General features: G+C 37.3%; 6 protein-coding genes and 1 long non-coding RNA gene across 10 annotated transcripts; 4 read left to right on the plus strand and 3 right to left on the minus strand.

Annotated features, from left to right (window-relative positions):
* The first annotated feature begins 4,665 nt into the window (after nt 1-4,665).
* LOC140805786 (callose synthase 10-like) lies at nt 4,666-65,354 on the plus strand. Its single transcript, XM_073162090.1, has 51 exons — nt 4,666-5,069; nt 15,592-15,689; nt 15,938-16,101; nt 17,165-17,288; nt 17,454-17,564; nt 17,860-17,985; nt 19,003-19,092; nt 19,244-19,341; nt 19,421-19,538; nt 19,899-20,027; nt 20,356-20,432; nt 20,569-20,647; nt 20,850-20,942; nt 21,039-21,141; nt 21,255-21,378; nt 21,461-21,647; nt 21,725-21,777; nt 24,249-24,309; nt 24,402-24,483; nt 27,223-27,272; nt 29,701-29,787; nt 29,854-29,939; nt 30,032-30,059; nt 32,276-32,373; nt 32,485-32,566; nt 32,674-32,834; nt 32,912-33,032; nt 46,321-46,418; nt 46,482-46,572; nt 46,654-46,814; nt 46,903-47,012; nt 47,159-47,290; nt 47,402-47,470; nt 47,541-47,712; nt 48,642-48,759; nt 50,051-50,170; nt 57,648-57,763; nt 57,868-57,951; nt 58,185-58,297; nt 59,066-59,118; nt 59,197-59,373; nt 59,469-59,516; nt 61,438-61,596; nt 61,969-62,082; nt 62,162-62,250; nt 62,405-62,563; nt 62,725-62,827; nt 63,372-63,491; nt 64,041-64,091; nt 64,186-64,368; nt 64,925-65,354. The coding sequence occupies exons 1-51, from the start codon at nt 4,862-4,864 to the stop codon at nt 65,168-65,170; spliced, it is 5,724 nt and encodes a 1,907-aa protein (XP_073018191.1). The 5' UTR covers nt 4,666-4,861; the 3' UTR covers nt 65,171-65,354.
* Nucleotides 40,701-43,469, plus strand: LOC140805787 (uncharacterized). Its single transcript, XM_073162091.1, is given in 4 exon segments — nt 40,701-41,728; nt 41,815-42,519; nt 42,521-42,669; nt 42,782-43,469. Coding segments are annotated over 4 exon segments (2,298 nt in total). The 5' UTR covers nt 40,701-40,755; the 3' UTR covers nt 43,253-43,469.
* A 1,909-nt stretch (nt 65,355-67,263) lies between the features above and the next one.
* Nucleotides 67,264-81,234, minus strand: LOC140805790 (uncharacterized). Its single transcript, XR_012112341.1, has 2 exons — nt 80,771-81,234; nt 67,264-67,757 (listed from the first exon to the last, which is right to left on the minus strand). It is a non-coding gene; the product is annotated as an uncharacterized lncRNA (long non-coding RNA).
* A 615-nt stretch (nt 81,235-81,849) lies between these two features.
* Nucleotides 81,850-84,086, plus strand: LOC140805789 (transcription factor MYBS1-like). Its single transcript, XM_073162095.1, has 2 exons — nt 81,850-82,572; nt 82,769-84,086. Exons 1-2 carry the CDS (start codon nt 82,118-82,120, stop codon nt 83,241-83,243), a joined length of 930 nt encoding a protein of 309 aa, XP_073018196.1. The 5' UTR covers nt 81,850-82,117; the 3' UTR covers nt 83,244-84,086.
* LOC140805788 (histone deacetylase 15-like) lies at nt 83,791-111,056 on the minus strand. Of its 3 annotated transcripts, none has more exons than XM_073162094.1 (17): nt 110,805-111,056; nt 110,534-110,722; nt 110,289-110,403; nt 107,134-107,195; nt 106,685-106,760; nt 106,454-106,518; nt 105,487-105,542; nt 103,881-104,004; nt 103,629-103,754; nt 103,501-103,551; nt 99,205-99,273; nt 98,322-98,430; nt 89,580-89,659; nt 87,615-87,697; nt 87,374-87,419; nt 86,848-87,019; nt 83,791-84,130 (listed from the first exon to the last, which is right to left on the minus strand). In XM_073162094.1, exons 1-17 carry the CDS (start codon nt 110,952-110,954, stop codon nt 84,003-84,005), a joined length of 1,701 nt encoding a protein of 566 aa, XP_073018195.1. In that variant the 5' UTR covers nt 110,955-111,056; the 3' UTR covers nt 83,791-84,002. The 3 variants fall into 3 exon arrangements, with proteins under 3 accessions (XP_073018195.1, XP_073018194.1, XP_073018193.1); XM_073162093.1 differs by having other exon boundaries at nt 83,791-84,133; XM_073162092.1 differs by having other exon boundaries at nt 83,791-84,136.
* A 7,639-nt stretch (nt 111,057-118,695) lies between these two features.
* Nucleotides 118,696-119,903, plus strand: LOC140804440 (uncharacterized). Its single transcript, XM_073160470.1, has 2 exons — nt 118,696-119,370; nt 119,447-119,903. The coding sequence occupies exons 1-2, from the start codon at nt 118,696-118,698 to the stop codon at nt 119,852-119,854; spliced, it is 1,083 nt and encodes a 360-aa protein (XP_073016571.1). The 3' UTR covers nt 119,855-119,903.
* A 9,762-nt stretch (nt 119,904-129,665) lies between these two features.
* LOC140805791 (uncharacterized) lies at nt 129,666-136,811 on the minus strand. 2 transcript variants are annotated; one of them, XM_073162096.1, is made up of 9 exons: nt 136,445-136,811; nt 135,329-135,502; nt 134,524-134,923; nt 133,719-134,002; nt 133,104-133,172; nt 132,940-132,996; nt 131,311-131,363; nt 131,115-131,190; nt 129,666-130,878 (listed from the first exon to the last, which is right to left on the minus strand). In XM_073162096.1, exons 1-9 carry the CDS (start codon nt 136,483-136,485, stop codon nt 129,927-129,929), a joined length of 2,106 nt encoding a protein of 701 aa, XP_073018197.1. In that variant the 5' UTR covers nt 136,486-136,811; the 3' UTR covers nt 129,666-129,926. The 2 variants fall into 2 exon arrangements, with proteins under 2 accessions (XP_073018197.1, XP_073018198.1); XM_073162097.1 differs by lacking the exon at nt 136,445-136,811 and adding an exon at nt 136,012-136,336.
* Nucleotides 136,812-144,179: the final 7,368 nt, after the last annotated feature.

Genomic DNA, 144,179 nt, shown 5'->3' on the forward strand with positions numbered 1-144,179 from the left:
CCTGATATACCTTTATAATTTTATCTCAAGTTCTACATGTGGCTGAAGATACTACTGATGTTGAGTCCGATGTTGTCAACACCAGTGACAACGTTGAATTTTTTGATTATGATGCGAGTCATTCTGTTTCCATCGAGTTCTACACTGAAGCTGCCTTAGTCCTATGGCTTCTCTATGTGAATAGAGGATTTATTGAAGTGAAGAACATTGATATGGAGGCGTAAGACCAACAAAATTTGATGGATTAAGTTCTTCAAAGATCAAGGACTATTTGTTATGATTGTCAAGTTCTCCCCGATTGTAATCAATTAATTCTACAATACCCCCGCATATGAAGAAAATGAAATCACGGAAGACATCAATGCTATCACTGATGTACTCCTTTTTCCTCCCCGGTCTTTGGGATACTGGAGTTATATGAGTTTCTCAAAAAAGATGATGATACCCTTTTTGATGTGAGCGAAACCCTCAAGATGGCTTCGCCTTATTTCAAGGGTAACAGGAAGCTGGACATACCTTGGTTAGTTACCGGTGTTGCCAATGGTGTTGGCAACACGACGTCCTCGTCCAATTCCACTCCCGATGGATTTGTCATGCTCTATGATTCTCACTTAAAGACCCAAATTGAGTTTGATCTACATCAGATTCAAAAGGCCAAAGAACGCATTGCTTACTAAGAAGAACAAGTGGCTGAGTAGAGAGTGCTTTTGGAAGTTGGCTTACATTCTGGCCAAAAAAAGGGAGTAAGAGAACAAAAAATGACACATAATACGGATGGTGCTTGACCGACGATTTCGATTGGGAATAAATCTAACAAGCGACTAGGCCAAGTTATAATAAATGGATGATGAGTCCAAGTATCGATCCCACATAGACTAATATTTAATTACTAGAATTTATATCACTTAACTTAAGCTAGACAAAATAAATAAAAAGATGATATGTGGATTATTAATCTAAACTTTAAATAAATTAATTGCAATTAAAAACGACGGATTCAGATATCAAGGAGGGATTCAAATTCAAATAAATAACTAAGACACACAACAGTACCAAACTCTACTATGTTGACACGTGTTTAAATTCAATTAATTATTTAATTCTTGACAATCACGGTGAAATCCCCAAATTTATTTATTAAACGATTCCTCGAGTTAATAAACCTATTTAAGTCTAACAGTCCAATTATTTCTAATTGAATTTAATTAGATTTTAATGCATTAAATTTTCGTGGAATTTCAGTTTTCACCTAAAACCGCACACTGAAACCGAATACTATTTCTAGTCAGTTTAACCATGTGTTGATGACGTCTTTGTTGTTATATTTAATCAATCATCTTCCGATTCGTGATTAATCAACATACAGGTAAATAGTTGATCAGGCTATTAACAAGAAATATTAAACTAACATCAATCAATAATTAAAATTTAGAAAAATAATTTCATGAAAATAAAACAAATATCAAATAAAATATTGTTTGGCCCTATTGTGGTCTTAATCTAAATAAAATTATTTCATGAATTCAGAATAGAAGTCAAAAGTCATATTTAAGTTCATAGAAAAAAACAAAATAAAGAAAGAAATAAGAGGAATTCTCTGTGATTTAGACGTGTGTGAGAAATTCCTTCAGCTTCTGTCCTCCAATATTCCTCTCCTTATGTTCTTCTTCCGCGTTGTCGCTACTTCACTGTAGCTTTTTTTCTTCTGTGCTTCCTTCCTCTTCTCTCCTGTTACGGCCCTCTATTTTTTTCTCTCCGTTCACGTCTCTGTCTTCTCTTCTCTCCTGTTACTTCTCTTCTCTCTCTGCCTCTCTCTTCCGCGCTGATTTTTTCTCTTTTTGCGCCTCTCTCTTGTTCGCTGATTTTTTTCTCTTTTTGCGCCTCTCTCTCCTGTTCACGTCGCTACCTTTTATACTTCTTCATGGGCCTCATCCTTTAAATCTTTGAAGCTCTTCTCATGTTTAAAATTGTAGATAATATTTTATTTTTCAATTTTGAGGCTTCCTCTTTCAATATCTGCACAGATTTTCTTCCAAAATTTTCAGCATTATCAAGGAATAAAATATAAGAATATTTTATTTCCTTCCTCTTGGTATTTTGTTGTCTTTTAAGTCTTGCAAAATCATATTATCTCTCAAATTATGCATTTTTTCCTCTTCTATTCAAATCTAAAATCATTATAAACTTAATTAAAATAATCACAAAATTATGGATAATAATTCTAGATGAGCACAAATATTATAAAATAGAATCCCTAAAATCTCTATAAGATTTTTGTTTATCAGTGCTGAAGCATCTCGAGTTGCTGAGACTGATGAGCTTACAGGCCAAAAAAAGGAGTAGGAGAACAAAAAATGACACAAAATATGGATGGTGCTGAAGCATCTCAAGTTGCTGAGACTGATGAGCTTACAGACACAGAAGAAGATAAAGAATGAATACTTATGCTCTGTGTGTAATGTTTTTTTGGGTTGCTCTTATATTTGTTTGCATGATTATTGGATTTTTCTTTCATACGTCTTCTTATGTTTTCAGGTCTTCTAACGATGGTGTTGACAACACTGTCAACAACACCAGTGCTCTAACATGTTTAATTCAGGGGGAGATGAACTTTGACTCAGGGGGATATATACTCTAACGCAGGGGGAGCTTAGCTGACTCCGATGCTTACCAAGATTATCATTTTTGGACGTTTTGTCCAGAAAGACAAAAATGAGGAGATTGAAAGGAATGTTTTATTCTTTTATTATTTTTTGCTAAATTGATGATTATGAGATCTTGCTTGATTTATTTCTAGATGTAAGATCTTGATTGGTTTATATATAGATATTATATAATTTGTTTTTAATATGATTTTTATCCAAGTTATTTTATCCTTGTTAAAAAAGTTTTATATCTAATGAAAATCTTGTTTTCGTATTTTCTAGGACTTTTTTATGGAAGTGTTTCTAGGTCAAGCATGTGATATATATAGAGAATGGACGGCCACAACGTATAAGAGAGAAGATAGGCTTTTTCGTGGGAGCTTTTCTTGTGTGCCTTTTCGTGTTGCTGAGAGAGAGTTGGAAGAGAGAGAGAGAGCTTTTCAGAGAGAAGAAATTACAAGAGTGTAATATATATTTGCTCTAAAATTTTTATGTGATCCGGTGATCACTTTATTGTGCAGCTGCTGAAGTTTTCTGTTATCGGGTGATCACTTTTGTAGGAGCTTTTTGGCGAGTCTTTTGGTGTGAGCTTTTGAGAGGATCAACTGAGGAGTTCTTGCTGGGAAGAAAAATACTAGAGCCAAGCTGAGGAGTTCTTGCTTGGAAGAAAAATACAAGAGCCGGGCCTATTTTGATGAGACGTTTTTGTGTGATCAGGTGATCACTCTGCAGCGCAGGAGAGCTGCTGAAGTTTGTCTCTGAACACACTCATAGCTAAGAGTTGAAGATTTTCGTGTGAAGAGTTTGTGTGATCGATTCACATATTTACCGGGTTGCTGATTGTTGTCGACAAAACTCTTTAACAACACTGACGCAGGGTGTGGATCAAAGAGTGTTCTTTTATTTGTTTTAAGCAACTTCAGTTTATGCATCTAGTTTTTATGTAGTTTATTTTGATGCATTTTTAGTTCTTTGGAGTGTCAAGAAATTTGGTTTTGTTATTATCACTAGTATTGTTTTGTGTAAACGATTTATATTTTTTCTAGTGAATTTTTGCCATGAGGCCTCATACAAGTATTCGTATTTGTACATAATTTAAATTCGATTTTTATTTATTAAAAGTTTACGTGTGTGTTGAATAATAAATTTCCGTTGCATGTTGTGTGCTCGTGTTGACAACACCAGAGCACAACACTAACTTCTGATACACACATTATAATTTATCTCCCGTACGTTTATGAGCAACAACCCCCTTCCATATACTTTAATTATCAAGTTCACAATTACGAGTACCATGAGCATTCTTGCCATTTACTTTCTGGAAAAATCAACATCCAATTGAAGTACAACTTAATCATTTATTTTTTGATGAAGCTGAAATTCGATTGGGGAAGCTTTTCGAATAAACAAAATAAGCTCATGTAATAAAGAAAATACTAAAATGAATCACACTTGCAAACCTCAATAGAATAAGCATTATCAGCTTGAATTTCTAGCTATAGTTTGGAAAAGAGCTTGTGGCTGTTATACAGTAATCTCGACGGCAGCAATGGAGAATGGTTAAAGATAGTCAGCAATGATCCAGCAGAGAGTATGATGCCGACAATGTACAAACACAGTTGAGAAAAAGTCATGAAGAGGAAGAAAATAAGTCCTATTGGGCCAGCCATAACTTTTTGATACGTGAGATTTGGAAATAAATTATTTTTTTAAATATCGAAAGTTTTGGACTAAAATCTATTAAAGTTGAAAACCCTATGGACTAAATCATAATTTAACATAAATTATTTCGATCTTTTTTTTTTTACAACACACGCTGGGAGGAGATTCGAACTCGAGGTGCCAACTAATTTGTATGAGATGAGACTACTGGACTACAAGCTCGGTCTCATTATTTCAATTTTTCAATACATAAAAACCTAAAATTTCTAAAACTTAACGAAAAATCGAAAAGCCCAAAAAAAAGCCAAATTTCGAAATTCGGTCGATCTTTTGGGTTATATCCAAACAATTAACACCCCCGTTTACAATGCAGAAATTGGAAACTACCCTTTTCCGGCTTCCCATGTCTTTGCTAGTTGCAAAACGGAACTTACACTACGCGTTGAAAATTTCGTCCAAAACCTGAAATGGGAAAGCCCTAAAACCCCTCATCATTCCAATTTCAACTAGATCTGGCGCGTTTTTCGAATTGTTTTCTTCACATATCTTAGATTATGGCTAGGGTTTCTGATAACTGGAACAGATTGGTGAGTGCTGCGCTGCGGAAGGACCAGTTGCGGGCTACCGGGCATGGTCACGAGCGGACCTCCAGTGGAATTGCAGGCTCCGTTCCCGATTCGCTTCAGCGGACCACCAATGTTGAGGCAATTCTGCAGGCGGCTGATGAGATTCAATCTCAGGATCCTAATGTTGCAAGGATACGTAAGTTACAAATGTTTTTAGGAGCACTTAACTGCCAGTGGCATTATATACTTAATGTTTCGGTTGGGTGCTATCATATCCTTTGTTGAAGCGTATGTGCGTGATAAATTTGTTGACAAGCTGAAATATTGTTTTTACTTGAATTTAGACCTGGTGTTGCACTGAGTAAGGATACTTGTTTTTGAGGTTAGTGGGGCTCAAAATGTCTATTCCAACAGCCACTATCTCAATTTTTTTTAGTTGGATTGGACCTGGTGCTTTGCCACGTTCAAGTGTCGAGTTAGGTTCCGACATTGTGTACCCCAATTGTACTTTGGTATCGATCCTTAGCTTGAGCCCGACTCTATCGAAGTCTATCCCAAACGAGCAATGCAAACTCTTGTCAACATTTTCATTGTGTGAAATATAACCCAAGTAAATTATTAATTGAACGTGACATACATAAATGAATTTCAGCGGAAGTACGGGAAAAAAAACTGAAGAAATTTCATGGATTGTTGAGTGTTAGGGATGTAGATGGTTTCAACATTTCTTTCTGTTCTAGAAGAATCATTTTTTTCATGTAGTCCTCAGAGATTTTCATTTCTCAGCGAATGGTTGCTAATTGGAGCATGATGTGTGTTGGCATACATGACCAACAATTTGTATGGCAGGTTAATTGGAGTGGTTTCCAAATGACGAGGGAAGACATAAGATGGAAACATTCAGATGATGGGAAAAATTGAGAAGATTATGTTTATGTTTGAAAACTGAAATTAAGATTATTCTCTTAATTTGATCTTCTTAGTATTGTGAAATATTTTCACATAGGTGGAATGATTAGATCCCCAGCGATTACTTCACACAAATATATTTATTTCATTCCTCTTTTTAACTTGAGTGGGCAGTTAATGTAGACTATACTATTTTTTATGAGTATTGTGATAGAAATAAAACAAAGCCAGCTGAGGCCCAAAGCCATCAATAAATTAGATTTGAATCAACCTCTATTTGAACTTGGAAGCTTACTCATGCATGTGGGAACTTGGATTATAATCAAGCTGGCTCCAAGCGGTTCTTTAACCATTTTTGTTTGTCCATATGGGTTTAGTGATAAATTATGTCACTTCGTTTCATTTATTATCATTTCAACTAGGGGTGACCTTGATAAAAGACAGTGGCAGTATGAAATTCTTACCATATTTATTGAAACAACATGTATATGTTCCATATTTTATTTTAGGGCATAATTATTTGAATAAATTTGTTCATGATATCCAATATGTCTGCTACAAACTGTTGATCACAATAAAATAGAGATTCATTACCATGCAAACAAATGTCAAGGAATGTGATGTTGTAATTCATGTTGGATTCTCAATTCTTGCATTGAAGACCTTGATGGTTGTGCGTTGATTTTATATGTGCAGCAGAGTTTACTGGATGTTTGTGATAAATCTATGGATGTATAGTACCTTATTGATATGTGTTTAAATTCTTGGAGAACTATATTCGAAGTGCTTTTGTTTTCACACACATGCTGCTTATGGAGGTTTCTTTTTTGTGTGTGCTCGATAAGAAAGTGGGGATTATATTGATCATTTTACCAGTGACAATGGCAGTGGTGGGCTGGTGTCAGTTTCTATTGAAAAAGTTTTGAGCCCTGGTATTTTTGAAATATCTCGAGTACTTTTTGAGTGGGATCATATTCTGTGTATCCTTGCTGGCATTTGTAGTAGGATGGATTTTTGAGCATATATTCCCACAATTTGTTGTAAATTCTTCCCCCCCCCCCTTGCTCGCTTCATGTTATATTATTTCTTTGGATAAAGGTCTGATTGTCCATGTTTCGCCACCCTGTACTGATACGTAAGAAGTGGGAGTAGTTTCATCAATTTGATTTCCATTGTATCCATGACTGTCATGCTCTGAGCCCACAGGGTAAGGTCCAAAGCAAGACCTAATATAACGGGTTCCACCTTGAATTTCTTCGCACATTTGGTCGCTTTCCCGAATTAGTTAATTGCTCTCATTTGTTTTTATTTTCTAAAAAATTTAGCCAAAGGGCAATTTCAAATTTCAGACTCAACAAATTTTTTTTTGATAGGAAACTGTATTATATTAATTAATTAAAAGCGATAATAACAGAAAGCGGACTAGTGATCCGCACATAAAGAGAGAAAAGGAAAAAGTCCTGGTCAAATCAACATGTATAACTCCAACTCCAATTTCTCACTAGGTTCGAGTGATCCTCTTCTACACCTACATGTTTTATAATCAAATTTGAAGTTTTGGTCTGATGTTGATCCTATATTGATATCGGTAATTTTCTTAGAGATATATTTCCGATGTATTTTATTGTCCTTTTTCCAAACATCATAGACTGCCTTCATTGTTAATTACAAAATGCAAATTTGTCCCAAATGATACTCTTCTACTCATACCGTCAATTTTGATGTCTTGGTTTGATGGCGATCATATTGTTTTCGTGATTTTCTTGGAGATATCTTTCCAGTGTTTTTTATTGTCCTACTTCCAAGCATAACTCATGGAAAAATCACCTTTTTGTTTGGTTGTTTCTAGGTAGTCCTGCGAAATTTCTAATCAAAAAAATATTATTGATTCAATTATAAAAACGTGAAATGTTTTTTACCGTCGAGTTCTCCATTTGCTGTCAATCTGAAACACCCCACTCCCATGACAATTAATTTAAATAAATAACATACGTGGAAGCATTACAATCTAAAGGAAAGAATACTATTTTCACCATAACCATTTACAAAACCATCATCAACATATTTTCAAAAATCACCCCACATTTTCACGCAAGATTCATTCAAGTTACCAAATACATGATATTTTAAACTTTCAATATTCACCAAAATAATAGTTACATAACAAAATTTCAGAAGTCTTCCTCTTCAACTTGCTATATGACTTCTTCCCCCCTCGGACAATCCACTTCAATCCTTTTTATCACCTGCATCACATGACATTAATTGGAATGAGATAAAACTCAGTAAGCAGAAAGCTGTACATAACAAATACATATACATGGCTTGGATTGAAACATGGCTATGACAATGGCAATGAAAATCGAAAAATACCATCTTCAATGAACAATACATAATCAAGGCAATATAGATGGTATATCATGGCATGAATTAAAGGAAAGGAAATGATAGTTTTGTGACCTGTGACCTGTGGATAATATCTCTTTGATATATAAATATATCAAAATTGTGAGAGATACTCATGTGATTGATCAATGATATACATGAATTACTATCATTCCTTGGTTTTAATCATAGGAAACTTCATTGGGACATTTTAACAAACACTTGGTAAGCAACAATAGAGTACTTGCTCCTTATCAATAAACATGGCTTATATACCTATATATCATGTGAGCTTTAGAAGGAAAAGCGTCTACTTACAACAAACCAAATGAATGCTTAGATGTTCTTGAAGGAAATCCTACAACAATAATCACAATCATAATCATAAATCGTCTCCAATAATCCAATGAATCATGAACCCAATTTAACCCTCAATAATCCAAACCCTTCTATACTCCAAAAACATAGAATAATTACCTTGTAGCTTGAAATCTTAGGAAGGAGCAACTAAGAAATCACTATAATCCTTGCACTTGGAGTAGAGAATTGGAGAGAAGAAAACCTTGAGGGAAAAGGGGTTTTTTTTTTTTTTTTGATTAGAAACATTATTTTATTTAATTATCAAAGTTCAAGTACAGTAGGAGCGGATGAGTGATCCGCAATCACAAAAGCATAGAAATAATACTAGGTTCACGCCATTACAAACTTGAAGTCCCTAACAACATCTGAAATAGATAGATGAATAAACTCTTTAGCCCTTGTGATTGTAGTTGCCACTCTGAACTTAATGAGCTCCCATACATCAGTCGCTTCCGCTTTTGTGTCATTGAAAATTCTGTTATTCCTCTCCAACCAAATGCTCCAAAATAAGTAATGAATCGTGACAAACCATAGGACGGTAGCTCTGTTTCCCGTAGGGATACCAGGATCGCTGATGCACATATTTCTAGCCGTCTTTGGGAACACCCAATGAAAATTCATATCTTGCATAACCCTTGACCATAAGCTCCTTGCGTACGAACAATGAAGTAGTAAATGATCTTGAGTCTCTTCGCTGCGTTCGCATAAGGAGCACCAGTTAGGGCACAACTCACAGGTGGGCCACCTTATTTGCACCAAGTCCGCCGTAGGTAATTTACCCAACGCCACAATCCACGAGAAATTTGCAACTTTTGAGGGACAGGAACCTTCCAAATATGATTGTAGCTCGGAAAAACAGGAAAGGTTTGGGTAGGAAAGAATGAGTCGTAAAATGATTTGACAGAAAACATACCCGTAGACTCCCCCAACCAAACCCTGTAGTCGTCGACGCCTAGCTGAACCCTAATTGTATCTAACACTCCCGCAAGAATAACAAACTCTTCCAACTCTAAGTCGTTTAGGTTTCTCCTAAAACAAACATCCCACCGATATGTTGGTCTGTCCTGATGACTGACAACTTCTAAGAAACTCAAAATGGGTTTGTTTGTCAAAGTACAAATACGATACAAAGAAGGGAAACGAACATTGAACGGAATACCCCCACCCCCCACACGTCCTCCCAAAATCTAATGTAATTGCCCCCTCTCAAAACCGAACCCCACATTAGTTGAATTGCCGGGAAAGTACGAAAATTGAATTTCCATGGGCATCTAAAAGTGACATTCTTCGCCAAACCCAAATCCCACTCGTTCTCTTGAAGACCGTAAATGCTCTTTATCACCTTTTCCCACAAAGTCTCATTCTCCTTCGTTCCTCTCCACCACCATTTTCCTAGCAATGCCCTATTCCTCAAAACGATACTTCCCAAACCCAATCCTCCTCGTTCTTTTGGTTTACAAACCTGATCCCATTTCACAAGATGACAATGTTTTCCCCGTCCAAACCATCCCAAAGGAAATCACGCATGATTTTTTCCATAATTTTTGCCACCTTTCTTGGGACCTTGAACAAAGACATGTAATAGGAAGGCATAGCACAAAGAACTGATTTTATAAGTGTCAGGCGTCCCCCTTTTGACAGAAATGCTTTCTTCCAACTAGATAACTTTTTTGACATTTTGGATAGGACTGGTTCCCAAAAATCGAACGACGTAGGCCTACCTCCCAAAGGAACCCCTAGATACACGATGGGCCAGTCGTCAGGTTTGCAACCAATGATTTGCGCCAACTGTACCACTTCATCTTTGTCAATATTAATGCCCAAAATGACACTTTCCTGAAAATTTATGTTGAGACCAGAATTTTTCGCAAATGATTTGAGTAATTCCACAAGTGCAATGACATGAGCCTTCGTTTGAACCATGAACAGTGTGTCATCCGCAAATTGAATATGAGATATCTCAATTTTCCCTTTCCTCACTACGAGGCCTCTCACCTCGTTTGAATCCTTAGCCTTGTCTACCATCCTCCCCAAGATATCCACAACCAAGTTGAAGAGAAAAGACGATAGTGGACATCCTTGACGGATTCCTCTTTCTCCTTTAATCTTCCCCCGCGGTTTGCCATTGATAAAAATCGAGAACGAGACATTTGACACACACCCACGAATCCACTTCCGCTATCTATCTCCGAAGCCCTTTTTTTGTAGCACGAAGTCAAGAAAATGCCAGTCGATGTTATCATAAGCCTTTTCGAAGTCCACCTTGAATACCCATCCCCTCATCTTTCTTTTGCGGTACTCCTCCACCACCTCATTTGCTACAAGGCTGCAATCCAAAATTTGTCTTCCTTTTATAAATGCACATTGGTTCTCGGCGATCGTACTCCTCAATACTTTCTTTAATCTGTTAGTCAACACTTTTGCCAATATCTTGTACAAGCTGGTAGTCAAACTTATTGACCGGAAGTCTTTCACCCTAATCGCGTCTTGCTTTTTCGGTATGAGACAAATATAAGTTTCATTCGTGATGCCATTTACCACGCCCCCCTCGAAAAACTCCTCAAAGATTTTCAACAGCTCCCCCTTCAATAAATCCCAATTCTTTTGAAAGAAAGCTAAAGTGAAACCGTCCGGACCCGGAGCTTTGTTCCCATCACTGTCAAATACGGCCCTTTTGATTTCAATCTCCGAGAAAGGGACCTCCAAATCAAGTGCGTCGGACCTATCCAAAGGGCTCCATTCCAATCCATCCAAATGCCCCTCAACCCCGTCTGATCTTCTGTAAAGATGAGTATAGAATTTGATAATATTTTCCTCAATTTGATTCTCATCCATAATTACAGAACCGTCGTCCAACTCCAGCTTATCTATGACCGACTTGTTTCTTCTATTTGTTAACATGGAATGGAAAAATTTTGTATTCTGGTCGCCTTCCCTCAACCATTTCATTTTTGCTTTTTGGCTTTCCATTTGTAGTTTTTTGAAGCTCACTTGTTCCAGTTCACATTTAAGATCTCTTCTTTCCAGCCGAGAATTTTCGGACCATCTTCCACTGCCTTCTATCTCATCCAAAAGTTTTATCCTAGCAGTCAACTCGGTAATATTGGCATCCAAGTTACCGAAAACATCTCTGTTCCATATGACCAAATCGCCTTTCAACTTTTTCAGCTTGCACATGAATTTGTATCCTTCCCAACCATGATAAGCCCTGTCGTGCCACCAAATCTGTAGTAGGTCTTTGAAGTTGTGGTGAGATAGCCAGACGTTCTCGAATCTGAAAGGAGATGGACCCCATTTCGCCTTAGTGGTATCAAATGACACCGGGCAGTGATCCGATGTTGTCCTTGGAAGCACCGTTTGTCTGAATTGAGGGAATAAGTCCCTCCAACCGTTGGTGAACAGAAATCTGTCTAAACGACAACATATCGGTGAAACTCTGAAATTTGACCATGTGTATTTGGCGTTGAGAAGTGGCGGATCATGCAAGCCCAATTCACCTAATAAGTTATCAAAACAAATCATACTCGTGGTTGTTGAAGTGTCACATATTCAATTTGCCGATGACACATTATTTCTCGTTCAATCTCAGCAACACTTGAAGGCCGTCGTAGATCTCCTACAATTGTTTTGTTCGAAATCAGGGTTGAGGATTAATTTAGACAAAAGCTCTTTGCTTGGTTTGAATCATTCGGATGACTTGGTTGATGGCATGGCCGCGAAAATTGGATGCAAAACAGAACAATGGCCTATTAAGTACCTTGGGGCGCCTTTGGGAGGTAACCCATCAAAGCAGGAATTCTGGGGACCGGTGATTGCAAAAATGTCTACCAAGTTAGCAGGTTGGAAAAAGGCTTTTCTATCGAGAGGTGCCCGATTAACACTAATCCAGTCAGTGTTAAGTGCTCTACCTACATACTTTATGTCATTGTTCATGGTACCAATCAGAGTGGCGAAACAAATGGAAACAGTGATGAGAAATTTCTTTTGGGACGGACCGGATGGTGACACGCATTGCCACGTTATAAATTGGGCTCAGCTTTGCAAACCGAAAGATAAAGGAGGTTTAGGATTGGGTAACATTCGGTTAAGGAATAGGGCTTTACTTGGGAAATGGTGGTGGAGATGTGCGGTCAAGAAAAGCTCTTGGTGGAAAAGCGTTGTGGGTAACATTTACGGGTTCAAGGAAAATGGTTTGGATTTAAAAGTGGCTACGAACAAAACTTTTCGAAGCCCATGGAAGTTATATCTCGGACACATCCACTTTGTCAGCAATTGATTGGCACGGTTCTTAAGAGCGGGGATCTTTTAAGGTTTTGGGAGGATAGATGGGTGGGTTTGTGTTCTTTTAAAGTTTGTTTTCCTCATCTTTTTCTTATTGCAGAGTCTAATAATAAACCAATCAACCATTTCTATTCAGTCTTTGATAGTCAGGGTCTTTCCGTCGTTCAGTGGGATGTTCGTTTCAGAAGATGTTTGACCGATACTGAGTTGGGAGAATTCACATCTCTTAGTGGTCTTCTAGATTCTGTCTCTCTTACAGTGGGGGTAGGGGACATCAGGGTTTGGTTAGGGGATTCTTCTGGTGTTTTCTCCGTTCAATCTTTTTACTCTTCTTTCTTTCATAGCATCGCTACTCCAACTTTCCCTTTCTGCGCTGAAATTTGGAAAGTACCCATCCCACAAAAGGTGAAAGTGTTCTCATGGATTGTAGCTTTGGACAAGTTGCAAACGACTGACAAAGTGCAGAAAAGAAATCCAACATATGCTTTACATCCTCAGTGGTGCGTCTTGTGTAAAAATGATGAGGAAAATCAGGATCACATACTACTTCACTGTTCTTTCACAAGATGTATTTGGATTAAGATTATGCAACAATTAGGTTTCCAATGGACATTCCCTAAAAATTCTAGAGACATGTTTGTCATGGAGCACGGGTACCTAAAGGGAAAGGGGGCCTCAGAAACTTTTGGCGCATCATCATACACTGCTTATTTTGGTCGATATGGTTGGAGCGCAATAACAGAATTTTCAATGATTTAGAAGATAACACAGAGAACTTGTGGGAGAAATTGAAGCTGACAGTCGCAAGATGGACACTATCCATACCATCGTTTCAGCATTTATCAGTGTCAGATCTAGCTAGGGATTGGTGTTTTATTTGTTCTTGATTTTGCTACGTTTTAGACACTCTTTTTGGATGGTGGATAGATCATCCACTTCGAATTGTAACTTTTCAAATTAATTAATAATATAATAGTTTCTTATAAAAAAAAAAAAGTCACCCCCTAAACACCAGTTGTTCCCGCAAATAGCACTCAATCCAGCCAATTCGTCCCAAAATCTCTCCCTGTCCGTTGGCTTCACTGGGCCATAGATCGCCGAGAACCACCAGCTGGTGGTGTCATTAAACAAAATCCGAATAGAAACCGAGAATTCACCTATCAAATTATCATTAACCACCACTACCCTCGGATCCCACATTACTAAAATACCTCCCGCCCGGCCTTCCGAAGGCAGAAAAATCCAATCAACAAACCTGTGTTTCCATAAGCTGGCAACGAACCACCTATCAACTATTTCTTTTTTTGTTTCCTGAATGACCACAAGTTCCGGCCTTTCTTTCCGTATTATCCTCCGAACCATTTCCCTTTTTTTCGAGTCCCCTCCTCCCCTAATATTCCAAGTGATGATTTTCATGGAGGAACCTCTTTATCCCTCGAGGATGAAGCTGTTTCGTCTGCAGCACCAGAACCCATTCTTTTCAACTCCCTCTCCAACAGTACTGTGGATACATGGACCTGATCCCCACGAGTGTCACGCTCCAACTCAAGCTGCACATCCTTGTTAGCACCCGCTGCCCTTACCGATAGACACCCATTGATGATTTCTTGTTCTTTACCCGGCAATTCATCTAAAAACTTCCCATCACTTCCTAAAGGACCACTAGACAATCCCAAAACTAGAGGAGAATGTAGACTAGATTTGGACAAGGAGGATTGGTTAGAAAAAGAAGAAGAGAAGTTGGTTGGAGAAAGGTAGGAAATGTGTAGAAGAGTCTAGAGTAACGTTTATAAGCCTCCAATTCCTTCAAAAACGTGTTTTCTATGCCATAGACACGGACCCCGTTCCCCCCTCCGTGTATAGGTCCGTGTACACTCGGGAAATCACTCATTTTTCATGGCAAGACCCGGACCCCGTGTAGGGGTCCGTGTACCCACTGACAGGGGCCAAAACTGCAATTTTTCTTGCGAATTAGCCAAAGTGGTAAACATGAACGTTGTAGCCCTATATCTTTTCTTGAATCTCCCACTGGTTTCAGGTCATTTGGAGGTCTGAGTAAAAAGTTATGCCCATTCTCCCAACATGTGTCAGTGCAGGAACAACGAAACACACGACACACTTCCGGCCACTTTTGGCTCGTCTTTCTTAATGATTTGAACAAAATTCAAAACATGAAAGTTATAGCCTTATATCTTATCTTTCTAATTAAAGTGGCCTCACATCAATTGGATCAATATACAAACATTATACTAAAAACCACAACTACTGCCACATTTTTCATACCGTTTCTGCACTTCCATTTCCTATTTGGCTCAAGATCAACTTTCTATTCTACCCATTCATTTCCTTAATCATCACCAACTATGAACATAAAACCAAAACAATAACCATAAATAATGACCATATTTTAAACATTCCAATATATATAACCATTACACATAATCTCAACCATCAAACCATATGAAATATCCATTCCCATAATAAACCATGAATATCCAATAACCAAATTTTCTAAACACCCAACCAAAAATAATATCATAAACAATAAAATGCTAAAAGATTGGGATATTGCACAATCTCTCATGTTTGATGTCCTTGCCGACTTTGCTTGATTAACTGTCTTAAAATGGTTTCAGATATTCTTTTATGAATGAAATTTTTTTGTGTAAATGATTTCTTTGTTGTTATAGCTATTCTTTTCATTCTTTTTATGTTAATAAGTTCAGGTATCTGCTTCGACAATCTAAAGTTTATTTAATCATGCCTTGACTTTTGTTCTGAAGTATGTGAGCAGGCATACAGTATGGCTCAGAATTTGGACCCTAACAGTGAAGGTAGGGGTGTTCTTCAGTTCAAGACCGGTTTAATGTCTGTTATTAAGGTACAATAGCATATTCATCTACTGCTTGTGTCTTTGATAGCCTTGGATGCAATTTTTGAATATAGGAAATCATGTCATAGGAGTATATTGTATGTATTTATTGCTATACACATCGTATTTGATCTGAAAAACTTCTGTAATTGATTTTGATAGTCGCATGTGATCATCAGGACTTTAGTTTCATGTTGTACTTGGCACTCTTCTTTGAGAAGTACAGTTTTAACTAGGCTCTTCACCATTGGCTGCAGCAAAAGCTTGCCAAAAAGGATGGTGCTCGAATAGATCGTAATCGTGATGTTGAACGGTTGTGGGACTTTTATCAGCAGTATAAAAGACGTCACAGAGTTGACGACATCCAGAATGAGGAAAAAAGATGGCGCGAATCTGGAAATTTTAGTGCTAACATTGGAGGGTGCGTTATTTACTAATTTGTTTATTTCATTATTGTTTGTTTACCCTTGGCCACCCCTTTGCTGTTCTCATGCGATCAATGACATTCCAAAAGCTACCTTGGACGAATGTGGATTCTATTTCCAATTGCTCTTTTCCATTCCCAAAAATGAAGTCAAATATTATAGTCTCCTTGCATTTTACCAGGAACTCGTTCTCACCAATTCTCATATCTCCCATGTATCTATTATTTTTACTTTTAACTATCACTACCCAAATATTTTCAAAGTTTAGATGCCCTCCATATTATTGAAAAATATTTATCTATGACATGATATCATTAATTTAAAATATTTCTGCATGAGATGATATTGTACAATAAAAGATGTCTTCTTTAGAAGCAAAACCAAACATATATTATATTATCCAATTTTTTTTTTAAAATTTTTCAAAAAGTATTTTCCAGAAAAGTAATAAACAGAACTAGATATGGCTGTTGTGTTTGTGGGTTGTTCATAACTAGTAGTGCATTCGTATAGTCCAACGAAATTACCTGGCTCGTGTACGTAGCATTTCTACCCATTCAAAAAGTGAAATTTTCTAAATACCACCGTTTTTCATCTATGCACGTGCACTTTCTGAATTCTTTGTATTTCTTTATGTTTCTTCTCTTGAAATTCCCTTGCAATGTCAATATGCTGGCCTTTTGATTTAGTGAAACTTTAGACACAACCTATTGGAATATTAATATTTATAAATATTCTTGCATGCTTTATGAAAGATGAAATTTGGTTTCTTTCGCCTTTGTCTCATCTTGATCGTTTCTCAGTTACTTTACCTGATATCTGCAATGCAGCCACCAAAATTTTTATTTACTCCTGGCACTGATTAAAATTTTCTGTATCTTTTCTGTGTGTAGCCTTTTTGATTAAACAGTTCAATTTCAACATAATATTTTTAAAATAATAGTTTTTCAAAGGGCAGCACCATCCATTTTACCTCGATTCTGCTACTAAATATTTATCAGAATATGATATCTTTGCAGAGTATCCTTACAGCTTCTCTGTTTTCTCTACCTGTTGTAGCTTGGAACTTAGATTCTCGGAAATGAAAAGAGTATTTGCTACTCTGAGGGCTTTGGTTGAGGTGATGGAGTCACTTAGCAAAGATGTGCCTTCAGATGGAGTGGGAAGGCTAATCACGGATGAGGTATTCCCTTGCCTTCTTCCCCAGTTTCTTAAACATCGTCTTGATATGTATAACTTTGCTTCTTTTATTATTTTGCGCCATTGATCGATTTATTTTTGGGTTAAAGCACTCATTCCTAGACAATTTGTTTTCTCCAAACTTGCTTTCTTGTGGTTATTGTTACAGTTGAGAAGGATAAAAAAGTCAGATGCAACTCTGTCAGCAGAACTGATCCCGTACAATATTGTCCCTCTGGAAGCACAATCTCTAACCAATGCTATTGGGTACTTTCCAGAAGTAAGTTCATACTCGAATTATATAATCGATACATCTGCCACTTACCTGATTTTATCAGCATTTCTAGGCATGAAGTCAAAAGTGCTTTTTGAAATTTGTAGAATGATTTTGTGATCTTTGGGTTTTATAACCAATATCGGATGTTAAGATCTCGTGCTTCTGTGGAATGAATATTTCTTGATATTGACAATCTTTCTTTCTCGTTTTTCGAATTTTGCTGTCATGGAATTCTCTTGAGACTTCTAAGAAGTATTTTCGATTTGTTCAGATTTGGTTTTGCTGATGATCTATGCAGGTCAGGGCTGCCATGTCAGCAATCCGATATTCTGACCAGTTTCCTCGACTTCCAGCTGATTTTGAAATTTCTGGACAGCGAGATTTGGACATGTTTGACCTGTTGGAATATGTGTTTCATTTTCAGGTTTTGTCTCTTTTCAGTCCCTTTGTCTGTTGGGGGAATATAGTGTAATATGATATTGAAACTTTGAATTTTGAATGATTTACGTTAAAGTTTGGCAATCCAATCAATTTTGGGAAAACAACTAACAAATTCACTCTACAGAATTTCATGTTAAACAAAATCATGAAATAAAAGTTACTTAATTTTTCTGCCAAGAAGCCCATTTATTAATCTAATATTATCTCTTCCTAAATTTCCATACTTAAAAGGTGAGTATTGTTTAAAATATAAAACAATTTTTAATTTTGTTTTACAAGATAAAGTGTATGTCCACGGCTATATTGAAACATATATCCGTAAAAAAAATTTGTTTTAAATTTAAAAATGTCTATTTGGATAAATTTTTATTAAAAAAACTTCAAATGAACTTTTTATATGTTTTTAGTAAAATATTATGGAAATTAATTAATTTGATATAAATTTGATTTAATTAAGTTGAACTTTAATGTTATTATTAAATTTTATATAAGAATTTTTATGTTGTAATTATGATAGATAATTAAATATATTCGTAAAATATTTTTTACTTGACGATAGTTAAAATATTTTTTTCATAAAGTTAAGGTGTTTTGGATAAAATTTAACTTTCAAGTATATCGATCAACTATCAAGGGTAATTGAGGACAAGATAATCTTGAGTTTGATCGAATGTGTTTTTTGGTAAGAAAATGTACAGGAGTGTGTTTTTAAGTCGTAACTTTTTCTGGATAAGAAAGTTGGTGAAATTGGTTTTTAGTAATTTTCCCATTGTTTTTATTCGAGTTACTTTTTTAACCCTTTATTGACTAAATCAAAATGTTAAGTTTATGTGGTCTAAGTTATTTAGAATGTTTTCCTGTAAATGCACTCCACGTAGGCAGCTATGCTGATACGTGAATGATTGACCGATATGATTGCCTATGGCTTCTTGTTTCATGGTGATATTCGTTCTCTATTCTCCCTTTGACTAATTTAAGTTCTGGATTTTGCTTATTCCAGAAAGACAACGTGAGGAACCAACGTGAGCATGTTGTTCTTGCTTTAGCAAATGCACAGTCACGGCTAGACATTCCGGTTGAGACTGATCCAGTGAGTGGTACTATTAGTTATTACTTCTTATTGTACCGTTCCAGTGTTCTGTACTAACTCATTCATAACTTATTGGTCAATGATATATCATGTGATTCATGTCGTAGATGAAAAATATTAATATCTCTCTGTGTGTGTGACTTTCCTTCAGAAACTAGACGAGAGAGCTATAAGAGAGGTTTTCCTTAAAGTTCTGGATAATTATATCAAATGGTGTAGATACCTGCGGATTCGACTCGTATGGAATAGGTTGTTACTACATCCTCTTATATCTTATTATCTACAAATATTTGATACAATCTAATTTCTGCTCAGTTACTTGCTACAGTTTGGAAGCTATTAATAAGGACAGAAAGCTTTTCCTAATTTCACTCTACTTCTGCATATGGGGTGAAGCTGCAAACGTCCGCTTTCTTCCCGAATGCATCTGCTATGTATTCCACCATGTATGTTGTTGATGTTCATGTGTAGAAAATTTTATGTTGAGCAGTTATCTTGTATTCTTATGTACTGTCTCGTTAAGTCTCTTCCTTTGTTGCTTATGTTTGTCAAATTTGATTATTTTTCCATAAACTTTTTTTGTAATTTAAATTAGCATGGAGTCCACCTTTTGTTTTCTGTTGTTAAGTATAGGAAATGAAATAGCTATTATTATAGTTTATGAAGGCAAATTTTGTTTCATTTGCTAGTATATTTTATTAATGCATTTTTTGGTTTATGTTGGCCAAACATTATCTTAAAAACATCTGACTATAAATTTTTTAAATGTTAGTTCAATCTTGATATTTGTTACTTGGTTTATTTAGATGGCACGAGAATTGGATACAATCTTGGATCACGGCGATGCGACTAAAGCTGCATATTGTACAAGTGAAAGCGGCTATATTACCTTTCTAGAACGATGTATCCTTCCCATATATACGACAATGTCTAAAGTGAGTATATTTGGTATATGCTTTAATTATTTTTTCCCACGTGCTTTGCATAACATGTAGCTATTGCACCAGAACATAAAAGCCGATGCCCCTGTTCTTTGAAATCATAATATTAAATTCTGTCTCTGTTCTTAAATGATGCTGATTTCTCAAACCTTCAGTAAAAGTTTGGTGGTTAGTTATTATTGAACAACATGGACTTGGTTGGCTAAGTACTCACAGATGTTTCCTGATTATTTTAAAGAAAATTTTATTCTAAAAAATCCTTTCTATAATTTTTTTGTTTTTTTTCTTCCAGTGCGTTTCAAAATTACGTTTTCATTTACAGGAAACTGAAAATAACAATAATGGGAAAGCTGCGCATTCAGAATGGCGGAATTATGATGACTTCAATGAATACTTTTGGTATGTGCATGTGTGTGTATGTATGTTTGTATCTATCTCTCTCTCTCTCTCTATATATATATATATATATATATATATCTGGATGCTTCTTGGATTTGTTTTAGTCCTGTTTATTTCATTCATATTGCTTGTGTAGGTCTCCTGCATGCTTTGAGTTGGGTTGGCCTATGAAAGAGGATTCACCATTTCTTTTGAAGCCTAGAAAAGGAAAAAGGGTCGGTTCTGATTATTATTTATTTTATTCTCTCTTTACTTGCATCATATGTTAATGTGCGAAATGCAAATCGAACTTTTGTTTCTGCTTCTCTGGTTGGCCTTTCCTATTATCTGCTATTATTATGTTGCATTAGCTGTGAGCTTGAATGATTACTTAACAGTACTCTGTTTTTAATTTACATATACTTTTTAAAATCACAGACGGGTAAAAGTTCATTTGTTGAGCATCGGACTTTTTTTCACCTTTATCGGAGTTTTCATCGTTTGTGGATCTTTTTGATCATAATGTTTCAGGTAATTCTCTATGTTTTTCCGCACTCTACATCATATGCCATGCTGTTGCTTGATATACGCCCCACCTGTTGGGTTTTTCGCCCTATTTTTTTTCAGGCCCTTGCTATTATAGGTTTCAACAAGGGGAAGATTAATCTCAATACCTTTAAAAATTTGCTTAGCATTGGACCAACATTTGCTATCATGAATTTTTTTGAGAGTAAGCAATTATATTTTTAAATTTTGTCGTCTTTGATATCCCAAACTTACTTTTCTTTTTCCCAGCTTCCATATTCTCTGATTTCTTAACAGCCTTTGTTTTTTGACCTTTAGGTTGTTTGGATGTTGTTTTGATGTTTGGGGCTTATACTTCTGCCAGAGGCATGGCTATATCAAGACTTGTTATCAGATTCTTTTGGTGTGGCTTCAGCTCTGTGTTTGTGCTATATATGTACCTGTGAGTGCATACTCTTGGTTTTTTTCGTCATGTTTTTACTGCTTCCTATACTAGCAACTCATATAACAATGTTAATTTTCAGGAAACTTTTGGAGGAAAGAAACAGAAACACCTCAGATTCACTATATTTTCGGATTTATGTACTTGTATTGGGCGTATATGCTGGTCTTCGCATCCTTTTTGCACTGCTTCTCAAACTGCCTTCATGTCACAGGCTCTCTGAAATGTCTGATCAGTCTTTTTTCCAATTTTTCAAGTGGATTTATCAGGTATTTACTGTTTTCTGTAGTATGAGTTCGTAATGATCATCAATGTTCTGCTCTATAACTCCTATGGTAACCTTCAGGAGCGCTATTTTGTTGGTCGAGGACTTGTAGAAAAGACAACTGATTACCTAAGGTCTGCTTTGTTTATTTATTTATATTATAATTATTGAAATTGGTGTGTTAATTCCCTCAGATTGCATTTGAATGAAGGGGTCGGATCGGGAGGGATTTTAACCATGGATTCAAATTTCACTAATACTTGGTGCACATTGATATCCATGATGATTATTACTATAATTTGATGAGGCCGGACTTGCTGCTTTCCAAGTCAAATAGCAACCAAATTTGGTGTTTCCTTTGAACCATTTTTGATGGAAAATCAAGCCATATGCTCCTAGTGATGGGATTCAAAAAGTCTTTTCAAACGCCTCACAATTTTTGACAAGCAATTGCTTTTATTGTTTCCCTTCTATTTCTCTGACCATCCCCAGAAAGAGATCATCCAAGGAGTCATATATTATTCCTCTCCATATTCTACCATCCTTCAACCATTCCCAGTCTTTGGTACTTCATTTTTGCGCATAGACTCGATCAGCAATTGACAAATATGTAGGAAAATCATTTTGCATCTACAATTGATAACAATAAAAAATAAGCTGCGAATTTATAGAATAACTATTGATTGGTAGTTGGGTATTGATAAATTATCAAATTGATACATAGGCTATTTGTAGTTACCTAACTATTACATCATGGCTAACTAAAGGAAAAAGTCAATTTTGCCGCTGGTCTAAATGTTTTCTGCACTGGAGAGAGGGACTGATGTGCTGTGTAATTAAATATTCCTGTATACCCCATAGGACATGGGATGAACCAAAGCCCGAGTAGGTGTTACCCCGTGCTGTTACTTTTTCAGAATTATGTTTGTGGCTGATGCTGCATGTTTCTTGTCTTTAGAGGAATGGATGTTCATGGAGATTTAGGTCACTTGTCAGTTTACCAGCAAGGCATCTTAATTTGATTGGTTATTGGTTCCATGAAGAGATGGAGCATTGCTTAGCCCTGTTACCGGGGTTGATTACTCGAGTAATGGATTCTCTGAAATTTGTGGCGCATTAAGTTTTACGTTTTTGTATTATTGTTCTGCACAAACTTTTGTAACATTTTATTGTTGATTCAGGAGAGGGTTGAATAATATGTTCATTATGTGGAAGAAAGTTATTTTGAGCATTCACGGTTCTAATCACAATGGTTGGGATTTGGGGTTAGCTGGGATCTCCACTTACAAAAGTCCATGGAAAGGAATTTCTAAATCGTTCCCGGCTTTCAATCGATTAGTTAGAGGGGTGTTAAAGGAGGGGAATTTTATTCGTTTCTGGGAAGATGAGTGGGTGGGAGGGGTACCTTTTTTCATTCGTTTTCCTTCTTTGTTTGCAATCTCAAGTCTTAAAAATAAAACAGTCTCAAATTTCGTAGAGACTGCCACTAGGGATGGGGCAGGGGATCATCGCTGGGACTTAAGATTTAGGAGGAATTTGACTGTACAAGAAGAGTGTGAGTTTACCGAGTTGCTAGGCGTCTTACAAAATGTTCGTATTGAGAGGGGGGTAGAGGACTACAAAATCTGGTTGGGGGACTCCTCGGGGATTTTTTCGGTGAAGTCTTTTTATGATTCATTTTTCCAGTCGCATGAATCTTTTCATACTTCTTTATTCTTGAATATTTGGAAAATACCTGTCCCGCCAAGGGTGCAAGTATTCTCGTGGATTGTGGCGTTGGAGAAAATTCAGACTTGCGATATGATACAAAGAAGATGGCTTACATGTGCTTTAAGACCTCTTTGGTGTTGTTTGTGTTGTTGTGCTGAAGAAAATCAAGATCACTTGCTCTTACACTGTCATTACAGTCAACAGATTTGGAATAAGGCGATAAAGGAGCTGGAATTGATGTGGGTAATGCCGGAGAAGTCTAAAGACATGTTCATAATCGAACCGAGCTTACATAATGACAGGAAAAATCAGCGCTTCTGGTACACTATAGTACATTGCATACTATGGTCTATTTGGACGGAAAGGAATAAAAGGATATTCGAAGACAAGGAGGACTCGGTCGAGGAGTTATGGGACAAAATTAAATTGAGAGTGGCTAGTTGGGCGATTTTACAAGAAGATTATAAACACCTTGGTGTATCGCAGCTATATAGGGATTGGAATTTTATTTTTCATTGATCGGAATTCTTAGGAGTCTTTGGTTTTATTGTATTTATTTTCCGTAGCGGATATCTTGTCCGCATAATGTTGTGTAACTCTGAACTTCTAAATTTTTAAATTAAAGTGTTTCTTTTAAAAAAAAAAATATGTTCATTATTTTGTTAAAATTTTTGCTACTTGTACACTATATATATATGTATCTGGAGATTTTATTATTTGACCAGAAGAATTCTTGTTTTGTTGATAACCTTCAGCTGCGTTATTTGTCAGATCATAAATCTTATCTTAGACCATTGCTGACATGCGTCCATACACACTTGTGTGTTTGTTGCCTTATCACCACAAATGTTATCAACTGATCTTAATTCTGTGCTTTTGTTTTTCAACTGCACAGCTACGTGTTATTCTGGTTGGTGATCTTCTTGTGCAAATTTACGTTTACTTACTTTCTTCAGGCAAGTCATCAAATTCTCTCCTTTGTATTATGACTAATGAAATTAGCTGGATTTTGTTCACTGAGAATCAGTTCAAAAATTTCTCATGGCAGATTAAACCTCTAGTCGAACCAACCAACATAATTGTAGATCTACCACCAGTGCAGTATTCATGGAATGATCTTGTATCAAAGAGTAAGTTAAATTTTCTCTGCTAGCATACTTGCTTTTAATCATATGTTGATGACTGCTTAAACAGATAATTTCAATGCCTTCTTTTAAAAGTCACGTGTTTATGCCTTCCGAGAAATGAAATAAGTTACCAGACCTCATTAGAGTTGCAAATTAGTTAAAACATGTTTCCTTACTTTCTATTTTTTTTTTTCCATTTTCTGGTAGAGTTGGTGATTTACCTTCGAGGAAAATAAAATTTCTTTGCTTGTCATTGAAGTTGAGTAGGCAATGCTTTTGTTTCATATCTCCCTGTTAAACTTCTTTCATTCTATATCACAAGCGTTTTGCCAACCCCACAAACCCCTCTGGTCGGCACTTGGCCTCAATTGGTCGTGTTTGTACATTATTGGCTTGGGACTTCGCCAACTAATGATTTGTTAGGTTTTGGACTTTGATTAAGTTAATCCACCTCAATCCTTTTTTTCTTCTGAACTGTCTTTCCCTGGAAGACTCGACCCATTCGTCCTCAAATAACTCAATTAAGGCATTTATATGTCTCTCAACCCGTGGACTTGAGATTGGACCCCATAGATGCATATCAGAGCCCTTTTGAACTTTCAAGCGTAGTATTTCCAGTTCTTACCTTCATTGATTTGTCCATGGATTATGGTGTTGATAACATCATTTGGTCTCTCTTTGGTCAATCAATCCACTCTATCCTATTCTGCCATCCTGGCTTGGCAACATTGATCCCAGCCCATTCCCAGGGTCTATAATTTTTGTGATGTCAGTGATTGCATTTGCCCAAAGCTCTACACAATTCAGACAATTTTTTTACTACCTTCACACCCTAGAAAATTGGCAATGCAAAGCAGCGAGCTTAGGCGAAAGTCTTGATGGCATCAATTTCATGTTTTTGCCTTTGCAGGCCATTCCAAGACCCATTATTCTTTACACAACCTTCCAAAACCTAATCCTCATCAATCATCTTATGCAATTCTCAGTCGGTGTGGTCTCCTCTATGGCTTTTGCATGTTGTTTTTTAATTAAATACACACAGGTACTTCATTTCCTTCCAGGTAGTTCCACTACCTTTGTGCAGTCCAACTTCAGGCGGCTGAAGTAATTTCCTATGGGTATCCTTGGGCATTCCTCTTTATTCATTTTCCAAAAGAATTTCTACCTCATTACCAAGCCATCCTTTTTTTGCTAATCCACTTCATCAAATATTACTCTCTATCCACCACAATGCTGCTAATCTCCAGTGATCCTCTGGCAGTCATCGAAACTCCATCCATTCTGCCCCTGGCAATCTATCATCTGTCACTTGCTAGCCTCCTCATCGCTATGTTGCCCAACGTGTGTTAGCAGCACCACCCCTGAGGAAGTGGGGCAGTTTGACCTGCTGTTCCACTGGTCTCTTTTGTGGGTTCTCTGATGCTGGCCACTGCATATCACCATAGTGGTACCTCTGGTTTTGTTGCTGACTCAATTCAGTCGTTCATCAAACCTGATAGTTTTGTGGAAAAAATTGTAACGCCCTTACCCGAGCCACTACTAAACAGACTAATAAACATGCAACAGATAAATATGCAGCATATAAGTGTGTATGCTACGTTTGGATATCTCAGTTAGTACATCACGTACCTCACTAAAACAATCTGACAGAAAGCTCTGAACCTAGACAATACCAACATAAAGAAATCACTAACAAACCAGATCAAACATACTACAAAGATCTCCCTAATGATCTTTAAATCACTATCTAAGGATTTAGGATTATACCTGCGTCCGTCGTCAGCCCGCTGATGATGTCTCGATCTCAGTTCACCGACCCTCATCGAGTCGACACTAGCTCCGAAACTTCCCGACACCAAAGTGCCCTAGAAACTGACTAGAAACTATGGTATAACTAGAACTCTCTTTGAAGAATGCAGTGAAGGAAACAAAAGAATCGGCTTCCATTTGTAGGCTGCATCCGCTCTATTTCAGAAAATCCGAACCAATCTTATCTGTCACGTGTCAGAATCTCATTGGTCTCGTTGGATTTCTCGAGATATGTAATCCGAAGTAGGTCGGGTTATCTATTTAAAATTCGGTGGATACCAACATCTTGATCCCGATTTATCACTTCCTTAATAATACTTAATTAACAACTCATTAATTATCTCTTAATTAATACTTCATTCAAAACAAGGATTCAGGTCATTACAAAAATACAGTTTCAGAGGCATTGTATATTGTTTCACATATCAGGTTTCCAGCAACCCCAATCTCAATGTATGAGATGGAGCATGTAACCATTCCTTTTTTAAATATTTCAGCTGCTTTATGCACACTTGCAGTGCTTGTGCTTGGCATGAAAAAGATTTATCTCTATGTTGGTGATTTCTGAAATGGCTGTTTCACTGACCTCCTCTCAAGTTTCTTGTAGATTCATTGTATTCCTCATAGGCACTTTTTCCTTTTATGTTGTTTTCTATGTTTGATATTCTGTACACTTGTAGGAGCTACCCTTCATTTTTTCTCGTTGATAAAATATAGGTTGGTGTGAGGCTTTTCTTGTTGCGCGACAGTCTAGTTTAGTTTATTTTTTTTTAAATCTGCTTATGTGTAATCAATATTTTCTTAAATTTAGGGCAAGTCCTAAATCTAATTATGTCTTAGTAATTTATTTTAGTTGAAGCTTCTTTTTTGGTCCTTTAGAGATACAGTGAACTTAACAGTCTCTGATACTCTCTTATTTGGTATTTGTTGCAGACAACCATAATGTGTTGACTATCGCTAGTTTGTGGGCACCTGTTGTGGCTGTGAGTATTTCATCCTCTTTCTCACATGTGCAAATTTTACAGATAGGTGATTTGATTACTTTGTGAAGGAATTCCTTGCAATACACATGTGGCAGCTCAATTAATGAGAAACATATAGATGTCCCACTTATATTGTAAACTTTTATTGCTTGGCATCTAATGTGGAGATTGCAATATGAGTTGAGCGTATGTGAATGTTAACTTTATTATTCATTGTTGTATACAGATCTGAGAAAAGAGACTAGAACTCAAATTGTGTGATATATAAACCAATACTTAAGACTTATTCTATTCAGTTTTAACCTCGAGATAAAAATTTTCTTTTCAGGGAACATCTTTTGAGAAAATTGATTGGCATCCCCTTTTTAGAATATTGTTTATTCAATGAAACCGCACTATTCATGCGTGAAATGACCATCTATTATATGATACTTTTTTCAACAAGCATAGCAAAATCACTGCACAATATCATTAATCATCTATAAAATAACTTTTTTTAAAAAAAATTTGGAACATGATGCAAGCTGAACAAGTATTTCAAACTAAACAGTTTTGAACCAAAGTTGCGACTTAAATAGTTATAGGATGCATTTATATTTTGAATAGTTCTGATGCAATTATGTAACTGAGAAAATAGTTTTAGAAATCACGAAAAAGGAAACTAATAATAAGGAAAACTTGTTAAATATGCATCGATTCATCTCGAAGAAAACTTGTCCTCGAGTTTTATTGGTGCAAAGAGAACTCTTGTGGAGAGTACTCAAAGATATCAGAGGTGTTGTAAATGTTGGGTTTTCATTTCTACTGAACGATCAATTTTGTAATTATTATCACCAATCATCTTGAGAATTCCAGAAGGACTAATTTTCTTGTCCTAGAGCTTTCTTCAAGTGCCATCTGGAAATTTGTTCTTTCGCAAATGTACCGTCACCAAATCTACCATGTTCAAAATTTTCTCACGCCTATGCGTATCTGCTGCTCACTTCTACCAATAATTAGCCTCAAGATTACTCATCACTCTGTTATGAATCCATTGAATCATAAGAGGAGGAAGACAAATCAATTCCGCAGTTCACCTGAGCATCAGCATAGACACCTTAGAAAGTATTGTTTTGGTAGAAGTATTTGGCAGACTATTGAACTTGTAGAAAGATTGCATCCCATTACTTCGGTTTGTCATCACAATCAGCCTGAAAACATGGTGCCAAGCGTAAGATTAGCCACAATCACCATTACATAGTTAATTATCCCTGACGGAAGCCCCACAGTAAAGTGTACTGAAATTTCTCCTTTTGTCAACTCTGGGTAAATACTGTTTAGTCTGAAAAATGAATTCTTAATTTTTCTGTTACTTTGGTTGAACAGTGCTGCAAATATTTCCTTGTGTTCTTACTTCCTTAGCCTTTGATCTTTATTTTTTCCATTCAACATAAATCTTTCACCATCAGTAGCAAATCAAATTCCTGTGATTTGCACGTGCATGGTCCTAAGCCTTTCTCATAAATTTTATGACCTTTTGGGTTTTTTTATGATAGTGATGATCACTCTTCTTGACTGTACAAGAAGAGTGTGAGTTTACCGAGTTGCTAGGCGTCTTACAAAATGTTCGTATTGAGATAGGGGTAGAGGACTACAAAATCTGGTTGGGGGACTCCACGGGGATTTTTTCGGTGAAGTCTTTTTATGATTCTTTTTTCCAGTCGCATGAATCTTTTCATACTTCTTTATTCTTGAATATTTGGAAAATACCTGTCCCGCCAAGGGTGCAAGTATTCTCGTGGATTGTGGCGTTGGAGAAAATTCAGACTTGCGATATGATACAAAGAAGATGGCCTACATGTGCTTTAAGACCTCTTTGGTGTTGTTTGTGTTGTTGTGCTGAAGAAAATCAAGATCACTTGCTCTTACACTGTCATTACAGTCAACAGATTTGGAATAAGGCGATAAAGGAGCTGGAATTGATGTGGGTAATGCCGGAGAAGTCTAAAGACATGTTCATAATCGAACCGAGCTTACATAATGACAGGAAAAATCAGCGGTTCTGGTACACTATAGTACATTGCATAATATGGTCTATTTGGATGGAAAGGAATAAAAGGATATTCGAAGACAAGGAGGACACGGTCGAGGAGCTATGGGACAACATTAAATTGAGAGTGGCTAGTTGGGCGATTTTACAAGAAGACTATAAACACCTTGGTGTATCGCAGTTATATAGGGATTGGAATTTTATTTTTCATTGACCGGAATTCTTAGGAGTCTTTGGTTTTATTGTATTTATTTTCTGTAGCGGATATCTTGTCCGCATAATGTTGTGTAACTCTGAACTTCTATATTTTTAAATTATAATGTTTCTTATCAAAAAAAAAACTTGTTGTATTTGTTGTTTCGGTGATCAGTCTCTCTTCCATGACCATTGAATATGCAGATTTATCTCATGGATATTCATATCTGGTATACTCTACTGTCTGCAATTTACGGGGCTGTGATGGGTGCAAGGGCTCGGTTAGGGGAGGTACAATTTTGATAATGTGCCAGCTCTGGCGGATTCATAGTTGTTTACTGAGAGTTCCATATGCAGATTCGTTCAGTTGAAATGGTGCACAAGCGATTCGAAAGTTTTCCAGAAGTATTTGTGAGGAATATGGTATCTCCAAAAATCAAAAGGTGAAATATAAAATCACATCTGTAATTGAAAATGCTAAACTGGGTAATATTTTGTTTATAACTTTTTGATGCCGAAAAATCATGTTTTCCAGGATTCCTTTCGAGGGACAAGCATCACAGGTCAGATTCTCTTCTTGGTCTTTTTTCCCAAACTTTAATGCGTTATTTGTTTGCATTGGATCCAGTTTCAATGTCAATGGATGATTTTGTTTTTTCTTGTCTGGCTTTAAGCATTTCCTCTGTCTAGAATTCAATCCAGAAGATGTGAAGTACCAAATTTGGCCATTTACAATTGTTGACTTGATAGTGTCTTCTTTCTCCACAATTTCTGCTTTTGATAGCTGTTCTGAAAAGTTCCTATATGGTAGCTCTATAACAGTACATTTTTTTGTTTCATTGCTCTATTGGTTGAGAGTAATATTTGTTATTTCGTCGCGTTAGTTTTCCTATTATTGGAATTTGAGTAACTGATATAGTTGTATAATAAACTTGAACTTCAAGCATCTTTAATAAAGTAAAGCATGTTTCATTTGTGAGGAACACGCCAGTGTATTTATTCATTCTATTTTGACTAGTTTGCTATAATTTGTGAATATTCACAGATAGTTGGATTTTATTTTCTATAAGAAAGATGTACTTCCAGTTATGTGGTTTTCTAAATATATCCATGTTTTTCTTTCGTCTCCCAAGATTCTTTTATTAATCCTACTTTCTGGGGAAAGTTTCGTACTTCAGTAACTCGACTTGGGACAAAATATTCAGCTCATTCCTTCATAATTTTGTTGTCACATTACAGTATTTATTCCATATGAATTTGAGACTGTCAAGACCACATTAGGAAATACACAAAGATATCGAAATAGAATATAAACTTAATGTATTCTGATGAAATAGAAGGAACTCCGAGAGAATTGTCGCTGTAAAACCCTAGCTTACGCTATTACTTGGCTCTTGAGAATAGAAAATAACTGCCCCCTCAACTCTAACCAACTCGTATCTGTTATACTTCCTTTTCCCCTTCCCCAAGTCTGTACTTCCAGAAATCTCTTAGGCCCCGTTTGGTTTGAGGGATTAAGTAGGTTAAATTTGGTACGCGTGATTATTTAACCCACCTTATCCCTCCTATGAATGATTATGTTATATTAGGTAGGTTAAAATAATACCTCCTCACCCCCTAGGATTATTTATCCTACTCTTAATTCATCCTATTTTTCCAATTTTACCCTTCTCCTAAAATCAAACTCACCACCACTTCCCGCCGCCGCCGGCCGCCGCAACGACCGCCGCCGGCCGCCGCAACGACCGCCGCCGGCCGCCGGCCGCCGCCGGCTGAGCACCGGCCGACCGCCGCCCCCCGCCGGCCGCCGACCGCTGCCGGCCGAGCACCGGCCGACCGCCGGCGCCGGCCGAAATTTCCGGCCGGCCGTTTCTGGCCGCAGCCCCCTGCCGGCCGTTTCCGGCGGACCATTTCCGGCCGGCCGCCGGCCGCCGCCATTGACGCCGTCTCCGCCGCCGCGAAGGGGAAGGGCAATTTCGTCTTTTCATCAAAAAATTCAAAATTATCCTACACTTAAAAATCTTACCAAACATAATATTATTTTACCCCATATTAATCCATCCTACCACAATCATTTTCTTTATCATTTATATATTAGTCATTAGTTTATCCTATCCTTCCAACCAAACGTAGCCTTAATGACTAACGAGTGATCGAAGCCCAATTCATTGAGGCCCATAACAATATCATTCCCTTGACTAATCAAGCCCCATAAGCTTAAGACCCTAACAGAGACTCTCTGCTATACATTGTAATACTTGGGAATGTGGATAGAAGTTTTGAAATCCGGGTTTAATTTCAGTCTTCTTTCTGGAAGGGCGCTAAAGTTCTGTTTTACAATAATACTTGGTATCACAAGCTTCACATGGTTTTCGATGACTGCTAAGTTTACTGTAGTACTTAATTTGTTATATTTTTTTGTTGCTTTTGTATTTATCGAATATTACCTTATGTATTTGTTTTCATGTAACATGTATGGTTTGGTATTTTTTAGGGTTATCTCAAATACCTCTTTACTTTTTCATAAATTGAATTAATTGATCCAGTGTGGAAGAACTATGCATTATGCTTTTTATATATGTACTGTTAGCAGAAGTATGTTGTATTACTAATTTGTGCATGCGAGTCATTGCATCGGTGTTACTACTGCATGAATGGTGACATGCTCATAACGTTTTTAGGTATTTACGATACATATCCGTTTCTCGTATAAGATTTTCCTTTGTTGTTCTGTATGAGTCAAATTTTACGCTATTTATTTTTGACCGTTGATAACCAGGTTTCTCATGATAATAACAAGACCTATGCCGCTATATTTTCCCCATTCTGGAATGAAATTATTAAGAGCCTGCGTGAAGAAGATTACTTGAGTAACAGGTAAATGGTTACATGCACATTGCTATTATATTATTTGCTTCCTGTTATATCTTGCCGAACTTCTTTGCTGCTAAACCTTTGCTACTTTGGTTCACTGTCGCATTATTTCAGGGAGATGGATTTACTTTCTATGCCGAGCAACACCGGAAGTCTGAAATTAGTTCAATGGCCACTTTTTCTCCTTAGTAGTAAGGTGATGCCTTTTTAACATGGATTCTATCTCTTAATTGTCATCATTATGATAAGATTTTGGTTTTGTGTCAATATATCAAAATCACACTGGAACAATAATTCTTTCAGATATTATTGGCAATTGATTTAGCTCTGGATTGCAAAGACACACAAGCGGATCTTTGGAACAGAGTATGCAAGGATGAATACATGGCTTATGCTGTCCAAGAGTGTTATTTCAGTATTGAAAAAATTTTGCACTCCTTGGTTGATGGAGAGGGACGACTTTGGTAGGACATTTTTTCCTTGGTAAAATTTATTGCTCTCTTCTTTTTAACGATTCCCTGAAAGCATCGCTCCTTGCCAGGGTTGAAAGGATATTTCGTGAGATTAACAGCAGTATATCAGAAGGTTCTCTTGTCATAACTTTGTTTCTTCAAAAGCTTCCAGTGGTGCTTTCAAGGTTTACCGCGTTGACTGGGCTACTGGTAGTTTTTTTCTCCTATTGTAAAAAATGTTAATTATTTACTGAAGGAACTGAGATTCCGTGCTTTCAAGGTTTACCGCGTTGACTGGGCTACTGGTAATTTTTTTCCCCTATTGTAAAAAATGTTAATTATTTACTAAAGGAACTGAGATTCCGATTCCAAGGAATTGACGAGATTGCTTCGTCTCTCAGATGCGAACTGTTTTGGCTTAGGACTTAGGTGGTGTATTATATATGAACAGAGACTAAAAATTATTGTAGAAAGCATCAAATTAAATGAAGATTGGGAAGAAAAAGAGAGGAATATCAGAACTGTCTTACACTATATTTTTTTTATAGGACACGATATTTTATTAATATCAAAATAATAAAGTTTACATCAGTGGACTATTAGTTCACTGTCGTATTGAGTCACACAACATTAAAAATAATTTAATGATACACATATTCCAAATCTCTCATTAAATCTAAAATGGAGACATTCGTGAAATCTTTATTAGTGCCAATCCACGTAGCAATGTTAATCTTGATTTTTTCTCCGCGCTTTTCTGTATTTGCCTTAATCTCTTCGAAAATTCTTCGATTTCTTTCCAACCAAACCGTCCAACAAATGCAATGAATCACGACTTGCCAAAAAAGTCTTCCTCTGTTACCAGTTGGCTGTCCCAAATCCATATTGAATAAATCCTTTGTTGCCTTAAGTATAACCCAAACCAACTGAAGCTCTTGCAAAGCTCTAGCCCACAATGATGTTGTGAATGGACAGTCTTTTTTGAATCATCTTCGAGGTCGGTAGTTTACCCAGAGTAGCTGTCCAAGAAAAAATCTATATCATGTTTGGAACGGGAACTTTCCAAATAGCATGGAACAATTGACACGCTGGAAAAAAGATTGTTTGGGAAAAAAGACTCGTAGAATGATCTGACTGAGAAAATACTCGAAGAATCTCCGCTCCACTCAATAAAATCATCTATCCCTTCAAATAACCTAACCGAATCTAAAGCTCCTAATAACTCTGTCAACTGAGCAATCTCCTCATCTCTCACAACCCATCTAAATTGATTGCGCATGACATTATCAAAACGGACAAAAAATGATATCAGCAAATTGTGAAATGATGATAGCCGAAACAAAGCTGGAAAATTATCTTTGAACGAAGAGTCCCCCCACCATCTATCCTCCCAAAATCTAACCTTATTACCTCCTCTCACCTTAACAGAAACTCTCTGTTTTAAAATCGGGTATATACGGGAAATAAACTTCCATGGGCATCTGAACGTGACGTTTCTTGCCAACCCCGCATCCCACCCATTTTCTTGTAACCCATATTTACTAACAATTATTTTCTTCCATAATGTCTCATCTTCTTCGAAAAATCTCCACCACCACTTCCCGAGCAAGGCCTTATTTCTGAAAATAATTTTCCCAAAACCCAATCCCCCTTTATCCTTCGGCTTACACACTTGATCCCAAACAGCCAAGTGGATGTGACCATCTCCATCCGCTCCGTCCCATAAAAAGTTTCTTGAGATCTTGTCCATCGACTGCGCTATACCTTTGGGGACCCTAAATAACGACATATAATATATCGGAATGGAATTCAAAACCGATAATAATATCAATGTTAATCTTCCCCCTCTTGACAAGAATGCTTTCTTCCAGGTAGCCAATTTTTTCGACATCTTAGCAACCACGGGCTCCCCGAAAGATGTTTGTAACGGATTGCCTCCCAACGGTACTCCCAAGTAATTAATAGGCCAATTCTCCTTACCACATCCCAATTGTTGTGCTAACATTTCAATTTCTCCTTGTTCACGGTGGATACCCAACAGAGCACTTTTTTCCCAATTGATTTTTAATCCAGACATATCACAAAACGAACTCACCACTTGCACCAGGAATCTGATGTGATCATGATTCTGCCCGAAGAAAAGCGTGTCGTCCGCAAATTGAATGTGAGATATCTCGATCTTTTCTCTACCAACCTCTATCCCCTTTAATCTTTATTAGATTCCTCACTTTTGCTTTGTCTATCAATCTTCCCAACACATCCACTACCAAGTTGAAAAGAAAAAGAGACAATGGATCTCCTTGACGGAGCCCTTTGAAAGCCCTAAATTTTCCCCTCGGCCTCCCATTAATCATAACTGAAAATGATACATTCGACACACATCCTTGCATCCATGATCTCCATCTTCTTCCAAACCCTTTTTTCATTAAAACGAAGTCCAAGAAGTCCTAGCTCACATTATCACACGCCTTCTCAAAATCCACCTTCAAAACCCATCGTCTTTTTTCTTTCTCCTCCCCTCTTCAAGCAGTTCATTCGCTATAAGTCCACAATCGAGGATCTGTCTTCCTTCGACAAATGCATTATGAGAATTTGAAATTATATTCGCTATCACACTTTTCATCATCGCTGTTAAGACTTTAAGCTATTATCTTATACAAACTTGTTGTCAGACATATCGGTCTAAAATCCTTTACCTAGTACGAGTCGAATTTCTTTCGTATCAAGCAGATATATGTCTCCCTAGTTGCTCCATTTATGATATCACTGTGAAAGAATTCATCAAAAACCTTCATTAGATCTCTTTTGACTATCTCCCAACACTCTTGGAAAAAACCAAAGTAAATCCATCGGCCCCCGGACTCTTGCATCCATCACACTTGAAGATTGCTTCCTTCACCTCGTCTTCCGTGAACTTTTTTTCTAACTCTCGGCTCAGCTCCTCTTCAATTGGGCACCCTTCAATTCCTTCAATACCCCAACATCTAGCAGCTGGCTTACTGTACAATCCTTTGAAGAATCTTAAAATTATGGAAACAATTTTGTCCTCATCTGTTGTAATTGAGCCATCATTTCTTTCCTATCTGTCAATGGTAGCCTTGCTTTTTCGTTGGTTTAGGAGTGAATGAATTTTTTTTGTGTTTTGATCCCCCTCTTTAATCCATTTGACTTGCTTTTTTGGCAATTTATTTGATTTTTTCGACATATCAACTCCTCTAACATCAATTTTGATTCTTTTCTCTCATTTGATAATTCTTCCGAACCCCTCTCCTCACTCTCCAATTTGTCAATTATGCTGATTTTATTTGATAACTCTGCTGATTTCATTTCCACCCTACCGTACACCTCTTCATTCCATCTTTTAATGTCACCCTTAATTGTCTTAAGTTTCATCATAAATCTATATCCCGCCCATCCTTGTGAATCCGCAGTGTTCCACCTCAATTGTGCCAAATTTTTAAAGCTTGTATCCCTCAACCACACATTCTCGAATCTGAAAGGTGTCGGACCCCACTTACGTTTTGCCAAATCAAGCACCAGAGGGAAATGATCTGAGGTGATTCTTGGTAGGATTGTTTGTCTCTAACATGGATAAATTTCAGTCCATCCCACCCTGAACAAGTATCTATCTAATCTGCAACATATGGTGGAATTCCTAAGATTCGACCATGTGAATTTTCCATTCAATAAGGGGGGATCGCATAGGTCCAGTTCCTGTATCAAGGTATCAAAACAGAACATGCTCGATGTCTATGAGCGACTATTAATTTTCTCTCGTAATGACCTTACTACATTGAAATCTCCCTCCAAGCACCATCTATCTCCACATAGAACCCTCAACCCTGCTAGCTCATCCCAGAAATTAGTTCTTAATCTTGGTTGGCACGGCCCGTAAACCGCTGTAAACCACCAATCGATGTTTGCCTCCTTTTGAATATGAATTGAAACCGAAAAATCCCCAATCAAGTTATCCTTGACTGAAAAGACCCTTGGATCCCACATAATCAGAATCCCCCCGACCGACCCACTGCAGGTAAGGTAACCCACTCCACAAACCTCGACTTCCATAGACTTGCAATAAATCTCCAGTCCACCACTTCTCATTTAATTTCCTGCAAGACTATTAATTCTGGTCTTTCTTTGGCAAGTACGACACGTATCAATCCCCTACGTGTAGCTGAACCACTCTCCCTAATATTCCATGAAACAACTTTCATCGATTCAATTCAGCATCCTTACATTCTCGCTACAACTGCCTTCACGACTCTCCATCCTCCTACCTGGATTTTCTGAATCATGAAATTCCACCCTCTCTACACCCATCATTTTTAAACACTCATTTTGTACTGATTTGTTAAGTTCCTGCATCCCCAGACCCACATCATTCGAACCTTGAACCAACCCCTCATGAGACCCTATGTCGTTGTTTCCCGATATACCCAACTTTTGACCCACTGAAGTAATTCCCCTCTCACCCTTAACCTCTACCTCTCCCACCAACCCGACCATAGAATCTGAGACGGAAAGAGAATTGAAAGAAGAATGTTGAGAATAAGAAATGATGGGTAAATTGCAAACCTTACTCGGCCAGGGACTGCCTTGTCGACTTCTCCGAATGATCAGAGATATGACTGTCCGCATCACTGAAATCACTTTGTCTGAATTATCATCCCTCACTCCTTGATTTAGTTGTTCCTCCCAGTTTCCATCATCCCCATGTAGTATATCTATATCATTCTCGATGATCGATATCTTTGAAACTTCTTCCTTTCGCAAGTGAAATGATTCATTATTTGACTTGACTTGTTTCCTGCAATATATATGCTCAAACTTTCTTTCATTGTGACAACTCTCCTTCTCTAAATCGTGACGTCTTGTATTTTGTGTTTCAGAAATGTTCGCAGATTCAATCTTCCCCTTCTGAAATTCATTCTCACCTTTCGGCTTTAACTTTTTTAGAATCTTGATATGCTTCCCTCGATACCATGGTTCTGATACGCAACTCCGACCACCAGAATTTTCAACCCTATCCGCAATTATATGTCCTTCGGTTTCTTGATTTTTGCGCATCTTCAGAAAACCACTCTTTTGATTATACGTGGCAGATCCTTCTTGGTTTGCTAATTGCTGAATTTTGGTGTCATCCGACTGTCATTTTTGAATATCATTAATGGTTTCTGCATTTGAGTCGTTTCCTTTGAATCCTTTCGCTCTACCCCATCCTGCCACAACTCTAGCTCCATTAACCACCACTTGTGCATAAGATCTTTTTTCGTACATATCATACGCTTATAAATTGACCGAGTCCACAGTAATGCGAATGATCATAGGTCCTCTTTTAGTTTGGATCTTTAGATTTCTATTGATGAACCCTCCTTCAATTCCCACTACTTTGATTTTTGCTGCCGACAAGTCTTTGAGTATGATAGTGTCTTGACTGATATTCAACAAGCCTCCACATTGGTCACCAATATTTTTAAAGAGATACGTGGATCATAAATCCCAAGGTATCCCCAATAAGCGCACCCAACTGTTACATCATTCAAAAACTTCTTCTTCGCTGTTACTTTGATGACTCCATCTCTCAAAAAAGACAAGGTAACTTTATTTTCCAGAAAGCACTTCTTCAATCGCAAATAGAAGGATGCATCCTCTTCGTTATGTGGCCACCAAACTGCTTTGTTGGCTTGGAATGTAAACACTTCAATCTTTCTCTGGACTGCCTTCCCAAGAGTAGTACTCACCAGCTCCCACGATATGTTGACACAATCCCTTGTAATGATGATAGCTTTACTCCAATCCTTAGGCATACAATCTGGTAATTGTTCTGAAGCTTTAACTTCTGAAAATCCCGTGTCAATGTCATTCGACCTAAAATTTCCACGCTGTTGTGCTTGTTCCATAGGCTTCCTAATATCTCTGAATCGCGATACATTATTCCTTCGGTTTATCATGAGTTTGGACAGATTGTTTGCCATACATTTCCAGCCCCCATTTAATCGTTCACTTGGTATGATGATGCGCGGTGTCTTTCCCCTCCAAACTAGCTTAGATATTTCTAGATAACTTCCTCGACCATTCACAACTTTCTGCATAAAAACCACTGCTTCTCTACCTCTGAATCTATTGGACATAGGGCATGATTGTGGTTTATTAATGTATTCCCACAATTTCGACATAATCCAATATAAACTTTCGAAATCCAGTTCCAATACGTAGCTCGCATTCCTGGTCCTCTCGGTCACCAAAACCGTATTCGGTATTACCCCTCCTACCCCTGCTAATTAAGAACAATATTTGTTCAATTTTGATCTCGCAGCTTGATTTGAAATAATCCCTGAACATCCCTCGATTCATCACGTATGTCTCAAAGATGTTATCCTTTCTACTAAGAAAGTTTTGCAAGGCTTCGGAATACTAGAATATGCGAATATGACCGGTGAAAGAGGTTGAAGTTCGTAGATAAGAAATGAAAACCTAGATTTTGAAGACTCCAGTTCGAAAATGACGCATGATTTGTTTTTGAAATTCGATTTCTGGCGTTCGGTGGAGTACTGGATAATTACCAAAGTGTTGACTTCCAGACTTAAAAAAGCTGTTGAGCTTCACAATCGCAAACAATCAATGTGCTTTTATCAAAGGAAGACATATAATGGATTGTTGCCTTGTTGCTAATGAAGTGGTCGAAGAATACCGCATAGTTGTCAAAGGCGAGCGCCTCTCGCCTTGAGGCGAGAGGCGCCACCAGGCGCGGGTGTTGCGCCTGGGACAATCCCAGGCGCAACGATTTACAAAGGCGAGCCCAGGCGCGCGCCTGGGCTCGCCTTGGAAGGGCTCTCGGGCGCGCCTTAGTCGCGCCTGAGATTGTTTTTTTTTTTAAATTCTGTTTTGTTTTTTTTTTAATATAAACTTAAAGGTCAAAAGCCCAGCCCAATCCCAAACCCTAGCAGCCTATGTAAGAAATTATATAAGCGACAAAGCTGTGAAGACTACCACAGAATACAGCCAACAACGTGACGAGTGACGGCAGCGTGAATAAGACAAGAGAAAGGTCAAGAACCAGTTAGTGAAGAAGCTCAGGTATCGGTTCTTGATATTGTCGATATCTTATTTCTATTTTTACTTTTTAAAAGCAGAAGTGCCGGTACCTCTTTTAGAATTCATATTAAAGAATGTAGCACATGTGCAAAGAAAGATAGAGAACTGGGAGAAAGACATGCAGAAATCAAAGCATATTTGATTGGACCGCTTTATTAAATTAAAATGAAATTTAAAACTACACATGTCTTGAATCCATGCAACCGGAACACGTAATCAATAATATCAATTGGACTGCCTTTAATATCTTTTAATATTTTTTAATATTTAGACAAACCAGGGATCCCACTACCTTTAAGAGTTTAATATATTTTTTATGGCATGATAAATCCAATAACTATGTGTATGTTCGAGAGTATCATAGCTCATCTTTAGAAAATAATTGGCAATGATGTTATTTTACAAATTGTCTCTCGAATTTTCCACTTTTTTATTTTTTTAAAAAAATATATTGCTACATGCAGCGCGGTGGTGGCTGCCAACCGCATCCCACCATGCTCCATGTTAGCTTTTTTCAAAAATAAATTTTTACCTTAAATAAAAAAGTAAATAAATATTAATTAATTGATCGTGAAACCTTAAATATTTTGATCACGAGACTCGAAAATATTTAATTGTGAAATATTTGATTGTAAGATCTGATATTTGAGAAGATGAATATTAGAACTTTGATGTGGATGAATGACCTACGAATAATTGAGAAATATCTTTTAACTACTTTGATTGCCATAAACTGAGATTGTGGTCATGTCTACCTCGGGTTTTTTTTATAAATTATGTTATTGTATATATACCGAATTATTAATTAATATGTTGCAATATTTTCTCCAGGATAATGTCTGCCTCTGAAAATTTGGAGAATCGTAAAGATCCTGGCTGGAATTATGGGAAATTAATCAATCCAAAAGACACTAATTCCGTGCAATGTGTTTTTTGTGACAAAATTCTCAAGGGAGGAATTTTTCGTCTCAAGCAACATCTTGCTGGAGGCCATCGAAATGCCAAAGCATGTCAAAAATGCCCTGAGCATGTTAGAACTGAAATTCAAGTTTACATCTCCAAAAAAAAAGAAATCAAGCAGCAAATGGACATGAATCCTAGTTTTGATGATTTTGATGAGCAATTGGAAATTTTGGAAGATGATGTGGTTCCAATCCCTCGAAAAGGGAAACAATCAATATTTAGTTCAACAGCGAGTTCTGCAGCCATCCCCCCTGTTTTCTCAAGTCAAAAGACAAAGACGGTTGGTCCTCTTGATTACTTTTTTGTCAACAATATGGATCAGGTTGTTATTCAAGGAAAGCAGAAAGGAGCAAAAGATTCAAAGAAATATGATGAGAGTCAGAAAAAAGTGAGAGACTCTGTGGTACAGTATTTTGTCAAATGGATGTACGATGCAGGTATTCCGTTCAATGCTGTAAAGTATGATAGTTTTAAGGAATTTTGTAGAGCTGCATCTTATTGTACTCATGATTGGAAGCCCCCAAGTTACCATGAAGTTAGGGTAACTTATTTAAATAAAGAAATACAAAGTACGAAAATCCTTTTGAAAGAGTACGAGGCAGACTATAAAAAATATGGATGTTCATTAATGGCTGACGGATGGACTGATGGAAAAAATAGAACTTTAATTAATTTTTTGGTGAACGGTCCAAGAGGGACAATATTTTTGGAATCTGTGGATGCATCCGGCTTTTCTCATACCGGTCTCAAGTTGTTTGACTTACTTGAAAAGTATGTGGAGAAAATTGGTCCAAAGAATGTTGTTCAACTGGTTACAGATAATGCCTCTGCAAATATTTCAGCAGGTATGAAATGTGAATTCAAGATATTACTTTGTAATAAGTATTAAATTTTTTATTTATAAGCAATAACATTAATCTTTAATATGCAGGGAAGTATTTGACGATAAGATTTCCACACATATTCTGGACTCCATGTGCTGCCCATTGTTTGGATTTAATGCTTGAAGATTTGTTCAAAATTCCTGTACTGAAGAAGGTTTATGAAAGGGGGATGATGGTGAATGGCTATATATATAATAGGCCACAAGTCTTGAACATGATGAGAGAATTCACAGGTCAAAGAGAAATGATTAGGGCTGGGAAAACTCGTTTTGCCACTGCTTTTTTGACTTTAAAAAGGTTTCAAAAACAGAAGGTGAATTTAAGAAAGATGTTCACTTCAGAAAAGTGGAACACGAGTCGATTTGCGAAGGAGGTAGAAGGTAAACGTGCAACAGAGATTATATTGATGCCTTCGTTTTGGAATCATGTTGTTTATGCCATTAAAGTTGGTGGCCCAATTATTAAAGTGCTTCGATTAGTTGATGGTGAAAAAAAACCTGCCATGGGGTATATATACGAGGCTATGGATCGAGCTAAGGAGGCTATTGCTTTGGCTTTCAACAACAATAAAGAGAAGTACCAGAAGATTTTTGAAATCATTGATAAAAGGTGGACGGATCAGCTTCATAAGCCTTTGCATGCAGCTGGTTACTTTTTGAACCCGGAATTCTTTTATACGAATCCAGAGATAGAAAAAGATGCTGAAGTTATGAAGGGGTTGTACGAGTGTGTTGAAAAGATGTGTGAAGATGTTGACGTTCAAGATAAAATCAGCACAACTTGAGACCGGTATGAGAAAACTTGGTTATACGACCCCACAATTGCAAGATTTTGCTGTTAGAATTCTCAGTCTTACGTGCAGTGCTTCTGGTTGTGAGCGGAACTGGAGTATGTTTCAGCATGTAAGTATTTAAATTTTAACATTAAATAGATACTCTTGAGTCTTGACATATTAATTGTAGTTATTATTTCGAACAATTCATGAAGGATGAATGTATTTTAAAATTTTTGCAGCTTCATTCGAAAAGAAGAAACAGGTTGGCGCAGAAGCGTTTGAATGATCTAGTCTTCATTAAATATAACAGGGCATTGAAACGTCGATATGATTTGCGCGACAAAATTGATCCTATTTCATTGGATGATATCGATGATAGCAATGAATGGTTGATGGGGAGATTGGACAATGAAGAAAATAATCTAGTCTTTGGGGATGATGATTTGACATGGGGTGATGTAGGCCGAGCGGCTGGGGTTGGGGAACCGATTTATGGTTTTAGATCTCGTGTTTCATCTTCTTCAAACGAGGTAAGGGCATCTACATCCAAAACAACCAGAAAAAGGCCAATTTCACATCTTTTGGATGAAGAGGAAGAAGAAATTGATGTTGATCAAGAAAGTGGTGAAGATCAAGAAGAATACAAGTCCGAAAGTTCTAGGGACTCTGATGATTCGATGGAAGAAGATGAACTTGATTTAGATGATTGAAGAATTTTAATCTTGTTACTTATTATTATGAGCTTATTAATTATTTATTGTTTTGTGTGACATTGTGACTTAATTATTTCATATTTTAATATATTATTCTAAGATAAATATATTTTTTTAAATAATTAAAAACGGGCGCCTTGCTTCGGTAAGGCGCGCGCCTCGCCTTGCGCCTTGCGCCTCAGGCTCCAGAGCCCTTGTGCGCCTTGGTGCGCCTTGCGCCCTTGACAACTATGGAATACCGTAGAGAGAAAAAAAAAGGGTGGGTGCTTAAAGTTGATTTGGAGAAGGTGTACGACAATGTTGATTGGAGATTTCTTGAGTTCGTGCTCGAGAAAAAAAGATTCGGAGTAAGATGGAGAAGGTGGATTAGAGGGTGTGTGTCAAACATCTCGTTCTCGATTTTTATTAACGGAAAACCAAGTGGGAAATTTAGAGGGGAACGAGGACTTCGTCAAGGAGATCCTTTGTCCCCTTTTCTTTTTAACTTGGTCATTGATGCTTTGGGAAGGATGGTTGATAAGGCTAAGATTTTGAATGAGGTAAGAGGATTGGTGGTTGGTAGGGGTAATGCGGAAGTCTCGCATATTCAATTTGCTGATGATACATTGTTTTTAGTACAAACGGAAGAACATGTGAGGAAGCTAGTGGAAATAATCAATTTATTTGGGCTGATATCGGGATTGAAGATTAACTTTCACAAGAGTGTGGTGTTGGGGATTAGTTGTGAGGAAGAGGAAGTGCTTTGTTTGGCCGAGAGGATTGGGTGCAAAAAAGATGACTGGCCGATTAAGTATCTTGGGTTACCTTTGGGAGGGAAACCGATGTCTCTTGATTTTTGGGAACCGGTCCTTACTAAGATGTCAAAAAAACTATCAAGCTGGAAGAAAACGTACTTATCAAGAGTTGGGCAACTGACCATGATAAAAGCTGTGCTAGGCGCAATGCCTTCTTATTACATGTCCCTGTTTCGAGTGCCAACAAAAGTAGCTAAAATAATGGAAAAACTTATGAGAGATTTCTTGTGGGATGGAGCGGACGGGGACAAGAGTTGTCACGTTGTGGGTTGGGAAATGGTTTGCAGACCGAAGGATAGGGGTGGGCTTGGATTGGGGAATATTGGGTTGAGAAACAAAGCGTTGCTAGGGAAATGGTGGTGGCGAGGATTTGAGGAAAAGGGGTAGTTGTGGAAGAACGTTATTAAAAGCATTTATGGTCCTCAAGAGAATGGATGAGATTTGGGATTGGCCAGGAACACGACTTCTCGTAGCCCTTGGAAATTTATTTCTCGTTCTTTCCCGGCAATTCAACTGTTGAGTGGGTTGGTTTTGAGAGGGGGTAATTTCATTAGGTTTTGGGAGGATGTTTGGGTGGGAGAGGGACCTTGTTTCAAAAATCGTTTTCCTTCTTCGTTTTCGATTTGCACCGTCATCAATAAACCAATCTGTAATTTTTTTGAGGTTTTCGAGTCGGGTGACAGTCGCAATTATCGCTGGGACGTGCGCTTTAGAAGACACCTTAATGACAGAGAGTTGGGGGAGTTTGGAAATTTAATGGGTGTCCTTCATTCGGTTACTATCGAGTTGGGTTCAGAGGATAGGAGGGTGTGGTTGGGTGATTCTTCGGGTCTGTTCTCAGTCAGTTCTTTTTACGAGTCATTCTTTCCTTTCCATATTTTTCCTGTTTTTCACCCATATCATCATATTTGGAAAGTTCCTATCCCACAAAAGATTCAAATTTTCTCGTGGATTGTTGCTCTGGGCAAGTTACAGACCGCTGATTCAGTGCAAAGAAGATGGCCATCATGTGCTTTACGACCACAGTGGTGCTGCTTATGTCACAACCACGAAGAGGATCAAGATCATTTACTGGTGCATTGTTCTTTCTCAAGAAGCATTTGGATTATGGTCCTGTAAGAGCTGAGATTATTTTTGGATTTTTCCGAGGAGGGCGAAAGACATGTTTATCATAGATCCGGGATTTCGAAGGGGGGCTATCGCCAATACTTTCTGGTATACGGTCGTCCATTACACTTTCTGGTATACGGTCGTCCATTACAGTCAATTAGAAATTTCAAAGAACTAGGTCATTTAGCTATTTCAGATGTGGTTAGGGATTGGAATTTTGTAACGTTTTAATTCGTTAGCGGTACTATCTTTATTTTGGCAGAAAACTCTTTCGCTTGCTTTATAATGGACTATTCTAATTCAATATAATCTAAGTTTCCTATAAAAAAAAAACCATTGAGTATCGATTGATTAAAGGATAAAAACGATGGGTCTATTATCAGACGAGGAAGATCGGGATTATTAAACGGATCAAGGTCGACACGAATTCAGCAAGAAAATACGAGAAACTGTTTGAAAGTGAAAGGGAATTGATGTCGCCGACGGCCGATGGCCGGCGCCGGTGTCTGAGGTAAAAGGCGATCTATGAAACTCAGTCTTTGTAGGAGAGGATTGAATAGTTGAAGGGCCAGGTTACTCGAATGCTGGAAGAGGGAAGGAGCATTTTCAAAAAATTTCTCTCTCTGCTCTTCGCTGTTTTTTTGTCTTACACTATATTTCATCTACAAATGTTTTATTTCCTACCGTGGAAAAAATATTCTCAATGAATTCTTGTTCGGTTTGTTCCAAGAATTTCTATCATTACTTTATATTTTGATCAACGACCTTTATCCACACAATGTGGCTTCTTGGAACATCCCTTTCTGATAATTTTCTGCTACATTAAGTAAACTCCTTGAAAAGCTCAAGATCCGTCTTGTAATATTTCAGAACTTTTTTGACATACCCGCTGCTTAGGTTCATTATTTCCTTTTTTCCCCCTCTTTTTAGTTCTTTTGGCTCACCGTGTTCATTTTTATGTGACTTTGTCTCACATGTTCATTTCCAGTCATCGGGTGCATGTCTCCCTAACTTTGATCTATTGTTCAAGAACATTATCATGTTCTTAGATTCTCGTTCATTGCAACTTGGTGATTTGAAAGACAATGATATTTGTTATTAAGTTGATTATTATGTTATTTTCCTCCTTTTCATTTCTATTTTACTAATTTGTTTTTTCAGATGCGCAACGAAACTCCTGAACTTGCAAAAGGTGCTGCCAAGGCAATGTATGATTTATATGACATTGTTACCCATGAGCTGCTGTCCCGTGATTTGAGGTGATTCCTTTTGTTGTCATTAAGTTTTTATGTAAATTTTTTAATTCCCTTCATTTTCCCCAGGGAGCAGCTCGATACATGGAATATATTGTTGAGGGCTAGAAATGAGGGCCGTCTATTTTCTAGGATAGAATGGCCGAAGGATCCTGAAATTGTAAGTTTTCAAAGTTCTTCTTGTACTTAGTGTTGACTTTAATAAAGTTAGGTTGCCTTTAATGGTATTTCTCGGGAACAGAAGGAGCAGGTGAAAAGGTTGCACCTACTTCTGACCGTGAAGGATTCTGCAGCTAATATACCCAAGAACCTTGAAGCACAAAGAAGGTTGGAGTTCTTTGCAAATTCGTTATTTATGGACATGCCACCAGCTAAGCCTGTTTCTGAAATGATGCCATTCTGGTAATTTACTATATTGTCCTGGAAGATTTTAATGTTTGACCAGTGATTCGTTCTGATTTTTTTCCTGATCTGTATTGGCTTGGGGTAGTGTCTTCACGCCGTATTACAGTGAAACAGTGCTTTACAGTAACTCTGAGCTGAATGTTGAAAACGAAGATGGGATATCAACTCTTTTCTATCTCCAAAAGATATTCCCAGGTATTTCTTCTCGCATGTTTTGGATTCTAATTACAAACGTAGTTGTTTTCTCTATCTGTTTTTTAAATAATTTATTGTATTTTATTTTTCTCCTCCTTATAGTTTGTCTTCTCTAATCATCTCAAACTTTTACCGTCTTTTTTTAGATGAATGGGAGAACTTTTTGGAACGTATTGACCAAAATGACAGCGTAAATGCTGACCTACAAGAAAATTCTGTTAGCGTGTTGGAACTTCGCTTTTGGGCATCTTACAGGGGACAAACTTTAGCTAGGACAGGTAAACAAATTCATATATTCACACTTAAATCTTATTCGGGCTACTCCACTTAAGAAAGTGAACTTTCGATATTTTCTTTAATTCTATGAGTTCCACTTCTGTTTAATGCAGTGCGTGGTATGATGTATTATAGAAGGGCATTGATGCTGCAGAGCTTCTTGGAAAGGAGATCTCAAGGAGGTTAATTATTCCAGCGTGGTTAGTATTGAATAATTTTGTAGTGCTTACTGATGTGCTTCCTCTGGTGCAGAGGATATCTCTTCTCAGACAAGTTCTTATGCAACTCAAGGCTTTCAATCGTCACATGAAGCACGTGCTCAAGCTGATATAAAATTCACTTATGTCATTTCATGTCAAATTTATGGGCAACAAAAGCAGCGGAAAGCCCCTGAGGCAACTGATATTGCACTGCTTCTGCAGAGGTAAGCTCTTGAAGTTAGTTTCAATCGATTTGGACATGTGTTTCATCTCATTTACTTTTTTTTTGTAAAATGTTTTTGTTGAAATTTTCTCCAGTTCACACACGTGCTGTACTTTCCTTTCATTTTAGCTTCCAAGTAAAAAGGGGTGTCAAAGATTTCAGAAATGGCCGAATACCCTAGGTTAATCTCCTGTGCTGGATTTTCTGAACTCTGATCCTGGGATGCTTGTCTTTCGTTGCTTCAAAGTTTTGTAAACCTGAGTAAAATTTTTGTTCCAACTTTATGCTTCCTTTTTCCTTAGGTCAAGATGGTGAAAATGAAAAACCTGAGACTAACTAGAATATGGGAAATTTGACAGAGCATTTTCTTTTAGCATGGGGTGAAAAATGCATAACTGACAGTAGTCACATATGCGGCACATTGCATTTTGTTGCTGTTGTATCATTGGGCTGTTGCCTTGGTAACACTGACATTTGGTTGGAGCGGAATAGAAGGATTATTAACAATTTAGAAGAGTCAGATGATGAGTGTTGTGACACGATTATCTGGCTAAGAGTGTCGTGACACGATTTTCTGGCTGGATTTGGAAAAGTTTGTAATTTAAGAATTTCTCGATCTCAAATTTAGCGAGGGATTAGAGCAATATTTGTTGTTGATATGATCGGTTCTTTTGTTTTTCCTTTTTTACCTTATTCTTATCCGCTTGTTTTAACCATTGGCTTTTAATTATTTAGTGTAACATCATTTCCTATAAAAAAACTGACATTTGGGGTTGTCAAAAAACATGGTGTAGACTTGTGATATTTTTCCATCATGAGCCGGAAGTAACATAACTGAAAGTGAATGCCTAATTTTAAATGCAAAAGATTTCCTTAAGTACGTTGTCTTTTATAATTAATCGCAGACTGTCACTGTCTTTGTTTTATTAGGAATGAGGCGCTTCGTGTTGCCTTTATACATGTGGAGGACAGTATCGGACCTGAGGGAAAGCCGACAAAGGAATATTATTCTAAGCTTGTCAAAGCTGACGCTAACGGAAAGGATCAGGTATTTGGTTTAGGAGCTAATACTCCGAAATATGTGTCTTGTTTGTCATGCCTTAAAGTTTCATTATTTGAGAGATGTTGAGAGATTTATGGAATCATCTCTATTTCCTGACGTACCCAATTCCTTGAACAAAATACGAATTAATGATCCTCTCTAAGAAAGTCGGTATTTACATCGAGTGATATCTTGGACGAGACCTTAAGAGTGTGCATGCATTCGCAGAGCTTGATGAAATAATTCTTAATTGTTCTCGTGATGAAATAATTCTTAATTGTTCTCGTGTATGATGGCTTAAACCAGATTTAGAAAAGTGTGACGTGCAAAACAAAGTTACAGTGAGAATGGAGAAGATCAAATTCAGAGTTTCCGTTTGGACGACAAAGTTGCCAGACTTTAATCACCTTTTTATATCAGATCTAGTTAGAGATTTAAGATTTATTTACAGTTGACGACAATGTAGTAGTCGTTCGTGGGATGTTTTGCCGATCTCTCATTCGCTTTTTTGCAACTTTTTTTATTATTCTAATAAAATCATCGTTTCAAATAAAAAAAAAAGAAAAGAATGGAGAAGAACAAATTGCTTGTTTCCATTTTCACCTTTGTTTTGGTTTTTTGATAGGAAACATAACTTATATATAATAAATAATTCTTGTTACAAAAGAAGCGGATGAGTAATCCGCAAATTAGGATAAACTACTACATTGTAGTCAAGACATTAAAAACTTCAAATCCCTAACGTCTGATATCGACAAATGATTGAATTCTTTGATCTTTGTTGTCAATCCCGCCACTCTGAATTTGATGATCTCCTAAACTTCATTGATTTGTGTAGCCTTGTCATTGAAAATTCTGCTATTTCCTTTCAAGCCATATCGTCCAAAACGTGAAGTGAACGATCACGTACCAGAATCTCCTAAATTTTGACCCCGATAAAATATCAGGCTCAATTTTTTTCACCTTTGTTATGGTTAGGAGATATGAGCAAGTAGGTTTGCAGTCCCTATGTTTCTACATATTTCCGTGTAGATTGAACCGAATTTCATGAATTCTATCAGATATTTATAAAACTCGTTTTGTGATCTGAACCATTTGAACTACATCTTATCATATTGCACATCATGAAATCAATGTACATCTTTAGTGTATTCTGTGTTTGAACTTTGATTTTAGAAACATTACTGGATAGCCATGCTTTCTATGAGTTGACACCTGTGTTACTCGAATTACTGCTGGCTTGATGTTATCCTTGACTTATGCTGTTATTTCTTTCAACACACCTCTTGATGGGCAGGAAATTTTTTCTATTAAACTTCCTGGGGATCCTAAGCTGGGAGAAGGGAAACCTGAGAATCAAAACCATGCAGTAATTTTCACACGTGGAGAAGCTGTTCAAACTATTGACATGAATCAGGTTGATTTTCTTTTGAAATCGAGCAAATTACCCTCTATATGTTTTGTACAAGATATGCATGCTATTTGGATTTTTTATTTGTTTTAATGGGCGGCCATTATCTGAGAAACTTGATTTTGTTTTTGATGATTGGATGGCTCAATGAGTAAAAGATTGCGCTTATATGGAATGTTTGGAAACTGGGACAATGTCTGTCAATTATACTTGATGCTTGACTGTGGTTTGGACAAATGTTTTTGGTGGTATATGGACTGAGTAACAATACAAAGTGTTCAATTAACTAGGAAAGGAATAAGAAAATAAATCCCCAACAAATCAGAAAATAAAATCACATCTTACCAAATTTTTGCTTAAAACACTATACCTGATGTTGGCTCAATTTTTTTTTGATAGGAAAATATTCATTAAATATAAACACAAATTACAAAGGACGGACAAGAGATCCGCACTGCAACAAAAAAGACAAGAAAAATCCTTGTCAACTCAAACACAAATATAACTCCAACTTCTCACTGAATCTAAAATCGAGAAGTTCTTAAAATTTATATGCTTTACTTTCCAACTAGATGCACGAATCGTAATCTTTTCCCAAACATCTTCAGCCGTGTTTTCTAATCTAAACCTTCAAAAATCCGTCTATTCCGCTCTAATCATACCGACCAACAAATACAGGGTACTATTATTGTCCGAAAATATCTACACCCTCTTACCTGGATCCCGTCCAAGATTTGCCTCAGAAAGGTCGGGCAATGATCTTGGAACTTCCCATATCAAATTTATTTACTCCAAAGCTTTGAACCTTTGAAACAAAGAATGCTCGTGAAAGAACGCTAAATAAGTATATGATTCTGATTCTCCACCTCCTTCTGGCACATAACACACCAATTAGGACATAGAGCACACGAAAGCCATTTTTTTTGCATCAACTCACAAGTGGACAATTACAACGGACAGTTTACACAACACTGCAATCCACGAGAATACTGGAACTTTTGATGGGATTGGACTTTTCCAAAGGAATTAAAGAACGAAAATAAAGGAAAATCCCTAATCGGAAAGAAAGACTCATAGAATGATTTGACTGAGAAAACTCCTGAAGGATCCCCATCCCAAACCTTTCTATCTTCAACCCCGTCAACCAATCTGACACACTCTAAAGATCCTAACAAACAACTCAGTTCGGAAAGAAAGACTCATAGAATGATTTGACTGAGAAAACTCCTGAAGGATCCTCATCCGAAACCTTTCTATCTTCAACCCCCTCAACCAAATTGACACTCTCTAAAGAGCCTAACAAAGAACTCAGTTCGTTAACTTCCTCTTCTCTCAAATCTCTCCGCAGACGCAACTCCCAAGATCTAGTAGAAGTGGAAGAATATTCCTCCATCGAAACAAAATTAGAAATAGTGTCATTGTGAACCGATGAAAATTGGAATAAAGTTGGATAAAGATCTTAAAGGAAGAAACCCCCACCACCTATCATCCCAAAACCTTAACTTATTTCCTCGTCTAACTACCACCCTCGTAGACTGATGAAATGGCGGATAAATTCTTGAAAAAAACTTCTACGGACTTCAAAAAATACCATATCTCGCTAGACCTGCGTCCCAACCGTTGTCATGTAACCCTTTTTTGCTCACAATAATTTTCTTCCATAATGTCTCCTTCTCAGCATAGCACCTTCACCACCACTTCCCCAACAGAGCCCTATTCCTTAGACAAATTTTGCCAATACCCCAACCTCCTTTTGCTTTCGGTTTACAGACTGACTCCCATGCTACCATATGACAATGTGAATCTTCATCGGCTCCATCTCATAAAAAAATCTCTAATAATTTTTTCCATGATCTCTGCTATACCCTTTGGGACCCTAAATAGTGACATGGAATACATTTGTAGAGCATTCAACACCACAAAAATCAAAGTGAATCTTTCACACTAGACATAAATGCTTTCTTCCAATTTACCAATTTCTTAGCCATTTTAGACAAACAGGTTCTCAAAACGAAATTTTCATCCTGTTTCCGCTCAGTGAACCCCCAGATATGTTATTGGCCAGCTTTTCTTCCTACAAAGAATTTCTCGAGCTAACTGAACCTCTTCTTCTCCACAGTTAATGCCTAACAGGGCACTTTTTTCCTTGTTGATCTTTAATTCTGACATCTGACATAAAGCGTTTAAGACCTCTACCAGAAATCTCAAATGACTTGTTTTTTTGACAAAGCACAGAAACATCCGCAAACTGAATGTGTGGCACCTCTAATCGCTCTCTTCCCATTTCCAAACCCCGAATGAGATTCAATGCCTTAACCTTGTCAATCTATCTACCTAACACATCTACTACCCAATTAAAGAGGAAAGGTGAAAGTGGATCACCTGTCCTTTCTCACCCTTAAATTTACCTCTGGGGCCTTCCATTAATAAGAATTGAGAATGAAACTGTAGAAACACAACTCCAAATCTAATTACGCCATCTCTCTCCAAAATCCTTTTTCAATTGATCTGAAAAACCCCAATCTACGTTATCATATGCTTCTCGAAGTCGACTTAAAAAGCCCATCTCTTCTTTTTTTTTACACCTCACCTCCTCCACCACCTCATTCATTAGCTATAAGCAACAGTCAACAATCTGTCTCCCTTCTATAAAAACACTTCGATTTTTTTATATAGTGGGTAAAACTTTCTTCAATCTACTTGCTTGGAGCTTGGCAATAATCTTGTAAACTTCTTGTCAAGCTGATTGACCTAAAATCTTTTACCTTGACTGAATCTTGTTTCTTCGGTATCAAGCAAATGTACAGTCTCATTGATAATACCATTTATAACACCCCCCAAGAATTCATCAAAAACCTTCATTAGATCACCTTTAACCCAACACTCATTAGTAAATGCCATTGTAAAGCCATCTGGGCCTGAGGCTTTTCTCTCATCATTCTCAAACACCGTTTTTTTTAATCTCAACCTCTAAAAAAGGTCTCTCCTACTCAAATAAATCCTCACAATTGATTGAACACAATTCCACTCCTTCTATTCCCCATCTCCCCAGAATCACGGTATAGTTTTTTGAAAAACTCTATTATGGTCAACTCAATCTACTCATTGCCTGACGATTCTACCCATCCACGACCTCCAATTTCAATAGTTGATATGCTCATGCGATGATTTAATAATGAATGAAAGAATTTTGTATTATGATCCCCTTCACTCAACCATTTTACTTTCGCCTTTTGATTATCAATATAATTTCTTCGGCATTCTAGCTCTTCTATTGCACATTTGATATTCTCTCTCAATTGCTAGCTCCTCTGACCTCTCACCCTCTTATTTTTGCTCATCCAAATGCCACTTTTTATTTTCTAGTGCTGCCAATAGCAGGTAGTAATAACCAATCAACAAACCTGGACTTCCACAGACTTGCAATAAATCTCCTATCCACCGGTTCCCTATTAATTTCTCGAAGAGCAATTATATCCGGTTTCTTTTTCGCAAAACTCTAATTTGTCCGCTGCGTGTACCCAACACTCATCCCCTGATATTCCAGGAGCAAATCTTTATTTAACCACTTTGAAATCCCGTTGCGACAATCCTTTCTCATAATTGATCTCAAAAGTCAACCTCCTTAACTCCGTAACTTTTTTGGATCTCAACGCATAACTACTTCATTCACTAAAGGCCTCTTCTCAATCCCCAATCTCGACAAGCAATCCTCACTACCATCCAAACATGTTGACCTCACCGAAGAATCCGCTATATTCCCTTGAAACACCCTACCCTTATCATCCTCGGAATGGTTGCACACCAATTTACCAGGATTTTCACCCATCAATGATTCTTCACCCTCCCCTGATAATCCCCTGGACATGCCCAACACAGGAAAGTTGAAGGAAATGTAAAATTAAGAAAAAAAGATTGTTTTGGAGGTAAATTCTGACAAGAATGAAGAAGCTTTCCCACTTTAGGATTCAAAGTCCCCTCGTAGCCCGGTATTCGCAAATGTTGAGAAACATGAGATAATGCAAAAAGACCTCGTGTGTTCCATACCCAAACCCGTAGACTTTGAGATATCGGAAGTAACTGGACTGCCGATCACAGATGATTCTGAGCTTTCGCTGAAATTGTCTACAATATCCTCATTCTGCATTTGGTCCTCACACTCACCGAAACCTCCACCACCCAATGTTTGTTCCTCCAGCCTCAGTGGGTCTACCCTTGACAATTCAGCCACAGATGGGACATCACTACCACCTTTTGTACGAACCTTTCTTCTGTGGTATACAATGTGAAAAGTATACTCGGTTATCCCTTTTTCTACCCCACAGTTAGGCGATACTACACCTCAAATCTCTGAAATAATTAAATTTTTAATAGAACCTCTTCTAAAATTTCCTGTCTTTTTAGGAGTAATCCTCTTTAGAATCTTGATATGTCTGCTATCGGTTCTGACCCAAATTGCTTGTCAGCTGAACTTGCACCTTTGCTTTTATTATTGTTCTGCTCTTGGATTTCTCTACCAAACAATTCCACATCTTCAATTCTGTGAGTATGTCCAAAGTCCCCAATCTCATTAATGCCTTTGGATGTAGCCCTATCTTCATTCCCACAAATCCCAGTTTCATTTTCTTTCCCAAGCTTTCTTCCTTATTCTGTTTCTCCTGCTCGATCCCGATATCCACATCTAGCATTTTTGGACTTGTAGATGGTCCTGCTTCGCTCTTCCCCTCATAAATTCCTTTCAATTTCCCCCATCATCCGGCTTCTTCACTCGATCAACGACCACTTGAGCATAAGATCGTTGTTCAGATATCTCGTACGCGGCTATATTAACATAGTCCACCACTACTCGAATGTCCAGAAGCCCATACTCCGATTGAATCTGCACCGTACTATTAATGAAACCTCCTTCATGCCCTGCCACAGTAATTTTGGCTGCCGATAATTCCTTAAACATAGTAGTTTCTTTACTAAATCCAACAAGCTTCCACAAGAGTCCCTAATAATCTTAAGCACATCGGTCGACCACAGATTCCACGGATGTCCAAATATCATAGCCCAACTATCACAACACTCCTGCACTATCTCTTTTTTCTTATGTCCTGTCTCCACTGTTCAAACGATAAGGTGACCCTCTTTTCAAAAAAGCATCTCCTCAACCTCGAATAAAACATGGTATCGTCCACACTGTTCAGCCACCACACCGCCTTATTAGCTTGGAACAGAAAGATTTCAATGTACTGTTTGACCGCCTTACCAAGAGCCGCTCGAATCAAGTCCCAAGAGATGTTAACTTCCTCTCTTGTGATAATAAATGCTTCACTCCAATCCTTATCCTTACATTTAAAGAATTCATTCTCCTCTTTCTTTGTAGACACTGGTTTTTGCCATGCATGATAATCTTTCTGATTTGGTTGATTATCTTGCTTTAGGCCTACATGTGGAAAAACTCGCATCTCTATCATCCCACGCACTGCTTTCGAAATATTATTTGCCAAACACTTCCACCCTCACATGGCAATGCCACACGGTATAATGCTATGCTGCCTCTTACCTTGTTGCATGATTTGAGACACTTCCGAAAAGCGGCCTCTATTGTTAATAAACCTTTGAATAGAGAATACTGCATTGATGCCACTGAAACGGTTAAAATCCGGGCATGATTTAGAGTTATTGATGTACTCCCAAAGCTTTGAAAGTATCCATTTGGCACACCCAACAAATAGCTCGCATATTGAGTTCCCCCCACTGCCCTTTTTATTTATGAACAATTTTTGTTCAACTTTGAATTCTCCCTCCACACTAGGAGCAGCACATTCCCAAAACACCCTCAAAAGCAGATTACCCATCCTATTTGGGGATCCCGTGACATGCTGCCTCGAGAGACGCCACTGCCGCATATAGAAACCTGAAGGCTGGTGCTGATTAAAACGGAAACAAAGGCCAGAATCAGTGGATTGTGGAGTAAATCGACGAACTAGACTTAGGGCTAGCAGCACTGGATGGAGCTAAAACAGTGCTGAGGCTGAGGTCAAATTATGAAGAAGAAAAGAAGACCAAAAGTCCCTGGCGATAAAGATGAGACCGGCGGAAATCAATACTGGTCGGAAAGACCATGTGAAGGTAGGCTGAGGTCGGAAGAAAAAGATGCTGGGCGGATCTAGTCTGGACTGAGGACAGCGTCCATATTGAGTTTGGAACGCAAAAGAGAAAGAGATCAGCAGGGGAAAGTGAGTGCCGACAGTGTGGATGAGTTAGTTTGAGGCCGGGAGATGAGCCGCTGGTCGAAGCTAGCCAAGTACGTGATTGGGGGCCATTTACGTTAAAAATAATATGAAGAAAACTGTCAAAAAAAGAAAAAAGAAGAGGAAGAAAGCTTCGACGACTGGAGACCGACGGTGGTAGATGGTGGACGTAAAGGGTAGATGTTGATCGGTGATGGTGGGTCATGGAGTAATCTGCCGCCACAATTCAGGAGCAAAAGGAGAGAGCATTTTCAAAAAATTCTCTCTCTAGGGTTTTTACTGTTGGCGCAATTTTAAGTTTCAGCCTTAAACCTTCTTATTTCCTTCAATCTGAATTGCTTATGAAAACCTATTGGTGATGTTTATATATTACTAGTACACCGACGCACGCGTTGCGTGCTTGTATAATATGTTTTATAATTCATTTAATTTATATTTAAATGAGGATCAAAATATAATTATAAGAAATAATGAGGGATTATAATGTAATTTTGATATATAAATTGAAAAATAAAGAATAAAAAAATGAATTCAATAAGAATTGAACCTATAACTTAAACCCCCAGAAACGACGACTCTATCCACTGAACTACATATAACTTGCATTACAATTTTAACATTTTATTAATATATATAATTTTTAAAACAGACCTTGACACCAAAGTTAGTTACTTTAAGTGTCTCAAACTTAGTTATGTTAAGTGTCTCAAACTTAATAAAATAGTATAGATGTGCTTGTGGATGCATTTTAGTGTGTGTAATTCTAATTTGTGTTTTGAGTGTAAGTTTGCATGTCCCGAATATGTGTGCGTGCGTGCGCAAAAAGCTCTTTCAATTTGTGTATTTTTGTATTGGCCCTTGTGATCTGTGTGCGTATCTATATGTTTCCTGAACGTGGAACTTCTGTAATGTGGGTGTTAGGGATGGCTATTAGCGCAACTTGCAAGTGGTTTTAAGGTAGAAGCAGCATGTTGTGAACCTATGTTGGGAGCTGTCGGTGTTGGCTGGTATTGTGTGGTGATCTAGAGTGGCAGTTTAGGGCTGAGTAGGTGTGTGCACATGATTATACTGAGTCTTACTGAGTGCTGCCAGACTCGGCTCTAACAAATCTTATGGGAACTCATTTGCTTAGTGTTAATCTTCTTTTACCGTGATTTTGTACAGATGTTACTCCATTCTTCTTTATTTTGTTGCAAGATTATTTTATTTTTCTTTGGAATAATTTCTTCAATGTCATCTAGGACAACTACCTTGAGGAGGCAATGAAAATGCGAAATCTCCTTGAGGAATTCCGGAGAAATCATGGTCTTCGGCCCCCGACAATTCTTGGTGTAAGAGAACATGTGTTTACTGGAAGGTTGAATAACCTCTTCCGTCTTCTCTTCCTCTCTCTCATACTACTGTTCAATTCATTTGGTGAGAAATCTCTATGATCCAAAATTTTGTCTGAAATCAATGCAGTGTCTCTTCCTTGGCGTGGTTCATGTCCAACCAAGAGACAAGTTTTGTGACCTTGGGTCAGCGTGTTTTGGCTAAACCTTTGAAGTAAGTGTAGATTTTTAATAGTTTAATGATGCATTCTAGACTCACTTTTCGGGTGTATCCTTTGTGTTTCCGCAACCGCTTCTTGCTTTCTCCTCATGCATGGCAATTGCACGTTCCTGAGATGTGCATCATGTGATTCTTTGTTATTTGATCATTTTCGTCTTACTTCCCTGCTAAAAACACTGAATCTACATGTTGGGAATTTATCTAATTTCCCATTTGAAATCATGCAGAGTCCGGATGCATTATGGACATCCAGATGTCTTTGACCGAATTTTTCATATTACTCGTGGTGGTATCAGTAAAGCATCGCGCGTCATTAATATCAGTGAAGATATTTTTGCAGGTAATGTTGGCCGATTTTCATTATGGGCACGATAATGTGCTTTCACTATTACACCTAAGTACAGATGTGGAATTTCGGCAATTCCTGATAACGGCCCTCCTGCCTATGCATGTATGCTTTGTCCCACATTACAAATTAAGATATTAATTCTTTAACTTGAGCAGATGGACCTTCATATATATAACTTGCTACGTTTCTCCTTGATACGAATGCATATTATTAGTTGTCATTTTATGGCATGGCTAACATTATGTAGGAGGTAATATATGCTCCTGAGTTTTGAATATAAATAAAGTGGTGGAAAGGTAATATATACTCATCCGCATCCTATTGTAATTTCTACATATTATAATAAAATTTAGTCTTTTATCAAAAAAAAAAGTGGTGGAAAGGTTTGTACTCGAATTTCATAGGAATATGATGTTTTCAAGGAGAAATAATGAATAATATAATATCGTTCCCTATAAAAAAATAAAAATAAAGGCGCATTATAATGGATATACCGTTTCAGTAATCTGCATTTGTTAAAGTGATTCTTTCAAACTGTTTTTTGACTTTTTCTCTTCGTGCCATTCATTGTTTTGGACTTGCAGAATAGCACTCAGCAATTAATTGTATATCGCTGTTGTATGTATAGATGCTTCAGTCCTGTCGTATTATTGTTATTTCACAATATAGAATCCTTTTAAATTATTTTGTATATTTCTCAGTCTGACTGAGATTTATTTTATGCACTGGCCTCTCTACACTGTCTCCTAAAATTTGCAGGCTTCAATTCAACATTGAGACAGGGTAACATAACTCATCATGAATATATTCAGGTCTTTATGGGTTTTCTCGTTTAACTATAATGGAAGATTACTTCTTCCCATTATTCTGACATCCTGCTTCTTGGCTAGGTTGGGAAGGGAAGAGATGTCGGGTTAAACCAAATAGCCTTATTTGAAGGCAAAGTCGCTGGAGGAAATGGAGAGCAAGTTCTGAGCCGGGATGTTTATAGACTTGGGCAGCTTTTTGATTTCTTCAGAATGATGTCCTTTTTTTTCACAACTGTTGGCTACTATGTTTGCACAATGGTAAAACTGAATTGCATTCTTCACTGTTGAAAACTCTTGGTGTTTGGCGCCATAAAGTTTACTCAATCATCTAATAGAACTTCTCTTAATTGCAGATGACCGTTCTCACCGTGTATGTTTTCCTGTATGGAAGAGTTTATCTGGTAACTTCTCACTTTAAGTATAATTTTATTTTGTTTTTGGACGATTGATCAAGAATTTAGAATTGGAAACATGATGTGCTTTCTGCATCCTAGCAAATGATTGCTTGTGGAGGGTTACACATTTTTTATTATTATTAGGTATGAAGTTTCAAATTATGCAAGGAACAAGGATTTCTTCCTTGGATATCTACCTAATCTACATTTATACTAACTTTAGGTGCTTACTGATACTACAAATGGGCAAATGATCATGTAAGCAGCGTTTTAAAATAATTGCAAATGTACCTATCTACATTTATACTATCTTACTTTCGCCACGAGTCTATAATTATATCTAATTATTGTATAGTGCCATGCGCTTAGAGTTTTGATTTGATGGAAATAAGTCTGCCGATACATGTAAGCAGTGTTTTGAAATATTTGTACGATTGAGGGATTAACTTTATTAGGCTTCAAATAATAGAATTGGCTTGGGTTATGTTAAAATGCAAAAGTAAGGATTACAGTAGAAAATGGGGAATGAGATAAAAAGTTTTTTTTATTAAAACTTTTTATTAGAGATTGTATTGTAAAATGTGATACTTATTTTTTTTTATTTGGGAAGAATTGAAAATGTTTTTTAGAAGCATTACCAACATGACCTGATTTTTTTTATTTCTTTGCCAAAATGTATCCTCGAAGACCTGAGTAATATCCAGTAGCTAATAAATATTTATCTTTGAGAAATCTTCAAAAAATACAATGAAATTTAACCTAGACTAAAGTAACAAGACATTGACCCCCAAACTGAATAAACAACAAGCGAAAGAATTTCATGTATTGACCTACCTTGGTTGGGAAGCACAATTATGCTTCAGGTTTCTCAACTTGCACAACTTAACAGAAGACTTGAAGAGATTTTTTTAAATTTGCAATTCATGGACGACCAATTTGATGTCAGAATATAGAGTAGATTAAAGATGTTGTCAAAGATAAGTCATGTGTCAGACATGGGTTATTCTCACTTAAAGAATAAAAGTCTGCTCACTCATGGCCTGGATTAATCTTTGTATCAGTCCATAGATTCCATAATTCAAAAAGTTCTGTCAATCGATATTACATAAATTCAAAAGGAAAAATAATTTTACGAAACAGTTGTTTATTTCAGTAGTTTGACTAATTAACAAAAGGTTCATAGGAAGTTTGAAATTTAAATATATAAAGGTAGAAAGGAACAAGATAATATATTTCTTTATTACCTATCATGTGAGATGATACTCTCGAAGCTACAGTCGAAACCTAGCATGAGAAGATAATGACTGATGTGAAGATTTATTTCCCATAGGCAGTAAAGGATGGAATGGAAATATATTTTCTTACTCCTTTTATAAATCAAGTATAAATTGATTATGAACTGATGCGTATTCACTAGCCCGTGATAGCTGCTTTAGTCTACTCTGACTTTCCAATTTTATCTCAACTATTTCTCGACATGGGATTGCCATGATCACAATACGTACATGTCAAAATCCTTTATTTGAAAACACTATGGCCAGGACCTCCCCTATAATCTCTTTTGGGTGATGTACATGTTCACTTGAGTCAATGCCGATTGATCAAAATATCTCAAGAGATGCACAAATTTAGCATTGCTAGATGCCAGAGGAATCATTGGAAATGTAACTGTCAGAATTGAGGTAGTATTTTCCCACACCGTGCCTTTTATATAAAGGTGTGTAGTCAGATACGAGAATTTTGAGATAGCCAAAGTTTCCAATAATCTTTGAGAGATTGTAAACCAAAATCAATGGCTGATATGCTTCCACCTCATAAATTGATCTGAGGAATGCCTGGTTTTTAAGCATAGATTCGTTACCTGGTTAATAATCATCTTTATTTATCTTATATGCTAATCTTCCAAATTATATTTTTTAAAATTCAGGCATTCTCTGGACTTGATGAAGGAATTTCATCGCAAGCTAAAATTTTGGGTAATACTGCATTGGATGCCGTACTCAATGCTCAGTTTCTGGTCCAAATTGGAATTTTTACTGCTGTACCCATGATCGTGGGTTTTATACTGGAACTAGGATTGCTACAGGTTGTTTCTGGTTCTTATTCATTAACCTCATGATTCCACCATATGATGTCTACATTATTGTTGAGATAGTTATAGGCCCTAAAAGTCGATCGGGAATCAAAATTCCATGGTATTCTTGTTTATCCCGAGAATGTACATTTTACAGCTCTTTTGATATGGTAAAAAGACTGGTAAACAAGTCAGTTTTGCTTAATTCACTCAATTTTCTTGGTGTTCTTCAATGTTTGGACTGTCATAAATTTTTAGTTAACATGTGACTTGTTACTTTATTGGTTATAACATGTGTTACCCTTTTGAATGTTCTATATATGCATGGATGACTTATTTTGTGGATGACGGGTGTTGATTATTACCAAACATAAATTCATGCAGGCTGTTTTCAGTTTTATTACGATGCAACTTCAGCTTTGTTCGGTATTCTTCACATTTTCTTTAGGGACAAGAACTCATTATTTTGGGCGTACTATACTCCATGGAGGTGCCAAGGTATCTGAATTTCTTTCTGGTTGATTGGCTAAATATTTATGTAGTTTGTTATAAAATCGGTTGAATATAATTTTTCCAGTACCGAGCAACTGGAAGAGGTTTTGTTGTTCGCCACATCAAGTTTGCGGAGAATTATAGGCTTTACTCAAGAAGTCATTTTGTTAAAGCGTGAGTATCATCGACCAAAAAATTCTGTTGTGTTTGGGTGCATCCATCTCTTTGTGCCACATGAACAACAATGCTTGAATATATATTTGTTGGTTTGTTTGTTTTGTGTTGGTGTGTATGTGACGAGTTCACAGGCTCTAAGTCTATTTTTCAGGCTGGAAGTGGCAGTGCTACTTATTGTTTACATTGCTTATGGTTACACGAAGGGAGGTGCTGTTTCCTTTGTTCTACTAACTCTGAGCAGTTGGTTTCTTGTCATCTCTTGGCTCTTTGCTCCTTATATATTCAATCCTTCTGGATTTGAATGGCAGAAGTAAGTTTCAGTATCACCTACAAAAATTACTGTATTGATAATTTGCCTCCTTGCCTTTTTTTTAAAGTTAAAGAACTTGGTTCATGCTTGAGGAAGAGAAACTATGCTGTTGATGTGCCTATTCTTTCTGTTGTTATGGAATGGATCCTGTGATGTTGCAGGACTGTGGAAGATTTTGATGATTGGACCAATTGGCTAATGTACAAGGGTGGAGTTGGTGTCAAAGGCGACAACAGTTGGGAGTCTTGGTGGGATGAAGAACAGGTGTGTTGAAGGAATTTTAGTAGGGTGGAAAGGATAATTTATCTTCAAATTGTTAATGGCTTTATGTAATTTTTTGTTATTATATGTCGAGGTAGGATACCTTGTCGAGTAACTGTGAATTGACAGGTGTTGAGAAGTTTAAAGTTCGATGCTTGGATTGCGTTTTTTTTTTTTTTTGAAAAGAAACAATATTAATATTATAAATCGATTGTTTACATCGGCGGATAAGAAATCCGCCAAATATTACAAACACCATATGACAGAGTCAAAAGATTATATCACTACCAAACATAATTCCAGTCCCTAACTAAGTCTTGGATTGCGTTTTTCAATTTCATTTCTGCTTTAATAATTGTTATAGTATGTTGATTTATCGAAAACGAGAATTTTCACTCTGCTACATACTATGCAAAAACCGAGTATGGTTTTTCGTTGTATTGGAAATTTCCAATTTGTAGTTTTGTTACTAATTTTTAACTTAAAAAACTCTGCCCATTCTCATTTTTTACTGCTACTTCTCTGAGACACTTGTTTCTTTCCGCAGATTCATATTCAGACTCTGAGAGGCAGGATACTTGAAACAGTTTTGAGCTTGAGATTTGTAATATTTCAGTATGGCATTGTTTACAAACTCCATCTTACTGGAAAGGATACGTCACTGGCGGTATACTTTTTCTCTATCTTACGGGCTCTGAGTGTATGTTTGGTGTCAATGCATTGTATCTAGTAATTCTTATACGAACTCCTAAGCTATGAACACAAAACAAAAGGCTGCAAAAACACCTACAAATATCGATTACCCTACCGTTTTGGTGAAAGTTTTTTCAAAAAAAGGGGACAATATGCAAAGTAAATATTTCTTTGTTCTTGATAGTTATATAGTTAATCAATGGATAGGAACATACTCTGTATCGAAAATTGTGCCTCTTAATCATTTCTATCACTTAAAGCCTAGGTGTTATGAAAAATATAATTTATGTGCTATTTGGTGTCGCATTTTATTTTTCCAAAGGCCTTCTTGTTCTTTAACTTATGCAGGAAGTGCCCCAAAGAGTTGCCATCGTTTAGTGTATTGATTTTTGAGTGACAATTGACATCTATCTGGACATGGATCAAATTCAATGAATATTGCTGGTGTACTTCGATTTTGGCATGTCATCTCTCTTAAACTCTAATTGTTAATCATTTAATCAGTTCCATTATTTGTCATTAGATCTACGGCTTCTCTTGGGTTGTACTTGCTGGTATAGTTATGATCTTTAAGGTTTGGCTTTGTCCTTTTGCTTACCGTTACATGATTTTTAAACTATAATACTTTCACTCAAGTCAGAACAATTTCTTAATCTTCCTTTTTTCAGATATTCACATTTAGTCCTAAAAGGTCCACCAATTTCCAGTTAATGCTTCGGTTTATGCAAGGAGTTACGGCTCTGGGACTCATAATAGCCCTTTGCCTTGTCGTTCTGTTCACGGACCTATCTGTTCCTGATTTGTTTGCTAGCATCCTAGCGTTTATTCCAACAGGATGGCTCATTCTTTGTGTAAGTTATTATCATTAGATCCTGCTAGCGTTTGTTTTCTTCAGGAATTGAATGAGAACACATTTTTCCTTGTATGTTGTATGCATAACAATCACAAAAAGCGTATCAAGGAATCTTGTGATTACAATGAATTCTGCATATCAAACGTGTGGTTTTCTGACTCTTTATCACTTGTCAAAATAGGCACCATGTGTACTTGTAAATTTGAAAATGAAAATCCAATAAATGCAATGATAAGGGTTGTCTACGCGTAGCACTTACACGCTTCTAGGTCGTGCTTACCCATTGATTGATTTGTTTATGATGTATACCTTCTTTCAATGAAATTCCATCCATTCCAAGCATACTCCACCATTGACAATTAAGAAAGTTTTGTGCATGTTACATCAACTTGGTGCAAGTATTTCTGCTACTTCTATAAAAAGTCCAAGTGTTTTGCTAAAAGAGATACCCCCCAGGAAGAATGGTTTTCGTGTTCTGTTTCTTCTGTGCTGTATTTTAGTTCAGTTTCCTTGTGATTGTCCTCTAATTGCATTTCACAACAAATTTTATGCAGTTGGCCATCACATGGAAGAGAGTAGTGAAGAGTTTAGGCCTTTGGGATTTTGTGAAGGAATTCGCTCGAATGTACGATGCTGGAATGGGTATAATAATCTTTGCCCCTATCGCTGTACTCTCATGGTTCCCCTTTGTGTCAACATTTCAGTCTCGCCTTCTGTTCAACCAAGCGTTCAGTCGTGGTCTGGAGATCTCTCTTATTCTTGCTGGAAACAAAGCTAATGTGGAGGCCTCCTCTTTTTAACTTGAACACTGTCAATTTGATTTTTTCTTCCATATTTCGCTCTTCTCAGTTGAATGTTGTGGAAAGCCTTTATGGTTCAGTTATGTTGTTCGACATCAAATTTTGTTAGCACGTCATGTAAGTCAATTCATGTGAAATTTATTGGTGGTTGATTTTTTGGCCAAATAATATATTTAAATTTTCAGACATCGATTCTTGGAGAAAATTTTGCACGCCCTTCACCAAATTAACCCCTTTGACGTTGGATAATTTGGTGGATGGTCCCCCTTTTCCAAAATTGGCATGTTTTAAATATTTTTCTACCAGTTGAGAGTTTATGGGACTTCGTCAAACTTAAATATTGCCTCACACTTGAAACTATACGATATTTTTGGTGAAATGAGGTAATTCATAATTAAATAAAATCAGGATAAAAAGTAGAAAATTTGTGCTTGAATGGGATCAAATAAAATGGCACCCTGTCAAAATAATAGATAATTCATGAGTTAAACTGATTTTACACCCCTTCCAGACATATATCGTTCAACCCAAAAACTATGGCCTCCTCGATAAATCAGAACGCCTCCCGATTTATTGTTTGGATATTGGGAATATTTATTGAGGAATAGGGCTATGTTGGGGAAACGATGGTGGAGGTTTCCCGCAGAAGAAGGGATATGGAAGAAGATTATAGTGACTAACGAGTAATAAGATAATAGATAGGAAGCGGGTTTAGCAAGAAACGTGACGTTCAGATACCCATGAAAGTTTATTTCTAAATCTTACCCGACTTTTCATCAATGAGTGATAACAGTAGTTAGAGGAGGTACCAAGGTCAGGTTTTGAGAAGATATGTAGTGGGAGGGTTATTTTTTTCGGGATCTTTATTCGCCTTTATTTCGGCTTTCTTCACTTTATAATATGCCTATATCTCATTTTGTTTTATTTGATCATTCGTCCTCTTTCCCATGACGGGACTTGCATTTTTGGAGGGTTGTGAGGGATGAGGAGTTGTGTGAGTTGAGTGCGTTAAAAGGAGATTTAGATAGGACCAGTTTGATTGAAGGGGTAGATGATGTCGAGTGTGGGGTAAGGATCCGTCAGGTTTCCTTTCAGTCAAATCTTTCATCGAGTCTTTCTTCTCGAGTAATAGCTTTCTCGCTTTTCCATTTTACAATGTTATTTGGAAAGCTCCAGTTCCAACCAATATTCAAGTATTCTCGTGAACAACAGTTCTGAATAAGTTTCCAACTTTGGAGATGATGCAAAAGAGATGGCCCACGTATGCTCTGTACCCAAATTGGTGTGTATTGTGTCGGAATGATAGGGAGACACAGAATCATACGTCGATTCCTTGTACATTCACGAGTGGGTCGTGGGCGAGAGCTTTAGAAGAACTGAGATTGGTTTGGATAGTGTCAAAATCGGGCAAGATTTATTCTATACATATCTTGGACAATTTCTTGGCTAGAGTCAAAATTTTTCGGAAATTGGTCGTTCATGACGTATGTTGGTCTGAGCGGATAGAATAGAAGAACTTTTTATAACGTTGAAAATACGAAAGAAAGAGTTGAGAAAAGATCGGGATCAAAATATCTACTAGGATTGAATCTCATGAAGACTTTCAGAATGTCTCAATTTCATTTTTATTGAGAGATTTGGTTTTGTGTATTGTTGATAGGGCTAAGATATTGTCTAGTATTTTGTCGTGAGTGGATTACTAAAAAAAAATATTGTAACAAAACAGTTGCTCAGCAAGAAATTCAATCTATAAAATGGAGGAACGGAGAAGAGGCATGAAACTGGAAATTGCTTCAAACAAATGCCAATTTTCTGACCACACACTTCCCCAACAAATTCAATACCTGTCCTATAACCCTGAATGTATCACAAGCCATATTGTAGCATGGTTTTAGACAAATATTTGGCCAGTTGGGATCATGAAATATATAAACTTGTAAAATGCTTTAGAGTAGGAAAGTTCCACATTTACATAGAATGGGTGAAATTGAGTTTAACAAAGGCATTAGATGTTCTTAATAAATGTGCACTTCTTTTTACTTATTAATCTTAGACAACAGCAGCATCCAACTATAAATATGATTTTGGCAATAGGACACCAAGAAGGCTCCGAATTATTATTAAAGTGCAGCAATAAAACAATTTTTCACATTAATTTAGCCACAGCATCTTTAAGAGTTTCCCATATTGAATTGCGTTTTTAGGTGATTTAAAGTAAGAACACTTGCTATTTCGGTCCCAAATGGAAGGAATCATCACCATAAGTAAATGATTCAACAAATCAAATTTATGCTTAAATGCTGGGAATAAACTTGTAGGAGGACACCACAAGAAACAGGAGTGGACAGAGTGATGCAGAAAGGAGTCACAGCCAAAGTTTCGTACCTAACATTAAGATCACCACAGCAGATAAGTGGCTCATCAGACATTCTGAGCACAAATTCTAACATCCTCTCGTCCCATTTTCTCCTCCTCTGGAATGAGGATTCATCCTCTTTCCATCCATTGTTAGGAACATATGTGTTCAATAGACGGAATGATTCAAATTTAGTCAAAATAACTCGGCCATCTTGCTCATGTTTTGAACCTAAATAACAGAACAGATTCAGAAATCAACTTCTTACCTAGCACCAAATCCTAAAAGCAAGCAAATATATTTAACAGTCAAAATAAGTCAAATTAGGTGTTGGTCTAATGCCCCTCCTATATATCTTGTTTCTTACCTTTCAATAAAGTTGGCTTTACCTTAAAAGGAAGAAAGTATGCTACGTACAGTTGAGAAACATAACAATGTCACAGCGCTCTTCTGCCACATCAAACAATTCCAACCAGTAAATAGGCTGTCTTCTTATTGACTCTCTATGGTAGATACCCAACGAATTTAGCATTATGAAATGAATACCATCATCATGCGTTATTGTAAATTACAGGCACTTCTTTTTTACCTGTTTGATTTGTTCTCTGCACATTTAATTTCGGATGATCGTACTCAAGATAATTGTCCTTTTATTTTGACATTTACAGCCTTAATTAGACAATTAGCAAGGAATATGTCGACCAATAGCCCTTAGTTTAATTATTTACATCATAATGCAAATCATGTCTAAATCCGTTTGTTATAAGATCTATATTAAAGGAAGTACAAGCATAATAATCAGAACAGGTCCTTCATCAGAAAGAAGATTGTCACTGTAACTACAATTTGATCCAGAGTGAAAGAAATCATTTTTGGCTGAAAGCACTTTTTTACGAGCAATGCAGTTCCAGCATATTTTGAATCTGAAAATGACCACCATATGTTATAGTTCTTATATGGTGGATCGAGCAAGGCACACATAATGAATGACCTGCATCATCAATATTTAAAATCAATCCAAGAATTCAACTTCAATAGGACACATTGTATGCATCCTTTATTTTAAGAAAATGCCAGAGGAGGAAGCTTCACCAGATGGAATTAAGCACATCAAACTATAGCTGGGTATTAAGGTCAACGCATTCCTAAGAAACTTTACTTCAACACAGCAGTTGTAAGACAAAATATCACACTTCACTTGTATCCCAGTTTCCAAAGCACAAAATGATGACAGAAATTAACTATGCAGATGGATTCTGAGTTTGACTAACATAGAGTGCATGATTTTTTATGAAAAGAAGACAAATATCAATTCTGGCCATAGCACTAACACCACAGAAACAAATAGTTTGAACTGAAAGCAACTGAAACAATTCACACGACTGAGAACCAGTGTCTTGTGCAGTCCAGTATGTACTTAATCTGTATGTGGCTTCAGAAGATACAAGAAGTTACATCTAAGATGTTCATAAATTGCATGTAAACCCAAGTTGATTGCATTTAATGAACTGGGACTTTTGAGCCATTTATGGAAGAGTTATGACATGACAGAATTAAGAGTGACTACAGTCCATTCTCCATTAATATACAGACAAATGGAGGTAACCATCTGGGGTTTAGAACAATATTTGCCCTCTTATACAATGGAGGTCCCCATGCTTGGTGTCAACATTTACCTTCAGCCAAAGTTTTTTGCAAGCCAGCATTTCATTTATCTATCTGATTCTTCACCTTTTCAAGGATGATATGAGCATTTTCAGTCTTCAATTCCGTCCAGTTCCTGATATCGGGCCTTGTGGAAGGGGTTTCTTCTAATTCAACTCAGCTCGATGAGATTCTCAGGCAGTCTAAGAGAACTTGTTGAACTTGCAATGGATGACACAACAAGGAAAGGAAACCTTTCCTGTTCTGGAACATTTTGGCAATAAATGATTGTACTGACAACTTTGTCGTCCAATTGGCGACTCCCAGACTTCGTCCACGGACTCCGACACATCTTCAATATTATGTTATTTCTTTCCAACCAAATCGACCAAAATATGCAATGAGTTATCATATACCAGAATCCGGATAATCTTTTCGCTATGGGACACCCCGACTCCATAATCAATAGATCTTGTGTCCTCCTCGGAAATGCCCATTGAAAACCCAGCTCTTTTAAAACTTTCGTCCAAATACCACTCGAGAATGAGCAATGCAGAAGTAGATGATCTTGATTCTCCTCTTGCTTTCGACATAAAAAACACCATTGCAGGCATAAAACACAGTCCGATTGTTAATGCCCCAAGATACTTAATCGGCCACCTTTCTTTTTTGCACCCGATTGTTAATGCCATTTCATCGACTTCTTCTTCCGAACAATTCAATCCCAATACAACACTTTTTTCCAGATTATTTTCAACCCTGAATTGGTACCAAACAATTTGACTATATCCACTATCGCCAACACATGCCTTTGTGATATTGCGAAGAACAAAGTATCATCCGCTAATTGAATATGCGAAATTTCAATTTTTTCTTTCCCTACTTCAAGCCCTCTTACCTCATTCACTGTCCTGGCCTTGTCCACCATCCTCCCCAACCCATCGACAACGAGGTTAAAAAGGAACGGGATAATGGATCCCCTTGTCTTAATCCTCTATCCTCTCTGATTTTCCCACACGGCCTTCCAATAATAAAGATTTAAAAAGATACATTAGAAACACAGCCCCTAATCCACCTCCTCCATCTATCACCGAATCCTTTATTTCGTAAAACAAAGTCTAGAAATCTCCAATCGATGTCATCGTATACCTTTTCGAAGTCAACTTTGAGCACCCATCCTTTCATTTTCTTACACCAATATTCTTCCACAATTTCATTCGCGATAAAGCAACAGTCCAAAATCTGTCTTTCTTTAATAAAAGCACACTGATTCTCCGTGTATTACTCAAGACTTTCTTCAATCAATTTGTCAAGACCTTAGCCAATATCTTATACAAACTCGTTATCAAACTGATTGGTCTGAAGTCATCGATCTTACTTGCATCATTTTTCTTTGGAATGAGACAAATGTATGCTTCGTTTGTGATTCCATTAACAATCCCATCTTAAAGAAATTCAGCAAATACCTTTATTAGATCCACTTTCACTATATCCCAATTTTTTTGAAAGAAAGCCAATGTGAAACCGACCGCCCCGGAGCTTTGAACCATAGCTGTCAAACACCGCCTTTTAATCTCTTTCTCCGCGCATGGTTTCTCCAACTCCTCTGCATCAATACTCTGTAAAGGACTCCAATCCAAACCATTAAGACCCCCCCTCACCCCATCAAAAAGCCCCCCCTTCCCCGTCCGATTTCCTATACAGATTTCTGTAGAAATCAATAATTTTCTCTTAAATCTGTCTCTCCTCGGTAACCACAGATCCATCCTCCAACTCTACTTTGTCTATCAATGCTCTGTTCTTTCTGTTGTTGGCAATATAGCATAGTTGATAAGTGCATTTTGTGCACTTAAATTATCCTTACAATTCATATAGATTGTTAGTTTTCTTGGGCAGAATTATGCGTTTTTGTTATTTTTGGTGTGATTGCAGGAATTTGGGTACGACTACGACATAGGCGTGAAAATGAACTAAAATGGAGCCTAGGAGAAGAAATGTGAGCCAAGCAACGACTATGGCAGTAAGACCCGCGCATATGCGCCACTCAAGGCGCGCACATGCACGGAGCCTTCTGCCTATGCGCGACACAGGCAGAAGGCTCCGCGCATGTGCGCGGAAGAAGAAAGCCAACACCAGAAGCACCCGCGCATATGCGCGCAGCGCGATATTCAGAAATAAATAGGTTTCGTCGTGGGCATGAAAAGAGGAGTTCTAAAATAATTCACACACAACCCTGATTTGTTTATATTTGATTCGGAGATCGAAAGAACTACGAGAAGACTAAGAAAAGCGAGAAGGGAAGAAATCCAAACAATGGCTGAAAACAGAGAGGACGCGAGATATAACCCGCCAGACGCCATGCCTATCAGAGACCACTTCAGACCCGTGATCAGCACACATTATTCTGGCATTGCTCGAGGGACCATAAACGCCAACAATTTCGAGTTGAAGCCTGCACTGATAAATATGGTTCAACAGAACCAATTTGCAGGCACTACCACTGCTGATCCTCATGTTCATTTAAGAACATTCCTGGAGATCACGGATACGGTAAAGATTAATAATGTTTCTGATTATATTATTAGATTGCGCTTGTTTCCACACTAGAGTATAGATCACAACAAATCCTGTTTGTAATCATTAAAACGTAAAAGTAAAGAACTGAATTAGAAACGTGTTGAAGAAAGATGAAATTGCGTCTCCGTGTCCGGATTCAGCGTCTTCTATCTTTGCTCTTCTCGTTCCGTCCTCCGTGTGCTCTGACTTTTACGCCTTTTTGCTCTATGATATCTCGGCTGTGTGAATTATTTTAGAACTCCCCTTTTCATGCCCACGACGAAACCTATTTATTTCTGAATATCGTGCCGCGCGCATATGCGCGCCCAAGACTCGCGCATATGCGCGGGTGCTTCTGATGTTGGTTTTCTTCTTCCGCGCACATGTGCGCGGAGCCTTCTGCCTGTGTCGTGCATGTGCGCGCCTTGAGTGGCGCATATGCGCGGGTCTTACTGCCATAGTCGCTTGCTTGGCTCACATTTCTTCTCCTAGGCGTCATTTTAGTTCATTTTCACGCCCATGTCGTAGTCGTACCCAAATTCCTGCAATCACACCAAAAATAACAAAAACGCATAATTCTGCCCAAGAAAACTAACAATCTATATGAATTGTAAGGATAATTTAAGTGTACAAAATGCACTTACACAAATCAACAGGACTTATAGGGTAACATTTGGCTAAACAAAGTGGTAATATGAAAGCAATAATTAACCAAACAAAGTCCAATATCATGAGATGCGCACATGTACACAATCGAAATCTACGTCTATCGACGGCATTTTTCAAGTGTCCATATGCTTAACTTTGGCAACTCTTCTCCACTAGTATATTGGGTACGTGTAACTCGGTTAATAGGTCTTTTAAGCTTATAACGTTAGGCTATGGCTAATGGCTACAAATGAAGATAGGGAATCAAAAGTGAGAGAAACAAACCAGTTTATTTTTCAACACGCTTCTCCTTCTTCCTCTTGTTTCACATCAACTTGCTTTGCCACAACATATTCGTCATTTTGTCCTCTTTTTCTCATCAACACGTCATACTCTTTTATTTGTCATTCAACTTTTTCCTTTTCTCTTTTCTCAACATTTTTTTTTTCCGATGATATTCTTATACGCGCACAAGGGAGAAGAACTTTTTTAGTGATACACAGGTTCGTTTTCTCTCAGTTTTCGGTAGGTACTAGTGTATATGCTCAAAAGTTGGTAGTTGATGTAGGAGTTTATAATTGATACGAATGGGGGCTTTTGTGTGCCTTGGCACACTCCATCCGATTTTCATTAAGCTCAAACATGGGACACTAGGGTATAATATGATGTTATGGGGAGGCTTGAAAGGCTCAAACGTTCCAAAAATCGCCTAAATCATCCCTAAGTTACACAATACCCGTATCTCGCCTCGAAGAGTGCCAAACCAAGTTCTAGACTACTTTCAATTTACCAATCAACAAACACAGATAGATCGTGTTGTCGGGCATTCAAACAGAAACAATTACACATCTCATTCTCATTTAGGCTCAAAGGGCTGACAATTGACACATTATTCAAGGAAAAACAGGCCCAACAGAAATCAAAGACTTTAATGAATCATTTTTGTGTTAGTGAACATGTATATCAACAACAAGTAATCAACATCCAGGTTTTGGAGTCTATCCATACATTCCAATTCACAAATTACATGAAACCTCTCTTGACATCGGATGTATCCACAATCATAGCAATCGTGAATTAATGTGTAAACGGTTAAGTAAAGATAGCATGCATTCGGATTCGTAATCATGGGACAACATGTGTTTCGGGTCAACTCTCATCATTGTTTGGTTATCACCTTAATTGCACAACTCTAAAAAAAAGAATTTAACGACTAAATTAAAAATATTTTTTTTAAAATAAACATCAAAAGTAAAACACTAAAACATCAAAATTTAATCATCAAAACAAATCAAATCAAATCAACTCACCCCCCCAAACTTAAAAAATGCATAGTCCTCAATGTATAAACCAGAAAGAACGGGACAATCATACCTCCCACGACGAGCGTCAGTGCTCGCCGTCATCATCATCAACATCTTCGTCCATGTGCCGGGGTGGGGCCTGTGGGGGAGGTCCTGAATACTGTGGTGGCCATACCGGTGGCTAGGGAAACATGGGATCCTCTGGACCTATAGGTGGGAACCGCTGAGCAAGCACGGAGGTGAAGTCTATCATGTATCCCATGAAGTGGTCGGTGCGGTACTGAAGCGAATCCAGCACCTGGCGGCTAGCGCTGCTCGACGAGTAACCGCCTCTGATCGTGCATCTCATTTTCTAGTCTCCTAAATCTGTCTCCCCTGCGCTCTCTGGGTGCTGCAGGTGGTGGTGGAAGCTGTTCCTGTAGGAGTTCCTCTTCGTCCGGGAACTCATGGGAACATAAGATGCGGCTCCAAAGAAAGCAACAATGGGGGCCTTCGGCTTGAGCACTGGTTCATCAGGGGCCCATGAGACGCCGGCCTGGCGGCATAGCTCGATAACAGTGTGGGGACAAGGAAGAGCAACCGTGGCTAACCCTGCGCCCATAAATGATTCGCCCCACGTCAACTGATTATCCAATCAGGATGGCATAGACCAATGCGGCTTTGTCTTTGGTGATATCGTAGTAGTAAAAGAATGGGAGAATTCGGGCCAGTACAAAAGATGTCCAAGCACTTGCGTTAGGGCCCACGTCGCCTTTTTTTTAAAGAAGTAGGCTCGCTCGAGCTCATTTTCCAGACAGCGCCGGCTTGACATATGGTCCGGATGACCTCTGTGTAATCAACTCCTGCTTCGAGGAATTCACTGTATTCGTCCTGGTCGAAGCTGGGCATCTGATATAGCATGTTGATTGTTCGAGAGTCGAACGACACCAATTTACCTCGGACCAATACTTTGGACTTGTCATGCCGAATTCGGAGGTTGACGTAGAATTCTCGCACAACCGAGATAACGGCGTCCGACGGTTGTTGAGCGAATTCAACCAATCCTCTACGTTCCAGTTCTTCTATGATCACACCACGTGGAATGGACAAATTGAACCCCTGTTCTGGTATGATGGGCCGTGTCATAGAACTATCATATATTTGTTGGGCCTTCTCGTTCCAAAATCTGTGAGAATCGAAGATTGAAGAGGACGAGGCACCCTTTTCCGACTTTTTTTTCGGCGCCAAATCAATTAATGTATCAAAACTCACACCAACAACTAAATTTAACAACTGAAGAGCCAAAAATCCGGTAATCACACCCCAATGTACATAGCAATTATAATCTCACTATACCACTTAATCCGGTTAGCAATACGATATACGCCCCAATCACAAACTATTATATAACAAATCGAAGCACCCACTTCACAATATCACAAGTCCCTCAACTAGATCGACACTAATTTCAACTATTCTCAAGATTTGAGAAAAATTTCTGAATAAAACCCTTGATTTCACAAGAAAGTTACCAGAAATCGGAGTGTGGTTGGAGTTCACAGCTGCGACGGCGGCGGCGGCTTTTCGGCGAAGGTAGGTGGGGAGAGTTTTTTTTAAAGGGGAGGCTGCTGGTGTTATTTCTGAAGAATGTTTCGCGAGATCCTCTTTTTTTAAAAAAAATCTGGTCGCGCATATGTGGCGCATATGCGCCGAAGTTACTGCCTTTCGAGTGTATCGCCTAGTCTTTGCGCGCATATGCGCGCCCGGAGTGGCGCATATGCGCCGACGACTCTGTCAGTTTCGCGCGTGTGCGCGCCTTCAGTGGCGCATGTGCGTCGTGCCCTCTGCCAATATCGCGCATGTGCGCGCCCTAAGTGGCGCATGTACGCCGAGCCTTCTGCCTGTGGTGCGCATGTGCGCGAAAATATTTCGCGCATGTGCGCGCCACACTGTCCATAAGCTTCTCGAATTATTTTTTTATTTTTATTTTTTAAATTACCTGCAAAAATAAAACGATTCAAATTAATACTTGAATAGAGAAAATTAAAAGTAATAACTAAGAAATTGAAATAAATTAATAAAAGCAAAACGAATTTTGGCTCTTCAATTGTTGAATTTAGTTGTTGTTGGTGTGAGTTTTGATACATTAATTGATATGGCGCCGAAAAAGAAGTCGAAAAAGGGTGCCTCGTCCTCTTCAAGCTTCGATTCTCACAGATTTTGGAACGAGGAGGCCCAGCAAATATATGATAGTTCTATCACACGGCCCATCATACCAGAACGGGGGTTCAATTTGTCCATTCCACGTGGTGTGATCATAGAGGAACTGGAACGTAGAGGATGGGTTGAATACGCTCAACACCCGTCGGACGCCGTTATCTCGGTTGTGCGAGAATTCTACGCCAACCTCCAAATTCGGCATGACGAGTCCAAAGTATTGGTCCAAGTTAAATTGGTGTCGTTCGACTCTCGAACGATCAATATGCTATATCAGATGCCCAGCTTCAACCAGGACGAATACAGTGAATTCCTCGAAGCGGGAGTTGATTACACAGAGGTCATCCGGACCATATGTCAAGCCGGCGCTGTCTAGAAAATGAGCTCGAGCGGGCCTACTTCTTTAAAAAAAAGCGACCTGGGCCCTAACGCAAGTGCTTAGACATATTTTGTACTGGCCCGAATTCTCCCATCCTCTCACTACTACGATGTCACCAAAGACAAAACAGCATTGGTCTATGCCATCTTGATGGGAAAATCAGTTGACGTGGGGCGAATCATTTATGGCTCGATTATGAGAGCAGGCGCAGGGTTAGCCACGGTTGCTCTTCCTTGTCCCCACACTGTTACCGAGCTATGCCACCAGGCCGGCGTCTCATGGGCCCCTGATGAACCAGTGCTCAAGCCGAAGGCCCCCATTGTTGCTTTCTTTGGAGCCGCATCTTATGTTCCCATGAGTTCCCGGACGAAGAGGAACTCCTACAGGCACAGCTTCCACCACCACCTGCAGCACCCAGAGAGCGCAGGAGAGACAGATTTAGGAGACTAGAAAATGAGATGCAGGATCAGAGGCGGTTACTCGTCGAGCAGCGCCAGGTGCTGGATTCGCTTCAGTACCGCACTGACCACTTCATGGGATACATGATGGACTTCACCTCCGTGCTTGCTCAGCGGTTCCCACCTATAGGTCCAGAGGATCCCATGTTTCCCCAGCCACAGGTATGGCCATCACAGTATCCAGGACCTCCCCCACATGCCCCACCCCAGCACATGGACGAAGATGTTGATGATGATGACGGCGAGCACTGACGCTCGTCGTGGGAGGTATGATTGTCCCGTTCTTTCTGGTTTATACATTGAGGACAATGCATTTTTTTAAGTTTGGGGGGTGAGTTGATTTGATTTGATTTGTTTTGATGATTAAATTTTGATGTTTTAGTGTTTTACTTTTGATGTTTATTTAAAAAAAATATTTTTAATTTAGTCGTTAAATTCTTTTTTAGAGTTGTGCAATTAAGGTGATAACCAAACAATGATGAGAGTTGACCCGAAACACATGTTGCCCATGATTACGAATCCGAATGCATGCTATCTTTACTTAACCGTTTACACATTAATTCACGATTGCTATGATTGTGGATACATCCGATGTCAAGAGAGGTTTCACGTAATTTGTGAATTGGAATGTATGGATAGACTCCAAAACATGGATGTTGATTACTTGTTGTTGAGTTACATGTTCACTAACACAAAAATGATTAAGTAAAGTCTTTGATTTCTGTTGGGCTTGTTTTTCCTTGAATAATTTGTCAATTGTCAGCCCTTTGAGACTAAATGAGAATGAGATGTGTAATTGTTTCTGTTTGAATGCCCGACAACACGATCTATCTGTGTTTGTTGATTGATAAATTGAAAGTAGTCTAGAACTTGGTTTGGCACTCTTCGAGGCGAGATACGGGTATTGTGTAACTTAGGGATGATTTAGGCGATTTTTGGAACGTTTGAGCCTTTCAAGCCTACCCATAACATCATATTATACCCTAGTGTCCCATGTTTGAGCTTAATGAAAATCGGATGGGGTGTGCCAAGACACACAAAATCCCTCATTCGTATCAATTCTGAACTCCTACATCAACTACCAACTTTTGAGCATATACACTAGTACCTACCGAAAACTGAGAGAAAACGAACCTGTGTATCACTACAAAAGTTCTTCTCCGTTGTGCGCGTATAAAAATATCATCGGGAAAAAAAAAAGATGTTGAGAAAAGGGAGAAGGAAAAAGTTGAACGACAAATAAAAGTGTATGACATATTGATGTGAAAAAGAGGACAAAATGACGAATATGTTGTGGCAAAGCAAGTTGATGTGAAACAAGAGGAAGAAGGAGAAGCGTGTTGAAAAATAAACTGGTTTGTTTCTCTCACTTTTGATTCTCTATCTTCATTTGTAGCCATTAGCCATAGACTAACGTTATAAGCTTAAAAGACCTATTAACCGGGTTACACATACCCAATATACTAGTGGAGAAGAGTTGCCAAAGTTAAGCCTATGGACACTTGAAAAATGCCGTCGATAGACATAGATTTCGATTGTGTACATGTGTGCATCTCATGATATTGGACTTTGTTTGGTTAATTATTGTTTTCATATTACCACTTTGTTTAGCCAAATGTTACCCAATAAGTCCTGTTGATTTGTGAAGGTAAATGTGTCTCAATGATTTTGCTAATTACATGTGTGTCGAGGAGTCCAAAATTTTATGAGATGAAAAGTTATGAACTTATCTTGGCATTTGGAGTGGGTAAACGAGAATAGCAGAACACACACGCACGTGAACTGTGAGTAATGTGGCATGTGTTTGATATGATGGGGACTGTAATATCTGAGGCTAGTGGTTATCCTTTCATTCCACAAATTTTGTTCGTTCAGTTATTTTCTTTAGGATGTGTTGAGTCTAGTTTAGTTAGTGTTTTATTTTATTTTTCTCGGGACTAGCAAAACTTTAAGTTTGGGGGAGTTTGATAAGTGCATTTTGTGCACTTAAATTATCCTTACAATTCATATAGATTGTTAGTTTTCTTGGTCAGAATTATGCGTTTTTGTTATTTTTGGTGTGATTGCAGGAATTTGGGTACGACTACGACATGGGCGTGAAAATGAACTAAAATGGCGCCTAGGAGAAGAAATGTGAGCCAAGCAAGCGACTATGGCAGTAAAACCCGCGCATATGCGCCACTCAAGGCGCGCACATGCGCGACACAGGCAGAAGGCTCCGCGCATGGCGCGCATGTGCGCGGAAGAAGAAAGCCAACACCAGAAGCACACGCGCATATGCGCGAGTCTTGGGCGCGCATATGCGCGCGGCGCGATATTAAGAAATAAATAGGCTTCGTCGTGGGCATGAAAAGGGGAGTTCTAAAATAATTCACACAGCCGAGATATCATAGTGCAAAAAGACGAAAAAGTTAGAGCACACGGAGGACGGAACGAGAGGAGCGAAGATAGAAGACGCTGAATCCGGACACGGAGACGCAATTTCATCTTTCTTCAACACGTTTCTAATTCGGTTCTTTACTTTTACGTTTTAATGATTACAAACAGGTTTTGTTGTGATCTATACTCGAGTATGAACTAATTTTATTTTCTAGAGATTGACGTAGTCGTGGTCGAACCTATGTTATTGACATTTGAATTTTCATTGAATTAATTTATCGTATTTATTTGTGATTTCTAGTCTTTTATGCTTTTGGATTATTGGCCATAATTCGACTGATCTAATAATTGAGATCTAACACTCGAGAGAGGTGATCGAAATTAGGACAGGGGAAATCGCATCGTCAGATGTTTATAACGAGCAAAAGACGTATAACTTTGGCGAATCCATAAGAGAACTTTGGTTGCATTTATTACATGTTACATGATTTTGAATAGACATATTAAAATCGGTAATAGGTTATACAGTTCTATTATCACTTAAAAAAGGGAATAGAAAATATTTGGAGTTCTTGGCTAATAAATATGGTGTAAAGTAATAATATGTTAGACGAATTTAATTTAGCATAGGGGAGACTCAACGAAATCATATCTCTAGATTGCTTTACTCATTGAATTTCTACTGCGTGTCAGAATTACAGGAATTGTTATTTTCTTTGAATTGATTATAAACCAACCATTTGATTTTCTAAATAAAGTTGAGCTATGTCAATTATGGTACTTAATATTCAATTTTAAATAATTACTCTTCGTGGGATCGATATATGTACTCAAACCAGTACTAAAACTTGACACCGTATAATTGCGGTAGTGAAAACACGCAACAATAGTGCCGTTAGCTTTTGGCACATTCATACGTCTACTAAGTTCAATTATCCTTGTTATTACTGTTTTACCACAATCCACAGTACCAATCTGCTCAATTTTCCACATTCATTATGGATAGTCATCAGGTGAATCAAATTGTGGCCAATTCAAAGTTGACATGTCATACATGGTTCTCGAATGGAACAACTGTTGGTTTATAATCCCTAGGAAGACCCTTCATGGTTACCTTGTCGACTTCTACTAGACCCTAATCAACATTTTGATCTTGAGGACAATGTCCCTTCTTTAAGTGAGCTAGTAGTTCATACAATTCGGGAGGCTACAACTGGTAACACCCTAAGTAATTCGTGACAGATTCTTGATCGCACCAGCAGAGAGGTGCACACATTTAAGTATTTCGTGATCACTACCTGACTAATTCATTCCCTGATTAATAGTATTGTATTTTCATTTCCATATGGAAATATGATAGTGTCCTGGCGCCATTATTTCTGGCTCTCTTCCTGATCCTTCCCCAGAAAATTATTCAGGGAATTAGGGTAACTCAAATGCCAATGTCTAGCTAACACTTTTTACCATTAACAAAAAGGAATAGAAAATTTTAAACTAAATATTCTCATACTGTTGCAACAGATCACGAGTACACAGCACACCTCCGCATATCCTTAAAAAAAATCACATTTTCCAAAAACAAAGAAATGTCAAACCTACACCTCAAACAGAAAACGAGATAAAAACAATCGCTCCAAAAGGCCCGAGCATTATAAATAAAAACGTCGACACATCAATCACCTGTATTGTTATTACGTCCGGGCCAACATTCAGCAAAAACTTGGATAAATCAGAAAAGTTCTTGATTCTGAGAAGAAGGCTATTTGCATTCAATGTCAAGATTTTCAAAGGGACCTTCGCTGTACTACATTTATTCTCCTCATCTACATGAGACGCAGATATCTCTTCACAATCTTTCACAGATGAGAGAGTAGGTTTCTTAAAGGAGGCATCTTTCTGCACTGGCTGGAAAAATCTTTTCATTTTCGGCCCGCAAGCCAGCCGCTGCTGGCGATTCCAGCTCGATTTTGGTCCAGATTGAGGCCACCCGCTGCTGTTTTATTTTTCAATCTCAGGTAAATCGAATTCATCAAATTAAGTTAGCTCAAAAAAATTTTACCCAGTTGAACTTAAAATACTAATTTCTTTTATCCAGCTAAACTTAACTTGTTAATTTACAATATATTATATCACGTTGTTACGTTATTATTAAGAAAATGACAAAAACTTATGTGAGACGGTCTCGTATCGTATTTGTGAGATGTGTCTCTTATTTGGGTCATTCATGAAAAAGTATTACTTTTTATGTTAAGAGTATTACTTTTTATTGTGAATATCGGTAGAGTTGACCTATCTCAAAAATTAAAATCCGTGAGACGGTCTCACATGAGACCCACTCAGAGAAAATTATACATAAAAAATTCTTATTTTAACTCGTCCAAAATAACTAATATATTTAATAAATACGAGTATATTAGTTAAAAAAATAATATTAAATATAGATCTGGATTATATATTTGAGATATATGAAAATCAAAATGTAATCGTTCAAGTTATGATGGATGGAGTATATAAATATTTTGATTTGTCAATTGTTATGTTGCTATCTTATAATTTCTAAATTTGTTTTTGATTTATGATGATACTTGCATATATTAATGGACAGCAATTGATTAACTGGTAAGGATGGCAAAAAAAAATGCATTTAAATAATTAGCGATTTATGATTTTCCATAACTTGCCCAATTTGCACGACTTTGTGTCCAAACATTAATTAAAGGGAAAAAATTGTTGGGCTCAATCTGATTAAAAAAAAAAATTAAAAAGAAAAAATGTGACACCACAATAGAATGATAGATGACAAATGAGGCCATTCCTTGAGAGAGCTTAAATCATTGGTGGTCCTCTTCCCATAAAAGCATTGTTGTCCCATTATCATCCTTCACTTCACTCCTCTTCTTTTTTCTTATCCTGCAAACCACAATTCTACACCTATTGTCTAAACTACATGAGTAAACAAAAGCTTGAAATTAAACCCCCCGAGAAAGAAGAAAACATGGATTGAATGTGTAACAAGATCAAGAAAACATGGGAGAGGAAGTGGAATATTGGAGCAGAGAAGAAGAGAAGGCCTTTGAGAATGGGATTGCAATGCATTGGATTGAAGGTGAAGAGAATAAGAATCCCATTTGGAATAAAATTGCTTCAATGGTTCCCACTAAAAGTATTCAACAGTTAAAGAATCATTACAAAGTTTTGGTGGAAGATGTTGCTGACATTGAAGCTGGAAATGTTCCATTGCCTAAGTACTCGGCAGAGATGCTCACACCTCCTGCACTAGCAACGGCAACAAATAATTACAAGGATCGGTATCGTGAAAAAGAAAAACGATTCGCAAAACATAATTTCTCCAGTCACGACTCGACCTCGACCTCGGCCTCAGCCTCATCAGGTAAAGGAGGAGGAGGAGTATCATCATCTTCCACCTCTAGGTCGGAATCAGAACGTCGAAAAGGGATTCCGTGGACCGAAGAAGAGCACAGGTAAGTTCAATTTTCGGTTCTTGTTGTTAGGGGGAAATATAGAATAGATCAATGAATTGTACCGTTACGGTTTTGAAGTAAGAAGTATCTTAAAAAATAGAAGCAACGGACTATTATATTTTAGTTTCATTGCGCATTATCATTATTATCAGGGGGGAATATATAATAGATTTATGAACAGATTTTTTGAATTCAGGTTATTTTTGCTTGGATTAGACAAGTTTGGTAAAGGGGATTGGAGGAGCATTTCAAGAAATTACGTTGTTTCAAGGACCCCAACACAAGTTGCAAGCCATGCTCAAAAGTACTTTATTCGTTTGAACTCTATGAACAGAGACAGAAGGAGATCAAGTATCCATGACATAACAAGTATCGGTATGGGCGACGATATTTCATCGTCCCCCTCGGCTCAGCTACCGCCTCCGATCACAGGACAACATATGAATCCAAACTCGAATGCAATGAAACACCATAACATGCAAATTTATGGTACCGGTCATGCACCAATGGGACATCCAGTGGCTTCGAGTGCCCACATTGCTCATCCTGCCGTAGTTGGCACTCCTGTCATGATGCCTCCGGGGCATCATCATCACCATCATCATCTTCCACAGTATGTTCTTCCGGTTGCGTATCCTATGCCGCCTCCGCCCCAACCACAACACCAATAACAAACTTAAAGCTAGCTTACGATGTGACTCTTCATTTCTTTTATTTCAATGGTACGTTTCCAACTATTTTCAGAAGCGGACCTAGCAGGAATCGTCCAAAATTCCAAATGTTGTGTTCTTGTAGGTCTTTTTGAATAACAAATACATTTAAACCACAACATTTGCCAAATAATTACTCGTCAGCCAAACCCAAGGAGATCTCTTTTTTGCCTTTTTGTTGTTTAAACAAATTCTCTTAGTTCATGTATGTATATTATAAGTAAAATACATTCTTCATAAATTAAAATTAAGAACTTTGTGTGTGAGCAAGCATGAAACCTGAAATGCCACGGAGTACCGGAATGATTTAAAATCTACATCTAAATCAGTCAGTCCGTCGACACTATGATTAATCCTTATTCGATAATGCAAACTACTTGAACGCCTCCTTAGAAGTCCAAAATGGAAAGTATATATAATACTTGAGATACTTCTTACTTTGAGGAAATAACACCGTCTAAATATCCCTCCATCAAGAGCATGCGAGGATCAATTTATACTACAATACTCGCAATCAATTTCTGATATATATTCAAAAACCCACTCAGTCAGGTTGTCACAATTTGTCAGTTCGGATTATAATAGGATCTGATCTGATTAAAGCCGGTAACAAATACTACCAGTTACATGAATAACAACACAAAGTCTAAGTGCGCGGAAAAATCTTTCCATAAAACCTATGTAGTGCATTAGATGAGTTAGTAACAGAAAAAGGAACTGTTAGTTGTAGCCTTTAAAATGGTTAAGAGAGAGATTCTTGCACCAGACTCGATATAGCCACCTTTTTCGTCCCCATTTCCACCAGGTCGGACCCATGGAGCATCTTCTCTTTCTCTTCAACAACAGTTCTGCTGCAGCATGTCAGTTTCATATTTATACTCACAACTTAATGCAAACGCATATACAGAAAAGACACGAGGTAAGAACCAATTCTAGCCTAATTTTGCCTCCCCTATTTTCTTTCACCTAGCAAAATCCCATGTAAATAACATTTTGTAAATCTTAATTTGATTTGATCGAACCATAAGAACTAATTTGATTTGATCGAACCATACGAACGTTATAACAATTGGTTCTAAAATTTAGTTGATATCAAAAGCATAGAAAGTATATTATTCCGAGTAATTGAGTTAAAAAACTAAATTTTGTCATAGCATGTAACAAGAATGTACCGATCCCATGTTCCTAGCATATAAAATTATTGATTATATTGGATTCACAAGCTTGAGATTTTGGGAGAACAAGTTTGAACATAGTACCAAGCCAAGAGGTATTATTTCCAAAACCCTAAGAGCACAATCCCCATATATTTCATCAAGTTGGTCATGAGTGGAGTATATATCTCTATCTTCAGCTTACAAGTGTAGTAGTCTTATAAGAATATAAAGCCATTTATTTTTTTTGGATATATTAAAATAAAGCTATTTATCATGCCTTCTCTGGTGAGCTCAGTGCTTTTGGGACCAGTGGTTCCAGCACCTCTCATGCCCAAAAGGATCGCATACAAATTGGTCACACTTCAAACCCAAAAAAAGAAAAAAAAAAACGAACTACTTTGAACTTTCTAGACAATAGTTCACCAAATTAAGATCAACCAGGATCCAACACTCTATTAAGATTAAAAATATGGATATTGAACATAAATTTTGCATACAACATCCAAATTGAGTGATTCTTGATGGTGAATAATTTTAAGAAATAATGCATCACTATCTCTTCGCAAAACAGCTGTAAGTTGTATAGTAATTTTTTTGGAAGAAAAATTGCACTGTTCCAGGGGATTGGACAGCTACTTAGTACTCAGTTGATATCCCTTGTGATGGTAACAATGGGAGTTAATTATCAAATGTTCAGGCTAGACAAGTGTCATATTATGTGGAATCATCTAATTGATCTTATCTTATGAATACGCCAAATAATCAATAACCAATCTTATAAATGGCGGGCCGGGGCGGGGACTGCTACGCCTAGGCGGTTGAAATTTTTTTTAGCAATTTTTTATAAGTAATTATACATAATCATACAATGTAATTACAAAAAATCATAATTTTTTATGTAATATATGTAATTAAATAATACATAAAAAAATTTCATACAATATAATACAATCTAGATAAAGTGCAAATAAATATATAAATACAAACTAACAAGATAAATAAGACAGTGGTTGATGGCGACGGTGGCTGAAGGCGGTTTGAAGCAGATGGTGGTTGATGGTGAAGGATACTTGAAAACAAAAGTAAATATAAAAGAGAGTGATATGTGTTTTCATTATATCTAGGTTTTTTTAAATTGATTGACTTTGACAGATTTTTAAAGTAACTTCATTGACTGTCTCGCCCGCCAAATAGCCTCGGATCGTCTATAGAGACCTCCTTAGACAAACGCAGGGCGTTCAAGGGCCGTCAACCGCCTAGGCGGCCACCTCAACCGTCATTTAGAACATTGTCAATAACTAAAGCACAATTTTTAGGAACAATATTGGAGATTCTTGACAGCTTACAGCTGAAATTGTCAAGTAAAATACGAAAAATGGGACACACGAGTGATAACGAAAAAAGCAAGATTTCCTTGGTAATGTGGCTGAAGCAGATGCCACATTGGTAAGATTTCCCATGCTTCCATTTGATTTGATCAATCTGACTCAACCAGATAATGTGCATGCATTCCTAGCAATCCGCATAATTTATATGTGTCTGACTTGATTCTATACAGAACAAGTGGACGTGTTTGTGTATGCTATCATATGCTCATATTGGCATGTGATCAGGGTTGAATCTTTAAGCATAGTCGAGACTCATATTGAAGCATTTGATCCAGTAATATACATACTAGGTAACCACACTCAGGTGGGGGAGGGACAGAGGAAGTTGCTGTGTGATGTCTGTCTGACTGACTTCGTGAGGCTTGGGTCACCATGTTTTGGTCATGTGCATCTATGTTTTGTATCTTAAGGGTTTGTCTGTAGGTGCTAGTTTTAGAGGGTTATGTGTATCTCTTTCACAGGAGATGAATTGCATTCTGCCAAATACTTAACCTTGATACAAGTTTTTCAAGCAAATGAAGTATCCTGTTCAGACTTTTATATCCTAGTTTAATCGATATATACCCTCTCTCAATATGCTTCAACTCAAACAGTATCACCTGTGTACTGAAGATCCAAATGGTTTGATATGTGATGTCCCTAGTTTTAAAAATTCACGTACGGACACTGCTCACCTTTACTTCTCTATTATTATCAAACTTTTAGTTGTTCCTGAACTTCATCCATACTATATATAGTTAATAGCGAACTCAGGCTTCTTTCGTACTCCTTCACCGGGTCTCCAGTTGTTAGATTCCCTAAATGATTTAAGTGTGCATCATCCATGCTCACCAAGTATCGATATAATAGATCTCACATCTAACATTCGGAATGCTCCAACTAATTTTAACTGAATCCTTTTCAATCAAGGAGGTATAATCGACAGCAATGGAATATTAATCATTATCCTTCATCTCAGAGGTTAAGAATGTAAATGAATTCCAGGGACATTAAAAGGCTCGTGAAAAGTTATATACTAACTTCTATCCTGGAGAGCAGAACATCCGCATTCTGATTGCAACTTCAAATATTTGGGTTCAAGCGAAGGCCAATACTTCATCTGAATTTGTAAGACTTCAAGAACAGTTCGCAATCCAGCCTTGGTGGGTATTACTTGATCTACATTATGTTCAGGACCATCACCAAGTAAGACCTAGCAAATGCGGAATATTCAAACGTGATTATATAAGTTGCCATGCATCACATAAATTAGGAGAAAACAGAAGAATCCCCACCACCACTATTTAGAAAGAAAGAGAACAGACATCACAGATGGTATAAAAAGATTATTCGTAACAGGCTCCAACTGCTGACAGACCAGTTTGTCGGAAATGAGCAGAGCAACACGCCTATTATATCATTTTTCCAGTTAAAATATAGTGAAGGTACTCATGGAACAAGGCTCAGTCGCTCAAACAACTAAGAATGAGGAAGCAAATAGGCTACTGATCAACTAAATGGAATTAACCCCACAAAAGATGAGAGTTTGTCGGCATATTTATGTTACCTTAACAACTGCGGTAGCAGATGATGAAATTGACCGAAGATTGTAACTGTAAAATACAAGAGTATATCAAGGCGGCAAAAGAAAAAAGAAAAAAGAAAAAGCACTCTAGAAGCAGCAGTAGAACATGAATAAAAATGTAAAAAAAAAAAAAGAAAGTTGAGAGGAAATGTTACTAAATAAGCAGATGAAAATTAAATGACATTTAGTTGGTGAGATGAGGTAGCATGAATAAGTAACAAACCCGCCCTCAAGGATGACCAGTAACTTTCCACCAGATAGAGCACTGCACATTTGTGTCATCTGTGCATAGCCAGTAGGGGTCACCTAAGAAAGTACAACAAAATAAATACAACTGAAATAACAAAACAACAGAAATTGAGGTCTATATGAGAAATATCTTTGATTTGGAAGCTTATAGTAAGATGCAGTGATACAAACAACTAGAAAGAATATGAAGGACATACTTTTTTCAGGGAATGATTGGACCTTCACAAAAGAAAAGGGGAGGTTCAATTTTCTTGGCTTTTTTATTGATTGTTGAGATGAGATATACTATCTCACTCTGTACTAGGAAATTCACAACCAATAAATCTATTGTGCAGGATCAACAAGTAATTGATACTTCTCAATGATATTTGTAAACATATATGATCAGTATCAACCGAGAAAACTTTTGTTTATAGGAAACAATATTATATTAATAAAAAATTTTAATTACAAAACGTGAACCATAGATCCATGCATAGTAAAGTAAGAACAGGAATCATATAAACATAATATTAGACTCCAATCCCTATACAATTCTGAGACCGAAAACATTTTAAACTCCATATTCTTCGTAATCCAGCGGGAACCCTAATCTTGTCACAACACTCTTCGAACGAATCTTCTTGATTGTCAAAAATCCTTCTATTCCTCTCTCCAACCAAACGGACCAAAATAAACAATGAACTACCACAACCCAAAAAATTGTACCCCTTTCCTAGATCGAGACCAAGATCTGCTGCGAAATAAATCCTGAGTTGATCGAGACACCCAAACCAAGCCCAACTCCGCCAATGCTTTGAACCAAAGAAGTAAGAAACCAATGAATAAGCAAGTGGTCCTAGGTCTCTACCTCTTACGGACACAACACACACCAACTTGGACAAAGAGAACAATTAGGGTACCTCTTTTGCATCATCTCGCACGTTGGTAAATTTCCAAACATTGCAGTCCATGAAAACACTTGAACTGTGGACGAAACTGGCGCTTACCAAATAGTTTGATAGAGGGGAAAAGAGGGAAAACTATTATCTTGAAAAAAAGACTCGAAGAAGGATTTAACAAATAACAATCCTTAAGAATCCCGAACCCACTTCCTAATGTCTTCGGTTCCCTCAATCAAACTTACCCTATCCATATAAACTGCCGTGAATCCTACACATAACTCCAAATATTTGGCTAAAAACGTTGTTTTTCTCTTATAAATGAATGCTCATTCATCTAAATTGACAACTAATAAAGCCTAAAAAGAACCTAGTAGCTCCAACTCAGTTTCAATGATTCTGAATAACTAAATATCATTACATATCAACTGTGTGGGCATACAAAATGTAAAAGAGTGTGTTTTGTTTCTAAACATTTCTGGTCGTACAAAAATACACCACTTTGCAAACCAAAAGTAGTTGCTTCAACACTCATAGTAAATATTAAAGTTTTAGATGATATATTTCTCTGAAAAGAGGGTGATATGATGCTTATATTTTAATAGTAACATGTCAGATAGAAGCTTTTGATAGTAGAAGATAACCAAGAAAATAACAGAATATGTAAAACTCTAAAATGCTATACTACAAGTATCACTGCAATTGTTGCAACAGTAATATTATTATATGTACATAAATTGATTTGATTATATTTCGCTATGCATTTCACATGCAATAAAGTACATATTTATTTTGAAAATTTTACTAGACAATTAGAGAAAAAAAGTTTGTTCTGCATTAATGGACATAAAAAAAGGTAAACATATTTAATGCTTGTATCAATTAGATTTACAGCTGGTCGTAAAATATGTTTTAACTGCTACATGTAATTTCATTTGTTATAGAAAAATAAAACTAAAAACCTAAAGTCATTCATAAAATACAGTTTACACGTGCACAACATGGATCTTCCTAGTGATATTAAAAAAATGAACTTTCCTGAAAAAACAATTCCTTACATCGCAGCAGCCAAGAGGATCTCCTCGTGCAGCATCAAATCCAGCAGAAATTATTGTGAAATCTGGGTCAAACTCTGAAGCTGCATATCAAAACCTAAACAATATCAGCAGGAGCAAATTAATTATTAGGATCATTAAAATTGAGCAGATTAAGTATCATTCACAAGGCATCATGTGAAAGCAAACAATAAGATTTCTCAGATTTGAATTAGGTGATGAAATTAAATGATCACAAACAGAAAAACCAGAATTGTGAAAGTTGTGGCAAGAACTAGCTTATAAGATGGCATTAATACATAAAAAATCCTCAGCCCAAAAGCAGTTCCAACTCCGGCCAATTTATAATCTTTCTTACATCCAAGGTAAATATATTTGTCAAGAACAGTGATAAAATAAAATATAAGGGTGCAATAAAACTTCAACAAACTTCCACAGTACATTTTTGGAATCTCATTTTATCTAGAATAATGCATGCAAAAAGCAGGTACTATAAATATAAAATAGATTTTAATATTCTACATCACCAACTACAACATTCAATGCCATCGTAAAAAGTACAATTATATAGCTGAATCATGTCAACCTTATATTATTAATTACTTTACTGTACAGAAGAGGGGTAGATAATGACTAGTTTGGTATGTTTACTGGCGCAGTTCCAAAAATTACCCATGCCTTTTTACAAGTGAGGATACTCGAGACAAAAATAATAATTTTACATATCAAAATAGGTCCAGTGTCGCAGTAACCACCTCTAAAAGTTTCAAACTCTATTGGTTCCTATTGTTTCTATCTTTCTTATTTCTCAACAAACAACGCTTTGAAACAAAGTATTAACTTCCAGTACAAATGGTTTAAAGCTTTTTAAATAAAATTGCTTCCAATATATAACGTGTTATGAACATGTATTGCATGTGTACCATCGTTGTATCAAGAATGGCCATCAAGATGAGCAAGAAAAGTTCTTGTAATGCTTACAAGAAATAGAAAAAATATAATCGGGAACCAAATTTGATACCAGTAATATGAAATACAAATTAGTTGTAGGGAAGATTTTCTACAATAATATCATTGGGTATTTTTAACTATATAAGAGATAATTACTGCGATCTAAACTAAATATAATTAATAACAATTTAAAAATGTTAGCATTTTGTTGTGCACATAAGTTTCTACGACAGACAATGTAAATTTTGAGTCGTGTACCATCATTTGTTCAATATGTTTATTCTACTTTGAAGCATGGTATCAAACTACAAAATCTGATCTATGGTGTTTTGCCATGCACATTGTCTAAAAATCTAGGTCAAGTCACTGTTTTTTTTTTTTTTTTTTGATAAGAAACAAATTTTATTAATTTAGGGATTAATTACATCATATGTACGGATGAGTAATCCGCAACATTCCTACACTACCACAAAGTTTTGAACCTGTTTAATCACACCAAACACAAAACAAAAACTCAAGACCATACAAATTTCCAGTCCCTATAGAGATCGGAGGCCCTTAGATGTTGATACTGAGTAAGATTGACCGTCGAAGTGGCCACTCCCAATTTTATTCTCTCCCATACTTGGTCATTTGACTCGTAAGCATCTTGAAATATCCTTTTGTTCCTTTCCAACCAAATTGTCCACAATATGGTATGAATGATGATAAACCAAAACTCTCTAAATTTGTTCGCGAACGGATACCAAGAGTTGTCAAGAAGTAAATCTTTTGCATGTCTTGGCGCAGCCCATTGAAATTCCAGCTCATTTAGCACTTTATTCCAAATACCTGTTGCGAAAGGACAATGTAACAGAATGTGATCTTGACTTTCTTCATGATTTCGGCATAGACAACACCATTGCGGTCTTAAGGCACAATTCTTCCACCTTTTCTGCACAGAATCACATGTCGGCAACCTCCCCAAGCTTACTATCCATGAGAAAATCCTGACTTTCTGTGGGACATGAACTTTCCAAATGCTGTTGTAAGAGTTGAAAAAAATAGAGGAAGGGTTTTGAAAGAAAGACCCGTAAAAAGATTTGACCGAAAAGATCCCCGAAACGTCCCCCAACCACACTCTAAAGTCCTGAACCCCTTCCTGCAATTTGACTCGATCTAACACTGACATCAAGTTTGTGAACTCGTGAATCTCACCCTCGCCAAGAGCTCTTCTAAATCTCACATCCCAAATGATTGTTGAAATACCCCCAGAAATGACGAATTCTACGAAATGACTAATTGGTTTGTTAACAAAACAAGAAATTCGAAATAAAGATGGAAACCGTACATTAAACGATAACTCACCCACCCAAACATCCTCCCAGAAACGAATTAAGTTACCTTGTCTTAGCACCCCCCTAACTAGCTGATGGAAAGCCTGGTATGATCGGGATATACACTTCCAAGGGCTTCTGAATGTCACCTTCTCCGCCAAACCTAAATCCCATCCGTTATCATGTAGGCCGTAGATACTCATAATCACTTTTTTCCACAACGACTCCTTTTCCACCGAATTTCTCCACCACCACTTACCAAGTAAACCCTTGTTCCTTAGACAAATATTTCCCATTCCCAACCCTCCCATTTCCTTTGGTTTGCTTACCTGCTTCCATCTAACCACATGGCAATGGTATTCCCCGTCAGCACCATCCCAAAGAAAGTCCCTCATTATTTTTTCCATAGAATTTGCGACACTTTTCGGAACCTTAAACAATGACATGAAGTACGATGGCATCGCTCCTAATACTGAATTTATCAGGATGAATCTTCCCCCCCTTGATAGGAACGATTTTTTCCAGCTTGCTAATTTGTTGTGCATTTTAGAAAGTACCGGTTCCCAAAAATGCAGCTTTGAGGGGTTGCCTCCCAATGGTAGTCCAAGATATTTGATTGGCCAATTTTCTTTTTTGCACCCACAAGTTGTTGCCAAGTCCTCTGCTTCATCATCCGAGCAACTCAATCCCAAAACCACACTTTTTCCTAAATTAATTTTCAGCCCTGAGCTTGTTCCAAACTGTTTTATTAACTCCACAATTGCTACCACATCAGCTCTTTTATTTGCGAAGAAAAGTGTATCGTCCGCGAATTGTAAGTGTGATATCTCAATTTTATCTTTCCCAACTTGAAGTCCCCTGACCTTGTTGTCCACCTTTGCCTTGTCTATCATCCTCCCCAACACATCAACGACAATGTTGAACAGAAAGGGAGACAACGGATCACCTTGTCGCAAGCCTCTCTCTCCTTTGATTTTCCCACACGGTTTTCCATTGATAAAAACCGAGAAATTGAAATTCGATACACATCCTCTAATCCACCTCCTCCATCTTTCCCCAAATCCTTTTCTATCCAACACGAAATCTAGAAATTGGCTATCAACATTGTCGTAAGCTTTCTCCAAGTCAATTTTTAGGATCCAACCCTTCTTCTTTTTCCTTCGATATTCCTCAACAATCTCATTCGCTATGAGGCTACAATCCAATATCTGTCTTCCTCTTATGAAAGCAGACTGATTCTCCGCAATGGTATCGCACATGACCTTCTTCAGTCTCGTAGTCAATACCTTAGCCACGATCTTGTACAAACTCGTAATCAAGCTGATTGGTCTAAAATCTTTGATCCGTCTTGCATCTCTTATTTTTGGGATGAGACATATGTACGTTTCATTCGTGATTCCATTGACGATCCCGTTGTTAAAAAATTCGTCGAATACCTTTAACAAATCCTCCCTCACTGTTTCCCATTTTTTGATAAAATGCCATTGTGAATCCATCCGGCCCCGGTGCTTTATTACCATCGCATTCGAACACCGCCTTCTTAATTTCTGCCTCATCAAAAGGTTTTTCTAGTTCATCTGCGAATGTGTGTTGTATAGGATTCCAGTCTATACCTTGAAGACCTCTCCTTTCGTCCTCGAAATTCACTACATCACCTCCCGTCTTTCTGAACAAACCCGCATAGAATTCCAAGATTTCTTGTTCGATTTGTCCTCTGTCCGTAACCATACTGCCATCACTCAATTCCAATCTATCGATCATTGCTCTGTTTCTTCTTTTATTCAATAAAGAGTGGAAATAATTGGAATTCTGATCCCCATATTTGAGCCATGAACATTTCGCTTTTTGGCTGTTTAGTTGAAATTGTTTAAAAGACAATTCTTCCAGCGAACATTTTGCTTTCTTCCGTTCAGCGTGTAGCTCTTCAGACCATAGTCCCTCTGCCTCAAGCCTATCCAGTTGATTAATCTTGTCACTCAGTTCTTGAATTTTCACTCTGACATCCCCGAAGACTTCTTTATTCCATTTGGAGACCTCTGCCTTTAACGTCTTTAACTTATGCATGAATTTGTATCCCTCCCATCCTTGGATTCCCTCCTTGCTCCACCAAATTTCCGCCTGTTTTTTGAATTCTGGGTGAGTCATCCAAGCATTTTCAAATCTGAAAGGTACTGGCCCCCAGCGTGTTTTCACGGTATCAAGCACAATAGGACAGTGATCAGACGTGATTCTTGGTAGCACCTTTTGTCTGAAATCGGGGAATAAAATCGACCATCCCCTAGAGAAGAGATATCTATCTAACCGACAACAAATCGGTTCCGTTCTGTAGTTAGACCACGTGAATTTAGCGTTCAGCAGCGGAGGATCTACGAGTTCCAACTCTTCTATCAAAGCATCAAAGCATGCCATGCTTGTATTTGATGATTGACTGTTAATTTTTTCTCCCACATTCCTTACCACATTGAAATCTCCTCCCAAACACCAATTATCCCCACAAAGCGATTTCAACCCCGCCAATTCATCCCAAAATAACTCTCTGTCTCTTGGTTTCACCGGTCCGTATATTGCCGAGAACCACCAGGTTATATCATCATTCCTTCTTATTTCAATTGACACCGAGAATTCCCCAATTAGGTTGTTGGTAACTAAGACTTCTCGTGGATCCCACATCACAATAATGCCCCCCGATCTTCCCACTGAAGGTAGACATACCCATTCTACGAATCTTGACTTCCACACACTTGTCACAAATTTTCTATCCACCCTCTCAAGTTTTGTTTCCTGTAGTATAACAATATCTGGTTTTTCTTTGCGGATGATCACTTTTACCAACTGTCTTCTTCGTGCAGCCCCTCCACCTCGTATATTCCATGAAAATATTTTCATTGTAACACTCTGGGACCCCTCGAAGTAGCACCTTTTTCGTAATCTATACCACACTGAAGTCTGTACAATTCCTTCTTTAAACTGCCATTTGACATCTTGACCCCTCTTCCACACCTGATAACTTTTCCATTTGTCGCCTCCTCTCTTACTTCCACTATCCTTTTCTCCATCACATTCCTTGAAGGTATGCATGTCCCATTACCTGGCTTTCCACCAACTATTCCTACCCCCCCACCTAGAAATCCTCTAGACAGACCCAAGTAAGTAAAAGGAGATTGTAAAATAACAGTTAGAGACAAGGACTGGATTGAAGATATAGAATGATTTTGTGCAAGAACCTGTCCCACTGAAGTTGCTGGATTTTCTAATGAATTGCAGCTTGAGAAAGTCATTTCTCCTTTTGGTGATGAGAACAATGTATCCATTTCTTTTGCCACATCTTCATCGGTTTCTGGAGCTTCCGAGCTAATGTAGCCCATTGTACCTGTATCTGATGAGTCAAATTCCCCTTCAGATAATTCTTCTGGAGAGTCTTCAAATGCGATTTCCTCGGATCCTTCGGCGTCACCAGCTTCCATCTTCCCACAGAGCCCCGTGACATGAATGTCTGATACAAAATGCCCCCCTAATTTTATTCCTTCTGTACTTCGTGTGCTGTCCTTTTTCCTTTTTCTGTAATAGCTTTTCCCAAACTTGTTGAATATATTGTTGTTTAAATCTGATCCCTCCCTGTTGAAAATCTCATCACCTTGGTCAATAAGCACAGAAGCAATAGAAGAACATCTGAATTTATGTGCTTCTTTTGGATCAAGGTTTCTCAGTATCTTCATTGCCTTTGCCTTGGATGTTTGGTTTTTTGGTTCAAACGTTGTGTTTGTAATGATAACAGATTTTGAAGGAGGTCTAACACCCCTATCCTCTTCCATATTATCCCCCGTGCTGCACGCTCTTCCTACTGATCCGACGTTTATCGATTCTTTTCCTTGTCCGGATTGAGTTGCTTTGGTATCTTTATCTTTGTCCTTGTCCCGAATGCTTTTGATTGCTTCCTCTTCTGCTAATGTCCTGTATATATTCTTGTTCCCCCACCCCGCTAAGATTTTCTTCCCATTCACTACTACTTGAGCGTAAGTCTGCTTTTCATAGTTATCATAGCCATTAGGATCAAAAGTTTCCACTTTAATTCTAATTTCTATAACACTCCCTTGTAGCTGAACTTGCATCTTAGTATCAATAAACCCTCCTTCATTTCCTTTCACCTTAATCTTTGCCGCACCAAGATCTCTGAAATGTAAAGTGTCGACACCAATAGCCAACAAACCCCCACATTGTTCTCCTATGATATTAAATGATGCCGGGGACCATAGCTCCCAAGGTAATCCATAGATATGGATCCAGCTGTTACAGCATGCTTCTACCGTGTGCAGAGTGTCAATGTCTTTGGACCATCGTTCAAACAATAATGTCACTCCAAGGTCAAAGAATCCCCTTTTCAGATTGACATAAAAAGAAGCTTCCTCCGCAGTGGAAGGCCACCATAGAGCTTTATTAGCCTGGAACGGAAAGAGTTTGACATTTTTGTTTGTTGAAATCCTTAATACCCCTTCAATACGCTGCCATGAATCATTGACTTTAACTCTGGAGACTACTATTGCTTCATCCCATTTTTGCTGGACCCGCTGCTCATCAATTACTTCTGCATTTCTCATCAATTCACCGTTGGAGGTCCTTGTCAAATTTCTGTTGGGTGTGTTATGCATCAACTGGCCGTCACTAGACTGATCATTGCTCTGATTAGCCCTCCTCTGATGCCCGCTTGTCGTCAACTTATCCAGTGCAATTGAGATATTAATCCAACCTTCAGCTCTTAATCCACTTGGTACAATGGTAATCTGTTTTCTGCCGCTCTTATTAAATTTGGAAACCTCTAAATATCTTCCTCTGCTGTTGGCGAAACTCTGTATAATGAAGACTGCATTCCTACCTCTGAAGCGTTGAGAACTCGAACCTGAAAATGGTGAGCTAATGTGTTCCTTGAGTCGGAGATTGAACCAACGCGCCTCCTCACCTTCGAAGTCCATCAGATAGCTGGATTTCCTAGTTTTTTCAGCCCACCATATAGAGCGACCATCCTTCCCTAGCCTCAGTGTGAATATTTTGAATTCTATCTTAATCGTTTCTTCCCAAGGTGTTGTTCTGACTTCGTGCGCTCCAATCCGGCGATTCCTTAGATTGCGAACAGCCATGAAGGTTCCTTCCACGAAAAGAGACGTAAGTGATGATTTAAAGAACCCTAAAAACGAGCCCCAGAGAGACGACTCTTGCACCGGCGGCCAGTTGTCGTCGCCGGACTGATAGAAGTTGTCGACGCCGCCGGAAAATCAAGAACCGGTAATGAAGAAAGTTGACGGATGATGGAAACGAAGGAAAAGGGGGGGAGAGAGCATTTTGAAATATTTCTCTCACTTGCTGCAAATCTAGATTCCAAAACTATGGAGTTCCAAGTCACTGTTAATCTGCCAACAAAAAGCTTCAGGCTATAATTCACATCCTGCACATAAAAGTTACCCTTATGGCTGCCTATGTATTTGGTTGGAGTTTGAACTGCTAGTGGTTTTTCCATCTACCTATTTGATTTATCCTTTTGCAAGCATAAGTATGAAGATCGTCCTTTGCTGCTCAACCGAGAATCCCAAATTGCCTGTTTGTTATGTCTGTCTTATTTTAGAATGTGTTAACGTGCAAAATTTTCATCGAGACATTTTTTTTTACTTCAAGCTGAACCCTTCAATTCAGATTTCCATGTTTGACTTGAGAATTATTAGAAATCAAATATTCGATTATGATATATCATATATTTTACCAATATAAAGGGGTAATAAATTGTAATGTAAACTACGAGAGAGAAACAAAAGTTTTAGCTTTTTGGATATTATTCATGGAAATAAGCCACTATGGCCAAACTACCCAAATTCTATGTTGGAATTTGTTTTCTCTTGGATAGATATATTGTATTTAAAATTTAGCAATACTTTTTATTCAGCTTCATCATGCTCAAACCCAATGTACCGAAATGAACAATTTCAATGCATTACCGTACAGAGGAGATAACTTTACATATGAAATGTTGAGTAACTTGCTGGAGAGATGTTGCAAACAGAAAATGGTCACAGGACTCACAGCAGTTGTGGGCATTTTAGTTCTATTGAGAAAGAAAAGTATGAAGTTCACTAATAAAACTGCAGTTTGAAACCATGATAACTTTTCAAGTTAACAGATATATCACATGTAATCTTGTAAAAATAATGGCAATGAATCAAGTAGAACTACACCTTTCATCACATAAAATAACAAGACGAGTAAATTCTTTTTGCATCTGCAATTCTTAATATGAATCATGTAGAACTACACCTTTCATCACATAAAATAACAAGACGAGCAAATTCTTTTTGCATCTGACCATGAATGAAACTAAAAAAATCTTTAAAAAAGTCCTATACTCGACAAGATCCTGGGGGTAAACTACTTGATTAGCTGAACAAAACTTGACCAGGTTCAGACAAACTATAGAAAAAGAGTAAAATGGCATAACCTATAGGCATCACTACTTGCTGAAATGCAAAGATGTAGTCATTATCACCAACTCCTCCACAACTCCATGGAATATTTACACAGTATCCTTCCGCATCCATTGTACCAACCTGAAACAGTACGATAATGAAAAGGTCAATTTCTCATCGATTCATTAAACAGAGCCATAAATGCTGAAATTAAATACAAAGGAGAATGAAAAATCATGAGCCTGCTCAAGTAGGCTCATACGCACATATACATTGACAACTTCATTCCGCTACTTTTTTGCCAAATAAAGATCGAATATCATTTCTCACTTTTCATAAGTTCCATAAACATGGTAATGTGTCACATATAAAAAAGAATCTAAACTCTGCCTAGGTAAGGTGGTTAAGAACATTAATCAAAGTTAAATAATTGGAACTACTTTTGCTTGCTATATTAGGTAAATGCATTTCTAAATTCAGTGACAGTAAACAATTTTCCCATGCCTAGAAACATGGTTCGAGTTAATGGAATCAATAAGTTGAAAGCAATTAATGTTCTTTCCACAAACAAAATTGGAAACGGTCAAAATATTATTCAATAGCTTTTTCCGTCATTACCTATCAGGAAAAAGCCGGTCACTGGGAGTCTGGGACCATTAGAAAAACAAAAACAAAAAAAAAACTCGAATCAAAACAGGACCTTAGCAAAAAAATTGCAACTGTCTTACGCTGTCTTGAAGGTTGTGAGCACATGAAAGTTCAATCAGAGCAAAGAAAGATGTGGACCTCAAAATATTTGAAGAAAATGACTTGTTACTAAGGGCACAAGGTCATACGTGAAGAAACATTATATCAGTAGTCAGTACATAAAATGGAAGCGTCCAGTGGTCAATAAGTAATAGGAAGTGCTGCTACCTCATCAGCAGCTCCAGTACCAGGATAAAACCTTCCACCCTCATGTCTATGCAAAGATACATACAAAACCTGAAAATTGATAAAATTATCGGGCATCAGTTGTGTGTCGTTTTGACATGTTTATTGTATCATATTTTATTCTTGCATGTGTCGTTTATTTTGCATTTGAAACTGTTTTGCATATTAGTCGTCCATATCTGTTTAGGGTTGACTTGTAATTGAATTAATCAAGAAAAAATGGCCAAGGTCGAGCAGGGCACGCTAGGGCGGGTGAAACTGTCCGCCCCAGCGCGCAAAGGATGAAAAGAAGTTATACTTGCGCAGAGCTTGGGCTGGAGCGGGTGATTTTGTCCGCCCGCCCCAGCGCGACCCAATATGGAAAAAAATATGCATCGATTTGTTTCCATTTTTCTGGATTCTCCCCTATATAGAAAGCCTAATAGAGGATTTTGAGACATAATTCATGACTTTTTGTGGACATATCATTTCAACTTTGAAGAGCCGATGCGCGGAGAAAAAAGACCGGAGTCGAGGAGGCAAGAAGAAATCGAGATTTTCACACTGCATTTCTTCTTTCCTTTATTTCTTTTAATACTTTTAATCTGAAAACTTTGTTTTGAGAATTATATTATGACCTTTAGCAGCTAAATTTTTATATTTGTTGGGATTAAAGGAGATCTTACCCCAAGACGTTTTATTTAATTTGATTATCGACTTTCGTTTCATGGTTGATTATATTACGGTTTTTATTAGAAACATAAATTTTAGTCAACTTTTATGATATTTTATATAGTGAATGAAGTCGAAAGAATAGTTTGCAACAGGAACAAGTAATATAGTATGTGGATTTATAATTTTCATAGATATATTAAATTGAATATAGGTAGATAGTAATACTCCAATAGGTCGAAAGCTAAGGGATTCCATAAAACATGCGTGCAATTCACCTTTGATAACTAATTAAAGACATTTAATTATTTCATTGTATTGAATTAGTTTAGCATAATTTGAGAGAATGTGTTAATAAATTGGGGAATCTTGTTAAAAACATGAATAACAGTTGGGATCAGTTGTTGAAATAAACAAGGGGTGGGTGAACTAAAATTCTCAACAAATTCTTTCTAACTTGATTTAAATCTTCATTTCGAAGTGTCAATTTTTTTTTCCGAATTATAATTTTACTTTTAATAACATTTGAAATATTTCAAAATCTCGTTTACACTTTACTAAATATAAATTTCTACAAATAATAATTGTGTGATAGGGTCTCTGTGGTACGATATCCGTACTTCGTACATTATATTATAATTTGACTCGTGCACTTGTCATTCATTTGAGCATAAACATTTATTTTATTGGGAATCGATAGTGCAAGAATCAAGTTTTTGGCGCCGCTGCCGAGAAATGTTCATTCACAATTTTATTTTTCAGTTATTTTTTTGAGTATTATTTATTGTTATTAATCTACCACCCTCTCTTTTATTTCAGATACGTCTTCCAATGCATGCCACAATCAATTGACTTTGAGCTTGAGCAATTTGATCCCGAGATCAAGAGAATTTTTCGCATGAAAAGACAACAACAAAATGTTAGTAAGGGGAAATTTTTATTTTGTTGCGTCTTATAACCTATTCTGCTATAAAGTGAGTAAAACGTAAGTAAGGGGAGGTTGTTGTGTGTCGTTTTTACGTTTTTTTCGTTTATTTTGCATTTATTTCAATTCTTTTTGGGTATGTTTTGCATATTAGTCATCCATATGTGTTTCGGGTTGACTTGGAAGTGAGTTAATCACGAAAAGATGGAATTATGGGCCAAGGTCGAGCAGGGCGCAAAGGATGAAAAGAAGTCACACTTGCGCAGAGCTTGCACTGGGCCGGTGATTTTGTCTGTCCCAGCATGCTCGAGTAAAAAAGAAAACAAGAGTTGCGCAAAGCTCGCGCTGGGACGGGTAATTTTGTCCGCCCCAGCACGACCCAATATAGAAAAAATATACATCGATTTGTTTCCACTTTTCTGAATTTTCCCCATATATGGAAAGCCTAATACATGGTTTTGTGACATAATTCATGACTTTTGGGGACATCAATTCAACTTTGAAGAGCCACCGCGCAGAGAAAAAAGAACTGAGTCGAGGAGGCAAGAAGAAATCGAGTTTTCCACGCAACGGTTCTTCTTTCCTTCATTTTTTTCGTACTTTTAATCTGAAAACTTTGTTTTGAGAATTTTATTATGACGTTTAGCAACTAAGTTTTTATATTTGTTGGGATTCAAAGGCATCTTACCTCGACACGTTTTATTTAGTTTGATTATCGACTTTTGCTTCATGCTTGATTATATTACGATTATAGCTAACTTTTATGATATTTTATATTGCGAATTAAGTCGAAAGAATAGTTTTCAATATGAACAAGTAATATAGTCCGTGTATTTACAAATTCCATAGATATATGAAATTGAATATACGTTGAGAGCGATAGTTCAATAGGTCGGAAGCTAAGAGATTCCATAACATAGTTGTCAAGGCGCTAGGCGACGTCAAGGCGACGAGCCACTGCCTAGCGCCCGAACGCCTAGGCGACAAAAGGTGATCGCCTAGCCACGAGGCGATAATATAGAGCGAATGTATTATATATTTATGTTCTACTAAAAATCAACTATTAATAATAATGAACTATATGAAAACCTAAATATATAAAGCTTCAAGTAACAAAAAACAAAAATATCTCAATATTGTCGATAAATCAACACATTCAAATCTTAATTCTTATGCTAGACAATTTAATTTTTCCAAAACAATCTAGACTCAGATCAATCTTCAATCGGCAGACAGAGCATGGTGCGCAGAAGCTTCAATCGGCAGGGGTTGATAATAGAAGACGTATCGACATGCAAAACTAGGCTATTTTTTTAAAACAAATTACTTATGGGCTGAAATTAGTTATGGGCTTATTTAGTTGGGCTTTGGGTCATTAAAAAATAAAGGAGAAGCCTGCTTATGCGATGCGCACAGGCTGCTGCAAAGAGGCGATTCGCCTGGAACGCCCATCGCCTGGAGAAAGGCGGTTTCAAGGCGCTAAAGGCGCTCGCCCAGCCATGCACGTCGCCTGGTTGTCAACTAAGGCTATGTTCCATAAAACGTGCATGTGATTCACCTTCGATAGATACTTAAAGACATTTAATTCTTTGACCATGTTGAATTAGTCTACATTAACTTGAAAAAGTTTGTTAATAAATTAGGGAATCTTGTAAAACATAGTAATAGTCGGGATCAGTTATAAATGAGGTAATAGTTGTGTGATACACTCTCTCTGCGGTACGCTTCGTATAATATATTATAACTTGACTCGTGCATTTGCGAGTCATTCGAGCATAAACATTTATTTTATTTTTATTGAGAATTTATAGTGCAAGAAAAGCTCGATCAACATCCAAAGTTTCTGTGATGAAAATGTATTTCAAAATAGAAAAACAAAACTGGCAACAAAATGTTAATAGCAACGCTCAAATGTAACGGTCCTAACATTATTTTTCTTCAAGTAAAATCAACAATTTATAGAATATCACAAGTGGCATTGAGATACCGATGGATGGTTCGTTAAGATATCAACAAAAACACATAGTCCAAACATAATTCAAAAGTTCTCACGGTTTCTTTAGTTGGTCACTTTGAACATATGTAGAGTTGACCCAAAGTAGGACAAACATTTGATGTGGAGGTCAATCAACTACAAACAAGCGGGAGTTTATATAAATGTTTAATTGGATGAAAAGCTAAGTAAACGTGGTTCTAGTGAACTGGGCAGGCACTGTATCTAGAAGTGGAACCAAGTTGCATTATCTGGTTAGAACTACTCATCGGTGCCGACTCCATTTGTTCAATTTTAACTCTTTTACCATTGTATTGTTGAGAGTTTGAATAAACTAGGATTGATTTTGACTCCAAAAAATACAATAGCATCATTTCTAGTGGCTATACTCCTCACAAGCCATGAGAACTGGCAGAATATTTTTTTTGAAGGTACAATATTATATTAATAAATTATTTTAATTACAAAAAGCGGACCAGACTAATGAAGTAAGACCCACAGTCAACTTAACATAATATTATACTTCAACTCCTGTGCGGATATGAGATCTGAAACCGAGAATGATTTAAACTCCACATTCTTCGAAGTCCAACGATACATAAATTCTTACTTTACTCCTTAAGCACTTGATTATTAGATATTAATTCAAATGGATTTATAATGGGCAAAGTAATAAAAGTCAAAGGTTTGAAATTGGCACACAGCATACCGATTTGTTTTTCTCAAATATTTCTTGGGTTCCATTACCATGATGAACATCCTGCACGGTTCACATAGCCATAAATATTAAGAAAAAGATCCATAAAAAAATTCATAGGCTAAGATTAGTCCAATTACCCAGTCAATGATCAAGACCTTCTTTGCTCCAGCTCTCTGAGCTGCTGATGCAGCAATGGCCGCATTATTATGAAGGCAAAAACCCATGGCCTGTTTTACACATGCGTGATGGCCAGGAGGACGGATCTGACTCATTGGAGATGGGTGAGTAAATATACATGTAAATACTTTTCTGCCGAACTAGTTAATATTTTCTTTATACGCGAAAAATTCCAAAACAAATATTTTAAAAACTTCACAATGTTCTCTTACCAGCGCAAAACCATTTTTAGCACTTCCAGAATATATGGATGTTGCAAGATCGAAACATAACCCAGCAGCAAGCCTGGCAGCACATGCTGAATACTGATTTGCATATGTATCAGGTGTGAAATAGCTGAAAATAAGGAATATAAAATGGTAAATATGCTTATTTTGATTTGAACTGACTTTTAGCATATGGGACACATCTATAGACACCTTTTGTGCAAAATTATAATGCAGTGAAACAGATCGTGTCAGATATAGCAACCTTGGTCCATCTCACAAATATATACTGCATGATCAAGCTCTACATGAGATATTTGACTATTTATATTATATAATTTGTGCTAGATAGCAGTTGTAACCATATCTATCACAATTCCACTTCACTTTGTGTGTTGTAGTTCGTAGAACAAAAACTAATTGATAGTAAAAATAAAAACAATATAGGGAAATTAAAAATAGCATAGGTCCAGAACCTAAACAGAAAAATAAACCGCTCAAGTTCATTGACAGACATAAAACTGAATATGGACAGAAACACGTTCGGCCGAAAACATGAAAACCTCACAAAATGGCCAGAGCTACTATTAAGTTCTTCCCGACTGTAATGGGAAACGTAATTTGTACATTGAAACAATTCAAATCCAAGCAGAAATCTTCTAAACTAAGAAGGATGTCATTAACACAAAATAGTAGACTTTCCGAGCCTAGAAAATACTATTGTAACATGAATAGAAAAACATTAATGCTTATTTTTTCATTATGCTTATCTTTCATGTTCACTAGAGACACAAGTTTCACATGTAAAAAGAAACTGATCCATTCCTCTGCTTTTGAGATGATTTTTTTCTAAATTACAGGTGTTCCATAAACTAGTTTTTTATTCAGGAGTTGATAAATACATCAAGTTCTATTTTTTTCCAATTATTGCAACTTAAATTGAATTTTTCATAATTTCACATATTACTCGAGATTAAATCTTCGGAGTTGATCTTATTACTGGCCACTTTTGATATCATGTGTCCAATCATGTTAGCTGTTTTGAATTAATGAATAAACTGTCAACATACAGACATCGTGCTAAATGTGTGCAGTTAGTTCTTTTGGTTCCTGGAATAGAAATGGTTTTAAAATGCTCGATCAAAATTCCATCAAGAAATGAATTGATAAAAATATGATTCGAACCCCACGCCAAACAAAATTGTCCAATTAAACAAAGAACGAAACCTAGAATTTGAATCAACCCATCAAAATAAAGGATAATAACCCCTGATTCTCTTCTAATTACGAACTTGCTGGCATGTAGAGTAAATATTTCTCCATGTAATTTATTATATTCTTCCTTTAAACTTTCATTTTCATAAGAGTGCTTTATGCTAAGTTCATAATTATTGATTCAATAATGAATAGATTTAATTTGAATAAATAGCAAATTCCCTTGTATTTGCACCTATACAAGAAATAGATTTGTACACTTGTTAGGTTTTGATAATCCACCACAACATTCAGTTACAGAAATGGATGATAAACAATAACCAGATATACAAACAAAGTTTGAGCAAAAAAGTACATAGTGAGACTTGGGAGGAATATCTATGGAAAATTGCAATACCTAGAGTACAAGTGGCTTGTAAGTTCAACCGCGTCAATATTCTTGAGAGAGTGGACCTAATATCTCCAAATCAATCATATAATTACATACATGCATACTCCAAAAGTAAACAACTGCTACAATTATAAGATCACCTAGTGCCCTGAAATTTATAATTGTCGGACTGTGTGTGCGTGTGTACCACTTCCACCAAATTTCTAGGAGCAACAATCCAAAATCACCATGTATCAAGCAGTTCAAAGTGGCAATCTGAAAGCTTAAAATAATGAAATAAATATTTTTTGTGGAAACAAGAACAGATGGAAATGTTAAGCAATAAAGCAGTCCAATGATGCAGTCACAAAATTTTAGGCAGTTTGAAATGTGGAGTCTGAAATGCTATATTTATTTTGAGTTCTCAGTTTTGGTTGCGTCATCACGTGGTTGGTAGATGAAATAGAAGGAATAATTGTACGGAGATGAGGAACCAGGGAAGAGTTAAAGAATTTCCATCGTTATCATGTTTATTTTTTTGATGTTCAAAAGTACTCAAATAATTTGTACCGAAAATTATAGTCTAGTAAGAGATATTTGAGCTGTTCTGGGTTCATACATATATTATGATGGTTCTATACATTCGCAATACACATTTTTTAAGTTATGAGATGATTTAATTGTACTTTCTTGGAACTTAACATAGAATCATCTTCTGGGATTTTTCAACATTATTAGTTTCACTTGATCACAACTCATCCTTATGAAATATTGAAAAAAATTCGGCAGGTTTTCGGCTGCATATCTTTTAACATAATGCGAGAAATGCCCAATGTGGTGCTGCATCAACAACATAAAATTTTGCAAAATACATCGCCAAGAATATAACATGACAGGGATTTTGCTTTAGAAGTTCAGAGAAAGGACTCTATATGACCAAGACGATACAGACCGAAGTAAGCCCGTTCAAAATGCATTGGTGAAATTATATTACCATTTGGAGTTCATCACGTGTGATTTCTCTCGCTAAAATCGGACTGCACCTTCCTGGAAATATACCTACACCATGTTTCCAGAAGGGAAGAAGCACCGGTTTCTTGTCAGCCAATAACCAAAGAAGTATTAATAAATGTACTGTATCATAACAATGGCAAAGTATAGGCATGCTAATTGATCTTTTGGTTAGAGGAGGATTGGAATAATTGCAAGAATGTGCCATGCAAACCTGTAGCAGCAAGACTGGCAGCAATAGCTCGAAGACGATCTGGCCTTTCTGAATGAGGACGAGTCTTCGCTTCAACCTTTTCAAACAGATAGAACATAAGAAATATGTTGAGTTATAACAAAAGTAATGACAAAATGGCTATTTGATAAATTGTGAGCCTTGAGGAAACCTCCACCTTATCCCCAGGATCGCTTCTCAAGGACATACGAGTTTGTAATAGATAATGATTACATAAATATAAATCTCGTAGAAATTTACGCTGAATAGAAATGTTATCAGAATGATACTAACTGATAGATAAAAAAATACTAACAAATGAATAAACATATTTAGATCAGAAGAAAACAGGATAGAACAGGAAATTACTCCTCAACTCTAGATAAAAGTAGAAGAGATTGCGATTATGTGAAAGCTACTTGCAAAGTAAAATGTTTTCAAAACTACTATACTTCTTCATGGAGCAGCATTCTCTCATCAAATCCTATAGCAGTCTGGCTGTCTGCTACAATACCTGTCAATCGGAGATCTACATAAGATTCAAATTAAAGAAAAATTATTTATTCAAGAAAATTTTGGGAGTGGTGGTATTGCCAATATAAGTTTAAAGTTAAAAACAACGGTGTCCAAACAATTCTATAATAGGAGATGTATATGAATCACATTTAATAAGTTTCAATTTCATCATCATTTGGTTTCTTTGGACTGCCAGGAATGACCATCATCGAATTATTCAGATCTCCTTTCTTAAAATTTAGTTTCATATTTTTTTTTTATAAGAAACGATATTTTATTAATAATATGATAAGAACAATTACATCAGTGGATTAGTGGTCCACTATCATGAAGTACATCGCATGAAATAGATGTAACGAGACACAAAAGCCCAATCTCCCAATAAGTCAAAGATGGAGACATTCTTGAAGTCATCATGAGTTCCGATTCACGTAGCTACAGTGATCTTGATTTTTTCCTAGCAAAGTTCTCTATTTTCTGCTATTTCATCAAAAATTCTTCTATTTCTCTCCAACCATACTGCCCAGCATATGCAATGAACCACGACTTGCCAAAAAGTTCTTCCCCTCTTTCCAGTCAGACTCCCCAAATCCATACCGAATAAATCCTTTGTTGACTTCGAGAATACCCAAACTAATCCAAGTTCTTGCAATGCTTTAGCCCACAATCCGCTCATGAATGGACATGTATAAGAATATGATCCTGAGTTTTGTTGTCATTTCTACACAAGACACACCAATTTGGGCAAATAGCAATCGAGGGCCACTTTTTTTGTATCGTCTCCGAGGTCGGTAGCTTACCCAAAGTTGCAATCCATGAGAAAACCTGAATTTTTTTTGGAACCACAACCTTCCAAATTTGATCGTAAAGAGGAAAAGTCGGAAACGTGTAGGAGGAAAAAAAGACTCGAAAAATGATTTAACTGAAAAAAGACCCGAAGAATTCTCTCTCCACACTCTAAAATCATCTACCCCTTCAATCAACCTAATTTTCTCTAACACACCTTTTTTTTATACGAAACATATTATATTAATGAGTATAAATTATTTAGTACAATCAGCGGATAAGAAATCCGCTAAGCCAAATAAGAGCTATGAAGAAATTAAAATCCATCTGCAACACCACCCTTAATAAAAAACATAATTCCAATCCCTGTATAACTGATGTGTTCATATTCCGGCTGTATCTTTGTCCAACTCGCAACTCTGAATTTGACTTTGTCTCATAGTTCGTCTACCGCTTCCGCCTTATTTTCAAATAATCTTTTATTCCTTTCCAACCATATGGACCATATTATGCAATGGACGATGATAAACCAGAACCGCAAATGCTTCCTCCCTTTGTGCAAGCTTGGTTCCACAATACACATATCCTTAGCTTTATCCGGTACAGCCCACACCAAATGCAACGCCTTGAAAGCCTTCTGCCAAATCTGTGTAGAGAAGTCGCAATGAAGGATTAAATGATCCTGACACTCCTCATTCCTACGGCACAAACAACACCAATTAGGACATAAAACACAAGTTGGCCATCTTCTTTGCACCACGTCACAAGTCTGCAACTTCTCCAACGCCACAATCCACGATAATACTTGAACCTTCGGCGGGACAGGTATTTTCCAGATATTCGAATAATAAGTGAAAGGAATAGAAGTAGTAGAAGGAAAGTCGGGCATATTCGGGAAATAAACTTCCAAGGGCATTTGAATGTAACGTTCCTTGTCAACCCTGCATCCCACCCATTCTCTTGGAAACCATATATACTTACAATCATTTTCTTCCAAAGTGTCCCATCTTCCGCACCAAATCTCCACCACCACTTCCCCAACATGGCCTTGTTTCGCAAGATAATATTCCTCAACCCCAATCCACCTTTTTCCATAGGTTTGCTCACCTGTTTCCACGTGACCAAATGAATATCCAAATCTCCATCCGCTCCATCCCAAAAAAAAATTTCTTGAAATCTTCTCCATCAACTCGACTATGCCTTTGGGAACTCTAAAAAGAGACATGTAATATATCGGAATAGAATTCAAAACCGACGATATCAACGTTAATCTCCCCCCTCTTGACAAAAAAGCTTTTTTCCAACTTGCCAATTTTTTCGACATCTTAGCCACGATGGGTTCCCAAAATGAAGCTTTTATCGGATTTCCACCTAAAGGCATTCCCAAATAAGTAATTGGCCAACACTCCTTACCACATCCAATTTGTTGTGCCAACAGTCCAACTTCCCTTTGATCACAATGAACACCCAAAAGAGCACTTTTTTCCCAATTGATTTTTAATCCCGACATATGACAAAATGATCCCATCACTTGAACCAAAAACCTGATGTGGTCCTCGTTTCTCACAAAAAATAGTGTGTCGTCCGCAAACTACAATTTAGTTTCATATTTGGCAAGTCTTACGTTCTGAGGCACCATCTCGGAACTACTGAGATGGCTATTCCAATGCTGCCCAGGTTCTTGGCTTTCCTACGACTAGCCTTGAGAAATTCTAAGGCTTAATGGAATAAACCTTCAAATAATGTTTTCAAGCTCAATTGTTGATGCCTGAAGGTAGAAATAAAGAAAATCCTGGTGACTATTCAGTATGAGGTATTGTTCTTGATTCTTTTGACAATCCTTAAGCAATATTTAGTGAATTCGTCGGTCCTTACTTGGCATCTATGCTAAGGTTTGGTTATCCTAGATGTATTAAAATTTATATTGATTTTTTTTCCTACTCTGGATTGAGAGATTCTAAATCAACCATTAATACTTTGAAATATGGGAAAACTAGCTGGGAGCTCTATTATAAATTCTAGAGAATTTGCTTACTTGTCTCCTTTAATCTGATCCACATCTCTTACATTTACCGGAAAGAAAACAACGTTGTTTCGTTGGTTTGGAAGCTCACATACCTAGGCCATGAATTAGCACAATTCTTTGACATATCGTCTGAGATCTTAGCCAAATTAATTTTTTGTACGCTTTTATTTGAAAAACATGTAGAGGTTTGCAAAATACCCGCATTCTTGGTAGTTTTCTAAAAAAAAGAAAAGAAAAGAATAACACTTGACCAAACTGATAGTTCAAAAAATTCATAACCTTTTAGCCTGACAGTGGCATCTGCCTCACTTACAGTTAGACCTTCTTCTGCAGAAAAGGCGGAAGCTAGAAACCCATACTTAATTATACCAGATTGTCTATGTTCACCACAGAACTGCATCGACAATACGCACATTCAGCTCCTTAAAAATAAGACTAATACTGTTATCAAATACCAAATGAAAAAAAAAAGAAAAAAAAAAAGGACTTCATTCATTATATAATGGAAATCAAACATGAGCAACCTCACAATGCACGCTTGTTGCAAAATTATCTATGGTGCAGTTGACACAAAACCATTTTGCGATCTCTAAAACGTTTTGGGCCTGAAAAGATGGCTCCCAGTCACTGTCGTCATCCTCGCCATCTTCAAAGTCATAATTGTTGTTATACATATCTTCTAGAGTGACATCACTACTCCCTTGTCCGTTTTCCTGCAAGGACGAAACCACTAAACCAAAAAAAAAGCAAGAAATCAAACAAACTGAAAGAAGAAATGGAAAAGAAAAAATGTACTTGCTCCTCTGAATGTTTCTTGAAATGGGAATTGGCAGCGGTAAACATAGCATCTTCCAACTGCTCATCCCTCGCGTAATTGGACTCCGAATCTCCATTGAAAAGACGATTCTCAGCATTTCCGCGCTTCGGACGATGATTCATTTGCATTTCCTGGGTGGGAGGGCGGAAGAAAACTGGGAAGGTCGCGCGAGTGTTCCACACAAATGACTGTCCACTGGCATATGCAGGGGTCAGGGTGAATTGCAATTCTCACACCCTTAGTGGCATTTTTAAGTTTTTTTCCCATTTTATATAATAAAAAAATAAGAAAACGAGACGATCTCATCAATTTTTATTCACGAAAGAAGTCATTTTACTGACATTCACAATAAAAAGTAATACTCTTACCATAAAAAAATATTTTTTCAAAGATGTCTCAAATAAGATATATGTCTCACAAAATATGATCGTGAGGCCGTCTTACACAAATTTTTTAAATCTAGAAAATATATTCTACTTATTGAATAGGATTATTACCCAATATTTTTATAGCACATAAAATAATAATTATATATATATAAATATATGAAACTAAAAATAAAATATAAAATATAAGAAATAATTTATTTTGAATGAATATTAGAAAATAATCAAATTCTAAACAAAAAAATTTCAAAAGTATGAACTGATCGAATCGATTTTTAATCAATACACGACCAGTCCAACCAGTTTTTGACCGATTTGACCATAAAAATGATTATTAGACTTGGCCCGAACCAGACCTTTGATAGGTTTCTAATCAAATCGATGAGTCCACTCCAATTTTAAAAATATTGCCCCATAGTTTATAACAATTTTTAAAAATTAAGCTAATTTGTAAAATTATAAATCCATGCCATGAGTGAAGAGATCAATTCAAAATTATATGTAGTGGGACATATACTTAGAGTTGTAAGGAATTTTCAAAGTGAATCTTATGTAACTAAGACATGCATATATAATTAACTCTTTCTTTATTTCTATAAAGTCTCCTACAAATATTTATGAAGGACATGTCATATGTTTGTTTTCATAGTAGATTTCTTATAAGAATATTTTACGAATCTTTATTCATAATATGGGTTAACTCTATTTATATTTATAATAATATATAATATTTTTTGCATAAAAAACAATTTTTTTTACGAGTGACTCAAATAGAAAATATGTCTCACAAAATTGATTTGTGAGACCGTCTCACAAAAGTTTTTTTGATGTTTTCAAAACATCTTTTCTGTTCCAAATTTGAAGCATATATTTTCGAGCGAAAAATTATGCAATTAAAATTCGTAATATTTGTTAACTTCTACGATAGCAATAACATAAAGAAAACTCTTATTTGCAACCAAAAAAAAAAAAAAACTCTACAGTTTTATAATTTGTTTTAGTAAAAATATTAATTGTTGATAATTAAATTTTCTGTCAAATCTGTTCTTAAATATTTTTGTCTATCTGCGCCTCCAAATCTCATATAACTTCTTCTTTACTTCTATTTATTTCTTTTAATTCCTAGTACAAAAATGCTTATGTGCATTCATAAATATCAAACATGATAAATCTATCATAAAAAATTATATAATATAATCTAAATGATATAAAAATAATCAGAAAATGATTAAATTTATGTTCTGAAAATGAATAGCAATTTTCACACTTTAACCGATAAGAATATATTGTTCTGAAATCATAGAAAGAGAACGACATGAGAATTTTCTTGATCTTTTTACGAGGATACGTAGAACTAAGACAAAATCCATATATTCATGCATATTTGTGTGTACTTAACTTTCAAAGATGAACACCACGGCCTGCATCGGTTGCAGCCACAATTTCCTTTGCTTGTATCCCTCATTTGTAGACATGTTATTAAGGTATTATGATAGTTTAAAACTAATCACACTATGTAATTACTTATATCTATCAATTTTTTATCGCTCATATTATTTATATATATCTTCTTCTATCGTGTGGAAAATCCTAAAACGTTATCTTGTCTAGCTAGAGCCGGTTTTAGAGCTGTGTGAGATACTCGATTTAAAAAATAGGGTTGCCTTATAGATATGAAAGATGATGATACCCGGATAAATTGAGTGAGCTAGGTGGGTAATTTACTGGATCGATTTATGTTCTTTTCTAGCGAACGCTGGTATCCGATAAAAAGAGCTCCTGGGATGGGTAATGTAGTGCCCAAATTCAGTACACGTATAACACATGTATTTATTTAATTATTAAAGCATTTATTTAATTTTAAAACGAGTCTTAGTAGTGTATGATGTATTTAAATGCATTATTTTAAATTAATTATGTTTATACGATGCACGTTAAAATGTTTTTCGAGTTTCATGTTTCAGGCGATTATTCGAGGCGGGATCGAGGAAAAGACCGGGGACGATTCTTAGCAATTTAAAATGCGGTATTTTATTTTAAAAGTTAGGAAGGGGCATTTTATATAATTTATTTAGTTTAGCATTTTAAAACCTTATTTAGGTTTTTAGTTATTTAAGAATTTAAAACTTTTAAAATTAGTATTTTTGTGTGCATTATTTTAATTGAGATATTTTATTAAAGTTTAAAGAGTGTTAGTATTTTAAATAGTTTTATTTATTATTTAATTAAGAAATTTTTCTTAATTTACTAATCATCCACACACTTTTACACACACTAATAAACGCCTAAACACACACACATTCAGATTTCCACTTCTTTTATTTAAAAAAAAAAAAGAGCAAAACCTAGGGTCTCCTTCCCGAGTGTGAAGCCGCCCCTCCCTTTCGGTTCCAGCAAGATTTTGTTGTATTTTCTTCAAAGAAAATCGTGTCACGCTCGTCCCGGATCGACCCTCACTCCGTCTCCGCTTCGGTATCTCCGTTACGGTATTTCAAATTATCCAAGGCACGTTTATTCTGTTATTTCTGCATCGATCTCGTCATATTATGTGTCGTGTTATTTTTATGCGTAAAATTTTATGTATGATGTTCGTCGCTTGAGCAGAAAACGATTTGGATCGGTTTTGAAGTAAGTGTTAGATCTCAAATCCCGTTTTTTTTCTGTTCTTTGGAAAACCGCGATTTTTCGGTCGGGATTCTGAGAAAACTTTTAATACGAAAATTGTAGAATTTTTGATATCTTCGATTTGATATAAAATTCGAAATATTTGGATAAAAATTGGATGAGTTGTGATGTTTTTCGTGAGACTGCTCAAACTTCGTTTTTCAGAAAATTATGTGTTGATGCGTTTTTGAGATTTTATTGTTGCAGGCTTCGTTGGAAATCGACGGGTGATCGTTGCTGCGTCTAGATATGTTATGGGATGTATTTAGGTGTTAATTGGTGGTTCGTTTGGGTCGGGATTGGCTTGGGATGTAAAAGAAGTCGTAGGAAGCGAAACGATGCCGAATTACGGGTTATTGTTGAATTGAAGTTACTTGTCGATGTTTGGGAACATTCGAGGTGTTTGTATGAGTTTGAATCAATGTAATAACATCCTAGGATGAGTCTTGAGGTGTTGGTTCATGGTCCTTAGGCTTGGATTGAAAGGGTGAATGAATAAGTTAGTAAATTTTCGTGAGTTTGCAAGTTTAGTGCCTACCCGGACCCCTACACGGAGTCCGTGTCCATTTTCCTTCAAAAATACGAAATTCCAGAGCCTACCCGGACCCCTTTTAAAAAAAAATTAAAAAAAAAGTTTTTTTTTAGGATTTGCTTCGGGGTTCTATATCATGGTTTAGCACCATGGTTAAAATTTATTTACGTAAAAATATAGGATTTGTTTTGTGGTTTTATGTCATGGTTTAGTACGATGATTATACGAGGTCAAGTCCGGAGCGAACTAGAATGTCATAAGCTACTTATTCACTTTGGTGGTGAGCTCAAGTACCTACGTCTAAGACATGCAAGTTAAGTATTTAAAATTCATGTTAGTTTGTGCAGCAACGGCCCCAATCGAAATCCAACGAATCCCTCAATGCCAAGCAAGTATGATGACGTGCAAAAGAAAATATTTCAAGTTTCGAGGTATGCTAATTGTCTTGCAACCAAATGTATGAATGGGTTTGGAAGTCGGTGATCGTGGCCGATGACTTCTCCGCCACGTTAAACATATGAACGGGTTCAGATCAGGATTGGGAAGCGGTAAACTTATGACCAGGGACCAATCCACCCGTTAAACTTATGAACGAGGATCTTATGTATGCGGCAGTGGATACGTCCCTGTCAGCCCAGTACTGTTGTGTGTCTAATAATGCTTTATTATGTTATGGGTCACTCGCTTTGAAACATGCCTCTACGCAAAATTACGTTACGTACGCTCAAGTTTATGATGCAAGTATGTTTAAGAAAAGCTTTATGTTGATGGCACGTCTAATTTAAGTTCATGATGTTCAAGTATGCAAGTTCAAGTTTAAGTATGTATGTTCTATTTTAAAGTTGCATGTGATTTTATTTATGTAGTACTTGTTACTACCAGTTTTTACGTGTGGAGTCTTTAGACTCACTAGACTTGATCGATGCAGGTGTAGCGCAAATTTCTTTATTTCGCAAAATCACAAAAGAAATAACGATACAATTCGAATTTAAATAAAATTTTGTGGATGCAATCTCTAAATGATCCCTTGATTATTCTCTTCAATGACGATCTCGTGTAGAATTTGAACTTCTTGAATACTTGATCTTCGTGGAAGGTGATTTGATTTTTCAATAACGTTAATTCAATGGGTCGAAACCTTGATATTGAATTAATTTTCAAAATTTGAGAAGAACGTGATGAACGCCTTGAATCGTGCTTTGAATTTGTTGCTCTTCAATTTGATGATGAAGAACAAGATCCCTTTGAATTTGGATGAATTTGAGGAAGAACACGATGAATGCCTTGAATCACGCCTTGAACTTCGCTGATTTCCTTAAGTTTGAAGAACTTGAGTTGAGAGAATTTATTTCTTGAATTCTTCTCTACTTCTTTGCCTTCTGTGTTGTGTTTTTCTTGACCCTCCGCCTCCCTATTTATAGTCGAAGGATGCAAATTCTTTCCATTTTCGTTTGATGATGTGTCGTAATTTGATTGGTCCTTCATGATTTATTTGGTGATTTCTTTCCACTAATCATGATATTTGATTTCAAATACTAAAAATATTAGTATTCTTTTCCATCTTATGCAATATTGGATTTTAATGGTAAAATGTTAGTATTTTCTTCTATTTAGAACAAGATTGCAATCTTGATTTAAAATCTTGATTTGCTCACAAAATATATTAAAATATCAATTAACTATTTATTTTTTTGTAGGAATTTAATATCCAAATAAATAGAATTATTTTGATATTTAATATTATTTTGTACTTGTCATAATTTCATGGACAACAAATTTAATTGTCTACAAATTGCCCCTTCGGGACTTATTCACGAATTGATTTTTTTTTTTTTTAAGTGAACAAGTCACGATAATTTCTTTGTTGAAGAAGTTGGATTTTTTTTCTCGGATATTTGATTTTCCTCGGATATTTGAGACAAATCCGACTACCCCCTTTTTTTTTTTCCTCACTTTATTTCCACTGTTCTCTTTCTCATCCCCCCCCTTTTTTTTACGACTTCCTTCCTCTCCTTCTTTTCTTTAATTTCCTCCCTTTTTTTTGACTTCCGTTATTTTCTTCCTCCTTTTTTATTTCCATATTAGGAAATAAATTTCATCCTTCTTCATACAAATTCTTATTCCCAAATTTGCAACTTTTCCCATAATTTTTGACACACAGATTTTTTTTTTTTTTTTTCCTTACTCAAACAACCGAGAGATGGGAACTTTTTTTTTTATTTGCATGTACCATCTTCAACTATAAAAGATAGATGCACTAATACATACATATTCCTCTCTCGATCAAAGCAGCAGGTACACTTTCTCACCCTTTTTTTTTTTTATTATTCATGCCTTCGATAAAAAAAAAATTTTTCGTAGCCACCGCCGTTTATTTTCTTTTTCATGAATAGCATGGGTGTTGCCTCTTGTTTGAAAGTCATGGGTTTTGAACAAAGTGCAGCGTTCAAATATTAAATAAGATGTGAATTGATTTTACACCACACACTTGACACGTACACATGGTGGTGGAGTTTACTTGGTCTCATGTATTTTGCCACATGCTTTTGTTTTTTGAATGGCACGTAAGTTTGCTTGCATGTCATCTTTTCTCAAAAAAAATTGCCTTGCATTAACCCTTAATCACAACTTGATTAAAATAGCTTCACGTAAGTATAAGGTTTGGAAAACTAGGAGAAATCTTTAATCACGTTCATGAATGATAGGTAATTGCTGTACAGGCACTTGTTTCTTTTATACCTCAAATCTTGAGTTCCGGCTTCGGCACATTGAAGGTTGGTGAAGAATGTAGTTAACAACCACTTTTTACTTGGACCTCTTTTTTTTGTTTGAAAACATTCGTTGCATACCGTAAGAAATACATTGCATGAATTAGCATTTTTTTTTTTTTTCGGCTTCTTGTTTCCGAACAATATTTCCTTGTCAGTGTTTGATTTTCTTTGATTTCTTGTTTTTCTTGTGTTATACAGCACAATGGTCTTCTTCAAAGATATATATTCTTCCGGCATTCAACACTTGGTGATACTTGACGACGAGAGTCAATCCGAAGAAAAGGGCACTATCTTGGTCGTCGATGAGCCCGTAGCTGGTCGTTATGCAAAGCCATGGCCGCGGTTGACAAACCCACTTTACACCGATGAGTGGTCGATCGAGACTCCCTTCAACAAAACTTCTAAAGTTTGGACTTTACGAGCAACTCACCATCAACAATCAAAAGAGCATATTCCTTTATCGTCATTGGGGCGTCGTATCATTGAAGGCAAGGCGACGTGGGATGATACACTTCGATTCACTGGCGAGTTTCATTATATTAAAGGCTATTGGGTGCGGACCGAAGACATTCTTAGTCGGTGTGATCACAGGCTTCGAGCGGCGCAAATATATGATCCAGTGTATGCTTCATTGTTCAAGTATGATCGAAACACAAATATCATGAAGGCGTTTTGCGAGGCATGGTGTCCAGTAAACAACACTCTGTTGACTTCACTTGGGGAGCTTTCTATATCTTTGTGGGATTTACATTCTTTATCGGGTCTCCCTATCACCGGGCATTTATATGACGAAGTTGTTCCTAGTGCCAAAGAGCTTACCGGCGTTGATGAAGCGGGCAGTAGATTTTTTCCTCGTTCTTGCAACTACTTGTTTCATGCTTATCACCTACTTCGCGGGAGTTCAAAAGGCGAACCGCATCCTCATGTGACCATCGACCAGTGGGTTAGATTTTGGTTCAAAAGTCTTTACGGTATCATTCTCCACCTCCACGTAAAGATAAAAAGACAGTGCGCCCTAAGTCTACGCATAACCCTCTTGGTGACCTCAATGTGCATGAAGGCTGGTCCGTCGCAGAGAAGGCCATGTTTTCGAAGCTTGGTATCAAAGATAACTCAATAGATGAGACATACTTGGCAGCATATTTATCTTGTTGGTTATGTGCATTCATTCTTCCCTTTGATGATGCTAACACAATCCGTCCGAGTACTTTCAAAATAGCGAGCATTATGGCCAATGGTCGTAAAGTGGGCCTCGCGGTCCCGACGTTGACGAGCATCTACAGAGGTCTCAATAAAATTGTTGGTTCTTCAAAGCCATCCTATGTTTCTTCGACTTTTCCCGTTCACTTTATCTATAGCTGGCTTGCACATTATTTTAAGACACATTTCCAAGTTTGGCAAGGAGTGCGCAGCTCCATAATGGCGAGCTTTTCCGGAGAAGGGGTGCAAAATACTATGATCCAAGTGAAGCTCGCAAGAAATTCACAAAGGAGATTTTGTTTCTTGGACCTGCACTATGATCACTAGAGGTAAAGACTTTTTGTATCTCGATAATGGAAACGCCGAGGAATTTGAGCAGAATTATTTTAATACTATCCGTTCCGGTTATCTGTCTTTGCGTCAAGGAGGTCATTTTATCATTGAGCCTTATAGTCCTCACCGCTTCAGTCGTCAGTTCGGATTTTACCAAACGATACCCGGGGTTCTTGCTCGAGATATTCGCAGAGCTTCTTTGGAGGATGGACTTCCTTATTGGCGTTTGTGTGTTTTATCCAACTCCATGTCTAAGGTGCGATTTCCTTCTATACCCCCAAATGCGAAGAAATTTTGCTCTGATGAGTACAAGAAATGGTGGGCTATAGTCCATGGGAATTACTTGGAAGAAAATATTTTGTCTCTCACTGTCTCATATGAAAACTCGCAAGGAGGCAATGCGTGTGATAATGGAGATGACTTTCTTGGGGAGGATCCTCTACATATGCCCTCAAATACTTTCCTTAAAGAACGCAACGTTCGTGCCATTGAGCTTCCTACATCTAACAAGAGAAAGAATCTTGAAGACAGTGAGAGTAGCAATGCAGACTGCCATTGGAAAAGAACCAAAAAGGACTCTGACCCCTCAAATCAAAAAATCATTGATATCGACTGTGCAACTAGGGACGAGCAGCACACGGGAAGCTTTGTGGGAGAGGTGTGATCCATTCCTTATCTTATTTTAGCATAATAGTCTTCATAAAATTTTTTCTAACTCCGCATTTTTCTTTTAGTTGGAGCACAAATTGTTGAACGATGATATTCGAGGTTCGCAAGAGAGTCAAAAATCACTTGCAATCCTTTCAGCTGGTGACACAATATCCAAGAAGAGTTCTATTTCAACAATGCCCAGCGTCGTTCCTAAACCTGTTGCACTTGCTGTGTTCGACGGAGGAAAATTTTTATTTGATCATCAAAAGGACTTCCTTCAGAGATTGTGGATGGACCTTTGTGAGAAGATAACAAACACATCAGTTGATTGCATTTCTTCTCTCAAAGACGATGTGTTCATGGTGCTTGGTACAATGAAGAGCCTCAATGGTTTTGATTTTTCTGGTTTGGAAGAGTTGTTAGGATTTATTTTTGACAAAGCTGCTGCTTTTGGTGAAGCTTGTTCGAGATCTTCCGAAGAGGACTGCTAAGGAGGATATTGCACAACAATTAAGTGAAGCCAAAGATCGTCTTGATAAAGCCAAGACAAAAGAGATCAAAGAGGCAAGCCAAGTCAAATCCACTCAGAGGATTTGGAGCGCACTATTAAGGAGCTTGGTGATTTAAAGAAGCAAAAAAAACTTCTATCTTCTTCCTTGAAGAGACAACAAGCGATTGTTTTCCAGTGCTCAAGCAGAGGTTCATATAATTGAAGCAGAGATCATTGGGATTGGAGATATCTCTCCATTGGATGACGAAGCTATTGAGAATCTGAACGCGTCGAAGACCCGTCTCGAAGCTGCCAAAGAAGATTTGAAGAAGTTCAACCTTTTTGTTTAGTATTTGATTATGATATTTTATTCCCTTGCTGCTTTATGTGATGAACATTATTCTTAAAACACTTAGAAATTTATTTGTTGCCGATTTTTTTTTTTTTTTTTTTTTACCGTGCTTATTTTTCAATGAATATATTAAATAAATTTTTTATTGCATGTGAAAAGAAAACAACAAATTAATGAGACTGCATTTAGAAAATATCTAAGTTGCCTACGTACCCAACAGAGGGATCAAGTCATAACGTAGTTCAAAATTTGATAATTTATTTTGGGGGGGTGCCGTGCACAGTTTATACTCATGCGGGCCAGGAGTTTTTTTTTTTTTCCGATTTTTTTTTTTTTTGGAATTTTTTTTTTTTTTTCCGAATTTTATTTATTTATTTTTTTTTTTAAGCATAGTAACGTTTCAAGAACTTCCCGTTTATGGGGCCGATTCTTAAACCATCTTCAGCCACTAGTTTGTATGCACCATTGGTATATACTTCTTTGACAACATACGGGCCATCCCATTTAGATGTGAAGTTGTTCCCAGTTCGATGGGTGATGATGATAGGTCTTCTCACTGCGAGCACTAAATCTCCTACTTGGAATGAGCGCGATCGAACTTTCTTGTTAAATGCCCGAGAGAGACGGGCTTGATAACACTCAAGTCTTTGTTGCGCTTCAAGTCTCTTCTCATCGAGAGCTTCCAATTCCTCAAGACGCAGACGTGCATTCTCTTCCTCTGTCAAGCCTTCTTGTACGGCCATTCTCAGTGACGGAATTTGTTGTTCAAGGGGGACGACAGCTTCCACACCATACACTAATGCATAAGGCGTTGCTTAAGTAGGCGTTCTATAAGTAGTCCTGTATGCCCATAAAGCCTCTCCAATTCTCTCATGCCAGTCCCTTTTTGATTTAGAAGTTATCTTTTTCAACAGATTGCATAATGTCTTGTTGAAAGCTTCAGCTAAGCCATTAGCAGCAGCGTAATACATGGAAGACTTTCTTTGTTTAAAACCGAACTTCTCACAGAGTTTGTCAATTAAACTATTGCAAAAGGGCTTTCTATTATCGGTGATCATATATCGAGGAATCCCGTAGCGGTAGATAATGTGGGTGCGGATAAAATTGGCTACGTTTTCTTTCTTCACTTCTTTCAGAGGCACTGCTTCAGCCCATTTGGAAAAGTAGTCTGTTGCTGCTAAGATGTACAAATGTCCTCCAGATGACTTAGTCATGGGCCCTACTACATCTAAGCCCCATGCATCAAACGGCCAAGATGCTACTGTAGGATGTAGTGGCTCAGGCGGTTGGTGAATGAAATTTGCATGGTATTGACAGGCTTGACATCTTTGTGCATAATCCATGCAATCTCTTACCATCGTTGGCCAGTAATAACCCATTCTTTTTAGCCGAAAATGTAACTTTGGGCCTGACTGATGAGCACCGCAAATTCCGGAATGGACTTCCTCGACGGCTTGGGTGGCTTCTTCATCTCCTAAACAACGTAAGAAGACTCCATCAAACGAACGTCTATACAAAGTACCTTGAAGTAGATAAAACGAGCTGCACGTCGTCGAATGTCTATCCTTTGGCGTGGGTCTTTTGGTAGCTTTTCGTACATCAGGTAATCAACAAACGTCTGACTGCCAATCTTCTTTCTCAATCTCGAGAACTTCGACAATATAGCTATCATCTTCCATTTCTTCATCGCTTTCATCGTCAAATAATGGTGGTATGACCCAACTCTTGCAAATTGGTACACGAGCCTCATCATTTGGCATGGCAAGTGTTGAAGCAAGTTTGGCAAGCACATCGGCTTGCTTATTATTATTTCTCGGAACATGCTCGATTTCTACATCACCAAGCCATCTCATTAGTTTCTTAGCATAATTGCAATATGGGAGTAATTCGGGCGTTTTGACTTCATATGATCCGAGCAGCTGATTGACCACTAGCTGGGAATCTCCGTAGACTTGAAGACGTAGTTGTTTCATGTTGACCGCCATTTCAAGCCCAAGGATTAGAGCTTGATATTCAGCAACATTATTTGAGCAGTTTTGAGTCAAAGTAAATGAGTACGGCAACACCTCCCCTTCAGATGTGACAAATACAATTCCAACACCAGCCCCTTCTTTATGCGCAGCTCCGTCAAAGTACATCTTCCAAGGGGGAGCAACTTCTATCACAAAAACGTCTTCGTCTGGAAAATCATTAGATAACTCCCAATCGGCAGGGATTGGGTGATCTGCTAGGAAGTCAGCTAAGGCTTGCCCCTTCATAGCCTTCTGAGGAACGTATATAATTTCGAACTGCTGCAGTTGAAGATACCACCTTGCGAGCCTGTCAGAAAGAACTGGTCTTGTCATGACGTATTTTAATGGGTTTGCTTTTGAAACAAGACGAACGATGTGGGCTTGAAAGTAGTGTTTTAGCTTTTGAATGACGAATACAAGGGCTAAGCATAACTTCTCTATTGGCGAGTAGTTCAATTCATTTGACGTCATCATTCTACTCAAATAATATAATGCACTTTCCTTCCCGTCGTCATTATCTTGGGCCAATAAGCTCCAACAGAACATTCCTGAGCAGTGATATAGAGAGTCAATGGACGTCCGGGAATTGGAGCAACCAGCACAGGAGGCTTCATCAAGTAAGACTTGATGTTTTCGAAAGCATTTTTTGCAAGATTCATCCCACTCGAATGGAACTCCCTTTTTCATGAGGTGGCTAAATGGTTGACATCGACCTGCCAGATTTGATATGAACCTCCGGATATACACTAATTTCCCTTGCAAGCTTTTTAGCTCGTGGATATTCCGAGGTTCAGGAATTCTTAAGATCGCATCAATTTTGGCTTGCTCAATTTCGATCCCTCCCTGTCGAACAACAAATCCTAGGAATCTTCCTAATGTGACACCGAATGCACATTTCAGTGGGTTCATCTTAAGTTGGTACTTCCTCAGACGATCAAAAACTTCCTTTAAGTCTTCGAGATGTCTCTTCCTAGATTTTGACTTGACAACCACATCATCAACGTAACATTCGACGCTTTTGTGGAGCATGTCATCAAATATCCTTTGCATTGCTCTTTGATAAGTAGCACCGGCATTCTTTAATCTAAATGGCATCACTTTGTAACAATATATACCTTTCGGAGTGCGAAATGCGGTTAGCTCTTCATCTTCCGGTGCCATGCGAATTTGATTATATCCAGATGATCCGTCCATGAAAGATAGCGCTTCGTGACCCGTGGTAGCGTCAATCATGAGTTCAGTTATGGGCGATGGGAAGTCATCTTTAGGGCACGCTTCATTGAGATCTCTAAAGTCAACACAAATTCGGATTTGTCCATTCTTTTTCCTTACAGGGACTATGCTAGATATCCATGTGGGATATTTGACTTCACGGATGAATCCGACTTCAATGAGCTTGTTGACCTCATTTTCAATAAGTGGAATTAACTCAGGACGAAACCTTCGTTGTGCCTGTTTGATAGGTCGAGTTCCTCTTTTGACAGCCAAATGATGGACCGCCACCTTCGGATCCAATCCGGGCATTTCTTTATAAGACCATGCAAATATGTCCTTATATTCGTGCAGTAGCTCGACATATGCTTCTTCTTCATCAATGGACAACAAGGCGCTGAGGTAGATTGGTCGAGGGTTATCCGGACTACCCAAGTTAATTTATTTTAGCTCGTCTGTTGTGGCTTTAACTCCACTTTCGAGTTCAGGAGAGGCGGTTTCAGCATCTTCCTCCAACGGAGCCTCTTCTTCCTTTGAGGTGATGTGGCATGAAGCTACACTTTCTATATCATCTTCGTTTTCTTGGACTCGTGTGTAAACCACAGTCTTTATTTTGGCTTTCAGAATTTTACCGCATGATATGATCAAGGTAGTGTGTCGCTTCATACGGGATGGAATCAGACTCCGCAATCTTCCTGGCTCTTGTTGTTTATTTGCTTCCCTCAGATGATTAGATGTGTTTAACTCTTTACGATTGTTGTTCCTACCTTTCCACTTTTTACATCGGCCTAGCCTATCGAAGGCAGTCACTCGTTGTTTTTCGTAACAGGCATTATTCGTTGAAGAGAATCCTTCTTCGGCAGTATAGTTGATACTGACTCTTTTGATGGCGATGCGGACAGGGCTTGGTGGGACGAACCCAAGCCCTGCTCGAGTTTTTTGAATGGGATATCCATTTTCTTTCGGCATCTTCGGAGTAGTAGTCAGTCCATGCCCCTGTTTATCAGAAACTACCGAGGGAAGTTTACCTAATGCAAGATTCTCCCTTGGATCATAGCCAGCCTTAACGAAAAGTTTGTAAGCTTTTGGATCAAAACCCTTAATGCTTTGTAGGTCTGAGCAGTCCCCATGTTCTACTTTGATACCTTGAGTTGGGCGAACGAATCCGTCAAGCTTTGTAAGGGGGAGTATTAAGGGATCCCTCTTTTGGAGGGGTAACTCGCCTCTCGACTGGCCTTTAGGGACCGCCGAGGTTTCGTCGTCCTGCTTTTTGGGTTCTTGATTTGGTACATCTTCTTCGATTCTTGTCTTTTTATGTTCAAAGTAATATTTGGCATCAGCAAAATGTGATTCAGCTTCAGTAAATGGTCTCTCATCTCCAAGAACCTTCTTCACCACTCCGTCTCGGGAGTATTTAAAACATTGATGCCATGTAGATGGAACAACCCCATTTTCATGAATCCATGGTCTACCAAGCAACATGTTGTAAGACGTTTTGGCATCTATGACATGAAATAATGCACTTGAGGTCATATTGTCCATCACTAATTCTAGTCTTATAGCCCCAAGAGCCCTTTGCCCCCCTTGATTGAATCCTTGGATCATAAGACGACTGTTTGCAAGTTCTTCCATGGGAATGTTCAGTTCTTTCATTGTGCGCAAGGGCATAATACTGACTGCTGAACCTCCATCAATCAATATTCTATTCACCTTTTTCTCACGACTATATCCTGTGATGAATAGTGGTCGATTGTGAAATCCAGAACCGAACGATAGATCTTCGTCGGTAAATGCCAAGGTTGTCATACAGTCGTCTTCTGTTTCAGAATGACAAACTTCATCGAAGGAACTTCCTTGTAAATTTGTCATGTAGCAAGACACATCATCATGGTTATGCACTTCATCATCATTCGATTGGACTTCGACTCTATTCGCGGTTGCATTATCTTCTTCAAGTGTGATTTTTCCCTGGTGAGCCAACTGCATGACTTTATCCTTGAATATAAAGCAATCATGAATAGGGTGTCCGATCAATCGGTGGTATTTGCAGTATTTTGGGTCATGCACTCGCTCAGCTTCTTCAGGACGCTTCATTTTTGGCAACTCGATCAAGTTTGCTTTAACCAAATCATCGAATATTCCAGAAACGTCAGAATCAAGAAAAGGATATTTCTTTGCTTGCATTTCTTTTAAAGTCAATCTTTTCCGTTCAATTTCTTGCGAGGTTTCTTTCTTTGGGTTGTTCTTGTCACTTGTGCTTCCTTTTACCTTGACCGGGGTTGCGTTGATTGGCATAGATTCTTTGATCGGGGTCCTAGCGAAAGACTTGGTTCCTTCCTTAGAACGTTCTTTTTCTTTAGTTTTATGATGTTCTTGAGTCGGAGGCCCATCTGTCCCACTTGCAGCCATGCTTAGCTCCATATCATGGGCTCTTGTAGCCAATTCTTCAAATGTCTTTGGCTGGATTCCTTGAAGAATATATCGAAGTCCCCAGTGCATGCCTTGAATACACATTTCAATGGCAGAGGATTCAGACAATCGGTCTTTGCAGTTAAGGCTCAAGTTTCTCCAACGATTGATATAGTCAATCACAGGTTCTTCTTTCCATTGTCGTGAGTTCGTTAGCTCAACCATACTGACCACTCGTCGGGTGCTGTAGAAACGATTGAGAAATTCTTGTTCTAATTGGTTCCAACTATCAATCGAGTATGGCTCCAAGTCAGTGTACCAATCAAATGCGTTTCCCTTTAGTGAACGAACAAATTGCTTTACCAGATGGTCTCCATACGTGCCAGCGTTATTACAGGTTTCAATAAAGTGAGCTACATGTTGCTTCGGGTTCCCTTTACCGTCAAATTGCTGGAATTTTGGAGGTTGATAGCCCATCGGCATTCTTAGATTATCAATTCTTTGCGAATATGCCTTGGCATAAGCTAGAGAAGACTTTGAGCATCCATCAATTTTGTCCTTGATAGTCCCCATAATGAACTCTTTTAGCTGGTCAATGGGGATTGTTCCATCGGAGGAGACATGAAATTTATTTGCTGGAACCTTTACTCTTTCTTCAGATGACGATTCAATGTCATCGTTAGTTTCATGATGTTTTCCTTTCATGTGGCTTGCGTCGGCATTATCTATCTTGTCCATCAATTTTGTAATTTGAGAGTCTTGTTCTTGAACATGTCTGACGAGTCCTTCTATGGCTTTCGTCAGATTCGCTACTTGATCTTCCAAGGTTGTGGCGCTCGTCACCATTGCGGGTGCCATATTTGAGGTGTACAAGTAGCTTGATGATGATCGAGGAATGGATGATGAATATTCACCTTCATCCATTTGAGTGGTTTCATTGAAGTGAGCTACTCCAGATGATACTTGCATCCTTTTGGACATACTCCGTGTGACGACTCCGAGGCTTCCTACTGATTTTGTATAAGAAACACTCGTGTTTGAGATTTTATCATCGACCGACATGTTGTCTTTTTTTGGTTGAAGAGAAGAGATGAAGGGTAGAGAGGTCCCACTGGGCGTGCCAGAAATTTGTAGCGCAAATTTCTTTATTTCGCAAAATCACAAAACAAATAACGATACAATTCGAATTTAAATAAAATTTTGTGGATGCAATCTCTAAATGATCCCTTGATTATTCTCTTCAATGACGATCTCGTGTAGAATTTGAACTTCTTGAATACTTGATCTTCGTGGAAGGTGATTTGATTTTTCAATAACGTTAATTCAATGGGTCGAAACCTTGATATTGAATTAATTTTCAAAATTTGAGAAGAACGTGATGAACGCCTTGAATCGTGCTTTGAATTTGTTGATCTTCAATTTGATGAAGAACAAGATCCCTTTGAATTTGGATGAATTTGAGGAAGAACACGATGAATGCCTTGAATCACGCCTTGAACTTCGCTGATTTCTTTAAGTTTGAAGAACTTGAGTTGAGAGAATTTATGTCTTGAATTCTTCTCTACTTCTTTGCCTTCTGTGTTATGTTTTCCTTGCCCCTCCGCCCCTCTATTTATAGCCGAAGGATGCAAATTCTTTCCATTTTCATTTGATGAGGTGTCGTGATTTGATTGGCCCCTCATGATTGATTTGATGATTTATTTCCATTAACCATAATATTTGATTTCAAATACTAAAAATATTAGTATTCTTTTCCATCTTATACAAGATTGGATTTTAATACTAAAATGTTAGTATTTTCTTCTCTTTTTAGCACAAGATTGCAATCTTGATTTAAATCTTGATTTGCTCACACAAAATATATTAAAGTATCAATTAACTATTTATTTTTTGTAGGAATTTAATATCCCAATAAATAGAATTATTTTGATATTTAATATTATTTTGTACTTGTCATAATTTCATGGACAACAAATTTAATTGTCTACAGCAGGTGAGGACGTTTATGAGGAGACAGGAGGTGGCGACCGAGGGGCAGGCTTGGACTGAGCGGGAGGCTAAACCCGAGGACCGCCATGTTTACGTTTTTATGCAAATGTTAAATTACTCGGATTTTTATGTTTGATGGGAATTACTTTGAGCAATTATTTTGTGAAGCAAATTTTACTAGTTGATGTTTTGAACAACCATATCTTACGGGAGACTTGGTTGTGTTATTTTATGGCAAACGTTGAAAATTATTTTATGTTTAAGAAAATTATTAAATTTTTCCGCAAATTTTTTTAGTTGTAAAAGTATGGTACGTTACAGGTAACATGTACACTTGAAGAGCAAAGAACGTTATTGGAGGCACCAGAAGGGTTTCTGACGTAGACAATCTCACGCTCAAGTCAGTAGAATATTCGCGCAAAGGAAAGTATTATATAGATAATATAAAGTGGGTGCTTGTGAAATGTTTTGTGAAACCCCCCATCAATGATCGAGCAAACATGAATATTTTTAAGAAGAAAAATAATGATGATGACCTTGTTTTCAGTGCTCAATCACTTCTCATGATCAGACAGTTGCCCATATTCTGTCATCTGACAATGTTATGATTGACAACTCATACTGCTCCTAGTCTTTTCATATCGTCCCTATGTGTGTTGATTGATATACTAACTATTTCTCGGCACGGTGATCCATATTTGTGGGCCCAGATCGATACTTGTCCCGAGATGCTCATGCAGTGGTCATGATGTAAGAGCACAAACATGGTCTTTTATATATTATCTTAGCCTCCTTACTCAAGCCGGGATAGACTAAGAGACTGGGCTTGTATAGATATGTGTTGGTCTAATATGTTTCCCTATTTATTGCATACTTAGAGATGGTCTATATAAGAATACTTTCTTTGCCCGAGCTGGTTCTTCTCCTGGTAACCCCAAGCTCCCGATTCTTAATCTAACCGAGTTTGATGATGACTCGGGCTCTTTCCAGGGCATCAAAAGAGTACAAAATAATGATGTGTTTGGTAAATCAAAAGGTCATGGTCTAACGGGTCCTTTTTTCGCATTCCTGTGGGCGCCTCATCCAATTGAGACTTGGAAAGCAGCTAGGGACTTAAAGTATCAATCCTCTCTCCAAAACTAGAAATTGAAAGAGGGGAATTAAGGGATAATAGTCGAAGGCGGACTAGGAGCTCTAAAGGGCATTACCTCTGCTATAATTGACGGTCCTAGTTCTGTTACAATAAGAGATGTTGCTAGAATAAGCAGTTGATATTCTTATTACAGTCGAAGAACCAACTGTGTATCATCTACATTGAGAATTCAAGTATTGTATACGTCATTAACCCGATCATTTGTAAGAACTAGTGGTAATGACGAACTTGAAAAATATTATAAAATGATTTCTTTCATTCTAAATTCCAAATAATTTGATTAAGGGTCGATCTCATAACTCATATAAAATAATATAAAATATAAACTCGTGGTACAAAAAATTAATCATGTATTAAGGTTGAACTAGGGAAGTCTAACATGTGAAAATTATTCTTAATATATAAAAGGTTAAACTAAAGATCTCCCACAATGAAGGTTGAGCTGATGAACTTAAACATGTAAAGATCGAATACATTTAAGAATGGGTAAGACCGGAGGAAACTTTAACATGTAAAGTTAGAACGATGATTGTTGAAAAATTCAACTGTGTGAATAAAAGTAACAATATCCTCAAAATCTTTAAGGAATTACCATTAAAATTGACATAATCGTTGAATTGGGATCCATAGCGTCCAAGACTGGGTAGAACTGCATGTTTGAATGAAAAAGATTGCATTCTCTAACTGCATTATTTAAATAAGCAACTCTTTAATAGCAGGAGAATTGGTACACAACATTAACATCTTGGCATTGAATCCATCCAAGAATGGAGTGGCAGTATCTTACAATGGCTCCCTGTCACTAATTACACGAAGTGAATTTGACACGGCTTCCTCCATGTAAGCGACTCTATATATAATATATACATGGTTGTATGGACATATGTTACACACAAAAACACCCTGAAGCATCCAAAAAGAGCCAATTCTCAGGTGTATCTTATTTTCATTTCATTACCACCTCCTCTCCATGTACGTCTTTTCTTTTCAGTTTCAGAGATTTCTGTCGATGCACCTGCTTAGAGTCAGGGTCCACGAGCAGCAACCGTGACATAACATAGGATAAAAGCTCCTCGCGATGTGAGAATGTGAAGTCCAAGTGTGCATACTCGAACTCGCTGAATGAAACATCGATTCCAGCATCTTTCATCAACCTGAAGTGTTTTCGTACCATAGAAGGCTTGACCACTTTGTCTTTCCTGCCTGCAACAAGATCGACAGGAATGTCGATAAGCCTATAGCATTCTCCCAAGTCCAATGGCTCGGGAGAGCCATAAACATCCATATTGGAGGCAGCACTACCATAATCGAACATTGTGAACTTTCCTGAACGTTTCATTTGTGCCAGATGAAGTGCCACTCGAAATGCAACCCCGGGCATGTCATCCATATTGTAGTGTGGCAAACCTAAGACTCCAACCCAGTTCGAACTGTCCCCACCAACAACATAACTCATTAGAGTTTGTACCAATCCCCCAACCGCAGGTAAGTTGTGGAAGTCACGAGCCAATTTATTCAGTAACATACGAAAAAATCGAGTGGGAATGTAGAAAGCTGGCAAGAAAGGTGCTAAGAGGGGGGCAAACAAAAGAAACAGGCTCTCTACTGCTGAGAACACGAGTGTAGAATCATGGTGAAAGCCAGCTGGTGAAAGGAGAATCAGCCTTGAAAGTCGGTGGGGCTTCTCCTCGATCCTTCGTGTTAGAACATACATTAGAATACCCGCTCCTCCAAGGCTGTGACAAATTGCACAAATTTTGTAAGGTTGATTGGTATTGTTTTCTTCCTCCACAATAGATTCGCTGGAATTCAATTCTGAGATCTTAATTTCATGTATCTTCTCTATCATTGCAGGTATATCTTCAATCCCATGTTCATTTATCGAATATGTCCAATACCTACATCAAATGCAATCAATGGGTATGACTGAATTTAAGAGACAAAGGAGGTCCGATACAAATCTTTAGATATGTCACACAAATAAAGGTTTGATTTATTACGATGATCTTTCTTTCATAAAATGCAGACTTCATGACAAAATCTGATGGAGATAAATCCATCAATTTCTTTAGAAATTTTTCTAATATTAAAAAGAGATTAAATCTCTTATAGGAACGAGAAATCAGGCTCTTACTGTCGCGATGAGATACTTTTATCGACGTGCTCTCTTGAAACCAACCCGCGAAAATTTCCAAGAAAAACATCATACCCTGGAAATGGAAGAAGGAAATTCATCAGTTAATTCTATAATCAAAAGTTAATGGACCAAGTTGTTAATCTTCAACCATGCAATTATTACCGCAGGTAGTGAGATGAGATGCTGTACAAACCTTGATCAAAAGCTGCAAAGGCTGGAGAACCAATCACCCCATTTGACACCCACCTATCAAAAAGCTACTCACGTGAGAGCACATCCAAAGAAGTTACAAATAGCAAGAATGTAATATAATAGGACTGGATGTGCTCAACATGGGGAACAAGGAAAGACTCCATAAACCACAATGAAATGCATTACGCTAGTAGAAGGTTATGAAGAAGCGAGAACTACTGATAAAATATGAGAAACAGGAGATTAACAAATGTGTTCCTTCGTAACCAAAATAACTAAAATGTCAGGACTCAGGATTGAGTTTGGTCCAACAATAAAACCCAAGCATATCATCAGATCAATTGGTCACCAGAAAAATAAACGAGTAAGAAGCTTTGCTGGTAGTGTCTTTGTGCGAAGGGAAACTACCATTACTAAATGGCCCTGTGAGAACAACCAAGCCAGAAGAGATTCCATTCACAACCACAAAAAAGTGGCCACCATAACTTTCCATTCCCAGAATGTTTACACCAGTTCTACCTAAAAATTCAGTCTGTGGTTCTGGAACTAAAAGAAGCACATGTATCTAAGCTTCAGTCTTTTCTTCCTAGCTCACAAAAGGTTTGGTGATTCACCTTTCTCTTGTGGAGAAGCAACTCCATCCCCCAAAATACAGTGCAGCAACCAGATAATAGAATCAGAAATGAGATGTGCGTGCGACTTGCTGCATGTTAGGGTCTTAAGGTTACAAGGCCAGGCTGATTAGTCAAGGGAGTTATATTGTTATGGGCCTCAATAAGAAATGCAGACAGATATTGAAATGGAATATAAACCGAATGTATTCTGATGAAATAAGAGGAACTCAAAGAGAATTGTCTCTGTACAACCCTAGTTTACGCTCGTACATGGCACTCCAGAAAAGGAAAATAATCTCCCCCTTAACTCTAACCAAGTCGTAGCTATTATACTTCCCTTTTCCTTTCCTCTTCCCCAAATCTGTACTTCTAGAAACCTCTTAATGACTAACGAGTGACTTTGGCCCAATTTATTGAGACCCACAATATCACTCCCTTGATTAATCAGGCCCCATAACCTTAAGACCCTAACATTGCACCTTTTGACACATCTAAGTCAGAAAATTTTACATGTGACTTGACCCAAGAAAATAAAGCAGACAGTTGAATGAACTAGATCAAACTTATCCACAGATCAATGTTTTCAGTCATGGACAACGAAAAGGTAACAAATACTCAGAGAGCTATAGATTAATTAGCAGGCTTAAAAAAAGGAATTTTTATGATCAAAGCAACAAAGGCCAAAGGGTCAAATTTTGGAGCTAAGATAAGTTCCACAGGCGATTGGACTCATTTAAATAGAAAGAATTCCACAATTCTATAACATCATAGATCTAGAGAGTAATTTGCAATTATGACAAATTGATGATATTACTGAAGCAACATCAATGTCGCAATGCAATACGATTTCAACAGTGAACACATCATATTAACGTAATTAGGAAGGCCCAACCAATGACAAGTAAAGCGATAATAGAACTGTTGGTATACAAATTTGGTTTCTCGTTCCTCAGAGAAGTTGAGGAAAAAAAACAAAAGTTACGACTGCACCCATTTTCCACTACCAACATACTCACCCCATGGATGAATCTAATATTCCATGCTGCAGATAGACTACTTTTCGAGCATCTCTCCTGCAACAGCCATTTCAAGCATCAAATTGCAACTTCACCAAATAACCTACAACTTGTGTTACAACAACAAAACATGAAATAACCCAGCTTCCATTTATCAACACAACCTCGGGATTCTTTCCAAAAGAAGAACATAACCATCAGCAGTAACCACACTAATAGATTCATATGGATACCTGAAAAAGATCAGACATCCAAAAGCTTATTTAGGTGCGCAGATAAACATGAAAATGCGCAAAACAAGTTGAAATATGAGCTCAAGTAAATGTGATGAGTTTTAAGAAGAAAAAGAGGAGGCAAGCTAGAGAAGGACACCAGATTCAAGTCCTACTGTATTAGCTTGACTTTAGCTATTTAAAAGATGTAAGACTGAACATCTAGACAGATAGATTAACTTGTTTCTTGACAACATCTCCCAGCAAAATCACCCCATCTATTAAGATAATTCATAAACCACCTCAAGTGCATCAAGATTTTGTCATTCTCTCAGCCAATAAGAATCGTAAAAACCAATGAAAATGCTGTGTTTTTATTGCCTAACTTGAGAAGAAGGTAAGATCTCCGCTAAAAAATCATCCATGTGAAATTCCTAAATTAAATATTCCACAACTCCTCGAAAATAGATTTTAAAAAATGTAATTCCGTTAGAATATCTAATTTCTGTGAAATCAGGTCGAGAAATGAGTCTCAAACAGATAAAATTTAAGTCAAAGTCCACTTACCCAAGCTCTGTTATTACATCTCGACATGTCCGAGCATCTGTATTGAGGGAGTTGCGGAAAGTTGTCCTCCTTTCTATGGGAGCTGGATCATTATCTGAGAGAACGGCTGCAGAGACAGAGATGCCCAATCCATCACCAGAATTATCTTCACTTTCGCTGCCTCTAGAAGATAACCATATAAATACCCTTCTGATGGTGTCCACAGGCGCTAGAAGGCAATGGGCTGCCTTGTGAACATTACCAAATATAGATTCAATGAAGATCTCTGTACCAAGGTGTAGATCCTAAAAAACATACATATAGGTCAGTATTCATGTATTGATTACCTAAATAAAGACAGTCTAGAAACTAAACAGTTTTACAATGAAAATTCTGCTATACTTTATTCTCTGCTCAAAATTCAAATGGTGTGTGATGGTGGCAAAATAAAAGTTTCTTTGTTCGTGTTTCCGGGTGTCTCAAACATTTTTACAACTAGGTGTTGTCACCCATTCTAATTACATGCACATCAGAAGTTCATTTTCTTTGTGCATTGAATATCGGCTTTAGGAAACATGGTGAGAACTATGCTAAGTCCTCATGCTCATTCACAGGATATTCTAGATTTTGCACGTCCTTAAGTTTATGGTTGGTGAATTCTCTATTCATACACATTCCGAAACAAGCGTCTAATGAGCAAAATCGTTGACGATAAGGCTCGCAGTTAGAAGGTCATGACTACGTCAGAAGATATTTCATCTCCTGGACTCAACTGCTAGCTAGAACATGTTCTCAAACAGGAAAACAAAGGCTCTTAAAAACTGACCTCAACTACGCTGCGTCTGCGATCAGTAGCCCGCTGAACAACGTGATCCTTGAGGCTTTGCAACCTCCTAGGAGAATGCACTGTTAAAGGCCGGTGGTTTCTGGCTTTAACAGGGGTTTTAGAAGCTCGACGATAAGCCATATTAAAAAGATTTTGCGGAATGCCCAAAAGAACTCTCAAGGGGAGCAGAAGCCATGAAAGCACTAGTCTAACCCAATGTCTTCTCCGGTCAACAATCTGGGGGAAACTGCTTTCCCTTGAGATTCGGGAACTCTGAGACAAAGGGGAACCAGGATATATAATGTCGCTATCTTCTCCTCCAGATGAATAATCTACACTTGAGGACGTATCAGAATCAATGGAGAGTTGGTGAATAAATTGGTTGAAAGATGATGCGCCACTGCAATCATTCACCAGGAAAATATTACAAAACATTTTTCACGTCATGCAGTAAAGTTCACGAACCATAACCTAGCAATACACTAGATACAGGTGATGTTTATCATGAATATTCAATAGAGAAAAAATAAAATCTTATAGCTACCATAAATTTTATCACAAAAGTGTATTCAAATATTTTCAATCTGCTATATCACAAAATAAAAACGCTGGTGGGAAAAAAAAAAGAATTTCTAGGAAATTTATAATACAATCATATTAATGTTTCATTAAAATTTTCGCACATTCATTAATAACTTCTACAGTTCTCCAAGGGAGAAATAGGAGAGATATGCATTCAAAAGGGCACATGCCGAAACTAGTAAAAAGGCATATATTAAAGAATCCATCACGTCCGGAGACTTACTTCTCCATCCAGCGGGGGAGTCGAGGTCCGCGAAAAGTTGGCCTAAGCTCCCAACCTTGCATGCCTTCAAGTATAGAAGTCTTTCCAGGTAAAATAGCCAACAATAATGCTGACATTCCATTGATCAGCCTTACAATATTATTGACTGATTCATAAGTGAATGTCTTGACAGACCTGAGAAAGCGTATTAACAGGGACAAAGAATAAAAAATCTTATACATTTATACATTGCAACAGTAGCAAAAGATATCAACAAAGAGAGCACAGTTGCTTCAAAGGAGAGCACACGGTCAACAAGAAATCGTATAAAAGTATAGGAGACCAGAAAATCATTGTCGTATAAAACCTATACACCTTATAAAACCTCCACCTAAGTTAGCAAGGGTGGCATATTTTGACAATAATCCTCATATAGCACACATCACGATGAACATAAGATGTATTCAATAAAAGCATCTAATCAGAAAAAAGAACTTGAAATATTACAAAAAAATAGAGCATTAAAATTGGTTTTAGACAGCATTTCTAAGCTTCATGGCATTCCATGCTTTACAGATTTCAGTTCCTTTCCCCTCAACCAACATAACAAAGAACAGGGTCGAATGGAAAATCATTGAATTTCCTTCGATAACTCTTGTTTTACGTTTTAAACCTAAAACATTCCTATCATCTGGTTGTCATACCTTGTATCTTAAAATGCTCCAAACACACCGAATTTTCCAACCATTTCCCCTCTACACAATTCAAAATCTATTCCATATCGATAGTTAGACTACAATCCTCGAGGATCATTCCTATCAACAATTATTACTTCCATTCGCATGTCACGAAAAATATATCCCTACCATCCGCTGTTTCTTGCTAAAGCAAACCAAACTAACGACCCCAAAATCACCACTCCATCCCACGATCAAAGTAGGACATGGACAAACATCACACACTTGAAAAAAAACCAGAAAAAATCGCCCACAAAAAAAATTTGTTTTTGCCATTTTAATAACCATGAAAATACATAACAAAAAGGCAGAGTATTTCCCAAAGCTCAAATAATACCAAACAGCGATATAACCCTAAAATTTGATATATATATTTTTTAAAAAAGAGAATATTACTCACTCTTTTGTGACGGCGATGACATTGTCAACGATCCTTTGCATCGCAGCTGGGATTCTGTTCGTGTCAACACAATTAAATCAACCAATTCACCAATAGATTATCTTTCCTTGTATGAACGCCAAATTGAATCGCAGAAGCAATCGTAAACGTATAAAGTCGGTAAATCTGACAAATATGGAGGGGTGATTTCGCTTCGTGGCGCCGTGTCGTGGACGCTAATTCGGGGTCGGTGCTCGGAGTTGCGTCAGAGGAAAGGGGCCGCGGTGCCACGTGGTACTCATCTATTGGTCGTACGTTTATGTGGTGTCTCGATTTCGTGGAAGGTGGACGTGGCCTTTGTTGTGCACATGTTTCTTGACCGGACTATACAGCTGGAATGGGATAATGCCAATTTTCATCCTTTTCGTTAATCGTTTTTCTCATTTCCGTCTCTCATGATTTTTTACTGCTTAATTAATCCTTTATGTTTTCAAAATATTCCCGAATTGATCCCTACCGTTATCCTGACATTAAAGTTAACGTTGACTTATGAAAAATGGTAGAAATTAGCGACGGTTTTTCAAAAGCAGTCGTTAATTAGCGTCGCTGCTATTTCCATAAAATAAATTTTAAGTTTTTTTTAAAAAAAATTATTAAAATTAATTTTTTATTTTATGGAAATATTAAACCGTCGCTAATTACGGCGTTAGGAGAACCCGTCGCTATTTAGCGACAGCATTCAAACAACCGTCGCTAATTAGCGACGATGTTTTAACTCGTCACTCATTAGCGACGGTTTACTATTTCCATAAAATAAAAAAAATTAATTTTTTTATTTTAAAAAAAAAATTAGAATCGGACTATGATAACAATATTAATAATCTTAATTAACACTTAAAAATTTACAAAAAATTAAGCGAAAAAGTTTATCTTAAGTCGAAAATAAAATCATGTGAGAGAAAAAAATTTTAAGTGTTGTAAAGTGGTGTGTATGAAAATGGAAAGAGAGTATATTTATAGACAGTTTGCTTTATGCTTTTGGTAAAATAGCGACGGTGATTGCAAAACCGTCTATACTTCAAGATTAATAATATTACCGTCACTATTAGCGACGGTGTTACCAAAACCCGTCGCAAACTATCTATAAATATACTCTCTTTCCATTTTCATACACACCACTTTACAACACTTAAATTTTTTTTCTCTCACACGATTTTAGTTTCGACTTAAGTTAACTTTTTCGCTTTAATTTTTGTAAATTTTTAAGTGTGTGTTAAGATTATTAATATTGTTAGCATAGTCCGATTCTAAGTTTTTTTTTAAAATTATTAAAATTATTTTTTTAATGAAAATATTAAACCGTCGCTAATATTTTGAAAATCCGTCGCTAATTAGCGACGGTTTAATAAAAACCGTCGCTAATGTCAAGTCAACGTTACCCCTAACGTCAGACTAACGGTAGGGATCAATTCGGGAATATTTTGAAAACATGCAGGATTAATTAAGCAGTCAAAAATCACAAGGGACTGAAATGGGAAAAGCGGTTAACGAGAAGGACGAAAATAGGTATTATCCCCAGCTGGAATTAAATTAAAAAATATATAAAATACTTTTCTTAAGAAAATATTTTTATTTTTAAATTTTAAAATCTATATTTAAAGAGGGGAAATTGCTTAAAAGTCCCTAAATCCAAACTTAACTTGTCCCTAACTACCTACACATAAAAAAACTTTCTTTTAACTCCTTAAACCTATAAAAAAGACAAAATTACCCTTATTCTCTATTTTCTTTTAATTGATCATCCGCGCTTCGAAAATGGTATCAGAGCGAATGGTTAATTTATTTCAAACACAAATTTTATTATTACTAATAACTAATTGTATGAGAAGGATAATTTTGAAAAAATTATGAATCCGAACTACGGTTCGAGAAAATTGATTTACAAGGAATATTCCAAAATTTTGGAATATAAACAAGGGCATCTAACTATTGTTAGATATCAGAAACAGAAAGGGAAACTACTGCACCCTCAGGTAAAATCTCAGGTAAACTTATGATTCAAACAAATAAGTTTCTGGAGATAGTTCCAGATTCCTCTAAGCTCTCTTCAGATCTTAGAGAAATTCAGAATACAGTACAAAATTATGGCAATATGTTATATTTTGTACCACAACGAGTTGAGAAAATCCTTGAAACCCAGGAAGAAATAATTGGAATATTAAAGGATATTCAAACAAGAATTCAGAAACTGGAACAACAACCCAGTTCCAGTAGACGAACTTCAGGAGGTTGGTTACCACCATCCTTTGGTACTGAACCTTTGTTACATCAACAAGGGAAGGCCAGAGTGGTGTCAAAACCTTTGACTGAAGAAGAAAAGATGATCAATCTAATCAAGTCTGTCTCAGAAAAGTAATTGATCTGATGACAACTTTAGAAAGGATTGGTTTAGAGAATCTACATGAGCTTGCGGAATCTTTCGCAAATCTCAAAGTAGTAGATCTAAAGACGAACACAGCAGTAGGTGAAACCCCACCTGCTATAACCCGGTCATCTTCTCAAGAGCCACCTAGGGAAATTGTGGGATCTCAAAATGTAAACATGAGAGAATCTCAATCTGATTTCCATATTGGGGGAGGATCACACCCAGCAGGGACTAGGGCAAGGAGAAATCAAATTCCTTTGCACCAAACACCCTATGGGAAAACTGTTTTAGATCATATACATCCTTACGGGGTTATGCTTAACACTGATGTATTAGACTTCAAAAACAGAGAAGATCTCATAGATGATTGGACATCTGCTATGAGAATTGCAGCAGGAACACTCGATCTTAACAAAGAAGGATTCATTAAACTGTTGGAAATGAGTCTCATGGGATCAGTGAAAATTGCTTGGGAAATGACTTCATTAGACATGAAGGAGTCAGTCCTAGCTGGTGAATCTCTTAGTGAGATTGCTGGAAAAATGGCTACCCTATTTAAAGCACATTTTATAGGGGTAGACTATTTCAACAGTCAAGATACAGAGAAGAAGAAGAAATACACTCAAGCTCTGTATAGTCTTGAACTACATGACATATGTTTGGTGGATGAATACATTATGTTATTCACTAAATATAGATGGAGTTCAGGAGTCGAAGAAGATATAGCTATGCAGCTTTTCTTCGCAAAAATGCCAAGCCCTTGGAGAGAAATGCTCATAAGAGAATACGTACCTGGTAATCCAGATACGTTGGCAAGAAGAGCCTCTTTCCTTAAAGGAAAATTGGCAGAATGGTGTCATATGGCAGCATTACAAAAGAATTACAAATGCCTAAGGGGTCTCAACAAAAGAACTCCTTTGTGTTGTAAGGAAAATGATCTTCCAACTATTATTGGAAGTAAACCACAGAAGCATAAAAGGAAAAGTTTTAGAACTCGTCCTTATGCACGAAGTGGAAGAAGTTCCTGGAAACAAAGAACTGTATGGTCTAGACAGAAAGCCAGATCTTATAAATCTGGACAAAGAAGCGGACCATCGAGGAGTAGGATATCATCCCAAGCATCGAGTACATCTCGAAGCACAGGAAGAACACCTACCAAGAAAACTTTCAGAAGAGCTCATACTCGGGCCAATGAAAGTTTCAAAGACTGTAATTGCTGGACATGTGGAGCAAGAGGTCATATCTCGACCAACTGTCCAGAAAATGAAAAAAGAGGTATTAAACACTTTGATCCTACCCCGAATATTGAAGAAGCAGTTTATTACCAAGATCTTATTCAAGTATACCGATTTGAGGACATCGCCTCAGATGAAAGTATATATGAAGAAGAAGAAGTTTTAAGTCAGGAAGAATCTGATGGAACAGAATCGGAATCTGACTAGACGAGGTGTTTCGACACGAAACACATGAAGATCTGTCTGGATTTTTCAGTCAGACAACAATATCTCATAACATGGTCCAAAGAATCATGAGAGAAAATCCGAGTCTACAGAGATATCAAGGTATCTCTGCAGGACAAGTAGAAAAGTTCTTAGGAAGTCTTGGCCTAAGAAACAGAAAGCATCATCTAATCTATAAAGTTTCTAGAAGGGAAATGACAATCCCGTTGGAACTTACAAGAAATAGAATGAAGATGCAGTTAATTTCTTCCGAAGAAATTATGTCCTGGATTCATATCGGAGCAATCCAAATTATGATAAAGGCTACTTTCAAAGAAGGGATAGAATCACCGATTGATATCGCTATATGCGATAAAAGAATGGGGAATCTACAAGATTCGGTACTGGGAACAATCTCAGGAAATCTTTGTGCAGGAAAAATTGTAGGAGTAATTTATCCAAGGATAGCCTACAACCTGGCAGATCGAGATTTCAGCCGAGCCTTGACATTGCATCAAAACTTCAAGGAAAAAAGGTTGATGAAAGAAGGTAATAGGCCATATTCTATTACCTATCAAATTTCATATGCTCTATATAATACACATCATTCTGAATTGTTTACTAGAAATGAGTTTATAGAATTCCCTGAGATATTCAGAAAAGTTGCTCAGGCAATTTATCCAGAAAGAATCGAGTTTCCTTTAATACAGGAAACAGATATCCAGATCCAAGACAAACCGATTCTACAAAGGAATCAAAGTCTTAGATTGGAATCAAGAAGACTATCTTTTCAAGGAGATAGAATTACAAGCTATAGATGGGATAAAAATCCTATCATAGAAACCCAACAGGAGTTGAAAAGTTTTTCTACAATAGGAAAGCTTAGATGCCCAGAAGGGTGGAAGGAGGTAGAAATAGTATTTGACATTACAAAACAAAGGAATCAATTACCTTTTAATTCAATATACTATTTGGAACAGCCTATTATAGGAACTTACCAAGAAATGATTAATATTGGAGAATTGGAAGTCCATATTCAAGGAATTCCAGGGAAAGAATTAGATCGACTGATTCTTGGATTAGAGTTTCTCGAGGAACACAAACCTTGGAAACGTCTAGAGCATGGAATGAAGTTTATGGCAGAGGATAAAATGTGGAAAATCCAATGACCACAAGTCCATTTTCTATATACATTCCGATAAGAATGTTATATGAACAATATAAGGCAGAATATTTTGCTGCTTATATTGATTCAGGGGCTGGAATCTGCATAGCAAAAAGAGGAATTTTTCCAAATAATTTGGAAGAAGAGTTACCAAAGATTGCTGGCAGAGATTTTTCCAGAAGAATCTTAATCTTATGTAAAGGGATTAAGATGGCGGTGCGGGACAAACACCTTGGTATAAGGTAAAGACACCACCAATTTATTTTCATGATACATGAGCTGATATATTGTTAGGAAATAATTTCCTACAAATGTTCAAGTCCTATACCCAAGAAAATGAGACTAAAAGATTAGTGTTCACAACACCCTGTGATCACAAAATCATAGTCCAGAGACTACGAGAGGCATTTTATAGGAAATTGTCGAACCAGTTTCGCAGCAAGCGTGGTGATTCAGGAAAACTTCTGAACCCAAAAATGAAGGATTCAAGACGGTTTGGAGAAACAATGCTCCAGTTAAGAGCAGATCAAGTACTCCAACCAGAAGATATAGAATGCCTTAAGATAACTCTGCAAACAAATGAAGTAGAGTTCGAATCTAAGGTATCATTGGAAGATGTCAGGAAAAAGATCAAAGAAAATTACAATGAAGATCCCTTGGCATGGTGGGACAGAAATCAACTCAAAGCTTGCCTTAAGATTAAGGAAGGCAAAAAGTATGAATTTGTCCGTTGCAAACCCATCCCAATGAACATCATTGATCAAAGGGATATGCAGATTATAATCAAGGAACATTTGGACCTTAGTTTGATCAAAGCAGGTATGTCACCATATAGTATTCCAGGTTTTCTGGTAAAAAATCATGGTGAAATTAAACGAGGAAAACCCAGATTAGTTATTAATTATCAAGAAACTAATAAGATTCTGGAGTTTGATGGGTATTTTATACCAAGCAGAGAACATCTAATTAGTTGCATACGCAATGCCAAGATATTCTCTAAATTTGATTGTAAGCCGGATTTTATCAAATTCGGATGGAGGAAGGAAGCAAGACATTCACAGCTTTCTCCACACCTCAGGGACATTATATTTGGGAAGTGTTACCAATGGGATTGGCTAATTCACCCCAAATATTTCAAAGGAAAATGGATAATCTTTTCAAAGAATATTTTAAGTTTATGTTTGTTTATATTGATGATGTTTTAATAGCATCTAAAGATATGAATGAACATGTCAAGCATTTGGAGATTTTCTCTAATGTTTGCAAGAAAGAAGGACTGGTTTTATCTGAAAAGAAAGCAGTCATTGCTACAAGAAAGATTGAATTCCTTGGAATTGAAATCGATGAGTCAGGAATAATTCTGCAAGACCACATAGTCGAAAAAGTGCAGAGTATTCCAGAAAGTCTCAAAGACAAGAAACAACTTCAAAGTTTTTTAGGAGTTGTTAATTTTGCTGGGATGTTTATCAAAAACCTAGCAAAATACAGGAAGGTGTTCAGTCCATTATTGAAAAAAGATGCAAGGTTTATATGGACAAAAGAACACACAGAAGGACTTATCCATTTAAAGGAAGTTTGTAAAAATCTTCCAAAAATGGTTATTCCTCAAGACGAAGATGTCAGAGTATTCTTAAAGATTTCACCTTTCAGAGGAGTTGTCAGATTTGGCAAGAAAGGAAAATTATCTCCACGATATATTGGGCCTTATGAGATTCTCGAGAAGATAGGAGATCGTGCCTATCGACTAGCCTTACCGCCTTCATTATCAGGAATACATGATGTCTTTCATGTATCGTTACTAAGAAAGTATCTTCCTGATGCTTCACATGCTATTCAACCAGACGAGGCCGAACTGGATGAGACGTTGAGCTATATTGAAAAACCGATTCAGATTATCGATCGTAAAGAAAAGCAACTCAGAACGAAGATGATTCCACTTGTGAAAGTACAATGGACTCGTCATGGTGTAGAAGAAGCAACCTGGGAGACTGAATCAGATATGAGACAAGAATTCCCAGAGTTGTTTCGATGATGTAAATTTTTATACAGTTCTGTATATATACTCCTTGTTGATACGAATAAAATACCTGTGATTTCGAGGACGAAATCGTATCTTAGGAGGGGAGAAATGTAATGCCCAAGATTTTATATCATGTTAATCTGAGATTATCGATTAGTAGTGGACACGATTATAACCCGGACCATTTTGAGATTAATTTGAGAAGACTAAATTGTTGGGCGAAGATGGCGCGCCCGGGCGGAAGTTTTTAACCGCCCGAGCGCGAGTGCCTAGTGGAAGAGGGCCGAGAGTTACTCGCCCGGGCGGAAGTTTGTGCTCGCCCGAGCGAGACTGCTTGAATTTTCGAGGGCCGAGAGTTACTCGCCCGGGCGGAAACTTATGTCCGCCCGAGCGAGAGACGTGTTCGGTGAAAGAATGGGCCACGTCGTGTAATGCATGCAAGGTATATATATATATGTATATCTTTGCTTCAGAAACGAGAAAATGAAAGGAAATCGAGAAATCAAAGCCAACCTCGTATTTTGATCTTAAATTGAGATTTTGCGAAAATCCGTCCGTCCAAATTTAAATCCGACTTCGGTACCGAGTTCCTATCGACGTAGGCTACAACTGAACGTAAGTTTTACTACGTTTTGACATGTTTTGAAATTATGATGTTGTTAGAAATGAATACACGTCATATATGTGGTTCTTGACATGTTAGACAG

This window comes from Primulina eburnea, chromosome 11, assembly GCF_022965805.1.
Source record: "Primulina eburnea isolate SZY01 chromosome 11, ASM2296580v1, whole genome shotgun sequence".
Lineage (NCBI taxonomy): Eukaryota > Viridiplantae > Streptophyta > Magnoliopsida > Lamiales > Gesneriaceae > Primulina > Primulina eburnea.

Bases quoted from the DNA above. Each gene is read 5' to 3' on its own strand.
- LOC140805788 (XM_073162092.1), bottom strand. From the start codon at position 110,954: ATGCAAATGAATCATCGTCCGAAGCGCGGAAATGCTGAGAATCGTCTT. The intron at 110,723-110,804 runs GTACATTTTTTC...TCGTCCTTGCAG, and splicing joins AGAAACATTCAGAGGAGCAA to GAAAACGGACAAGGGAGTAG. The intron at 98,431-99,204 runs GTAGCAGCACTT...GTACTGTTTCAG, and splicing joins GTACTGGAGCTGCTGATGAG to GTTGGTACAATGGATGCGGA.
- LOC140805791 (XM_073162096.1), bottom strand. From the start codon at position 136,485: ATGCAAAGGATCGTTGACAATGTCATCGCCGTCACAAAAGA. The intron at 132,997-133,103 runs GTTGTGTTGATA...TGGCTGTTGCAG, and splicing joins CTTTTGGAAAGAATCCCGAG to GAGAGATGCTCGAAAAGTAG. The intron at 131,364-132,939 runs GTGAGTATGTTG...GCTTTTTGATAG, and splicing joins ATATTAGATTCATCCATGGG to GTGGGTGTCAAATGGGGTGA.
- LOC140804440 (XM_073160470.1), top strand. From the start codon at position 118,696: ATGATCACTAGAGGTAAAGACTTTTTGTATCTCGATAATGGAAACGCC. The intron at 119,371-119,446 runs GTGTGATCCATT...TTTTTCTTTTAG, and splicing joins CGGGAAGCTTTGTGGGAGAG to TTGGAGCACAAATTGTTGAA.
- LOC140805789 (XM_073162095.1), top strand. From the start codon at position 82,118: ATGGGAGAGGAAGTGGAATATTGGAGCAGAGAAGAAGAGAAGGCCTTT. The intron at 82,573-82,768 runs GTAAGTTCAATT...TTTTGAATTCAG, and splicing joins TGGACCGAAGAAGAGCACAG to GTTATTTTTGCTTGGATTAG.
- LOC140805786 (XM_073162090.1), top strand. From the start codon at position 4,862: ATGGCTAGGGTTTCTGATAACTGGAACAGATTGGTGAGTGCTGCGCTG. The intron at 20,433-20,568 runs GTATGTGCATGT...TTGCTTGTGTAG, and splicing joins GACTTCAATGAATACTTTTG to GTCTCCTGCATGCTTTGAGT. The intron at 21,142-21,254 runs GTAAGCAATTAT...TTTGACCTTTAG, and splicing joins TATCATGAATTTTTTTGAGA to GTTGTTTGGATGTTGTTTTG.